This window comes from Struthio camelus, chromosome 21 (genome assembly GCF_040807025.1).
Source record: "Struthio camelus isolate bStrCam1 chromosome 21, bStrCam1.hap1, whole genome shotgun sequence".
Classification (NCBI taxonomy): domain Eukaryota; kingdom Metazoa; phylum Chordata; class Aves; order Struthioniformes; family Struthionidae; genus Struthio; species Struthio camelus.
This window is the reverse complement of record NC_090962.1, coordinates 4,151,320-4,293,896: the sequence shown is the minus strand read 5'-3', so window position 1 is coordinate 4,293,896 and position 142,577 is coordinate 4,151,320. Positions and strand designations below refer to the sequence as shown.

Here is a 142,577-nt window from a genome sequence, read left to right as displayed (position 1 = left end):
TAAACTGCGAGAGAAGGACCATAATTAACATTTTTCAAAAAGCATTTCCTGGGCTGACTACTGATTTGCCAGTCCTGTCACCGCTGTCTCTTGTCTCATACCTGCTTCTTCTGTGCGTTTAATGACACTGATGAGGCTCGCTGTCACGGAGGCACGGTTTGCCTCCTTTTTTCTTCATGGGAAGCTAGCTTCCTCCCTTCCTTCCTCCGTTTTCTTTTTCTCCCTTTTCTTTTGTTTTCCTGCCCCAGTCCCTGACGGTGTTGTCAAATAAAGCACACTGTAAAACGACAGTGCTCCGTGCTGCCGTAGCATTTTTCATCTCAAGCTTTCGAAGTTCTGTGCGAATATTCAGTATGAACTCGCTATGTTTTTACTTTTGTTCACTTTCTAGATGAGCAGACTCTTTTTTTTTTAAGGTTTAAATTAGGCTGCCAATCATTTGCTCAAGGTTTTTGTCTGCAGCTATACCTTTGAAGACATTAAATACATTTCTCCTTCTGAATAACTACTGTTTGGGGGTAGGGGTGTTGGCAGATGAAGTATTGCACACCCTTGGAGTCTCCTGGTGCCGAAGTGTTGCGGTAACAGTGCCTACTTACTCTCCTTCCAGAAGGGATTTTCCACGTAGGGAGACAAATGATCTTTCTGGGTTTGCAGCCGTTTCCACAACAGCACAGTAGGATTCCGGTAGAGTCTAGAACCAAGTCCGCAAACTAAGTCTAAATGCATCCTTTTTCAAATAGCTATGTTCAAGGTCTCTAGAATGAGAAATGTATGTTGTAACAAGAAAAATACGTGAGGCTTCCTTTGAGTGTAACGTTAGGACAAACTGACATTTGGGATTTATAGGATCAATATACCCTTTCCCACGTAATTATGAATTGTTTTAATGGGAAATAAAAATCAGCATTGGTCTCCTGTTGGTGAGCTGAAAATTGTGACTTTTTCTCTTGCTAAGCATATCTCTAATACTGAACATGTGATTTGAGCATGTTCATTTGTGTTGATTAAAGAGAATATCTTTTAAACACACCTTGATACAAGGCTTTTTCTTCACTGCTTATATCGCACAAACCTCCCACTTCATTTTAGGTTATTGATGTCCTGATAAATCTAACAAAAATAATCTGTTCTATGCACTTTTACTTTATTGCACTATGTTGCTTTAGCAGTATACAGACAGTAAAATCAAACAACCACTGCTTCTCTGTGATTGCTTGTACTCAGCGATTGTCTTTTGCAGCCTAGATTTTTTTTCAAGAAAATATTAACCAGAATATTGGAGTTGTCCATTGCTTTCCAGGAAGATCAAAAAGGATTTTGCACTCCATCTGGACAGCTGGTCTAAGCTAACAACAGAAGGGCAGCCTGCAGAGGGGCTGCGAGCTCAGCACGCTCTCTGCCCTGTTTGCCTCCTATCAACAGGGCTGCCTCACGACTCGCCTGTCCCGACATGCCTGGAAGCGTGCTATGCTGCCTGGTAGCATATGAAATTGCCAGGTGTGCTCAGACCTATGGGATCCTAGGTGCTTTTTGGTCCATGTTGGGAGTCATGCTTGCAGAATTACTGTCTCGCCTGGACAGTAAATAAGTCTTCAGGATAGCCCTCTGCATTTCTCAAAGGTCTGCAAAGACAGAGCTGCAACCTCATCTTCGGTGATACTTTCCCTAGGTTAAATTTCTAGATGATTCAAGTGACCAGAGGAATGATGGGATACCAGATCTCAATTGCAATAGAGCCCAGCCTACAACAGGTAGAAATGCATATTGCACATCTTGTAGCAGGAAGGAAAATTATCTCTTCTGAAGTATAGAATTTGATTAAACAAGAAGACGTTTTTTCCTTTTCTTTTCCCAACCACTTTCCCCAACCACCACGAAACACTTAATATGACCCTGCAGAAGGGTTACTGTGCATCAGTGTCCTATTGCTGAGTCACTGGTGTTGATGACCTGTAGATTTTTTTCTTTGCAGTTTCCTCAGATTTGCTCAGTTGGATTAGTCTGTTGTGTTTTTGTTGTTGCATTATTTGGCATTCAAATATGCACAGTCAGTGAAGCAGTAGTCAGTTTCCTCATTTGAATTATCCAAAGTTGATCTCTGTTTTTGAAATGTCATTTTACTCGGTTGCTTGTTGGCTGTTTATGTTCCAGAAGATCTAATGGATCTGCACTGTTGCTACTGAAGTTGTCCCACATGCTCTCTCTTCCTAGACATCATCCACACTTTACTGGGGGGAAGGCAGGAGGAGCAGGTCACCGCCGATAACTGTCCGTAGCACAAGAGCTGTTATTGATGTGCCAGCTGTTGAAATCTTATTTTAATACAGTATGCTTTTGTAAGGACCTTGGGCACTGATCATGCTCTTAACATCTTCCATTTTCCCTGTGTAGCTTGGCTAAACCTGTGATTTTTGGTCGTCTTTCTATTCTTTACTTTTTCTTTATCACCTCTGTGAGCATGAGACTTGATTCTTCTTGCCCTGGTGATGCGCTCATTATCTTACAACAGTGTTTTAGTCATGTTGTGCAGCTGCCTTGCTAATGCTACTTCAAGTCTGCAGGTAGGTCCTGTCTCTTTCAAAGATGAGTTATCACATAACTGCCTGCCCACTGAAAGTTTTCTGGAGCTTTTCCATGTCTTGGAGCAGGCTTTTGATCAGATTTTCTATCACAGTTTGGATTATGTATTTTAGTTTCTCTCATACTACTTTACATGGGTCTGATTCTGACTAGCTTACTGGAAACTAGTGTAAATTTCTTGAGTTGGATGGATTTACTCCAGTTCTGCATGACAGATCAGAATATAAGTGGCATTCACACTGATTTTATAATTTAGGTGGGATAGGTGGCAATAGCAAGTGGTAGCTCCTCTCTCTCTCCCCTTAAAATTTCTCCTTTCTGCCACCTCTCCCTTGTAAGACCTAATGAAATATCATGTACCTGTGAGAAGAGGGGTCTTAAAGATGCCATGAATGTGACTCTGTTTGGTTTCGCTGTGTGCTTGTGAAATAGTCTGAGATTGTCCAAGGAAACCAGCATGTTTGTATCATAAATGTAGATGGATTAACACCGCAAAGGCCTCAAGATCATTGTTTCCAGGACACCTGCATAAAAAAAATGGGATGGCAGGAAGCTCCATCACATCCTGCTTCTTTTTATGCTGGCTCATGTAATATTACGGTGCCTTATTCATGCCCTGGCACCAGCCTTTGAGATGGCTCACATCTGCTGCCGCAAATAAGCGTGTGCAGGTACTGAAACGCTCCTGAGTACCTTATAGCCATCATGTCCCTAGCTGGCTAGGGGAGTGTACCTAGCAAGCAGTGACTCCTAAAATGGTTGAGCTTAACCAAGTCTACTGGAGCCACTTAAACAGATGCAGCTGCCAACAATACTGATAGTGGCAGGCAAACAAGTACAAGTATCACAGACTAAGAAACCATATTTGAGTTTAATACCTGGACAGTTGACTGGAGTTGAAACAATTCCAGTGGAAATAATCTCCTACGTGCAAGCCAAGCCTACAAAGGGAAATGGTATTTACCTAACAGTGGCCCTGGTATGCCACAGCTAGGCCGTGAACTTTTGTTAGAGGGGATGGTTTTCTGGGGAAATGGCGTGACTGTGCTGCAGATATGTGCTGCAGACGTGACTGGGACAGCATTGCTGAGTGATGGTAGTGTCACAGGTAGCCATGGGAGATCTCTGCCTATTCAGGTAGTATAACTGAGACACTGCAACATTTTAATTCTCCAAAGCCAGCGCGCTCTGCGTTTCACAGGATGAAGAGTGTTACTCCCCAGATGCCCACACATACCATTTCTGTTGTCGAGAGTCAACCTCCTGTACTGTGGGCCTGCTCACCTACAGGGATCTGAGAGCATGTTGCTTTGCTGGCAGTGATTGGGGTGCCCTGGTTTGCTGGCGTGAGGCAATGCTGACATCTGCTTGTCATTTGCATGTACTTTGTACTTTATGAGGTGATAATGAGAAGGTTTTCTCTGTATAGGCCTGGTGTCTCCTTTGCAGTTGCATGTTCACCATCACCCACATCCTTGCCACTTTTGATTTGAATGAGTAATTCCTGACATTTGTTTGGAAGCAGGTGGCTCTGACACACCCTGACTCCTACATTCAAATAGAGGAGGAAAATAAAAGAAGGGACATGGACATCACCTCATTTCATGGAGCTGAGCAGGAACATTACTCAGTCAGGTAAACGTACAAATGACAACGCATGAACGTGTCTCACGCTGTAGTGCACTGAAGGTATATGTGCAATTGAAAAGGTGAATTGCTATGGAAAGAGCAGGTATTCACCCGATCTTTGTCGTCTTTACGTTAAAGACAAGTTCAGACCAAACCTCATATCAGACTCTTGATAAACTTTATGGAGCTTTGTCATCTGCCACTATACAGCATCTGGGCTTGGTGTTCCTGAATATTCATAACCTAAACACTCTGTCTGTCACATGAACGATCAGGTAGGAACTGAGGCTGAAGTTATGTGGGATCCTTGGAATAATCCAGACTGAAACACGCCAGTCTTCAAAGGACACGAGTAGATGGCCATGCACTGTGGAGCAAAGCTCAGCTATTCTGTACCACAGAACAGTGTCATGACTGTGAGATGCTCTCAAGTCTAGCAGATGTGTATTTCTCCAAGCACAGTGCTACCCCAGCATAAAATGGCCCATGATTGCCTCTTACAGAAGTGATCTCTTTGCTATATACTCACCAAAAAATATTGTGTAAAGATTGACAAAGATCATTAAGTTATCTAATTTTTACAGATGCTGTTTGGTTCCCATGTGTGTTCCTAGAAAATTGATTTTACGTACCCTTCTGTTACATGCTGTCCTATTTCTGTGCCTCCATTCCAAAGGGCAGGTTCTGTGCACTGCTCAGGATGTTCTCTTGCTGCGTGGAAGAAGGCTGTCCCAGTGGCTTTTTGTCTACCCACCTGACTACTCTTTCAGCTAAGAAAATGGATGTGGGTGTGGCATTTCTATAGCCACTGATTTCTTCCTGGTAGAGCCATGGCACCAGAGCCATAAAGCAGGTTAGTACTGTCTAATATTGCATCTAACTTAGGCAGCTTCTGCCCCAGCCCTAAGACGAGGAGAGAAAGCAATGAGGTCTATACGTTGCACTTGGTGCTAGGACAATTCAAGCTTGGCTGGACCAAAATCAGGAGGCTCAAATTAGGCTACTCATTACTGCTTGCAGACCAAAGGACTTCCTCAAAGCTAGCTAGGAGCAGAGTCTTTCTGACCCCAAAACGCAAACCTCACCTCAGCATGAAAGCCCTTTTCTCCACCCAAGGCTGGTAATCAAACAATCTACATGCATATTCAGCCCAACCCAAAGAAGTAATTTGTGCAAAAGAGAACAGCAACATTGCCTGTCCGAAAAGGCAAAGCAATTTTTTCGCTCAAAAGTATTTCTGAGCAGTCTATGCTAAACTCGGCTGATCCATGCTGTTCAAAGCATGAACTTAATCAGGGCGTTAGATCTGGTTTTGCTACGCAGCAGCCTGTTGCTTTAAACAACAGTCTGTTGTATCAGACTTGTGTAAAAAAAAAAAAAAAAAAAAAACACCAACCAAACGAAAAAAAACCCCACACCAGGAAAGAAGATTTTTAAAGCTGCTCTGGGAGGGGATCTTATGTTTGCTCAGCACAGCATGGATTTCTGTGTCGGAGTTAATGGCTGCATGCATCGAAGAAGCCAGAAATGAGACTGGGCTTTTTGTTTGTTTTGCCTCATTGTTTTGTCATTGGCAGAAGTTGCAGAGTCATAGTTTGAACGTATCAGTGAGATTGCTTAGTTCCTTTATTTTAGCAAGGCCAGGAACGAGGTGTATTTCTGTCGGGTAATGCAGCCGGTTTCTGCCTTCTCTGGAACACGCAACGGTGTCTGGTGCTGCTGGGGTCACGAGCAAATCTGTCTGCTATGTTAGCTGGAACGCAGGAAGACAAGCAAGCTGTGTAGGCATTTCTGAAGTGTGCTTGTAGCCATGTGTTTCTTGTAATGGCATGGCCATCTATGTTAGACTGTGCAATCAAAATCTCCGTCACCCTGGCAACATATACCAAAAAGCTTTGACTTAATTTCCAAGGCTCTGATTTGGAAGAAAAGTGTCAGTTCTACCTCCCAGTTTGCTTCTAAATATTTACAGGTAGGAAACGTACCGTGAACTGCTATCACTAACAATTTCATTCCTCTGTTGTGGGTGTGAGCCAAGTTTTACCCGTATACAGGATATTTGATTATCCACAAGTATTCAAACTTGCGAAAACAGCAGCTTCTCAAAATCAAGCGTGATACATGTTTAAGTATTTGTCTCAGTTGTTTCAGCACCCTGCTCATAGTCAGTAGAGCTTTTGATGGGGTCAATATGGCCCATCTGAACATTTGTCCTACCCCAGCTTCCAAACCAATAGGCTATCGGCATCAGCAAAAAGTAAGTGGAAGCAGTGGAAAAGCTCAAGGTACTCGCACATACAGCAAAATGGGCAAGTGATCTCTTTTGTACACTCTGCCTCCTTTGCCATGGTAGAGCTCGTCCTGCATGTGAAGGATGGATATATGGTGGATGATATCATATAGATAACCTGCAAGTAGAATACCATGCACAAAGAAAATGTGAATAGGTGTAGAAAAAGGTGGGTTATTTAAGTGGACAGATTGGGCAAAGATGGGTTGGACTGTCACTGATATGCAGTGGGTAGTATACGTACTCAGTCCGAGTGAAAGGAAATGAGAAAGACTGAGGTCAATCTCTGCACAGATATGCTGCATCAGCCTTGTTTCTCCAAACGGTGTCTCTTTCTGTAAGAAAGCACAAGCTTTATAGGTGTCATGGTGCAATACATAGGAAAGCAATCCAATACAAGTATCAGAAGTAGTTATCTGCCAGTATATTATGTGTACTTTTAGAGCTGCCTTGCTCCAAACTGAGGAGAGAGATCTTCTGTTTGTGGGCCTAGGAATCCTAGGAAAGTGAACGTTATTTAGCTCAGTAAGGCTTTTAACTTTATGGAAAGGATAAAAAAAAAAAAATCCTGTAAGAAACCGAGCAATGTCATGGCTCCGTACCAAAATTAAATTTACTGGGAAGGAAGTGGCCAGCATAAGTTGCATAAGCTGTACCAAAGTTGGCCAACTCAGTGGGGCTAAACTTGCTTTCTTGAAGTCAATGACAAAATTCTTGCCGTCCTCAGTGTGAACAGGTTTGAGCTAGTAAGGTAACCAACGCTATCTGAACTGAGTAAGGTTTTAGATGGGTGGATTTTTCCACCTTTTCCACCTATGTATGCCTTTTTAGGGTCTTTCATTGTATATTCTATGTTCTGCCCCTGAATCTGCATTACAAGATTCTGGTCTGTCTAGTTGGTGTATGCCTCCTCTTGCTGTAACAGGAGGTTGCATGCTTTTAGGAGTTAAAATTATGCCCATTGTTGTAGGTTTTGTGGGTATTTACGCTGTAATTCACTGACTTGATCTGCAACAAACCTGTTTTTAACTGCAGATCTAATAGGGAAGATTGTTCAGAAGGTAAGGTGTGTCTCACTGATTAGCTGAGTTGCAGTCACCTAACCTTGAACAAATAGTTCCTGACCTGAATTTTATGTTAAGCTTTATTTACTTAATATAGAAACATTAAAATTAGACTGCAGTAAGCAGTGTCTTTTAATCGTTTCCCTTCTTGTATCATTTGTAGTTTCATGCAGGATCTGACTTAAGAATCTGTGCTAAAGGTTGAATCACGTGGTGGAGTTGGTGATTTTGCTGTTAGGTCATTTCTCCTTCATGGATTCATCAGCTTCCCAGGTGCAGGATTTGGAGAAAGCAGGTACATATAAAGTTGTTTCAACATGTAATAGAAGTGTGATGGGAGGGGTAGGGGAAGAGAGAAGCTCGCTCGCTGAGGTGTACTGTGGGCTGGTGACTCAGATGCCTGCATGCCATTAGCTCCGCACAACAAGTTGCAGGTTAGAGGCAGCAAGGCAGCGCACCGGCAGAACTAGTGTGGTGACTCTCTTGTTAGCGCTCACTCCTGGCACGAGATGGTGGTGAAGTTAGGGCTGTATTTGCTCTGTCACGCGATGCAATTAGAGAAGATCTGCTCCACTGGCAACCGATCTCTGAACCGATGAGTGTACGTTAGAATTGAAACCAGCTCTGTGTGGGCAGAGATGTTGTCAATGTCACTTGGTTGCCCAATAGGATCCTGATTACCTATTAAGCAGATCTGGAGGGAAAGGTAACGCTGTTGGTCCTAATAAAAAGGTATGGTTTGTGAGGTAGGAAAAGAAAACTGGGTTTAGGGTTCAGAGTTTCTTTGCTGGCCCGTGACAGCTGGAAAAACACTGCTGCAGCTAATTCTTGAGAGGCGTGTGTACGCCACCGGAATGCAGGCCGCTCTTTCTCTGATGTTGTCTCCTCATGTGATCTTAGCTAACTGGCTTTTCTCTCAGTCTCCCTTTCTTTAGTTATGCTGTGTGCTGGAGCGTTAGGAGAAGTCTGTCAATCATTCCAGCAAAACACTGCGGGATTCCCACCTATTGCCTTTATTTAGATTATAGTACTGTGGGTTATTCCACGTGGCCTTTTGCAGGTTTTCATAAGCCTCGACCCTGCTAACCTAGCAGCCTTGTTGCAGCGCTAGTTCAGAGCAGAGCTCGACTGGGTATATCCCTCAGGTGACCACCGACTGTGGCATGGTACCAGCCTAACCACACTGCTGCTATGCTAAACTCATATTCCAGCAGCTCTGAGCAGAACGTGCTGGTTCATATGAGCCACCAAAACATCTTGGGCTCTTAAAATCTAAAACCAAATATGAATCAGGGCTGCATGCTAAGACAGCCCAACTTTGGCAGAAACAGTGCTTCTGCTCAGCTGCAAGTAGGGGCTTTGTGTTCACAGTTGTGATTAGATTAGATTACTGTGTAGGGAGGGTCTCTCCCTGAAACTTAAAATCTGTGGGCTGTTGGCATTTGCAAATTTTGCTGATAAAATAAGCATAATCAAGTTTTGTGAAGCAGGGCTCTGCCGGACTAACACTGCCGATTGAAACTGTGCCTGTGGCAGCTTCAGATGGTGAAAGGAAAATTGCATAAACAGACTTGATAATTTTTTCTATCAGCTTATAAGCCTACACATCTACAGCGTTTAAACTCACCTGAAGCAAGTGATGCTATGTTTGCAAATTTATATGTAGATATTTCAGCTAGGTTAAGTGAACCTTTGGTCTGATCTGTTTTGCTCTTCTTGAGAAAGAATTGTTTGGAATCTCTGTTGAATTAGGTGAGTGTGGTGCTGTTGGCCTCCGTGGGTTTTTGCCAGTTCACACCTGTAAAAATGTCTTAGTGGCTGGTTAATAATACGAGTGTAGCTACACAAATAGACAGATAGATGGGACTGGTCCTGTTGCAGCCTTTGAAATTTTCATAAAGCCTGGCTGGGGCTTCTTCCTATTTATACTGCTTACATTATCAAAGTCATTCTATTCTTACACTGGTTTCACTGGACGCAGAAAACAGCCATGTGTCATGAATGCTGGTAGCTAGTCCCCTGCTCTTTCTCAATCCACTGTCTGCATTCAGATAAAATAGTCAAGAATTCAACTTCAGGAGGAGTATAAGATTTGAGTATGAATGTGGCTCTCTAAATATTACCAAGCAGTCTCTGCAGTTTGCCCAGGAAGATGTAAATCTGTACAAATGCATACTTTAGATATGGGAGGAGTATTTAGTGTTTACATATTAACCATGTAATACAGATCCAGCATTCAGCTTTGCGTGATGATGCTATGCCATGCTCTCTGCAGTGCTTTGTCTCTTTTCAGCCAAAGGGCTGTAAGCTCCCAAGATGTGAGGGACCTGACAAGCCTATGGGAAAAGTGCCTCCTACCTCTAGGTCACTTTTTGAGAACCACCTTTTTGGGAAAAGACTACTAGTCATCCAGCTCTTACCTAACTTCACAAACTAGCTGTTTGCGTTCCTCTACCACAATTAGTTCTAACAAGCAAGCCTACTTCATTATCAAAGTTAGCAGAAGGTACCAGAGGGCATTTAGAGATCAAAATATTAGCTCCTCTAGAAGCTAGCAATAATTCTGGGCATGCACATTCGAAGCAGAGCAAACTTGCACAAACGTGTTATGGATCATTTCTAGGGCTGTGAAATAATGCCTGCCTTGGTCCATGAATAGGTTAACTGTCAGAACTTTCCAAAGCAGCTCAAAACCTCATTTCACATTAGAAACCCTCATTTTAAGAACACAGGTCTGTGTAAGGCTGAACGGAGAGGACGATGACACGAACTGAAGCTGCATGTAAACAGAAAGGCATTTATCAGGGTTCTGTATGGAGCCATTAACATGGCTGCCTTCCGCAGCAACTAAGTGCCTGGCTGCTTTTACCTGTCTGGGGCGCAGGAGCACTTGCTGGACCTGTCTGAATGTATGAGAGATTAGCAGTGTAGGAAAACACCTGCTTCCACTTAACTGATCTGAGAGGAAACAAAGGGCAAGAAAAGCTATAGCCTGAGCAACACAGGACTGGATGAAAACTAATATGTAGCTTCAGGTTGGCAGTTGGCAGCCTTAACCCTCAATTTAAAGCACCTGAGAGTCCCAGCTCTTTGGATCTGAGATCTTGCTACTATGAAAATGAAAGACTTTGTTTTCCTTCCTTCTTTTTCTTTTTTTTTTCCTTTTCTTTTTTCTTTTCACTCAGCTATGGCCAAATGGGTAGCAGGCAGATGGGAGTCCAGGCAAACCCAGATGCCAAGCTGCTGCACTTTATAATAGGCAGTGGGAAGTGGCAGACAACTCAGCCAGAAGGAAAAGGTAGAAACTTTCAGATCATTGTTTAGGAGTTCAGTGACCCCTCTTTTGTGTTCCCTGAAAAGGCGGCATTTCTTAGAGGAAGATGGTGTTGGTTGGGACTGACTGATGATGACACTGTAGTCTTCAATTTAGATATGGGATTGAAATTCTAGTGGTATGTGGGAAGGGAATACGAGTCTTTCATTGACTTTGAGGTCTGTAGCAGCTCCGCATCCCTGCAAACAAGGCCTTGAGGCAGGTTTCTTAAGTTGGTTTTTCAAAAATAACATATTGAATCCAAGACCATTTGAAAGGGGAACAAAAAGGCTAGATAGTCATCCTTGGAGGTCCACTCTCCTTGCCTGTGAGCTGTATTTCATTCAGAAAATGGTCTTAACATCATTTTAAGTACGCTATCATTAAGCTTTCTTTTCTTCTTCTTCTATTTGCTTTGATTGGCACAGGAAGAGTTCTTCTAGCTGCTAACAAACTGGTTATACCAGAGATACCCACCGCGACACTGCAAACCAGGCCCTTTAAAGGGTGCTGTGCACTGGTCAGCAGAACAGCTGATGTCCTCTCCTGGGTCTCTCTTCAACACCAACGTTAAGGTTTTTATTCTGTGTGTGCGTGCAGAGGAAGAAATCTTGCTCCTTCCTTGTTCACCAGCTTGTGGCCTATGGAAGAAGCCTGACGGATTGGACTGTTCGCCTTAAGTTAGCATGTTTGGAAGGAGGGGGCAAAGGAAAGGTAAGGCTTGTAAGACTATAAAACTTTCCTTCCGTGTTCAAACAAACGTCAATTAGTCTGACTTGCCTTGCTCGCTGCTTGTGCTGTATTCAGAGCAGTAAAGAAACAGTGAAATATACCTATGACCTTACACACCAACACTGGCAAAACACGTTTTAGCTGTGGAGCCTTTGATTACGTGCAAGCTATCGCTCCAGGTTATTGTACCTCTTCGAACGCTGCAAAGAGCAATAGGCTTCTCCCTTCCTCCTTTGCTTGCTTAACTTGTTAAGACATGGAAGCCTACTGCTGCTATGACTCCTATTCCTGACCTGACAGGTGGTGCCTTGAACTGAACTTTGCTCTCACAAACAAAGTTGAGTTTCACATATCAGTCTACCATTTAGTGGACTCGCCCATCTGCACAGAACTTAGTAATATCTGGCAATGTGTGTTGCTGCGATTGTTTCAGTTGCGGGGTTAAGGAGCCCTGTTGAGCGTAGGGCCTTGCTGCATAAACACGTGAGGGCCAGCGATTCTACACGTTTAACCTCGTGCCTTTAACACAATAGGTTGTGCCGTGAGTTGCTGACTACAGGTAAGAAGATGAAACAGGTTGAGGTGATGCAGGAAACGATACTTGCGGCTACAGCCGCAGTTGAAAGAAACAAACACCTTTATGGGTCCACACCAACGCGACCTCTGATTGCGGAGCTGCACGAGGAACAAAGAATTGCAACACTGGATCGGAAGCCTAATGTGTCTGGTAGCCTGTTTTTAAAAACTGCTTAATAGAAGCTTGTTGAAATAAGATGAATGAACTGCTATGAAGAACGGCTGTGAAATAGTTTGTTGAAAGGGAATGTTTATTTTAAACACAAGAAATACTATATTTGAACTATGTGGCAGGACGGTTTGCATCCTTTCTTTATCCAATCTACAACCATGGGCGTTTTCCTTAGCCGTGTTCATCGTTTTCTTTCGTTTGTTTGTTTGTTTTCTACCAAATTTTTGCTTTCAGTGACATCCTGTGGTGTAGAGTTGCAGGTTAAGTGTATCTGGGTGTTTTTCAGAGACGTTTATCATGTCAGTTTTTAATACTTAGCCCTTCCAAGCCAGCCTGTCCCCTGATTTTTATATTGTGAAAGTAGAATGAGCTACCCTGCTGCTTATCAGTCATTAAGTACCCCAGGACATGGTATGTAACAATGCTAGTTCTTCTAACGCCAATCGGATGTATATTTGTATTCCTTGGGTTAAATCCTGCAGTTTTTACTCAGCTGCCATTTGGGCAAGACTCATATTTACTTTAGTTTATCTGCATTTAGCTGAGAAAGGGTTATTATTTGAGGATTTGGCTTGCTGTTGAGTGCTGACGGCCCAGGTATAGCTGACATGTTTCAATAACCACAGAAATGAATGTGTTTAGTAGTGGATGTAATAAGTTGTACATTAATCACAGTTAATCTTTTTAAAGACGAAAAAAATATATAAAGTCTCCTCTGCTTTACTTCATGGAGATTCCTAAAGTGCAGAACCAACATCTTCAGCAGAAACACGTTATTAGTTTGCCATGAATGAAATCTCATTTCATGGAAAGTTATATTTCTTGAGCAAAAAAATAAAGCAAGCAAATTCATGCCCCTTGTCCAATCAAGTATTCAGTTACCTGTTGCATTGCCTTTTGCTGCTGTTACAGGGTCAAGTTTATAAAAGCAGACTGTGTATTTGCATTCCCTGGAACTCAGAACAAGGGTTTTGCATACATGTGATGTGGACTTGGGCAAACTCTTACTGTATGGGCAAACTGCAAACTAGTTAACCTGTTTGTGCCCCATAATTTGCCTTTATTTGCTCAAAAACAGCAATGTGCAGTTTGGGGTATGTAAATTGCAACCTTTGGACATCTATAATTTACTGTTTCAGCTATCATACATTTGTAAAAGGTTCCCTGAACTTTGGGGACAAAGGGAGACAGAGTTTGGGAGCTGCATCCGAACCCCTCAGAGTCCAACACAAGGTACCTGTTTCCTAGCTAGTTTACTGGACAGTAAAATAATAGAATTTCTTCTGTAGCTTGACTTTCAAAGACCATGAAGCTCTCGAGAAGTCCCACCTCAGCAAACACCAGAAAAAGATTTGTTTACTATTGCTGTGAGTGTTAGAAGAGAATGTGAGAGACTCAGCTGACCAGATCATCATAAGGCAGCAGTAGGCATCATATGGCTTAGTGCTCTGCTGCATCATACAGTATCCTATGCAACGTTGCTGCTACTTAGTGCTCTTATTCTGAAAGTCGTTTACTGAGAACTTGGATACATCTGAGTTCAGCTGGTATATTACCATTTCTAATCTAAATGGGAAGCTCATAGTTAAACAATTTTGGAAGACCAGAAATGAAAATTTTGTTTAATTTCACAATCTAATATGGCAGTATAATGCACTGGTGGTCAACAGATGCATTGACTGAAATAGAATGGGGAAGTATGAGAGATCAAAGCATGGTGCTGGAACATAATAGCTTATATTTTCTGCTATAGATTTTTCTATATGATCTTGAGCAAGTCACTTCAGCACTCTTTATCTGTCTAGTGCAATTCTGCAGATATAGGACAACATGCTTATTCTTTATAGAAGTTTTCAAGCTAACACCATGACTTTTATGATGTACTCAGACACCATTGACAGGCTGAAAAATACACAAGAGATTAAGCTGAGACTTGTCAGAAAGACAGATCAGTAGTCAGTTGCTCTGTAGTCATTGTGTTACCATACATGAAGGTTTCAAGTAGAATCTTTAGAAATTTCAAAGAAATTTGTAGTCAAAGGAAAGACACGAAAGACACGATTGCTTTACTTTGTCACAATAATTCACTTCTCTGTGTTGCCCCTCAAGGCCAGCTAGAACATCATTATAAATGAAATGGGGGTGGCTCCATGCAAGTGCCTGTGAAACAGGCAGGATAGAGATGGTGACCCTGTTTATGGAAGGAGGTGGTTGGCTTATGCACTTTGGAAGTGGAGAGATTGGGATTAGCCAGCCTCAAGGAGATGAGAGATCCATCAGACAGGCAGAGAGAGGTCAGGAGAAGAGGTAGGACTCAGAAAATTGAAGGCCTCAGGTTGAATCGGAATAAAATTCATGTAAAAGCCATGTCCTGGAGAACGGTATTGGTATCTGTGTTCTGAGAATTAATGGAAGCTTACTGTAATTTTTCCCCCGTTCTGTTCCCAAGTTTTCAATAAATGGAGCCCAAGGCCATTTACTGATACTAGAAAAAATAGATCTGATTGTGTATCCTCTAAGTGTTGTTAATCAGCTGGATAGTCTGATTATTCATGCACTGAGTCAAAATATTTTTAGAGATGGATATCTCAGAGAGAGGACAGGAGGGAGATTTGTAATAGATCAAAGCCTTTGATGGCCGAACTAGTTTAACATCCTAAATAAATGTCCTGAGTGTCCAGGTGACCTAGCCTGATATGGATGCAGGCTAGATCTATATTGCAATACAGGTTGGTGTTGCAGCATGTGCTGAAAGACCTTGGTTAATTTTATTCATTTGAGTGTCGAATCACTGTCAAGACACAGCTGAGAAGATCAGTGAGGACTAACCCTTTAAGAAATGCAGGACTTCAGCACTACAATTTTACAACCTGTGCTGTGGCCTATGTAAGTCTAGCATCACACCTATTAACAATAGTTTTGACATGTCTCCACAGACTTCTGTCATGCCTCCCAGTTACAGTGCATGTATCCTGTTAGGGGGTATGTTTTTAGGAGGCTGGCTGTCTTCGGTAGTTCATAAATGCTACTTATGCTACCTGTGCCTGCCAGAGAACTGCACACAGAAATCTTGTATTTAGAAAGCCATTTATTGACTCTGACTTTTTAAATAGTTTTGCTGATGCAGATTCAGATATTTCAGGCATAAGCTTCTTCTCCAAAATGCTGTGGACTAGATTTGTTCCAAGCAAAGACGTGTGTTTTTAAGCTACAGCTCTAGCAAGTGGGAGAATAAAAGCAAAAAGTCAGCTTGCTCAGAAGCACAGCTGGCAGCATCATCAAACAGCAAGCTGTATAATACCCTTGCAATAGAAATCAGTCTTCAGCAACTAAAGGTTTCCAAGGTTTCTCCTGAGCTAGTTATGAGGATAAAGTTGTGCCTTAGGAGAATTCTTCTGCCAGTTGGACTAATTAACATGATAATTTGTTGTTTCATTAGCTACATCTTTCATGGGAAGCACAAGTGTGTTTCCTTCATAACAAGGAGAAAACATTTTACTTATTTTTCTTTTTTCATGAATTTCAGAATTTGCTGAAAACTTCCTTGAAAAGGGCTGAAAATGGTATGTAGAAAGCCACAGTTTTTCCTTTTCTTTGTTTGTTTTAAATATATATATAAAAAATTCATGGTTAGAACTGAACATCAATTCAGTCTGGACTCCTTTTCCCCCTTTGATAATTTCAAACCCATGGTATGCTATGGAAGAGAGTCCTTTTGTCAACACGCCAGAAGCATTTTTTTTTTTTTTTTTACAGGAAAAGTGAAGTTTGGCTATGTCAATATAGCCAAAATCGGGCCCTCCTATTGTGTATGTGTAAATACTGCAAAGACCTACAGGGTGAAATGTGCTCTGATCATTGCAGTTTCAGTCATGGTGCCTGTGAATGGACTTATGAACCCATTTGTAGGCCTCTGCTCTTACTAGCTGGTGTGTCAGGACACTCGAGTGCTGGTTGGACTTTTTGTTAGTTTCAGAAACTATTCTGTCCGTCAGGACTGGATCATGATAGGATTCAAGCTTCTGCTAGTGTTCTTGAAAAACTCAGTTCTTGTGAATTTACCAGCAAAATTGAATGCGTGACCTTCAGCAAATCCTTGCACCTTTCTGTTTGTGCCTTGGACTGCCTCTGTATACATTACGTCCTTTGCTTAGGAAAGCAGTCATCAACCCACCTATGTACCTGCCATTGTATTGCAAGTTAGATGAACTCGCACAGTTCCAGTTAAATGGTCTAATTTCTGCTTCAGAATTCAAGGTGTCATAGTCAGGTTGACAGAACACTTAGTTGGGCAGAACTTTTAAAATATTTTCCAGACTTGAGCCATTTCAGCAGCATCATAGTCATGGCAGTGGGAAGATGGAAATTGTTTTGTAGTAGAAGAGTTTGCCTGAAGGTGGTGGTGGTGGTGGTGGTGGTTGTTTTTTTCAAAGGAGGAAAAACGCCACTCCATCCTGAACCCTTGGTTGCCAGTAGACGTCTGTTTCTAAACAAATCTTAAGGGTGTATGGAAGGAACGCAAGATACGGTTTTGGAACAGAAGTAGCAAATCTGAATCTGCACTAGGTAAATAATTCTTTCTTTGCTAAAGCAGCGGTAGCAGGGGAGAGACCTGAATGCCCCTTGAGAGTCCAGTCTCCTGCAAAGCATGTCTGCAGCGCGCCAGTCGGTTTCGCTCTGGCCTCTCCCAAAACCCGAGGACACACCTGTTAATAGCTAGAGGCAATGAGATTGGTTGGATGTAAAGAATGCACCTGCGCAGGGAGGGGTGAAGGACTACATGTAAGACGAGCCCTTAGACACTCTCCGTCTCTTCTCAATTCCAGCTTAAACAAGCAACAGCGCTCTGGACTGTGAAGAAAACCGTGCACGTTTTAATCCTTTGCTTTTTTAAAAATTTATTTTATTTCCATATTTGGTTTTATTTTTATTTCAGTAGTTTAACACAATTTAGAAATGTGGTGTTTATTCAGGTACAGTTCTTTTTTTTTTTTTTTTTTTTTCCCTCCCTTCTACGTTTGTTTCATGCGAATTTCACTGCAAAAGCTTCTCGCTCCAAGTTCGTCTTTTCCAGGACACGGGAAGATCGGAAGAGGAACGCTCTTGCGTGTGCTTTCCTGATGGTCGCTACGTCTTTTTTGTTACTCTCGTGAAGGCTTGATGGTCTTGGTTTGGGAAAAGGTTACTGTGCTTCCAGCACTTGAAGTTACTTGCATGTGTGTGTGTTCATGGTCCTGGTAAGCCGTAGTGTCCAGGTGCTGTGGTAGAAAACGATCTAACTAGCTTGAGGTATGACTGCTTTGATGCCTTTCGTAACTCTCTACCTCAAAATTCTCCTCTCAACCTAACCTCCTCCTCCTCCTTCTTCTTCTTTTTTTTTTTTTTAGGGCTCTGTCCTCTTCCTCTCTTTTCCCCGAGGTGGATTAAAGAGGGTTTTGTTAAACCATCGGGTTTTGTCTGTTAGAGGTGTGGGGGAAGGGAAAACAGCGCATGAATTCAAACGTTCATTTTACAACTAGCCAAACCAGTTAGGGCAGGTAAAAGCAGCATCGGGGAAATTGAATAGGAGGCAGCCAATGGGGAAAAGCTCGTTTCACCGAGATGTCATGGGAGCTTGGAAAAAAGACGTGTTTCGAAAAGCTTTATTGTGGCCGAAACGCAACGATTAGTAAGAGACGGCGCTGTGGAAAGAGAGCCCGCGCGCTGGAAAGAGCACGCAGCTTGGGTACTGCTGGCGGTGACGTTGCTAAATGCAAGTGTGCTCTAGGCTCCTCTGCGACTTCTGGGCAGCGACTGCCGTTCTTCGACTTGGTTTGAAATTAAGGGGTGTTTTGATGCGTCCTCTTACCACTGTGGAAGGCCCAGTCCTCTAGTTTTAGACATACGTGCGTTACCTTTACTACTCAGGAACGGAAATTAATTTCTCAAGCACGGTCCTGGATGAGACGGAAGGAGAGCACCGCGTTCGGGGTGTTTCGGACGATGTTTCTGTTTAAAACAGCGGAAGTTGAGGAAAGGTCTTGTTCTACTGTCGAGTCATTGGTTTCAGCTCACGGCGCTGAGGAGCCATTTTGGGTTCGTTTTGTTTATTCTTTTCTTACCTGAGGCTCTTTCTGTACAAGGCAAAATGAGCATAATTAAGTCCTCCCTTCACTCTCGCACCAGTTGACTCTCGTTAAGGAGGTTACGTGTGCCAACTGTGGCTAGCCTTTACTTGTGCTGCCGAGTTGGACACCAAAGAGACCGAAGCCGAAACAAAAGGGTTCGCTTCGCTTCTGAAGTGTGAAGTCTAGCTGCGGGCTGGAGTATCGAGCGCGTGCTGCTTTCCCAGACGGGAAGAGCAAGGGGCCTAAACAGCCCCTTCTCCGCTTTTATAGCTCGGCTGGCAGTGGTAGGTAGCGCCGCTGAGGCGAGAGGTGTTTTGTAAGCAAGACGACTTCTTGTGTTATTCATCTGCCCGGATTCAGGAAGAGGCATTAGGCTGGGTTTGTAGGCGCTGAGGGAGTCAGCAGAAAATGTTTGCTCACTCGTTCCCTCCACCCCTTTAGTAAAACAGCCTTCTGGAAAATTCTGAGAGGCACAGAGCTGGGCAGAAATAATTTTAGAGTATCTAACTTTTCAGCAACAAGGAGCCAAAACTTATCCGGATTTAAATGCTGTTTGACTTATTTAATTTCAAGAAGGTCTTTAATAACGCGTTTCTGAAAAATTTTGCCAGGATTGCATAAAATACCGCAAGTTTACTTTCCCCCTCATTTTCAATGTAGTTAATTTTCCTTTCTTTTTGCCTTTTTTTTTTTTTTTTTTGGGCCTATATCGTCTTCTTGTATGTATTTACATTCAGCTGACTTAACTTTTTCAGTTGACAAAAATGTGGTTTAAGGACAATTTTGCTTTATTCTAGGCTTCTGTAATGGAAGATGAGTTTACACTTGCTAGAATCTCAGAGAACAGCATGAACGCTGAACAATTGTGTGCTGCTCTACCCGTACGCTAGCGCCACAAGAAACCTCAAGCCAGCTATAAGGTTTTATCTGCAGGACTAAATATTTAATTTTGATTTTGCAAGTTCAGGAATAGTCTCTCTCTCTCTCTCTTTTTTTTTTTTTTTTAATTGGTTCTGTTAACTTCTTAAATTTGAACTGGTCTTGCCGCTTGCAAATGCGGCTGTCTAAAGTTAGGTGCCTACACAGAGCTGTAGCTGTTACGTGGCAAGACCTTCAAAATCACCTCTGCTTGTGGGTGTCTAAATCACTCTCAAAGTTTGGGAATTAAATTATTGAGTTATTACTACAAAATATTATTATTATTAAATGAGAATTCAAGCTGTTCAAATGCAGTGTGTGGTATGTGGACAATTAGCTTCAGAAAACCAAAGTGTTACAGAACTGTAGAAAAACATATGACTGCCCAGGTTTTGGAAACTGTTAGATAAATACCGAATTCTGTCTCCTCTTCCCATCGCATACAGCAAGCAGTCCTGGTGAAGGCATGGGCAGTTCTTACATAAATTAAGTTAGGCGCTATAGTAATCCTGAACAAAACCCTGGCAAGCTAAACAAATTTCAGGAAAACTAATAATCAGAATTTAAATTTAATTAATTACAATAATAAGAAAATTAATTACAATAATAATATTAATAATAATAAGCTGCCAAGAGCTGGGAATGACCAGCATCAGACTCTAAATGCCAGACACAATGATGCTATTCTGTATTTCAAAAGGAAGGGGGGTGAATTCTCCTCTTGGTTAGATCAGGCAGGCTTGGTCTGGACCCTGTCCCTGTTTAACGCTAACTAAATGCGCAGCCCATGAAGTGAGTGAGTTCAAAGAACTGTGAGTCTTGAAACTGGCTTGGTGATAGTTTTACCGATACGTGTTGTTGTATAAGAATTGGGTAGAATTTTCTCATTTCAGAAAAATAAGAAAAATCCCTCCTTAAAACAATGCTGCTAATTTAATAAGACTGTAAATGATACACTAAAATATGCTTCAGTTATCATATACTAGTTAATGAAGTGTTTGAAAATTTCTTCAAAATGATAGTCAAAAAACATTAAAAATTCTCCTAGGCTTCCCTTTTTTTTGTGAAGGTTTACTCCTCTAGAAAACATTGTCTTTAGTTTAAAAAATACAGAAAAGCTGAAGTGAATTTGCTGCATTTCTTATAAGAAAGCATGTCATGAGATTGAAAATTTAAAAAATGCAAATTGGACATAAAATATGGGTGCAATCGGATGTTAATTTGTTAGACATTTTGTTTGCAAAACAAGCTAATTAGAATGTTCTTGCATATTTTGGGCAGGTGGAAGTGGCCTGAGGAAATTACATTTTACAGTTGGGATGCACGTTTCACTTTAATTAGCTTTTTTAAATGGCTCTGTTATTAGAGTCAGATCAGTTGGTTTTAGGGCTGAATTTTTATTTATTTATTTATTTTTTTGGTTAAGCTTAGGTTATGGCAGAAGTAATTCTGCATCAATAAATACTCTGAACTCTAGAAACAGAACTTAGTTTGCATTGATGCTTTTACGCTTACAAACAAGCCGGCCCCTACATTCAGACTGCAGGTATAGCTTATCTGATGGAGCTCCAAGATATAAAGGCTTAAGTTTCGCCTGCTTTGTTCTTTTCATAGTCCTTGACTATTGATTAAAGCTCAGCCCTACAGGTTAACTAACAAGTCATTTCCCCCCCCCCCCCCCCCCCCCATTGGAGCTGCATTCCTTTTCAGACCTGCAGCTACCTGGGTAGTCTCTGCATTCCCACTTGCAGGATAATTGATACCTAATTGTTTTAAAGCTGGTAGAACTTTGTCTGTGTACTTAAGAAATGAGTGGAGCAGGCAGGTAAGGAAGGGGACGAGGGGAGGGGAAAAGAAAGGTAATACAGGTACAAAGCTTTTTTTTTTTTTTTTTTTAAACAGCAATAGTAAGTAGGGGTGGGGTTCGTTTAAGTTCCTTGTTTTCCATTCCTCTTCAGTCATTCTTTCCTTTTTTCTCAAGGCCTGAGCATTGGTAATAATGGTGATGATTAACTAAATGAAGTCGGTAACCTGGGCGACCATTAGGGTGGTTTTATATTTCATGGGTACCGAATAGCCAGAGAAAGCACACTGAGGATTCAGAAAACTGAAAGATTGGGGGGGCTGGAGGTTTAGGGGGGGCAGTTTTTGTTTTATTTTGTTTTTGTATTGGGTTCCTTTACTTTGCCTTTGTGCCTCGAATGCTTCACAATGGTAAGGTTATAACCACCTTCTTCCGGGATTCCTTTCTTCTCCTGTCTTTTTCATTCTTTTTCTACTTGCCGCTTTTGAAAGATCCTGCTTCTGATTGAAGTATAGTCTCCTCCTGTTTGCAGGCCTACATGCAAAAGGTACTATCTTGAAGAGAAGAAAGGGGGATAAAGGAAGGATTTATTTTTCAGTATATTAGCTACGTGCTAGCTTAATTGGAGATTTTTCTTTCTTGATGATGCATCTTTGGCTTTTCCTGCTTCTGCCACAATGGGCTAGTGGCATCTCTCCAGACACAGCATTTAATTTTGTGCTGTGACCACACTTGTACTAAGCATACTAAAAGCAAGTGCCATAATCTATGGGACAAGAAATTCTCCTAACTCCCAGGCCTCTGGTGGGCATGAACTGCGTATTCACTGACGATGGTAACGTGAGCAGCAACTTGGTTGGATAGTTTGCAGGTTTTTCCTTTCTCCTTTTTTTGCTTTTCAGTATTAATGGTTCTTTTTTTTTTTTTTTTTGGTACGTATTAAATAACTCTCACTTAAAATGGACTTAAGACAAACATAAGCTGAAATTAGTTGTTAGTCCGATGGAAAATAAGCGACCTATCAGTTTCTAACAAACTATCTAGCAAACCAGACAGCAATAAATGTGTGTGATTTCATAGTATAAAAGCAGAAGCTCCAGGGTTACTATTGGGTGTGAAATGAGGATTCATAAGAGAAATGTGTGTGCGTGTTAAAAGTGGCTGCGTGGCTGCTTCCATTTAACTTCTCTTCCTGCAGGCTGAGTTGATTAATGGAGTCTGTAAGCTACACCATGCCTTTTGGGAGGCTCTGTGTCTTACAGCTTGTCACTGCAGGTATATTGTTAGCTAGTAGGTGGCTATGGTATGCTGATCATTTGGTATTGCTTGTGTCTCCGAGTAACCTTCTCGGGGAACACTGAGCAAAGCGTTCCTTAGCTGGTGAAATTCTCGGCAGCTCTTGTAGTAAAGAAGAATGGTGAAAGTTCCTCATGTCCCGTGCAGAGAGTTACGTGTGCTAAAGTGAAGATCAAAATGGTGTTTCTCAAATAAAAGAGCACACAAAATTACACTTGACCATTTTAAGGTAATGCTTATAAAATCATTCTCCTAATCACACTAAGTGCTATTGAACTTTTAAAGTAGCAGCTACTCCATGAACAAAGCCTGTGACAAACTTAAAGTTAATTTTCTGGTCTCAGTCTTATAACAGTAAGAGCTTTATAATCCCATTAACGTTATTAGGTATTCTGGATGTGTAACATCTTAGCAGAGATCAGGTGTTGGTCCTTTGACTGCCGATATAAACAACACAATGGCCACTTTTGTATATGAAATATAAGATTCCTTTGAATTCAGTACCTATAGTTCATTTTTGATACTTATTTCATACATGGAATATCTCCTATGGCACTACAGAGGAAAAGAAGTTAAATAGATACCGTACTGTGCAGAAGATCTCACACACAGGCGATTTCTCTTGTTCGTTGTGCTGTTATTGTCAACACCTAGGAAAACCAAGCAAAAATTATTATTTTAATGGGTTAGCTGTAAACTGCTCCAGAGTCTTAGGAAGGATTTAAGTCTTCTTGGAAACTATTTCATACTCTTTGTCTGCTACAGTAGTAGACTTTTTTTCTCCCGTTTTTTTTCTTTTTTGCAACAGAAATCTGTTTCATTTTACAGTGCTGATGGGTAGGCCATAAATGACATGAAGTTTTGAAAAGGAAATTCACCAGCCATTGTTAGGCTGAATAATGATTAACACAACAGCAAGGTATAAGAAATAGTTTATCTGAACTACGCTATGCAGTTAAGAATTATGTGCCTTTGTAATCTTCTTGGCATGTGACCATTGCCCAACTTACGTATGAAACCTATGCACAGAAATTTTTTTTTTTTTTTTTTTTAACTCCAGGTACATTCTACCTGATTGGCAGTTGGTTTAATGTTTAGGTATTTTGTTCTTGTTGAAGCCCATACAGTATGAGGCCTTAAGAAGCAACTGTTGAAGCTCTGAGTGGAAGTCAGCGTAGCACTGAGATACAGTTCTGATACCTCTGTGGAGATGGCATTTCTAACTCCTTTGAACGTGGTGGGTTGACTTATGGCGGGCTAGCAAAATATTCTCTTGATACATTGTAAACCAATAAAGAGCCCATGTTTTCACTGGAAACTGAACAATAGGAAATGACAGTGTAATGCAAGGGCTTTCAGGAGCCCAGTCTAGGACATCCCTAATGCACAGGATTCTCCTGAGAACAGTTCTATCAAATACTAGATGTGAATTAGCTTTGGTGGGAAGGAAGGAGGAAGAACTGGATGACTTAGCAGGCCTACTGTAACTTCTGATATTACAGAATTGTCCTTTCCTAGTAATATATTGTAAAATTCTGCTTTTTGGCAGATATTTATTTCTGATAGTTGGCCCTAACATCTTCATCCAGTCTTGCCAATGAGAAGTATTCCAACTGCCATTATTGCCTGCTATACAAAGGTTGTAAAGGACAATAGAGCATGCTGTCTGCAGAGAGAGTCTGGATAGAGCAGAATGAATTGTAAAAGTTGTCAATGGAGGACCTATTATATCAAGAAAAGCATTTTAATTAAAAATATTTTTCCCCTTTCTAAATGGAGACCTAGGGAATGGCATAACGGACTGGGGCCTTTCATTTTTCTGCCATGGATTTATTCCAGACTGGTACCTTCTTATATCTTTCCATCGGCATGTGTGAAGTGAATTGGTTGATCCCATTTCAGTTCTTCAGGAACTGGTATATTTGTAGCAGCAGAACCCTCATAGATTACGCAGCTTTTTGTTTGCAGTTGCGAAAGGATGGGTAAGAAATGAACAAGCTTTAAATTAAGACAGGCAGCTATGTTTCTCTCCAGGTCCTTGGAGAACTGCCTGAAAACCTGGGCTGAGGGTTCCTGACAGATGACACCTGTAAGACTGCTGTGCAGTGCTGAGAAAAAAATGGCCCGTTGTCCCCTTCACAGACCTAGTTCTCTGCTGGTGTTTTGCAGGGAACTGATCTAATGTCTTCACCTTGCTTTATGGCATAAAACCTGGCTCCGAGCAGCATTAGTGAAGGGGCGTTCCCAGTGAGAGCTGGAGTTAAGATTAGAGTTAATTTGACCTCAAGTTTTTGCTTGAGGAATCCTTAAAGCAAAAGACCCTTATAAAATTCCTCATTTCCCATCCCTTCTGACTTTTCCTTTTCTTTACACCTATTGTAGAAAGAACCAAGGTTTCCTCTCCCATTGAACGTTTTAGACGTTCTCTACCTCTGGCGAGCAGGAGGGATGCGAGAGATGCTGGAATACTGCTTGCCAGGCACTGGTTTATGTATTCTGGCCTCAGAAAGAATTTCCCACCTAACCCCTTGGCACAATCTGGATTTTATACTGTTCAAGCATTAGTTCATGGCATTTCTGTAACTGTTTTTTGACTTGGACATACCTCTCGGTCAGCAAAACAGCTCTGTCTGAGATTGTTGAAAGGTTTCAGTAGTAAGAAATTGCGTTAAGAAAAGATCCACTGGGCGCAGAGTGGGCGAGATTGTTGCTGAATGCCCTATGGAAGTAAATAATTACCTTAGGGTACGTTTCTAGTGTAGTTGTGACCTCATCTCTTAGAAGCAAGAGATGCCGCCTTTTAGCTGGGCCACAGTTTGAGAATAATTCAGGCCAGGTTGAAATATTGCTGTACCACCAGAAAATAGTGAGACCATGCCAACAACTGCACCTGTTGAGTTAATTCCCAGTACATCAGAAATGAAGAGATGATTGACTTGAATGGCCTTATAGCATTTTTGGGATGGCATCAGAAGTGCCAGATTACACACGTTTAGCTTGGAAGGAGCCTCTAAAGATCATGTAGTCTGGCCTAGAGCTAGGTCAGGTGGCTCAGGGCCTTTTCTATCTGATTTCAGAAAAATCTGCAAGAATGCAGATTTCACAACCTTTCATCTCTCACCAGGCCCAAGAGTCTGTGATACACTTAGCATTGTCCATTTCATGTCATGAGAAGGTGAGGCAATGACAGCGCACTTGAATGCTCATTTATAGTGTTTATGCACTTTACCTTTTGCTGCCACTATTTTTAAGTATTAAAGGAATTTTCTGCCAGCTTTCAAAGGTTACTGCTGTGTAAAATATTAAGGAGAAGGCTCTGTTAGCAGCTGAAGAGGACAGCTTAAAAAAAAAAAAATCTCTGTTCTCTATAAGTGCTGATATCTGTTATTTCCTCTTCCAAGTTCAAGGGAGAAATGGTCCCTCGTACACCTCAGGTGTGGGAGGCACTGTCAAACTTGACCCATGCAGCAACTTTCATTTGCAGGAAAGGGAATTCCACATGGCATTTGAGGGTAGGACTGGATTGGTAAATTCAGAAATATGATCCCACACCCCCTCTCACCTGATGGGATATATCACATAATATAGCATATTCAAGGGACTTGAATGACTTTAGACAGAGCTATGAATGCATTTTTGAAGGGCATTCAAAGTGAAGTGCTTTATGTGGAACTGCATCATCTGTTACAAGGCTGTAGGATCACAACTCCTATTTTGTCAGGAGGTCAATTTGCAAGCCAAGGAGCAACCTCTTTGTTACCTGAGAAGGAAAAGGGTAGCATGGGTTCAACTGAAGTACGTGCCCCACAACGGCAGCAACAGTAACACTGAGAGCTGGTTCAGAAGAACACCAATATATCTTCTTCATGGAATCATAAAACTCTCTCAACAGCCTCCAGCAAAGCGAAGACATTTAACAGGAGATCAGAAGCCACAGTTATAACCTGTTAACACAGCACTGAGATTCTGGCCTATGATTCTGCATAAGAAAACTGTTTACCCCCGCCCCCTCCCCCCGGGGGTTTATTATTTAGAAATCCCTCATTCTAATTACATTTATCTGAGATACAACTATCACACCTAACATTGAGACTATTTTAGACAAAGAGCTATTGTCTAATTTTCCTTCTCATTGCCTTTTTTTAATTCCATAAATTATTGATGAGGAAAAGAAACTTCCTTTTGTAATGGTTAAGTGGAACATGACTGTCTGTCAGCTGCTTTAGTGAAGCTTTATCTTTCTTTTGACAGTGACCTAATAGCAAGGAAGTGATGGGGAGGTTCAGTGCTGTCTTGTTTTGGAGCGGGGTGGGGAAGGCCTAAACTTTGGTTTAGCTATTTTTCACTTTATTTTCACCATTTCTACATTGAATGCAGTCCTGCTGTTCAAAAGGATGCTGTGCTACTTAGAGAGTGTGAGGATGGCTTTCACCTGACTACAGTTTTGAAGTTATTATGCAAGGCGGTCCCTTAAAGGTTTTCGTTGTTGCTGTTGTAAATTAAAACCCTAGCTCTCTGTATTCACAAATTCAGCTTTTCTGACCTGGCATTATCTGGAAAGAAATCACACTTTCTCTTCCCCTACTTTTAGCGGCGAATGTTTGCCGAGTTGGAGACCATTTTACTGTTGTACCTAGTCACTAATCAAAATGGTGGGGTTCTGGTAAGAAACGTGGCAACTGGGCAGGTAAAGGGAGGAACGGGTGGCGGGAGGGGATGACAAACGCCCTACTGTAGCCACCACAATACGGAAGGTTTATCTGTCAGCAGTGTCTGGCAAACGGGGATTGCCAACTGGTTCCAGAATGCAACAGAAGGTATGTCTGTCAGGTTGTAAGTCTTCGCTTTTCAAGGTTGTTACGTAGCAATGCTGAGTCTCTTGGTGCTGAACAAATAGTAGTAACGTGTTTAGTTGCTGCCCAGCTTTTCAGAGGACTGTGTTATTTCTTTTTCAAATGTAATGAGATGATATGGTAAGAATCCTCCCTACGAAAACAATCTTGTGAAGTTTAAAAGATGCAGTGGAGAGTAAGAGGGTCCAAACACTCGTAGAATTTAAATATTTCCAGTTTCTTTGTAATAACTGTGCTCTGTGAGGTCGCTGATAAATCTGATTAGAAGATGAGTGAAGGAATCAGCAAATAGTGGTTGCCTAAAAAAAAAATATAGATAAAGCTTAAGCAGTTGGAGGTCCTTGAAAAAAGGTGAGAGTAATTTACTAAAGTCTGCAAACTTAGGTTTCTTCCTAGATTTTGTTTCCCCACAATGTCATTTTTAATTTACGGTAGCAGGTAGGGCATAGGGTTGGCTGTAATTGCCTGTATCGCAAATATTATTTTGCAACACTCTCCAGCTCATAGCTGTGTTCCATTAGGTGTAAATATAAATGAGACCACTTACTGGTAAGTGACAATTTTGAAGGGGGGGAGAGGGAAGAGGCAGAAAGATGCAACCTGTATAAATATTTCTGGGATACATTTTCAGAATGTTGTTGTTTCCTCCTCTTCCAAATGAATAGCATTTGATGACTGCCGAAATCACAAAAGAGGAACAACTACAAAGTGGTCTTTTTTATGTCTCTTTTTTCCCCATTATTATTTTTTTCTTCTCCAAACAATCAGGCTTTCTAGCTTGTGGTATATCTGCTGCTTGTAGACCATGATTCTGAGATACCATTACCATCTTACTGGGCAGCATTGGATGTTTTCTGTTTTTCTAATACTGCCTGGTAATGATGATTATGGTGTTTCGTGTACAACGTGGAAAAGTTCAACAGCGAATTTGGAAGCAGAGGTTAGTGGCCAATAGAGAAATCCATGCTTGACTGTCAAACCTCCCCAAGCATGAATAAACTTAAAATGAAATCATTTGAGTTTTAGAATAAAGGGTAAAAGTAAACATGAGAATATCTTGTCCTTATTCTAGAATTAGCATATAATGTTAGAGTGAGCCTGTAAATAGAAAACTGTGCACAACACTGAGCAGAGCACATATCTGATATTGCGATGACAGAATATATTCAAATGAAAATGTAAAGTTTTGTAGTGATAAGATTAATGCGGTTACTCTTCTCCCGATATATTCTTATTTACTTTCAAACATTGATTGTAGCTTTGCAGAAAATGAAAGTAAACATTTTATTGAAATTTAACTTTTTAGGTTTCTAGTTTGTAACTTTCCTTCAAAAACTAAATACCGTTTTCATCTACTATGAGATGAACTAAGAAATAGTATCTTGAAATGCAAACATAGATTTTACTTTTTCAGCTTTGCTATTGTACCTTACCCTCTTTCATTTTCACAGCAATTCCTTTAGAGTCCTCCTCTCTAGCAGAATGCACAAATAGCAAAGGCATTTCTTTTAAAGCTTTAAACTTTTATGCAATGTATACTTTTTTATTTTATAATATTATTTTTAATTTTTACAGATAGACTTCTATGTCCATTTGTCATTTCTTAAAGACTTGATTCTTATTTTGAGGTTTCTTTCCAAAATCAATGGCACTAGTTGAAATCACTTGGAAAGAACTAGATCAGTCTAAAGGGCTTTAGCATAAGAGAGAATGTTGTCTTAAATGGTGCCTAGATTTTTTTTTTTCTTTACCAAGAATTAAAACAATACAGGAAGTCATGCTTCTCCAGTTATCAGCTATTAAAGGTACTGTAAACAATGATTTCCAAGGTTATCATTGAGAAAGATGTTATTGCTGTTAGATAGTTTTGTCTGACGCATGGCTCTATGGGCAGATGTTCTGATGTACCTGGCAGGCGTTAGCCACTCTAAAACGCAGCAAAGCAGCAAGGACTACTCCCCCACCCCAAAGAACCTCTTCCAGATACACAGCTGGAGTTAAAAAGTATGGCTGTTCCTCTGAACCCTATTCTGAAGTGTAAACTGATTGATTTCACTGAAATGTAGCTTGGATGAAATGTATTCCATTACAGTTTAGCTTTATACAAAGGTTGTAAACTACCGTACTGGATCCACAGAGACTACGAGTACCTTAAGGCTGTGATAAATGCACTACGTGCAGTAGAATAGCCCCTGTGCAGTCCAGCTCAGATCAGAGCTCTTACGCTACTGCATAGTGAGAGGCCATTACAATCCTGAAGAGAGAAGCATGATGATAAGGGGTCAGGAAAGGGAGACGGAGCAAATCATGCTGCCTTCCTCCTGTGCGATAGAGGGCCAAGGACAGAGGCAGAAATGGGATCTTAACAGTAACAGGTCTACTTAGAACGACATGGAGCTCTTATGTAAGGAAATGCTTAAGGCTGAGAAGTGTTTCCTAGATTTTTTACCTTCTCTGTTGCATGACATGCTTAAGCAAATTTCTCCCTCTTCTGGAAAAAAAATGAAAAAGAAAACAAAGTAGGAAGACATCTTGTCATCTTTATCATTAGTATTCATTGTGCTTAATTACGTTACTGACTAACAAAAAGTACACTTAAGTCTCCTGTCATTGTTACTTTTTTTTCAAGCTCCAATTTTGCCTGCTTCCCTTGAACTAAATGCTACGATAAAGTATTTATTGTAAAAGCAATGAACTGTATTAAATGCTAAGCCTTCTTTGTCACTTGTTTGAGCCCTTCTTAGTACTGTTTTCTTTGTAAACCAGTTTTCAGTGTGTCTTTCTAATTGAGTGGGAAGACTTAAAGCCATTGGTATTTTTGTGAATCCAAAAGGAGGAGGGAGGGAGGAAGAGGTGGAGCAAAATATAAGAAACCTTACTGCTTTTACATCATGTGGAACTAGAACTTAATCTTATATTTCATTTCAGACCTTCAGTAAATCAAATCTTTATATCCTCTTTGTCTCCTGAAATCCACCACAATTTTCAGACTATCCTTTAGTATCAAATGTCTTCCTTCTGCCCATCATGTATCCGGTAAATTATTTACGTGTCTAGTGACATAAGGCAAACTTACTCAAGGCACTTCCATTAGTTTTTATGGAACATTGACATCCTGAAGAATGTGGAATCATTAGTAGATGCTCCATTTCTCCAACTGCTGGACAGACTATGGTCCTCTGTGGGCATCTTACTAGACAGTGCTGGATTTTTTGGATCTACTCTAACACTGTCTGGTAACGATGTTTAAAGGGTGAACCAAACAACAACATGCATCAGGAGGAGTTCTCACAGAAAGACTGTGCATCACAATTTAGGCCAAACTGGAACGTTTGGACAAGAGGGTAAGATGTTGACTATAGTATTAACAAGTATTTTTAGATACAATAAATGGCTATTTTTTCTGGAAACCTCTCCATTAGGTGCTACCAAACCTTGATACTGCTTTGAATGAGATGAGAAGGGACACGTCAGCTCTAGCATACAAACTGTGTCTTCTCAGAAGCACAGTAGTGCATTCTTATCTCTAAACAGTGCTTAAAGCTGTAATGTATTTGCCTGGCACAGCTTTTGTCCAGGAGGCTGAAAGATTTCCTTGTAGGTTACCACGCTTGGCTGTAGAAGGTGGTTAGAGGACAGGATGCTTGTTGTAAGAGTCTTTTTTTTTTTTTTTTTTTTTTTTCCCAATTACAGTTCAATAACCTCCATGGTTGAACTGCCTAGGAACTTTCAGCCTTATAACTTGCCCTGTTATAGGCAGTGCTTTCAATGTATGGAACAGGTGGGTTAATCACTCTAATTATTCCATTTAGAAACGAAGCAACTTAACCCAGGAAAGGAAAAACGGCTAAATGCTTATCCTGCTCTGCCTAACCAAGCAGAGAAATATGAAGGGCTATGGCCTCACAAGGATTCATTTTAACTATGTAGCAACTCAAGCAGAAATACATTGCTGCATTGAGTTTGGGAATGGATGAGGTTTTGATTAGAAGCTGGTACTCCCTAAGGAAGGAAGCATTCCTCTAAAATAACTTGGCCAAATTTAAACAAGTTATCTGGAATGACAGAGGAGCAAGTGCATGAGTGAGAATTCTTCTTCTTAGGGTAAGAGTATGTATTTTAGTGACCTCCCCTGTCTTATGTGAGCCAGGTCCTTGTGCAAATCAAAAGGGACGTGGGAGAGACCTTGAGAAACAGAAATAAGTGAATAGTACCAGTAATCCTCTTTGTGAGGCTTCAGACCTCAGGGGCACCACGACTGAAACTGATTGGCTCTTGCCTGACCCCAGGGGCACATCTTTTTCTGGGCTACCTCAGTAGCATATCAAATTGCTGCAGCATACTAAGTGACGGTCGTGGGGTGAGGAGGGGAAGATGCAAGTTGTTTACAGGCTTAATTTGACCTCCCAAAACCCTCTGAAAAACTCATTCTACCAGCCAATGAGTCAAAGAAAAATGGTTCTGCTGGAGCACCCCCTTCTTCCTTTGCTTCCTCTACTAAAGGGCCAAATGGTCCAGCTCCATCAGCCTTCGTGAAAAATGCTCAAGTCTAAGCACTGGAAGTGGTAATATTGCCTCCTGTGTTAAAGATTTGATACTGCAAGCACTTGGTGTTTGGCTCTTTACATATCCTCCAGTGGGACTATTCGTATCTTAAAATAAAAAAAAAAAAAAAAGAGGCATATATTCGCAGGCTGAGGATCAAATTCTGCACAAGTCTTGCCCTCTTAGTGCTAGTAGTGCTTCCTGCCTGAACTGGGAATCCCTGCATTTCTGCTTAGGTGTGAGCTTGAAGCGGATAGTTATACCAGTGTAATGGCATGACTAAGTTGGGCTCTTTAAACATAAAAATCTACCTTGCAGTTCAGTATGTGCACTATTCAGAGAGGCAGCAAAGCAAAACTCTGCAGTTGTCTGAATTGTATGTACATATCCTAGTTCTTTTCCACATTTAAAACACTGAGTGCCTTTATGAGATGATTATCTGGAGCAGTGGAGTTTATGAATCACTAATTTTTGGCTCCATCCATTTCTGGATGAAGACTCGGGCATGGTCTACCTGTACAGAGTAAGAATTTCATATCAGAACTCATTAAAAGGCTTTTGTACAAGGTGAGACTCATCCTTATGCAATGAGTGTTCATATGAGTGTGCCTGGATTTCTCAAAGTCCCTAAAAGCTTTAGGGTTCCTGGGGATTTAACTTGGGCACAAGACTGGCTCTTGCAGCATTGTACCCTTTGATTTTCAGCTCCTTTCTGTGAGAAATAAGGCTGCTTTACATGCACACTCACCACATACTCCTTGCTCCAGAGCTTTAAGTGAATTCCCAGTATTGATTTCTGTTTGAATCACAGCACCGAAACATTTTTCTCATTTCCAACTTACTTAGAGTTAAGTCCCCCCCAGCCCACCAAAATATGACTGCTGTAGTAACTCAGCAGTATGCAAGCAACTTGGCATTCTCTGTCTTTGTCATTGGAAATCAGTAAATACGTTTTCAACTTTTTCCAGTAGGTTGGGCATGTGATTCCTTGCCAAAACTACTACTTTGTATACAGGAACAGTAGGAAAATGAACCACTTGGTATATGGGCTGGGGCAATGACACCTTAAACCTGTTCACATTACAATGATGTGAACTACTTGGAAAGTGCCGGCTATGCCTGCTTTAAGCCTGCTGGTTGATTAAAACTGAAATGGTGCTGGATCAAGCTCAGTTTGGCAATAGTGTTTTTTTTTCCCTTGCAGGTTGTAATTCTCAGGACAATTAGAGGGAGAAGGAAGGAGCAGAGAAGTGTTCTTTGGTGATTAGCCTCTGTGTTACTTATTAACTGGTTCACAAGAGACTGAGGAAATAGTGTGAAATTTGAGCGACTCTGCAAATTGACTTTTAATAAGCATTTAAATAAGATGAATTGCAGCACATTCCCACCTCCCATCCATCTTCTCCTCTTAAAACAAACTACAGGTCCTAAGCTTGGATGGCTTTGAGTAAACCAGAACAAAGGAAGATAACTGTAATTGGGCAGCCATGGCAGGCACAGGGATGTTTCCTTAAAAACAACAATAAAATGGAGACCAGGGAAATCCCTCCTTCCCTCCCCCAGAGTGATGATATATGCTTAGGAAAGGGTCCATTCAATGTTATCTCAGAGAGAGAGAGAGGGTGAGTCACGAGAGCCAAGGGGAACTTAGAAAAAAATCCCCTTTGCTTAATATCTTCCTCTGCCTCCTCTTCTCCGACTGATTCTTTTCTCACTTTTTAATCCCTTTCATGGGAGAGAAATTCCACATGCACCACTGATTGTTACAGTGGTGTAAGAGCTGTCTAAGGCCTGGTTTGCATTAGACTTAATTCTGAAAAAGTGGTCTCACTGAGGGAGACTTTATCATTGATGAGGGCAAATTTGGGTTGTTGGGTTTTTGTTTTGTTTTTCTTTTTCACTGAGTTGTGGGATTGAATAGACAGTGCAGTCTTTAGAGCGCAGCTAGAACATGCACATCCACATTTCTGCTGTGCTAGTATTGATGGAGCTGCACCAGACACAGGTAGGGTAGGCAATTTCACAGTAACATGGATGCAGTGGACAGAGCTGTTGGTAAGTTCTTTATATATATATATGTATGTATATGTATATATTTTTTAGCCTCACATACCAGTGAACTGGAAGCACTTGTCTTTTCCTAAGTAAGTGTACTGCCTCTTTATCAGAAAGTATTTCAAGTTAAATATTTACTGGCTACTACTTTGTCTATAGGAGAGGGTGTCAGCCTCTCCCCGCCCTACCTTTTTAGTCCTGGATTCTGGAAAAAACACTATTAATTAATGTTGGTGGTTTCGTTTAGCCCGAGTGCCTGCTGATTGCTGTCTTACCAGGCAAAGTTAGATCTAGCTATTTTGTCTAATACTGTCTGGTAATGCCGTCAATCGCATTGGCAAAGTCTTCGTCTTGACAGAAATATGGAGAAAAAAGCTTGTCTTTATCAGAAGAGCCAATGGAGTTTGATGTCTGGGCCAACACCCAGGCCTGGGCAATAAAGCCTGCAGAAGCATAAAGAGGGATGAGAAAAGCTGAGAGAGTACGTGCTTACATGTCCACAACGCGCTGGTGGGTCAAGGTGTATTTTTTAACTTACTTTCCTGAAAAACTAGGCTTTCTGCATTTGATAGCTATCTGTATGAGAATCACTTTTGGACCTATTATCAGATTTCCCCCAAATTTGAGGAGGGGAAAGGTAACAACTCAGTAGCTTTGAGAAAGACTTCATAAAAATAAACCAGCTAAGCAGAGACCGTCACTGCCCCCCAAAACGGTAAGGCTGCAGATTGAGCACAGCTCCATTAAACAGCAGAGAACTCACAGCCCCATGGCATAGGAACCTGATGTTTCTGATCTAAAATTTTTCTCATACGGAGTTACTCCTGTACTCAGAAGTCTACTGAAGTATTTATTTAATGTTTTAGACATTTCTCTCAGTGAACTTGGGCCATTTTGTCATCTGAAACTGCTGCCAGTTTCAAGTAGCTGCTTCTGTTTGGAAATTATTTGTTAAATCAGCAAAACACAAAAATAGACCTGTGGATCCTTTTACTACATTGTGACTTCAGATAAGGACTGTTTTATTTTAGATTGCTAGAAAAGTACTTTGTAAAGTATCTTAAAAATAAAAGGGTCTGCAAAGCCTTTAGTTCAGCAGAGCTTCTACTTGAGACATAGTCAAACTACAGTAAGACAGGTAGCCTTAGCAACAAGTGCTCTTACTCCTCACGCATCCTTTAAGTCAATACCATCTACCAGCATTACTTTATCCTCCTGATATTAAGCTGGCATCTCTTAACAAATAAATCATGTGATACTTTCATGTCACATGTGGCATGTCACATGTGTATTTCATGTGATACTTTCTGATGTCACAAGTCATCTGTGGACATAAAATTTTTGATGCCAAAATATTTTTATGCATTCTTCTAATTAAGCAAACCTGCAGTCTATTTGCAAGCTTATTGGGGCAGGAGAGGAAACAACTTGTAGGAATGACATGGAAGTGGCAGAATTTTGTTGCACATGTAATCTCAGATTTGAAGCTAAATCTGTTCTGAATGAAAGGAGAGAACATTTGCCTTCTGTCCCAAAGCCTCTCAGAGCTGACTGCCATTCAAGGGGGCAAAGAGAAATTGCCATACTCAGATGGTCTGTCTTGGTCGGCACTGTCAGCAATATAACACTGGTGGGAGGGAGCAGCATGACAGAACGTATTCCTGACATCAATTGCTGAGCAACCTGGGCCCTGAGGCATGAGAAGTAATATAGACTAGTTATCCATAATATCAGTGCAGTCTCCCTGAATTGTCATAAAGGTTTCCCAGTTAGGAAATCTCCTTGCCCAAAAATGCTAGGATGGTCAAGATGGGATTTAAGTGGCATTCCTTTCCATAGTACAATTCTTTTATGGAAGCTTGCTGCTTCTTTAGGTATCTTCCAGGGTCTCATCAATATATCCATTCACTACACCTCAGGCATTTAACTGTGCTATCCCTGAAGTTGAACTGACTCCTTGTTTTCCTTTCCTCTCTATGCCTCTCTTCATCCAACACTTATCCTTTGGATTTCACAGAAGCGGGGGTCTCTTAATGGAAGCTCTGCTATTTCTATTTCTCTCTGCATGAGATGAGCAACATGACGTTCAAGGGGTTTTTTGGAATTATGGCGTTGCTTGAAATGAAACAAGTTTGACCTTTCAGCAACACTACCCTTTGCTAGTAGTCTTAAAAAAACAAAAACAAAACTACACATCTTTTATTAACACGAGTTCTTGGGTAAATTGGTAATAAAAATACCAGCATGATGTCCTATGTTGCTGTCAATTTGAAGCGTAGGTATGCATAAAAAAAATTCTCAAGGACAGCAATGAAGACTGAAGATATGACTGTAGCCCTTAATGCTCTAGTCACATATTCTTTTACCAGTAACTTACTGTATTTACTGTGATGGTTTTTATCCCAAGAAACCTTGTATGGATAAAAACATCCGCAAACATTTTCTTTGTCAAAAGAGGAAGAACAGTTTCAGTGACTGCTGATGTACAAATACATGTTTATATCCTTATATATTATTTAACTTGCTGTTACACTGCCTTAGAGCTTGTATCATTAATTTAAAGCTTTTTAATTATGTATTTAATAAAAGCATTGAATGTGCACTGAGTTGAATTTATTTTGAAGCAATACAGATTGGGTGGTTAAACTGAATAAAAAATATTCCCCAATACATGAATTCAGTCTAACAGCTCCTGTCCAAGAGCAGTAACTGTTTCTCAGGAAGTCCCTCCACATGACGCGGTGCAGTCTGTATGGACGTATGCCCAGCTCCTCAGGGTATTCTGTCCTCGTTTGGACAAAATGCAGCACGCACTTACTTACAGAGCGGTGTTACTTCCAGCTCCAGAGCTGCTGCAGTCTCGGCTACCTCATGCACTTGCTTCAGCTGGACTGACGCACTTTATGACAAACTCTATTCAGAGAGGTTGTACCTTTGAGCAGCTGGTGGCTCTAGACAATACTGAGGAAACACCGCCTTATCCTTACCCATTCGTAAGTTCGTTAAAGCCAGCCACGCGAGACTGAAACCAACCCGGTAACGTTTCATCAGGCCATACTTTGAAATATCCTAGATTTCTAAACAAAGGAGCTTCCATAGTGTGTGGGAGCTTGGGGCAGGCCTGCAGTTTATGCTATGGATTATGATAAAGTTCCTAGGATTCTGTTGCACTACACTTTTTGGTAAAATAACCAAATACATTTTTACATCATCAGGCAACAGTGAATTATGCCCATTCATGATCAAACACAGCATCCGACTGAGGATAACATTTCACCAAACATAGCCCTCAAAAACCTTCTGTTTGCTTACCTCCTGTGAGTATGTAAGCATTTTTGTTACGTCCTACTCTTGCTCATCAACCCTAGAAAGGGTTTCAAAATCGACTTTGTTTGCCATCATAATGCTATACAGTAATGTCACAGTCCATTATTGCTGCACTCTTCACCTCACAAGAGCAACATGCCCTTCTCCCCCACACGCTTTGCAACTATTATCTGAAGAGAGCGTTACAATTGAATTGCTATATATTGCCCTCATATTACAACTGGGAAAACTCAGGTACACCCAAAATAACTTCTCCAGAATATTGCAGGAGAAAACAAACTGAGACACTGTTGTAGACTCCAAGTATGCAGACTTCTTATTTGCCTTTAACTCGCTAACATTAATATTTAACGCACTGGCATAGTAATATATGGGTTAAAAAAAAAAGTTCAGTGCTTCCTTTCCTCTCCTGCAATTATGAATTATAAAAGCAAGCACAAGTAAAACTGGGATTTCAAACAGCTAGCTGAGCAAAGACAAGGACAAGGTCTTTAAATTTCCTAGTATTTTGTATAATTCAAAACATTTGGCGGGGGCAGGGAACAGCTTGCATCCTTCTAAATACCTGATTAATCATCATGGAGCAATAAAAGGCCCAGTATGTTAACAAAGGCTCATATAAGAGTTCATATTAAATATGACAAAAAGCACAATAAATGCAAAGATTAAGGATTGCTCTCAGCGTGGTATGGATGTTCTTTACTTACACCTTGAGAGCATCAGCCCTAAACTCAGCATTGAAGGCTATATGTACACTCATGTGACAGAGAGGACAAAAATAATACCTATCCCTCTGAAGAAACTTCTTCCTGGGAGAAACTGTTTTCATATTCCTTTGTCAATTCATTTTCATAAAGAGAAGAAGGTGGAGTCAGCTCCCAAGCAGTAAATTTAACAGCCGCATCCTGGCACAGCTGCTACAATCTAAACTGATTCAAGAACAGAGTTCAAGGCATTTAGATTCTACAGAAGCTATGAACATATAATTTGATTGTTTTACTCAACTTACACTTAAGTATAAGAGAGGTTGCTCAGTGAATAACATGTATTTTTATCAAACGATCTGCCTTTTTCAAAGTAACAGCATTTTTTTTTTCTCAGATATTGTAAACTTGCTTAAAAGGTACTGAGGATCAAAACTGCTTGCAAATTCAGGTTAGAGTATTAGCACTTGTGCCAACAGACTAAGGGACTGCATATGGTAAGCAGAACACCCCAGGAAGGAGCAAGCAGAAGCGCCAGTGGATGGCGGAAGGGCTGCTGACCTTCTGCAGCAGTTTTGTGCCTAAATTCAGTGTGTGCTGCTGAGCCTGCCTATTCACGTGTCAGTAACATTATAGCCACAGGCTGTGACGGGCTTCTGGGAGAACTAAAGGATCTGATATTTGATAAAGGTTACATTTTAATATTGGTCACCAAAGTCACTCAATGGACTATATTAAAGCATTACTTCAGTCCCTTCAGTTAGGAGCCAAAGCTAGGGAGAGGCTAAGCAAACACTCGGAGGAGGAACAGCCTCTTTTGGATTGCTGATTTTATTTGCATCTGAAACACCACTTTAAACAAACCTATTTGGGTTTTTGTGTGTGTGAGCCTAACTCATTATTTGCTATCTGGTATTTGATGAGTGTTTGTGAGCCTATCCTTCCAATAAACACATGCAGAGAGAGAGAGAGAGGAAGAGAAAGAGAAAGCCTTGAGTATCACCGAGTTTAAAAACACAAACTTAATACAAACTAGGATGAATTAATAACACGTAACACTCAGCTCTGTTTACTTGTCTTTGGCCTTTATCTCCCTTAGACTAGGTCCTAAAATCAGGGCCATTTTAGAAGTGTTTGGGAACAAAGGAAATGCTTATAATTTTGATACTTTAAAAATAGCAAGTAGAAGACTAGGAAAAGTCTCAGTTAAATATGGTTGTACAGCAGCCAAAGTGAGTAAGATAGATACAGCCCACATTTTTAACTCTTTCTCTTTTAAATTGCATTTCTCCCATAACCGCAACTTAGAAATTTTAGGCATGACTATGCTGGGACTGAGAGGCCTCCCATTATTCATTATTTACCATTTTCCTGCCCTTTGTCGGGGGGTGGGGGTGGTGGGGGTGCGTGTGCACGCACGCGTGTCTCACTATTACACTGACTTTGCAGCTACATAAACAGTAAGAGAGCTCCTCCGTCTGCTCTTCCCAGCCTTGCGTTCCCTCAGCCATGGCCCTTTGCTGCCTCCTCATTCACACCCCCCCCCCCTTTTCACTACGCAGGAGATGGACTCGTTATGCTGCAGCGGAGGAAGAGACTGGGCAGAGAAGGAAAGAAACAGGGTCTGCACAGACCAGCAACATCAGCTGCAGAATCAGGCAGGACAACGACATCTCCGCAGCATACACCAGTGGGACCAGCTCTCTTGCTGCATTAGCAAAACAGCAAAGCAAATACATCAGACACTACAGCAATCGCTAGGAGTGGTTTAAAAACATAAACAGTTCTTACCTTGAGGCTGTGTAGCGGTGGGCTGGAGTAGCTGACGTGCAGGCTTCTGAGCTGGGCCCCTCATTTCTGGCCAGGTGAAACTCACTGCAAATTCCTGGATAAGTAAGTCCCCCCAGCTGTGCTCCATAGGGTCACTAGCACCCAGCAGGCTGGGAGAAGAAGGCGCTGTAGCCAAGGCTCCTCACAAAAGCCTCTCTGCTTATCTTCAGCTTGTACCCACCTCCTTTCACTGGTTCTGAGCCACTATAAATTTGTCCATGCCTTGAGCTCTCAGTGCTTAGTATGTATTATGTCCCAGACCTGGCCCTAAACGTTGGTATTGTCTGTAACTTACTGGGTTTACACTTTGTTGTGAATACATTTGTGTAGACAAGAGTGTGTATACACGTATAAATACATAGTGAGAGCCTATTTCCATGGAAATAAAAATGCCAAGTTAATTACTCTTTCATTACTATAAGAGTTATCTTTGTGAGGCCATTCAAGGTCAGAGTTGCAGCTACCAGCGATGTTTAGTGATTGCCAACCAGCCCTTCAGGATGTTTTTCATGAACTTGATAAATCAAAGACAAGTAACCTGTCAGTGAGCTATGCAACGATTCACATAGCAGCCCATACCCTTCCACTAAGGGATTAGTATTTGCTGCAGGTAGCTGATGGGAGCAAAACAAACAGAAGCTAGCTCTGTCTGTAAAAAGCCACTAGAATTACAGATTTTTTTTTTTTTTTAATTAGAATTTACATACTGCATCTGCACTGCTGGACTAATGGGTGGAGCCTCCTGACTTTACATTTCAGTGACATCACTTCAGAGCCCTGGAGGCATCCAAGAAACAGGTCCAGACTTGAGCAGCTCTGGCGTCTGAAATGAACTAAAGGCATTCTTGAAAGAGGCCTAGGTTAGCCTGACTGGTGCAGCAATCAGAAATTTGTTTAGCATTGGAAGAATCCTTCCAAACAGTGGTTTGCATTTAGAAAGCCTATGAGAGTCTCCTAAAGCGTTATACAAAATGGAAAGCATGAAGAAAATACCACAGCAAATAAAGGAACGCTGAAACTCAGCTAAGGAGGCAAAGACATTTCGTTCAGCATAAACACTGATGGCTTTGGGTCCACAGTAAGTCGTAGGTCTCAGCCCTTACAGGTTGGCACTCCACTGGTAGTGCCAACAGTGTTGATATGGGACTTTTCCTAGGCCCCAGGCTGAGAAGAATATCCACAGGCACTAGATTCTAAGCTCAGGTGACTTTAGCGGAGTTCATTATGGCCATTGTGGTTAGTCTAGCTTCGCAAGGATGCGGCAGAAGGCAGACTAAGGACTCGACAGTTGGCATTTTCAAAGGAGCCAAAGGTAGCTAAGTGCCCAAATCAAACTGGAATTCAATAGGATTTAGGTGTCCAGCACTCCATGAGCTTTGGAAAATGCCAGTGAGAGTGGAAGGCCAAGAACCACGAATGCTTTGAAAACCTGCATCACACTGCTGGTGAATCAGCAGTGAATCAGATGACTATTTTATTATGGCTCCATTCTAATAACCTAGCCCTTCCCCTGGATTTTGACCTTATAAAACAAGTGACCAGATCAAGTAAAGGCAAACGACGGAGAATTTGAATAGTTTGGTGACTGTCTGCTGTAGCAACAGGCAAGAGCAACACTTGGGCAGTAATTAATCTTTTTTTTAAAAAGAAAAACAGACAAACAAAAACTCTTTTTAGTTTTTACGCTGCTCATAGTCCTCCCAAATTTCTCAGCAGCCCTGGAAGTCAGCTATCCTGGTAGGAGACTGAAGTCCACTGGAGCCAATGAAGTCATATGCGATTTGTCCTAGCGTGAGTAAAATCAGGCTCTTGTGCCTCACTCTTCTTTTTTTTTTTTTTTTTTTGATATTAACGTTCTTGTGCAGTGTTGGATCCAGCTTTAAAAGGCATGGCCTTATATGTATGTGGCAGTGCGTTGCTGAAAGTGATTGATTCAGTGTCTTCACTGTGTGAGCCCCACAATCCTGGAACCTTCCAGCTGAGGCAGAAAATGCACGCACTTGGCTAAGGGGGAGAAATTCTTGTCTCCTTGCAGCCAGGAAAGACAGGCTGCTTTGCAGGAGAGCACACCTTTGGCACTGGTCTCTGTGTGTACTTATGATGGCCAACAGTTTTGTTTCTATTACTGAGCTTTTTTAAAGATAGCTGAAGCTCATGAGCATTGGCTCAAATCTCTGTCACTGCCAAACGTGGCAGCAGTTTTGTATTGCTGCCCTACAGGATAGGATAGCTGTAGCAATCGAGAATTTTGTCATCAGTGATCCTGTTGCAGCTTCTTCGCTCTGCTGTAACTGCTTCCTCCAGCTCCTTGATAGTTTCCATGAGTGATTGTCGAGCATTGTTTCCTGTTTTTTTTTCTTCTGGCACAACATAGCATGGGCAAAGCAAACAGCGGCAAGGAAAAGGCTGATCTTTGTTTCTTGGTCTCCCTTATGTTGGGTGAGTTGTGCTTTAAAAAGCTCATACCCCTGTTTCACAGCAACATCAGCAAGGCCCTAGTTTCAATGGCTGATGTTACCTTTCTGGGTGACAGGCAGAAGAAGGTGTAACTGGACATGAAAGATGGACAAGCTGCAAGTTAGGGTAGAGGATGGAGGCTAGCATGGGTCACAGTTGATATGTGCTATAAACGCTGAGATGCTGTGCTGGTTTGCTGGAACAACAGGCTCTGCAATGGCACAAGCAGAGTCCTGTGGGCAGGAAAGGGAAGAACTGCTCCTTCTGCCTGCAGTGTTCCTGCTTTTGTTAGTGTGAAAAACATTAACAGGTATCATACTCAGCTCAGAAGAGTCACTTCTTTCCCAGAGCCACCAAATACAATCATTAATAGCTGGTTCCCCTGAAGTGCAGGGAAACATTCTGCGCTCACCAAAGCACACTCTTTTATTTTAAGTGGCCCTCTGCTTTGTTCTTCACAAAGCCATCTGCTGCACAGACACAGCTCAGACAAGGAAACGATTTCAGTGCTCCTGAGAAAGCTCGGTATTTCATGTGCCACTTGCAGCACTGCAACTGTAACAGTGAAGAGCCATCCAGGGCACTGTCAATTGGGGGTTGTGTTAAATCGCCTGAGAAAGTGCAATGGGTTCCTAACCCACAGACAAAGGGCCTGCTGAGAGTTCTGCCAAGCCTAACGTCCGGGGGTTGATCAAAGATACTACCTTGGATGCTCTGTCAGGAACAGGTCACTTCTTTATCTAAATGGGAAAAACCCAGAGGAGCAGGAGTGGAGGGAAGGATTTCAAACAAGGGGAGAGTATTTTTAGAAACAGCACAGAAAAACAAAGGCAAAGGCAGGCAGGAAATGTGATGCTTCTCGCACATTTTTTTTTCCCACTCAGTCTTAGTCTCTTTTTCTCAAGACTCTTGAGGTCCCAGCTGCAAAGTGGTCCAGCTGCACCAGAAAAAAAGTGGAACGTGGCACAGCATTAAGTTCAGCTCTGCCCCAGCTACACCAGCTCTTGCCGGGGGGGGGGGGGAGGGGGTCACCTCTGCCTCCTCAATGATAACCTTTACACACAAATGCAGTGAAACCATACCTCTTGCAACTTGGTGTCCTTAGGACTCAAGGCAATCCTCTTTCTAACTTACCTGGAGAAGGAAGACGGGTGAGCGGGAGCAAGGCATCCCAGAGCTCTTCCGGCAGCCTTCAGTGCTCGTTCCTCTGAAGCTTGTTTCATTTTCAAGGATAAGGTACAATGTGAGACAGGCCTCAGGTCTGATCTCTCTGGCTATGTCCTAGGTCCTTACTGGTGTGGAAGAGTGGCTAGTGAGGTATCAGGAGGTAAACGGCTGAAACATGCTCAGGTGGGGCCCTTGGTTTATTTCTGGAAGAAGAGAGCAGTTCAGTCACTTAACTGCTGGTAGGGATGAGGGAGAGAGCCACAGAGTCTCTTCTTAGCAGTGAGGAGCAGGGGTGGGAGCACACTGGAAACCATGATTTTGGACAGAGGATTGCCTTGCTTCCTGGGCTCAGCCCTGACGCCCGGGTTGCAAGCGCTCCGTGACGTACAGCAGTTGCTAGGAGGATATACTACACAGCAAGACGAGCCTCCCTGTGGATCAGCCAGGAGACACTCGGGCAGGGCAGGAGACTCCCACGTAAACAGTGCTACTGGGTTTTAAACTGACTGCTTGAAACCTGAGCAGTGGGAAAGGCCATTTACAGCGGCTGTTTGTTTTACTCCTTTCTCACCTTTCTTTTTCCTCGCTGTCACACCTTCGACAGAGGTTTGGATTTTGCTTAAGCTGGGCTGTCTGGTTGCACGTAGTGTCTGCCGCTTCTTAGGTTGCAGCTCCAAAGCAAGAGAACAAAACATCAGAAAGCGTTCAGGACAAAAATAAAGCAAAAGAAACAAAGCAATAGAGGCAGGTAAAGAGGGAGATACAGAAAGAGCGAGAGCGTACTTCCTAGGAAATAGTCCCAGTTTCCTCAAAATACCGACACAAAGCCAGCTGACACAAATGGAAGTTTTCCCACAGACTCTCCTGGACTTCTGTTCAAATTCCTCTCTATGATTGACACAGAGAGGACAGAGTTTCCTCTCACAACTCTTGCTCATAAAGTAGTGAGCTCCCATCTTTCCTGTTAATTTCATGTAGGATTGTAGGTGTTCAGCCACCTTGAAAACCGGCCCTGCCATGAGAAAGCTGGTTTGATGAAACCGTGCACAGACTTCACCTGCTGATGCTTCCATATGGGGCGTTCAAACTGGGATTTAGCTGCTCATCTCAGTTGCTCTGTCTCCCCACTCTGACACAGAAAATGTTTGTGGGAAGTGGATGGATCAGTCTCTTCACATATTTAGCGGCTCTGTGAGAGATTACCTGAAATGATCACTTGTGCTGAACCTTCCCACAATAGTAGCCGGGTTCTGATTTGACTCAGTATAAAACTATTACAGCTGCCAGCCATAAAACTTGGATTTAATGTTTGAATTTGGAGGAATTGTCCTCTCCCAACCCCACAGCTTTGCTTCAGATTTTTGCTTAATCATTAATTTCCATTTGTCTGCAGCCTGCGTGCCTGCTGTGCAGTGAGAGGGAGCAGGTAGGGAAATGGCCTGTTTGACAAGGCACGCAACCCTTTACTTTCTCTGGCGACTGAAAGAGCTGGTTTTCTAGGTTTTTTTCTGGAAAGAGCAAGAGCAACGCTGGCTCTCTCAGGGAGACTTGGACACCTGCTCTTGATTTTCACTGGCTCCAAGCAGCCACTCTAGAACGCGCTGTGACAAACTGTGACTGGTTATATCTGGTATGTCTTTACAAGGATGGAGCCTTTGTATTTTTCTTAGGAGGTGAATGCATTTCCAACTAAGAAAGGTGACGCTTTCCTGTGTGTCTAGCCATCGCTCATGGTTAAAGACTACGTCTAAGTTTGAGTCAAGGCTAGATGATATGCTTTTCTCAGAAAGCTTACACATACAGCTCGGCCTCTCTTCAGTCTTCCTCTGGGACTGAAATACAATGTACACAAGACTGCAATTTGATTCTGGGTGGGAAGCACACAGCTCATTACCGGGAGGCACAGTATACCTTGTTTAATAAATGTATCAAAGCAATTTATAAATATCCATTCATGTGCAAGTGGGCAATAGGTAAATATTGTTATTCCCATCATACAAGTGGGAAACCTAAAGCCTAGAAGAATAAGCAAGTTGCCACGTCTCCCACTGTCTTTCTTGCAGAACCAAGGGGATATCAATGTGTTCTGACCCTTAGTCCCCTGCTGCATATCCAAGAAAATACATATACACTGACATGCATAGTCCTCCCTAGTTGCCTCCACTGGGTTTTTTTTTTTTCCCCCCTCCCTGCTGTAAAAGCATTGTAAAAGCGCTGCCTGTAAAAAACACTGCTACTGTTAGAAAATAGCATTGCAGAACTAGAAAACAATAAAGTATAGGAAGTAATCTCATCTCAGCTCCAGAGGTACTTTGGGAATTATTCTTGGCATGTACTTAGGTGGGAGAAGCAGCTTCCAAACATTATTAAAACATTGTTTTCTGAGAGACATGCTGTTCTGACCCTCCAGTTAGCTATCAAAAAGGGCAGTCAGAGCATACACACCACCAGCACATGACTCACCCCTAAAAAATCTTTGAATGAAAGAGATTGTCTAGATAGTGCTGCTCTCCCACTGCCAGCACACGGCAAAACCTCTGTGCTGGTGCCTCATGGCTGAAGCTGGCATCTAGCCTTGGGTGCACTGAATGCTTGTTTCAGCTCAGCGGCTTTTGAGTGGAGGAGGGCTGCCCACCTGAACACCAGGATGATCAGGATCAAGTGGGAGCTGCTAACCTTCGCTCATAAACCACCCAAACAGTAGCTTTCCACCTTTGAATTGTGTTTATTTTTTAGAGGGAAGCACCAAAAAGCATAATGCTCCTGTGGGAAAGCTAAGAGTGTTTTCTTCCTCAAGAAAAAAACAACCACAGCTTGCTGCCTTTCACAGTGTGCTTTGAGACATCAATCCAGTAGGTGGTTACAAAAAATCGGAGAAAAACGCAGATCCTCCGAGATCTGCTCTGTCTTTTCTACCTGTAGCAAGTGCCAGGGTAGGTGTGCAGTGTGAGTACTCTATTCCTTTGTTTTCCTGGTTGTTGAACAGCAGGGCTCAGTTGCTTGCTTTGAGGTTCTGCATAAACAATGATGTAGAACATTTATTTTTTAAGGAACTTTCTGTGATTTAATATTTTAATTTTTACTCTGTTTTCTAAATTTATTTTGTTACAGTGCTCTTTGCTTTTGTAGCTTGGATTTCATGAGCACCTTGAGAAAGAATTATAACCTTATTATTGTACCTCCTTTGGTGGAAACATTATTCCTTACATAAACCTTGATATATTTATAGTAAAGGGATGAGTTTGTAATACTTGCATTTCATAGAGATCCCATAAGACTTCCCAAAATATGGAACACAAACAGGCCTTTCACATCAAAACAGTCCAATTTTTTAAATGCTTTAAACAACAGATGAAATGCAGCAGCAAGCCATCCCATTGTCTGATTCCTAAAACAGATGCCACAAATATTATTTGTGTAGCTAATCATGCCACAGGAACTCTTTGACAGGAAAAACTACCTTGAATTAAACTTGTGTTTTCTTATCATATCTATACCTGTACCTGTGTTGACGATATATATCCTTTTCTACTGTATGTTTTTTTTTTAGCCTAGTTTTCCAAGGTAATAAGGATTATGCAGTCACTTTGTCTGTCTGTGTTTGTCATTTCTCACTCTACTGACTTTTAAACTTACTGGTCAAGTTTAACAAAACTCAGCAGGTTTTGGAGGCCTCAAAGTTATTCAGGTTTCATGCAGGTTTCATGTAAATAGGCAGCCGGGTAGAAAAGGGAGAGGCAAATGAATGCTCCTTCCCCCTTCCTACCTCCTCCTGTCCAAGGGAAAAGCTGCAGCCCTCTTTCAACTACATGCTTAACACCAGCGAATCAGATGAAAGAAGGGCAGGAAAACTGCTGTCCAAAGTGCTTTTAAAGTAGACTGCAGTAGGCTCTCAAAGAATGGTACAAATGAGTACTTCAGTCATCTCTAGTAATTCTCTAAAGAAGGCCTCATTTCTTTTCATTGCACACAGAAGGAAACTGAAGCACCAAGTATTAAATGAGTTTCAAGTGGATGAAATAACACCTATAATGCTATAACTTCAGCCTCTCCTTTTCTCCACCAATTAGGCAATATTTCCTAGAGGGTGTAACATTTACTGAAAGTATTTGCAATATTGCAAGTTGCAACACTGCAGTCCTCCCACTCCTGCTGTTCTCTGTATGACCAGAGAGATTACGTTTCAGTGGGTTGGCCATGAGAGGTAGTCCAGGAAGGCTGAAGGTAAGGCAAGGACAGCATCCTGGCTTGCTCTGCCTGAGCCAAGCATTGGAGCTAATAAGAGGCATTGTACATGAATAGGAAAATGCAGAGAATGTTCTTGAAGGTCACTGTGACCGCCAAGCAGTGCCAGGGTATTCAGAGTGGCTTGGCATGTCCACACTGGAGCACACCCGACCAACCCAGAGACAGAGATGGAATCCAAGCCAGATTCCACCTTCTATCAACCTTTATCTCCTCCCCTTTTTTTTTTTTGGGGGGGGGGTAGTAGGGGGGCTGGAAAGAAAGGCTATCAGATAAGGAAAAAACAGGTTTGCTGCTGTATTTTAATTCTTTCCCCCTTATAGTTTTAATTGTGAGGAGCTGTAGATATTCCACAGTAGGAGTGTCTCTCCACATGGAGCAGGTTTCAGCATCTCAGCTACTGCTGAGATGACATGGCTGAAGCTTTCAGAGTAGGCCAACAATTGAACTGTTGTGCCCACAATAAGTGTGGAAGTCTAGCAATAAGTGCAGACCTTTTCAGGCTTTACCTTCTGGTATTAAGCCTGGAGATGACCTACTCTCTGTGCATTCTTTGCTGAGGTCACAAATAACAATTAATTTTTGCTCCAACATCTCAAGGACACAAAGATCTATATTTACAGAGAAATTTAAGGGATGCTTAATTTGGCATCTCTATCTTAATATTACCAGCTGAGGCTCCATTCATGTCAAAATCTTTTATTATCGTTAGTTTGGTAGCGCACAGAAGCTGCCTGAAAAATATCAAGGTCCCATTGTGTTAGGCACTTTTCTCAGCAATCAGGCAATTTATGGTCCAATAAAAACAAAACCGTGAGGGAGGAGAGACTACTGCAGAAATAGAGTGATTTGTCAAAGTCATAGGGTGGTTCATTTAGCTGTAAAACTAGCAACAGATGCACTCCATTTGGTTAGAACTTAAGTTTGGAGAAACACCCAAAACCACAGGTTATTTCTTTTCCATACTTATTCCAGCATTCTTAGACTCCTTGAAACACATTGAGGCCCTTATGAGGTTTGAGAAGAGGGGAATGCAGGACTGTCTCTTCCTTCCTTTCCTTTTCATCCATTTAATTCCTGGGTTATTGCAGGCTCAGCCCACCAGTAGCTGCAGCTTAGTGACATAGTAAAACTATTCAAGGGAATCAATAAACATTTATAGGGAGTCTTCTAAAAGAAACCTCCGTATTTGGCAGTTATCTCACAGTGCTAACTTTAGCTTACGTCCTTTTTAATATGTTTGAATCTGTCTTTCAGTGTCCATTTGTATCAGTGTGAGCTGTGTTATGAAAGCCTCGCTAGTGCCTTTTAAAATGGCTTTAGGTGAGTTTACATGAGTGGTTTTGATCATATCTGGCACGTCTTTTTCAAAGAAATATGACAATCGTTCCTCCTCACGCTTTGGCTCATGCCTTCAGTAGTCTGTGAGCTCACAGACTGGACTCCCTTTGGATGGAGCTAAGCCAGGGGAAGACTCAACCTCTCCCACCAGTAATAGATGCCACTGGGGATCTGATGTCTACGTCACACACGTTATGAAAGAGGTTTACTTCAGCCCAGCTCCCTCTCTCTATAGATCCAATTCAATTTCATGGCTCTGTTTGCTAATGTAGACCTCACCTTTGGCACAGAGGGTTTTTGGCTGGTTCTAGAAGGATCTGCCATTAAGCCCTTTGCCTTTGGCCTCTGAGTTACCCTTCAGAGGTCTGCAGAAGGATTTGCCTCTGTTCACTAAAGAAGCAGATGGATTATGAGGATATAGGACACTGATTTTGCTCTGTTACCAGTTTTTATGATTTGATTTAGTCTTGCCAACTTTAACAGTATCACACCATATCAGATCAAGTCCAGTACTCATTATTAATCGAGTCCAACAAAATAAAGGTACTGTCCAATGCAAACTCTGCCATAGGAAGGAAAATTGTGCTAAAGATGAAGTATACATTTACAGGAATTTAGTCTGTCTTACTGGTGGTTGTGCTCTGGAGAGAATGAAATGAGCCTTCCTGGTTTGCTCTTTGGAGAGAGTGCAAGCGGCAGGAGCAGGCTGTCTCAGCAGAGGTGAAGCCTGACCTTTAGAAGACTTGTGGAAAGCTGGAAAGTAAGGACAAACGTGTCAGCCAGTAAACGCTCAGAGAACTGGTTTCCCCATTTCTCTGCTACACATGCACTGGTTTGGTCAGCAGCCTTCCTGTAACACTCTACCATTGGAGAGCTTTATCTGAAAGCACACGTATTTGTAGAAATCCCTCTGCATTTTTAACACTGGAACCCCTTACACAATTACCAATCGTAGCTAGGCAGCTGTTGCTAGGAGATCAGCCCATGTTTATAGCACTGAAAGCTTTTCAAACCTCCCAGATGAGCACAGTTAAACCTTGATATTTATATAAAGCAGAAGCAGGTTTGGTTTCTGAGCCACTGGTATGAATCCACCGTTCTCCAGTCAATGAAAAAAGCAAGGTGAAGGAGCGCAAACCTGCACCATCACAGGATGGTTTGTTTCTTTAGAAGTTGTTTATGGCCTGGCTAGAAGCCAAGTGAAAGTTCTCCAAGCTGAAGAAAGGACACGGAGCAGTTAAAGTTCTGCTAAAGTATTTAGAAACTGCTGAGCAAAGGTTAGAATTTCCATTACTTTCCGTTAGCTTAAGATATGCTTAGTTTGAATGAAGGGCCTAAGAGGCAGGAAGTGGTGGTTGCACAGCAGCCTCTATAATCTCTTTGAAGATTATGGTATAACAGTGATTTATCCATAAGATGCTGGAACCATTTTGTGTCACCTAATGACAGCAGTGCCCATCTATGAACTAAACAACTATTTTCATCTATATTCTAATATTCAGAATGAATGATCCAGGCCCTTATTTCAAACATGACTTGGCAAATCCTCAAAGCTGCTTCTCTGAGATCTTATCAGATCACCATAGCTGGGCAACCTGCTTTCATCAGATACACTTTGGTAAAAACACTGAACTGTTTCATGGAGTTGTTGCGGAAAAAACAGAGAGTACTTCTTCAGAAAAACAAAATGATCTTTAAATGCATAACTTGTAAAACATTGTTCTTTGAGCTAAAAGGCTTTATTCAACTGTTGGATACAGCAGCATCAACTCTTTATTATCACCCACGATCACTACATGTATTAGTACTTGTTACTAAGAGGATGCTATGGAGACATATATCTCCACATAGACAAGCATATTCTTATATCTACCCTATCCCTTAAGGAAGCTTTTCACTTAATGCAGCCTTTTCTTCCTACCATTTTAAGATCCTTTTACTTTGCCAGGAGAGTGTGTAAAATAACCTCCATACAATTTAGTATCTGGATTACAGTCCCTGCTGCAAAGGCACACACAAGCTGTGAGACCACAGGGTGCATTAATTCCTCATGAGCAGTTATTTGCTTGGTTCAAGTCCTTCTGCCTCACAGGAAAATTATGTGCAAGTGCTCAACAACTTGAGAAGAGAAACTTTGGAGAAGCATTTGTCCTAAAATGAAATTACAGGAAGAGGCTGGGACAAGAAACAAACAAATAACAGAATGCCAGCAGAAGGGATAAACTGCTTTCAGCTAGGAGGAAGATTCCTGCTTTATGCGTCTGACACCAGGAACAAGGACAACTAAGAGGGGAACATAAAGCTAAATATCTCCTCAGCATGATGAGGATTTATTCATGCATATTTTCCAGTGACATGCTTGAGCCTTACTTCTTTCCTGACCTGTGCATTTTGAGCTCAAGAGCAAGCACTGCAGGACTCCAGAGCCTTACTGCAGCTGGCCTAGATTATACAAACGTATCCTCGCCTAAAACATCACTTACTCTTCCTGTTCCTCACTCTACGTGATCCCCCCCCTTTTCCTACAACTCCACCTAGAGCAGTCTTTGCTGGAGGCACTGTGCTGGACTCATAACCCTAACCTTCCCCCCCCCCACAAATGCCCACTTTAAAAACTCTGTCGGTTGTTTCCCTGCCAGTATGCCTCTTAGTTTGATGGTGAGACTGTTGTTCAAGGAACAGCTTCCCATTCCCTGTCACTGTTTAGGAGATATTAGAGCCTCACTTTATTGTCTGGCAAAAGCTTCTCTGCCAGACTCCTGGGTGACAGCTGTTGTGTATTATGCCAACCCTCACTCTTTATCATCTTCCACTGGGAGTCTGAAAGAATCCTTTTTCCTCCTCAGTTCCCCCTGTGGCTTTGCCAGACTCTGGTTTAGAGAAAAGCAGGTGCCCTGAGGTTCCACAACACCTGCCTTTCTCTAAAATTCAGATTTTATTGAGCCAGTTTCTTTTTCTTTAAGATAAGTCATGTCACGGGAAACTGTAAAGTTCTTTTGCTTCCAATTGGAAATAAAACTCTAGTTGAACAGTCTAGATGAAGAGTCAATCTTGGATGGTTCTACAAAATGAAAATTCCAGTTCTACCCAGGTGCAATTATGCAATTATTACTCAAACTTACAGAGAGGGAAACTTGCACTCTAATGTTTTGTGACAGCCACAGACACACAATGAATCAGTGACACGGACATGTTTGTCTACCTTTCCTGCCTACTCACTCCAATAAATCACTGGGGTGGAGGGAGGAGATCTTTAAGAGGAGATATACTTTAACTATATCTAATTGTAGACTCAGTATTATCATTTAGCCTATTTATTATATCTTCCTACATAAGAATACTTAAAATAATTTGTACTTCTGCATTTGTCCTGCTTATGGTCTTTCTATAGTATGTATGGGCCATTTATCTGTTTCCTAAAGGAACTGTAAATCACTTGGTATTCTTAGACTATTTGCTACTTTCCCTTGTAAGTAAAAGCAGTAAGGGTATTTTTCCTCTCTAATTCTAATCAATGTTTCAGTTGTCCTGAGCTTTCTAAAGTAAGCATTCTTTCTGCAGAAATAGTTGCAGTCTTGACTCAGAACAAGTCCTTTTCTGCAACTGACTATTCCAAGCATGACTCTTGCTAAAAGTATTCTGCCTACCCGACATCTAACAAGTGTCCTGGACTATAGTTTCTGTCTTCAGATGGAATATCTCATTCTTTTCTTTTCACATTCATTGCAAAGACCTAAATTGGGCCTCTGCTTGCAAGCTTCCTGAACAGAAGCCTATCTTTTATCTCAGGGCTGAACAACTGAAGCCTGGAGATGCCATAGACAAGGAATACCAGTATTTCTGAAAAATGAGGAAGCAACTCTTGGACGTTGCTCCACCATAAACAGCAGACTTAGGGAAAGCACCCAGTTAGTTACAACAGATTTACAAGGCAACCCAAGACATGCATTGAGTGCTATCCAAGGGAAGGAAGTAGAAAGAGCACAAAGATTAGATACAAAAGCATACCGATCCCCTGCACAGTTACCAGCAAGCTTATCACTAGAGACCACCCTTAAGAAGCTGGAGATAGAAAGTAGAGGCTATGTATTCCCAGCTAAACACCTATGTCAAAATAAAGGTTCTGAAGAAGGGAAAGAACTACAGATAGTGGGAAAAATGGCATCTATAATCAACAGAACAAATGATGACAAAGAGAAAAATACACCTTACAGACTTTCCCAGATCATTCATGACTAGCAAAGTGGCCAACAATGATCTTTCCTTTTGCAGACTAGGCTTGGAGATGGCCTTTGCGCCAATCAAGAGGAAAAAGAACATCAAATCCATAATGCAAGGAGGCAACCAACAGCAGGCCAGATCCTTATCATGTGACAGAGGTGAATCTTGTATCCTTGTTGTTAACTATTAATTGTCCCAAGTCCTATGACCAGTTTCTCAGTTGATACCAGTATCGATGGAGTTGCATCTTATACTAGCCAAAGTGCTGGCCACTAACCTACTGCATAACTGCAGACATAATTTCTACTCTTTTCAGTTAATCTCTGTCAAAGTATGAGCCCATACCTTTGCTTCTAAAATATTCAAGGCAGAAATTATTGGTATTAGATGGCAAATATCTAGTGAAATTAAAATGTTGTATATTAATCTTTTAAGTGTTTTGTGGAAAATATGAAGAGAAATACAAACTATCCATTAGCAGGCAGCTCCTCTGAAAGAAACCATAATTTCCAAACTCAACTATTCTTTGATAATGGTTTTTATTAATGGGCAACTTGGCTGAAATGCTATGAATCTTTCAATGATAAAAACAACAACCAGCATTATTTTTCTTACTTATTCATTGTTGAGCTCACCTCAATGCATTGACAGTGAAAATGTGTTAGTGTTTTTCAAATGAAAATCTTTTAATACAGAGATTCTTTACATGGAAAAGGGAATAAAGGTAGTTCTGTGTTCTAAGTTCACAGTGCTTTTTGTTTCTTTTGATAATAAATGACACAAAGCCGTCTACCTCTCCCCACCATTGTGTTTATCCCTGTGTGCACTGAGAGCAGAGCTGAGATTAGATAGGAGCTGCTTATAGAGACATTGCCAACCTGCAATTCGCAATGAAATTAACGAGCTGAATTCAAGATTGTCTCAAGCAATGTAATTTACTGGCTGCCTTCAGTGTGAAGACAATCTCAGTGGGGGCTCCATGAAAGGGAATGACACTGTTGAGTTTCAGGCAGTTAGTTTATGTGACAAGTTAGAAGACTGTTCCTCACCTCTCAGCAATTAAATTACCCTTGGGACAGAGACAGGCTCCTTCAAAGGACCATGTGGAAGAACTTAGTTCAGATGATCTAATTCACCCTCTGAAATACCCACTTCTGTTTGCTAATTAGGTGGGGAACCCAAGCCACTCTGCCTATCTTTTTCTAAGCGTTCAAGTCCTAACAAGCAGCTAATCCCATCTGATAAAGAAGTCAAAGGCCCTTGCCTGAAACTTACTCCGTTAGGCAATGGGAACAACCGCCTTTGTTCCTGTGTCTCCTTAGCTCTTTAATAATTAGGCATCTAAAGATGCAAAACACACAAACAAATGAGGAGTAAAGGGACTCATGCTCAATAATACATGTCAAAAGATTCAATGAACATGAAAGCTCCTCTTTAGTATTGTGTTTAGTATTCTGTTCCATAACTGGACAGAAAAAGAAGAGAAAAGGCTCCCATTCTCTGAGTCTTTGTATAAAGATTAGAGAAGGAGAAACAGGTACATGTTCAGACTAAAGGAAGAGTACCTTACTAGCACTTCAATCACTGCAGGATATTTCATGTGTCGATGTCTCAGGATAAATGGTACTGTTTAAAAATAGTTAATTTCTGAGCAATCCACGTTACGAGGAAATGATAAAGAGAGCGAAACACTCTAGCAGAAGGCATGAGCGAGCAATTAAATGTTAAAAATAGATAAATAAATATTTACATTCCCATTCCAAAGAACAGCAGAAACAGCACTTTAACATGCTATGCTAAGGCAGAGAAGAGAGATCAGCTTCTACCATAGGAGACACCGGTAGCCGAAGGGGTGGAACACCTTTGCTTCCATTTGTCACCTTTTCACACACAGGCTTTGGGGCTAGGGAACAGTTGAGCTGTACTACTTGTTTCCATTCTTCTTTAAATTTGCTAATGTGTGTGCACAGTAAGGTAATAACTTTGTCTTTGAGCTACTTTCAAACAGTTTGCATAAAAAAAACGGAGTCACTAATGAAATAGTCTTTTCTAGAAGGAGACAGAACATGTTATGCTTTTCCCTGATCTGGTGCTGTGATGCCAAAATGAAACAGACAGTGACCAAAGAGCCAGGCACAGCTCTCTGCCAGACAGTACTTACCATTGCAGCTGTTCCACCGTCATTTAACTAGCAAACATACTTAGCTCCACAGAATCAGTAACTGCCTGCATTAATTTCACAGCAGAAGAAAGCTTACTTCAGTTAGTTACAAGACAGATTGCCAAGGCAATGTTCTCCATCACTGGTGTTGTGCCCTGGCTTGTTTGAAATGGTTGTGTAGTATCTTTATACATTTTTTATTTTTATATGTATAGTTTAAGCAGGAAATTCAAGGCAGGAGTCCAGGGATTAGCACTGATAATGATATACTTGGTAAGAACACTAAGGGCTTTTACTGTTAGACCCCTTTTGTGCCACGTACTACATGAACAAGCAGAAATTTAAGGTAGTTCCTGCCTCAAAGAGTTCGCAATCTACTTCCTTTATTCCAAAATAAACTGAACCAAGTGTGTGAGCCTGCTGGGAAGCTCAATATCTGTAGGCACACAGTTCACTGAGGACTGCACCTGTGTTCACAGGTGGAGTGCAAAGAAGACATAAAACAAGTGCTTGTAAAATACAAGAGATAACAATGTCCAATACCTTCCCTCCACTTAAGTCAACAGGAGTTTTGTCACTGAGTTAGTATTTTTCCTCATGTGATCACATGATGTAGCGCAACAAATAACCATAAAAGAACAGTCCAAAGAGTAGATAAATTCCAGTCTTGTCACCAGCTTACTTCCTGCTCCCTCCTTCCCTGCCACCACCCCATTCCAATGGGAACAGAACTACGGCAGAGTAGATTTTTCTTCTACTCAGGGTTCATTGCTCCCAAAAACTTTATGCACAGCCAAGTTCAAGAGAGACCTGAGGCAAAATTTCTCAGCCCCTGGTAGAATTAGGCCTTCGTATGTCTTCTTTGATTTGTAGTTGCTCATTTCCACTCTAACCAATACTAGATCCTAGCTTGGTAAAGAGAAATTAATCAAATGCTAATTTAGCCTCTAAAGGAAATGGGAGCTAACGGAGGCATTTGCCATCCTCATAGGACCTTACTACCTTTTTCCTTATGCTCTAAGAGCATATGCATTCTGGTCATTTCAAAGTCTGTAGCCAGTGGTTTGGTTCTCACTATCCCAAATGCTAGTTATACAAGTAGTCCTGACCTGTTCTGTAAACAAGTTCCAGCCTCACAGTTCATACGAGTCACCAGCCAAGAAGTCAAATCAGGAACTGAACTTTCATGATAAGACCAAGAAAACGGATGATAAATCCAACAATAGTTTTGCAGCTGATGATATCACTACATCAGATACCTTTTGTGAAACAGTACAGTTTCTCTTTTGAAGTCCCTTAGCAATCATATTCAAAATAAAATTTCCTGTTACTGACCACTGTTTCAAGTAAATATCTCCAAAAATGATTCAATTTTCAAACTGATGTCTTTCATTTACTTTTTCTTGTTAATGCACTATAATGTCATTTATCTGTTTTGAGAACATTTTTGTACAGTGTGAGAGTTAATCAGTTAGAAGTGGTTCACTTTCTGTTCTTTTTTTCTAACGGTACCACAGTGTATGACAGTCTGCCAGTATCAGGCAAGCCCCTGCGTAAGCTTTGCTACTTTAAAGTTAGTTAAAACACATTGGCAGCATGAGATGGTACTTGTGTCACTTCAGCTGCTTTGGAGCATCTTTATGTTTTAGAGTGCATTTGGGGATTTCACCAGAGACTTGCCCATGCTGTATGAAGAACATCAGAGACCTGAAACATGGACAAAGCACGGCGGTGGTGGGGAAAGGTCACCGAGTCTTATTTTGCCTTGGGAAAGGGAGGTCCAGGGAGTTTGGCTATGTATTATACAGCGAAATCTCTTGACAGACAAAACTTTATAACCAGCGTTTTCAGACTAGTTCGTTATTCTTAGAAGACCAACAAGTTAGAGTTACTCACAATTGCTAAAGCTAGATACAATTGTCATTCTCTTCCAGGAGTAACTCAGCAGCCCTTACAGGTTAGGCAGAGTTCATTAACTCTGTACTGCAAAAAATCATTATCCACTGCATATTCATCAGCTTCTGAGCTCTGGGATAAGTAACAGAACCATTTCAAGTCCTGACATGATTAGTTATCAAACTGAAGTAGGGTGTTTCTCATCCTCACCCCTACAGTCACTGTCACCACAGTTAATGTGTGCCATTCCACTTTCTGACTGCCTGTCAGTGGGACCTCAGAGCTGTCACATCCTGCACTTGTTAGAAATCCTATAGGCTTTATTAGATGAAAGAACACCTGTTTCAATGTATAGTGTATGCTTAACACTTTTTGGGAGGGTCTTCTTGCCCCTTCCTGTCCTTACACATCTCGCTAGACCTTGCAGTCTGTCAGTCTCCCATAGCCCTCCCAAGCTGTCCATGTAGATAGCTGGAATGATTTGTGCTCAGTTCATGGCAGAGCTGAGATCAGTCTGGGTGACAGATCTGAGACAGCCCTCTGAAGCAGAGGTCTACCAAGTAAGTAAACAACATTTAGCATTTACTGACAGGGCGGATTGGAGAGTTCCCTTCTACCACATATTTTATTACATTTCCTCTGTTTTCCCATTTAATATACCATGGCATCTGCCATTAGGTAAAGTAAGCAATAATTTCTGAATTGCTTTAATATAGTGCCCCATACCAGTTTAAGTGTTCTCTTACCTTACTGTATTTTCTTCTCTAGCAGCTGTATCACTCGATGTGCATTTTATGGAGAAGATACCTGATCATCTGAAGTTTCTCAATTTCCAATTTTGCAGCTAGTTCTAGCACCTTTGAAGTGGAGCCTGATGAAGCCAGGTCTAAAGAGAATACAACATGTCGTGAGGCATGCCCTGAAGAAAAACAGCCAGAAGAAGAGACACCAGAAGTACCACAGGGGCCAAGACCATATTTTTATATTGGTGGATCTAATGGAGCTGGGCTGTAAGTAGATCCTCTCAGGAGACTCCTATGGACAGTAGTATGGCTTCATATAAAGTTATGCTATGTTATCCACCAGTGCTCAGCATCAAATCATTTTCTTTTGACTTGGTGTCTTTTTGGAGGGATACACCTGAGTGCTACAAATGATTTAAAGATAATTCACCTAGGAAGTGCCCCCTGGAAGGCCACGTGGTGAAGTAGCTAACTGTTACATCTATGTAGAGAAACTAAATACTTCCATTTGTTTAATGAAAGTTTATTTGTTGGGGCTGTTCAGAAGTTACCTAGCTACACCATGTAATAAATTTGCAAGCATCACTGCTAGAGCTAGGAACCACTGTTGTTGATCAGCACTCTGCTGTGCTAAATGCAAAAGTAGTAAAGAAGAGATTTCTGCCTGAGAAAAATGCCAGATACTAAGATCCATCATCCATTCCTTTCTGAGTGGATATTCCTTCCAGAATATCAACATCCTTCTCTAGGTGCGATCACCAGCAAGCACCTCACAATCTCTTCTGTAAACAGCACTTTCCTTGCTATGTTTTCAAAACTACAACATAACAACTACAAACAGCTTTTTCTATTGCTGCCTGTCATCTCTCCCTGAGCTCCTCAGCAGAGAAGCTCCCTACTAAGACTGGACCATAATGCACAACATTTCTATTCCATGGATACCACTTGCATCCTAATTGAAATAACCCTGCTGAAGTGGTACCAGCCCTCATTAAAGAAGCTGAATCACAATATCCTTAGATCCTCAGTTACTCCCACCTCCCTCTGAAGTTCAGAACAGCAAGCCCACTAGCAGCCATTCTAATTAACTTGTTTCCTACCCTGTCTCCCTAGCTGAGGGCTCATGGGTGTGTTAGGTCAGCTTCCCAGGTTAAATTGTTAGGAGTTCAAGGGATCTGAGCTAACCAAGTCTTCATTAATAGAAAGGAGGCTATTTTGCTATTTTGTTTTCCATATGCAGCGTGAGCATCTACTGCCAGAGAAGAGGCTGGCAGCGTATCTATGACAACAGAAGAGAGGATTACACACTGAAATGGTGTGAGACCAAGTGCCCAGAGACCTATTACCACTTCAAAGAAGGTAGAGGTGTCAGTGGGCCTTGAGTGGGAGAGGGTAATGAGGAAAAACTTGGGAATGCTGGACTTGTGACTCCAGACTAGTTCACCTGCAGGGTAGGTGAAACAGGTTACATCAACTTCTTGGCAGATCTCAGAGGGGAGGTCAGAGCTGGATTGTTATGGTGATTAAAGAAAGGGTTTTAGAGTAGAGAACAGCTTTAGGAGAAAAGACACCCCAGTAATTAACTAACCATAGTGAAATGAGCTATAGAGAGATTTAAACACAAAGCATCATAATCATTTTTGGAACACAGTCCTATCTCTTTGGATTTGAGCACACAGGCTCCAATAGGACTGAAACAGCACTGTAGCTGGAACAACATACAGCCCACTTGACACCTCTCAGGTACTGGTCTAGTCCTCATACACAGAGAATGCCAAAGGGCAGACACGCTGACACCCTCTTTCAGGCAATTAGAGAGCAGGAACCTTTCCTATGCAGTGCACTTGTGGAGAGAAGCAAAGTAAGCTCAAGATGGGCAACCCCTTACATCCTGAGCTCAGCTACCTCTAGCCAGGGTGAACAGAGTCCCTAAAAGCCAAACTACTCCAGTATATTGGCAGCCATCTTCTGGAATTGCACTCTACCCATCATCTCTTCAGTGCATCCTCACTTCACAGGTCCCAGCCAGTTCTCCCACCAGACGTGAGCCAGGCCTTGGGCCGGTTCTTTTACTCTCAGGACACGGCCAAGGCCTGTGCCCCTGGCAAGCCTCAGCATCATCGCATACAGCTTTGGGCTGTGACAGAGGGAGCAGGTTAACACTTCCCTGCCAGTCCACACACAACAGTTCCCCATCCTCTCCTGCCAGATCTGATGGCAATGTGCTGTCAAGGCTGTACCATTGCAGTAGTGCCCCTACTATATGGTGGTGTACATGGGCTGTGCTTCAATGAAGTTCTGTAGCTGGGATGGTCTGAGGGTAGCATACAGGCAGCACCTTTGGAGAGGACAAGGAGTCTGCTGCTTCAGGATGCCCCATCATGTGGGACTTTTCCCCTACAAGGCTGAACATAAACACATTTACAAGTACTTTCATTGCTCTGTGAGTCATCACTACTGCCTTAAGGCAAACTGGGGAAAGTCAACAGTGACAAGGTTAGCTTCATCCCTCAGATTCTGTTACATGGAACAAGAAGGACAAGAGTTTTTTTGTTCGTTTTGTTTTGTTTTGTTTTCCTCATACAGGTGAACAGCTTCTCTACCAGATTCCCAACAACAGAATCCTCACCACTAAAATAGGTCTTTTAAGCTGCCTAAGAGAACAAGAGCGGGTGATGAACAAGGTCAGCCGGAGCTCTAATTACAAGTAAGAACTCTAATTACTTTGAACCTTGAGCAGAAACATACGTCAACAGGAAGAAAGCGTGCATAAATACAGGACCAGTTTCTTTTGGATGCATAACAGTGCAGCATACAAGCCATAAGGGGTTTTATTTCTTTCTTATCTACTAGAAAAAATACTTTTTTTCTAGAAGGTCATACATCAGAGAAAGAAATTCTTCTTTAATATGCCTGAAGTTGTAGGACTGCCTGGTCCTCAAAGATAGCAATCTTAGTAATTCTCCTCTTTTGGAGTATATCCCCCTACTGCAAAGGCTAGTACCTCCTGTGGCATAGATAACGTAAATGTAAGAGAAGCTTATTGTCATTTCTGCTCCAATATTTTTGACTTGCCAAAAAAACAAACCACAATCCTACACCATGGCTACCTGAAGCCATCCAATTACTTTTCAGAAAACTGAGCATATGAAGAACATCTCAAGGCTAACATAAATTCTTCAAAGCTTAAGGAATCAGGTGGTTCTTCAAGTGCACAAGGAAAACACCAACAAACACACAACTGTACAGAGGAAGGAAACAAGCCATTTCTCAAATCCCTACTTGCAGCCATCCTTCCTGAAAGTACCAGGAGAATGAATGTGTTGGACAGGGGTTTCAGCTTGTGTTTTGTTCGCCCCACAGGTTACTGAAGATGGAAGAATTCTTCCCAGAATCTTTTCGTTTGGACTTAAAAGATGAAAGAGATGCCTTTTTTGAGCTTTGCAAAGGTGAATGGTCTTGATCATGCTAGCAATCAATTTAAACAGCTATGTGATCCTCTGAAAAATTCATAAAAATATATACAGTAACAATCATTGATGTCTTTGCTGCCCAGATATGTCTCAATGTGTGCATGTATACATACACACATGCACATATATATATATATACACACATTCAGAATCACAGAATGGTGGAGGTTGGAAGGGACCTCTGGAGATCATCTAGTCCAACCTACTGAAGCAGGGTCATCTAGAGCACATTGCCCAGGATCGCGTCCAGGCGCGTTTTGAATATCTCCAACAAAGGAGACTCTACAACTGCTCAGATGAGCAGTTTTCAGAGCCCACTAATTGGCACACCAGTGTTTCATGCCATACAATAGGCTTTCTTTCTACAGAAGAACAGATTTGGATCTGCAAACCAACTTGCTCTAACCAAGGACGAGGAATTTTCCTGCTTAAAAATCAGGCTGCTGTCAACACCCTTCAAGCCAAGCTCCATAGCACTGAGGAAGACCTCAACAAGAAGGTGCCATGCAAGGCTCCACAGGCAAGAATAGTACAGAGGTAGGGACCAAAGCCTAAGAATTCATGTGCAAGCAGTGTCCTTGGTTAAGCCACACTGGCCTCAAGGAGTTGAATCGTTCCATAAGTATTTAATGTGGTTATACCATACCTTCTGAACGGCCTATGAGAAGTTTTCATTTTGTGGGAGAGAGGCTATTTCTCTAGATAGTCTATCTTGCATCCACGCTTCTGTCATTTCAAGGTAGATCTTTACTATCAGAAAGATCTGAGATCATTGCCTGGAAATTTTAGAATGAAATCAGAAGACCAAATGTTATAGTTCTGTGCACGACAAAAGCCTTGTGCAAAGCCATTTAAATTAGGTAATATCTCAACCTCTCATACAATGCTAGCATTTTACAAATGTACAGCTGCAGCATCTGCTCCATGCAATCTAGTAATGACTCCCAAATATCTGCTTTAGTCTGCCTCATTGCCATGAAAGTCAAGACCTCAAACAACAAACCACTATTGAAGGAGCTCCTGGCTAACTGTCACTAGACTATTTTGCTTGTTTTGGTTTTTATTCCTTGAGGATGTTGCAGCTAGAAGCTTTCAGGGCAAATATTCTCTGGTTCTCTGGTGACCAGACATTACCTTCCTCCTTACGCATCTGCCAGGACATTTGGGTCAAAACCATGCAGGTTCTCTTCATATAACATATTTCCTCTCAACCATGCTAGAATGTTTTGTGCAGTATCAGTAAAACAGCAAAGGGGAGGGAAAATGAAGCAGTAGAAGTCATGAGACCAGTTTCAGCTCCTGAAAGTTACTGTCTCATTGCTACACAACTGACTTAACTTCTCTTTGCCTCAGTGCCCCCTCCTACTTGAGGGAGATGTTATAAATAAATCACTTCAGTGCTTTGAGATGAATGGATAAAACTTTCAAACAGAAATGCAAAAAAATATTTTTCATTATTTATTGTAGGAGCTGCTGTTCCCAGATGCTTTTGATTCTGTCTTTGTTACGCACAGCAATCTTTTGCCTAGGCCTATAAGGGCACTCTGAACTTCATGGTGCTCATGCAACAGAGCATGACATCACCTGGCATTTTCATGACATGTCAACAATCACAATGCAATATGCTAGTGACATGCTGTAATACTGTTGTGGCAAAAGCACCTCTTGCCACATGGTGATCATATCATGTCCCAGCATAACAGTAATACTTATTTTCCCCACCCTCCAACATTTTTCTACTATGACTTGGCATATTTATCCTGCATGAGAACACACTACACAGTAGCCTTTCCAAGAGTCTCCCAAGACAAAGCAAGCAACATTTGCTGCTTACCTTCATCCAAATATTTCCTTTCATAACAAAGGAATGGCAGGCCTGACTGAAATATGTAAAAGAGCTTTATAAAATAGCAAATTAGAATGATGACCTGCAAGGGTATCTGCAATAAGCTGCATTGTGTTTATGCAGCAGTCAGAATATGGAGCAAAACAACTGCCTGACAAAATCAGATGAGGGGCCAAGTTAGACCAGTATATGGTCTTTGACGCCGACCACCAGTAGTACCAGGGGAAGAAGATGCTGGAGCTTATCTTAGATCTCATCTTGATTTGTAATAGCGAGGAACCAGCTGAAAAACGAGGTTCCATGTTCCTTTGAAAACTGTTGTTACCACTGATTGTTTTAACAGCATATCCTTGTTATTTATATAAGCATCCAGCAACCTTTGAAGATAAAGGAAAATAATTCCCAGGCAACATCACTGTGGCAATAAAAGTAATGTTGCTCTGCGAAGTGCTCTTTGTGTTCAAACATAAACTTTGTATATTCTCCAGTAAATATTAGTAAATCTTTAATTACCTCCCACTCCAGAGACTAGGAACAGCTTCTATTCCACTTCATAGAATCGGTTCTTGGCATTTATATTACTCTCCTACAAGCGCCCTCTGCTGCCACTCACCGAAAAAAAAAAAAAGAGAGAGAAAAATAAGGAGAAATCGATTTGTTCCATGGTGTAAAATGAACAGGCTATGTGGTTTTGTGCAAACTTTGAACTGCCATGCATTATGGCTGCTTGTTGATGCCACGTCTTGCACTTCTGCTCTGACAGGTATATTCACCAGCCTCTGCTCCTAGAAGGCAAGAAGTTTGATGTCCGGTCCTACCTCCTCATTGCCTGCACAGCACCATACGTATTATTTTTTGCCCAAGGTTATGTCCGGTTGACCTGTACCAATTATGATGCCACTTCAGATGATCTGACTGTTCATCTGACAAATCAGGTAAGCTAGAAACAAAGCTGTTCAGCTAATCTGTGAGATCTGCGGCTAACCATCCTGGACACTGACCAGATTTAAGTCTATAGAGACCTGTTTCTGCTCATAGGCTAGTAAATGGTTGATCTAGAGAAGTGTTGCTCAGGAGTCACTCTAAGTGCACTTAGTTCAGAAGAAGGTAGGGGGCTGACAGAGATGGGAAGCAAAAAAGACTTTTGAAAGCCTGAAGATGTGCTTCGTGCATGCAAAGTCCACACACCCATGAAATAGATATGGACTTATAGTCAGTCATGGCAGCAAGGCTGAATAGAAAGAATACTGGATCAGGTTCGGTCCTCTGCCATAGACCAATTCTGTGCTTATGCTGACACAATTCTTTCCCTAGACCTCTTTCTTGCCATTATGCTCTCATGTATCTGTAGACCATAAGCTGCTTCAGACAAGAAACCTTTGCTTGTGGCTACCCAGCACATCATCCTTAAATCTCCATCCTTGCTTGCCTTGCTTATCAAATGAGAGCTAGGCACCTATGTTCTGGCTTATACCCCCTTCCTTCTTTTGTCAAATTTGTCTCCACAAAATAGAAGCTCTCCTCATTTAAACCTGCCTGAGTTTTTTGATTCATATGAGGCTCTTCAGTTATTAGAACTGGCCCTGCTGAAACAGAACAAAAAAGATCAGAAGGAAGAAAATGGTTTTGTTTGAAAGCCATTTTCTCCTCCCAGTATGCTGCTCTGTTCTGAGAACTAGCAAAATACCTATCAGAGAGACATATCAGGCAAACCCACTTTAGTTCTTGTTGGAGTTTTATGACTCCTGTAGAAGCGCAGTTCAGGACAGAAGATTATTGCTGCTTCCTGCAATATATGCTATTATCAGTATGCCACTTGTTTTCCTGGAATAGTTTGTTTGCTCAACTAGAGGGCCATCCACAGGGGAACTCAGGTGCTCAGGTGCTCAGCTCCCACGGCACAACTGATATTAAACAAGGGACAGATGTTTATTAGAACTTAAATTATCTAGGATCCTGCTGGGAGGAGGGAAACAAAATTTACCTTTACTTGAGCAGCTGGTAATAGAATAGACTTTTTCAAATTACAGTTGATTCTGCCCTCGTTCCCTTCCTACCCTTCCCTCCTGCTGGGAGCCAGCCACTTTCCTCCTTTATTTCCAAAAGACAAGACAAGAGGCCCTGGAGACAGCATCGCTAATCAGAGGCTTTCTATCTCAAAGTGACTGTGCCACAGATGTAGTTGCAGTCTACCCGAGCCGTTTTACAGGGAAAGGGGACTTGCCTTGATTGAACAGGGTAAACATCCCACTACCAGTAAGTTCCAGCTGACTCAGGGCTTAATGAGACAGTGGAAGAGAGAAGCCCTCCCCCTGGTTTCCTCGGGGAATACATGCATGTATTTCTCCCAGACATACATTTCTTAACTCCTCCCCACTAGTCAGGTAGACACTGCCTCTAGTGGGATTTACTTTAGAGAACATCATTAGGCTATGACTTGAAAGCACCTCTCCCTGTCTGCCAGGCTCTGATTCAGAGATGCCGTACATAGATACACACAGAGGGAGATAGAGAGAAATGGCTGTTTTAACAGAGACCCTGGGTAACTGTCTCCACAATGTGGGTTAGGTTCACTTCTGCCTGTGGCAGATACAGTGCTTACAGTGACTCCCAGGGCACTGGCAGTCAGCATATTAGCTCAGGTTTAGCTCTGCTGACTAGGGGCTCTATTCTTTCCACATTTATAACTTGGTCCTGAGGTTCTTCCCAACTCCAGATGCGTGGAACAACTCAAGGTAGCTGGATGTCTGCTGTGCAAGCTGGTTCCTAGTTACTCTTCGCTGCTGGCAATCTAATCCTCCCTTTGCTCTGTTTCCCTATTTATCAGTACATGCAGAAGAAGAACCCCCTGTACAGCCAACTGAAAGAGGAGACAGTTTGGCGGATGGAGCACTTCAACAGCTACGTTAATGAGAAGTTCAGAAAAGCCAACGGCCTCCCCAAGGACTGGGTTCTCACTGTGTTTACTGTGAGTGCATGCAAGCATATGGTGTGCCAGTCTGCCTAATTAGAGGGGCTGGAATGTGGAGCAACCCTTCAATTCACTGGAGCCCCCCAGGAAACACATGTGCTGAGTGAGAAGGTAGTGATGGTCCCATGGTAACTATTTACCTGCAGATGATCAACACAGAAGTCAAGACACAAAGAGTATAATTTTAGTGGTTTAAAAAAAAAAAAAAAAAACTCAAATTTTCAACAAAGCTTAGGTGAGCTGCTTTGATGGTGTTTTTTTTTTGTTTTGTTTTTCCATTGTGCTCATTTCAGTTAGCACTTTATGGGGAGACCTGCTGAGAAAGAGAGAGTATGAGTATAAATACTAGCTATAAAAATACTAGTATGCTATTCACATTCCTGGCCCAATGCTATGGTCCTTTAGGGAAAAATAAGGTACACATTAGAGAGCTCTCAAGCCTGATGGGTCTCAGCCTGAAAAAGAGACTACACTTTGAGCGGTCCGTTCTTGTCTGGCTTGGTCTCTCTCTTCACTTTCCCTCTCATTTTGCCTGGTGAAAGTCTTGTCAGGGCCTGAGATTCTCTCTTGTTATGGAGGAGAGATGAGGATACTCTACAGGCTTGATTTCCTACCATCTTTCTGTCTCACAGAGGAAACACAGTGAAGAAATTATCTGAGTCCCTGAGACTCTGCCACTCATTACTCTGAGTATAACGATGCAGCAGTTTTGTATGTGACTTGCTGTGATGAAATGAAAGGGGCAGAGGACAGTTTTCTGAGGTTTTTGGTAATGTTGTAATTTAAAGCCAAATTCAAAGAAAATTAAGAAGCTAAAAACTTTGTTAAAATTATTTGCAGTTTAGAAAAAGAGCTCAAAAGCAAACGTAGTTGAGTTTGCTAAAAGTTTCTCAGATCAGAAACTTTTTGGCCAAGCTTATGTTATGACTTTAGGCAGAAATTCTCAAGCATGCATTTCAGCTCCAAATTCAGCGAAACGTGGTATCACCCACTACAAGTTGCTGTAACTCACCAAGCTTCTTTAAATCACTATGTCTAGTGCAGCTGTGAGGGATTGTGAGTCATCACCATCAGAAATGGCTGTGTTCAAATTATGTCTAGTTGCTACCTGTAGGAGTAAATGAAAGAGCACTGCTAAGGATTCTGCAAAGGACTAATTCTGAGAAAGGAACATAGACTGAGATTTCTCCATGCACCACCACTGTGGTCTGGAGATCTGGAGGTCAAGAAGGGGCTCCAATCAACCCAAAACGAGCAGACATGCGGTCTGCAAAAAGCAACATCCTCCCAAATCTAGAGAGGGCTCTGCTGGAGGCAGAGGAGGAAGAAACGTCCCTAAATCAAGAGGAGATCTATGACTTACAGCAACTCCCATGCCCTTGACGTTTGAACTGATCAGCTGCCACTGTTCTCTGTCTCTCAGAAAAGGATGCAGCAGATCATGATGCAGTGCTTCCTGGCAGCCAAACTGAAACTGGAGCGCAAACTGGGCTACTTCGATCTCATCGGCTGTGACTTTTTAATTGATGAAAACTTTAAGGTAATGAGTACAATACTGTCAGATACTGGGTATAATATTAGCCAGATATCTAATAAAAGCAGTGTAGCATGCTTGACAGGCTCTGGTGCAAAGAATTAAATAGAGCCTTCATTGAGTCAACTGTGAAGTACAGGCTGCTTTTTTTCTCCAGCTCTAAGACGTGGCATCTGTACAGCCTATCCATTCACTGCACAGAGCAATCCTGGCATTAACAGTTCCGAATGGGAAGAAAAGCCCTTACTGCAGCTGAAACTGTTCTGTGCAGAAATTTCACAGGAAAGTAGAGTTCATAGCAATAAGGATGGGAATTTTAATGCCTGCTCAGTTTTCTCGCTCCCCAAAAACCAAACAGGCTTGATAATCAGCCAGCGTAAGTCAGTGTGTAATGCCTCTAACGTCACATGAAGTATACTGATTTACACAAGATGAGTATCTATCAGTGCAGCAACAAAGAACTCGCCCTATCACCATAACGAAGCATCAGTCATTATCGATTCAGATGTCGGCATCAGAATCTCTGTGTTTGCTATATATACTTTTACCATTTAGCACTATGCCAGCCTCACTGAGTTCATAACGTGCTGGAATCACAGCTCAAACTCATAAAGAGTGAATGAAAAACAGACAAGAAAAGCCAGAAGAAAGGGAAATGATCAATACTGTGATTGTGCTTCTTTCAGTGCAACACAGTTCTTCAAAACCACCTGGCCTAAACACAACAGAAAGCCATCTGGCTGATTCTGCTGTTGCTAAAGCAGAAAGAAACTCAAACATATTCCAGGAAAGGGCAGTGGGAACAGCAAACCCTATGAAAGAATGGAAATAATGTATGCAGCCCAGGGTAAGGCACCCAAACAATAGCCTCCTTTGTACAGGAAGTCAATGGCAAGGGAGAGTAAATGGCAAAGACATAGAAACTGGCGCTTCTCAAATTTCAGCAGCATTTGTCTTTTGCAATGTTGGCATGCAAAGCTCTGGCTGTGTAAACCTTAAGTAGAATAGGAGATCCAATGTCACTCTATTGTGGCAGTCCCTACCTGACTAGCTAAAAACTTTAGCTCAGCTTCAGTGAAAACATAGCATTTAGAGACTTACACCCCCATGTGTGTTATGTATGGAGAAATAACCAAAACATGTTTCTTTATGAGTATGATCTATAAGAACGATGCAGATTTCTACACTGAGAAACTAGAAGCTTAAAAAATAAAAAACATAGCTGTGATGGAGTCAGCTGGAACCTGGCAAGTTGGAACCTGGAACCTCTGAGAGAGAGTAAAGCGTGAATTTAGGCATTTATTTAGTATAGGTTTGTGTTTGTTTTCTTGCCCTTATTGGGAAGCAATAAACCTGAGGTTTTTTGTTTGTTTGTTTGTTTGTTTTGATGCATTAGTGCATCAAGAGACACTTTTCTGAGGATACACAAGTTAGAGGTAGCGTACCACAGCAGGACGCAGGACTGAACGCTTCAACCCACAGTTAACACTGCTCTGTGTAGCAGACTCCCAGTCCTCTGCGGGCTGATATTACAACTCCTGATCTGGCATGCTGTCCTCTCCATCTCTAACACACAATGGCCTTATTCTCCCTTTCATTCTGTTTGACAACATACTCAGAATCTACTTTACACTGATTTAACATGGTCTTGTGTTCAGTCCTATAGCTCATCATTACCTCCGTCTTCCCTCTTTTTCTGAGATAAAATGCCCCCACGATCACTTCCCAATAATTCTTAAAAGCTCTACAGCATCCTGATTTAGTCTTTGGAAGGCATTTTTCTGCCTCGGAGTTCTCAGGCACGCAGACTGGGAAAGCAGGGCCTGTTGAGAAACCACAGCTTATGTAGGTTAAGAAAAGAAGAAAGTACTTTTAAGAGAGAAATAGACAAAAGTGAGAGATATGGTTTTATTATTGTTGTTGGAGTAGAAGGTTTTTTTTTTTTTTTTGGTATTCTGGAGCTTCCTTGTGGTGCATTGTAAATGTCAGTACACAGCTTTAGATAGTGTTATTTAAATGCTCAGGGAAGCTCTTTTCAGAAAGCATTGCATCAGCCATGCAAGAGAGTTTCTTTCCAAAAGGATCCTGGTAAAATTGATGTGTACATTTTTAAACAGCCTAAAGGGATTCGGCTATCCAGCCATTAGAGAGCAGATTGCAACGCAGTTAAGCCATTGGTCAATTTATGGTAAACGTACATAAATGAAGGTGACGCTCAAATCCCTAGTTAAGGCAGGTCACGTTCCCTTGGTTTGAATGACATGGCTGCTCATTCACCCCAAGAGTATGAGGTCCCAAGGGGATACTGCAGAACTGATGTGCCCACTCCTGATTACAAAATGCCTGATACAGATGCCTGATTACAAAAATCTGATAAAAGCCTGTTAAGACTGAGGGGGAAAAAAGGGCCCCACTGGCTTAGCCTGGGGTCTCCATTATTGCTAAGTGGGTCCCTTGTAGGGAGGCCTGCTAAAGGGGTTTCAACATCTGAAGACCCCCACCATTTGGTTTGTGACTGTGCATGCAGTCCAGGACACGTCCAGGACACAGAACAAGCTATTTCTCTTACTACTTCAGACCGGTATTCCAGTGCTGCTTAAAGCTCCAGTCACAAGTCAGACTGCCAGGACACCTGCTGCTACACAAACACAGAACAAGACAGCCCTGCTGCGGAGAGCTTTGGGCTTTGAAGATGATTTAGAGCCAACCTTTTTAAGTACTGGTTCTGATGTAGATAGCTATATACAAAATAAGGCTCCACCAATCTCTCTTCAAAACGGCAAAGCATGACAATTATTTGTGGTTACTGCAAAGGCCAGTATTTCTTCATTAATTATACTAACTGTTATAAACATTTTACTCTAAATGTTATCACAGCAGGTTGTTTTGTGTATGCTCATGTGTGGGTGCAGCTTATAAACAGATGCATTCACACTCTGTCAGGTTTTGTGCACTGAGTATGAAGTTCACTTATCTAGGACTGCATCCCACAGGTCCTTGAACTTAAGGGATATAGTTCTATAGTCTTGGCCAGGCCTGCCAGTTGGCTGCTTGCAGAACAAGGGCTACCAAGGGAAGAAAAAGGTTATGGGCTGGGTGACCTATGTGGTGTTTTACAACAAATACAAGATTTACAAAGGCAAAACAAAAGAAAGACTCCAGAACAAGCACAGAGTAATGCCTTAAGCTTAGGGATGACTACCGCCACTTACAGGTTTGGTGTGGGAGGTAGTAAGTAGTAAAGCCCCTGGAAACCATGTAACATGGTGGGGTAGAGTGAGTTGCATATACCACAGGAAAGCTAGACTACCTATAGACTGTTTGGTCCATCATGAGACAGGTAGACCCATTAGAATCAAGCAGAAAGGATGATAGAAGAGAACGCTTCTAATTCTGAAAGGTTCAGTTGAAAAAACACTAACAACAAACCCCGAACACTTAGGGTGGGTATTTTCCTTCTTTTCTGCAGTTTGCTTATTAAATAATTAGCACCTAAATAACTGCTTATATCTTCAAGACACTTAACCAACATCAGCTAATTAATTGTCAAACACCCCTCCTGCCTAGTTAAACGGGATTAATTCTCATTGAGGCATAATGCATCTAAGAGGCAGAAGTCAAACAAGTAAAGAAGCAAATTGGCACCCTTTTCAGCACCAAAATACTACCTAGATTTTCAAGAGTGAAGCATACAGATCCGATTGATAATTTGCTCTTTATTTAATTGGGCATTCAGCAAGGATAAGAAACAGCTTTTCAAAAGTGTTTTAGGTGCCAAAAGAAACAGTAAAATGCCTGTGAGGATTTTCAGAAGTACTCTTTAATTCTCACTGAGTTCACTGGAAGTCAAGCACTTAACCTGCTTACAAAAATCCTTCTATATACCTAACACCATCCTTTGTTAATTAATACCTATGAAAATTGTTCTACATGTGAATTATCTAGAGCCACAAAGAAAATCGCTGTCAGGAATGAAAATTAAAATTAAGCTCATAAATTCCAGTCTCACACTACTTATAGCATATTTTCTCCATGAACAAACTAAAATGAGACAACTGGCGGATAATGAGATAGCACATTGCAGCTTTCAGAGTACAAAGCATCACAAAAAACTTCAACTATAAAGTAACTGGATAAATGGATAAAGGACCATCAGGTCTCATGGGTATGGTTAGACGTAGGCTGTTCTACTGATGTCAAAGGGAGAACACCTATCAAAATGTGGTGTGAAAAAGTGCATATTGCTAATATGTATGTTGAACACATCTCTGATTACAGCCTCAGCAGGGGGTTCTCATTCTGTCTTCGCTTTCGAGACACTTGGAGTCTCTAGAAGATTGAACTGATGTCCTCGCCCTCCCTGAGGCCCCCAGCAGGATGTTTAGCTTCCACCTGGCCAGCTCCAGCACACAAAGGCCCATACATTTAAATGAACTTGATAACAGAGAGCAACAGAACCAAACTCTGACCCAGTCATGCATTTCCGGTACACTGAAAAGTCTTACCTCTGTCCATATCGGCAGTGCAAGGACCTCTAAGACAGGTCCTATGGTGTCTGTTAGCTGCCATATCAACATGTGACAGAGCCAAGTCACATTATTTAATACTCCTTTCAAAGACCCTGAGCTGCTGCAGTGCAGATGACTCTGTTGCAAGGGGACTAGAATAGCAACTAAAATGGCTGAAAATAAAAAGCATTCAGCAGATGCTAATTCTGCAGCCAGCTTTACACAAAGAAGAAATGAGACCTCTGATCCTGGTGTGAGGTAGTTAGAGGCTGCAGTCTGGCATGCTGTCCAAGAACCTATAGAAAAATCTTACTATTCAAAGTTGTTAAGCCTACCTATGATGTCTTGACAGAGCTAGTTTAGGATGTGACAGAACATGCAGTTGTACCAGCAGGCTGCAGGGAGCGGTAACCTCTTCACCCAGCTGAAAAGCATCCAGAGCAGCACTTCTGACCATAGCCAAAGAGCGCTCAATATTGTTCTCATCACTTGAAAAGCCTAAAGAGAAAGGAGAGTCCATGGTTAGGAAGTCAGAGAGACTTGTTCTAGGGTTTTTTTGTTTTTGGTTTTTTTTTCATTTTGTCATATATTTGCCAGGAAATTTTGAGCAAGGCACCTGCAAGCCAGGTGCAGGGAGAAGGTCAGGTGTTCACAACTTCTATATAAGTCTCCCATGAAAGTTAGGGATATTCATACCTTAATGGATCTGGGCCTTATTTTCTCTGCTCTTCCCAAAATAGAACAAATGGTATTTCTTTACCTCCCCTGGCTGCTGTCAGGTTAAGAACATTTAAAGACTATGAAATGCTCAGATACAACAATAATGGAGAATGTAGAAGATGGACAACATAATAGATGTGAACACAGAGAGCTTTCCTCCTCCTGTTTGTCAGTTCTATTTGTTTAGAAGCAGAAGAAACCAAAAACTAATCACGCCGGTTATGAGGGTTCATTGATTTTGTCTGTCAGCACAAAATCTTACGAACTTATGATAGGAAAAAGGACGTTTATGGAGCAAAAGAATAAACGTTTGCCAAGAAATAGGAACGTACCTTCACTGCCCTCTATTGGCATCTGCAAAGCAGTTCTTTCGAGCAGCTGTCCCCATTCTCCTCTGAAAACCAAAAACAGACAACATTTCATCGTCCTGGCTTATCAGTCTTTTCATTTGCTTCAATAAAATAAGTATTTCAAGAAAGCGGAAATTATTGGTGTATTTTATTCTTAGAAAAATAAAGTGCCAAAGTGAAGGCTATCGTACCGCCAAAGTCTTCCTAACGCCTAGCTTTCTTTTCACAGGGATTTACAGGTAAACACATTGCTGTTTCAGAAAAAAATAATCATTTTTCTTACATGGCAAGTGACCAGGAGTAAAATTCTCTTGGGCCTGTTATATGATTAAGTAACCTTCCTCACAAAATGCTGAATGATGCCTACATGTTTTATATACAAGTTGCAGCACCATATGGTTGGAGGCAGAAAGTGAATAGATGAATTTCTCTCACTGCAAGGAGCAAAAATAATAAACAGAATCGTATGCAAGTCAGTTGTATGGCTGGACACAGATTTGTAGCTGCACTATCACATTATGTAGCTCGTAGCCTCAGACTGTGGCATTTCAAAAGGAAACAGAGATGAAATTAGTCTAAATATGCAAAATTAGCATCTTATATGGCTTTCTAGCTGACACTAAAACTTATCCAGGAAATCAAGGCCAAGGGTTCACTGAAAACTCAATGATATGTTTGCTTAGTTCTGATCCCAAGTCCACTTCAAATCAAAATATGATTCCTAGCTTCCTTATATGTTTATTTCATGTTATTCAAAAAATGCAACTAGAGACTGCTGTGGAAATTGGTATATTAAGGGAGACAGTGCCTTTACACATCTATATAGCAGAAGAGTTAATCTGAAGGGTATCAGCTAGAGACACAAAATGATATGTAGCGTTGTTCTCAAGTTAGTTCAATAAAGGTGGTGTTAACCACTGCAAATAGCTCTCTTGGTTTAACAAATATTTATGAACTTCAGGAAACCTCAGAAGAACTTTTTGTTGTTGCTGGGTTTTGGGGTAGGGGTTTGTTTTAATTATTATTATTATTGTAATGAAACGTCAGGTTTTGCATAGTTCATCCAGTCCTTACGAAAAGTCCGTCCTGCCTGCACACTAGATTATGAGATTTTGTTGGGCTTTTTTAGTACTCCTACCTCCCAAGGTATTCAGTAAGTCTGTAAAAAGGCATTGCTATGACTCGGCGGAGATCAAATCTGATTTACAAGTTTCTGACTGGCACTTGTCTTTCCTAGGTATGGCTTCTGGAGATGAATGCAAATCCAGCGTTGCATACCAACTGCAAAGTCTTGAGAGACATCATTCCTACTGTAGTCTATGAGAGTCTTGGTAAGTGAACAAGTCATAGGGTGACTAGTAGTAGATAACCATGTCCATCGCTTGCCAAAGGAAAGACTCTTGTTGATACCATGTTGTTGCTCCAAAATAGTCTTGGAACAAAGATAAACTCAGCAGTGAGATGCAAGTGATTTAGAAGGTACTGAAAATCCTATCGTCATACAGACCTGGAAAAGTTATGGTCTTTCTAGCTATGTTCACATTAGAGAGAAAGAAGTGGTAACATCCTTTTTATAATAATTAAGATTTTTTTCCTCATATATTTAGGTGAAAAGGACTAAATCTTCATATATGACCCTAGAAAATGCACCTGCACATTTTTCTCATTCCTACTGTTTTGAATTCGCAGAAATTTAAGTAGGTTTGTACAATGTATCTTCATACAGCTATGGCAGTGCCTAGATGCCAGTGTACCAGGGAATTCTCACAAACAGAGCTAGCAGCTAGTACCTGAACTGCATGCAGACTGAAAAAATTCTTATGTAGTCTGATGTATGTTAACTAGACCTGGTCCTGCCTGGAAGTATGCATTAGATGGCCTGTCAAAGTCCCTTCCATCCCTGATTTTCTATGATTTCGCTGTATGTGTAAAAAGGAGAAATAAAGGGAGTGCCTCTATCTGCATGAAAGGTATTAGCAATAGTCTACCCATGCTTACATAGATACAGTTACCTTGGTGCGCATCCATATGTGTATTTTGGGGGTGTTACTCATATCCCGTATTGCTTTGCCAACGGTTTTACAATATTTTTCTTACTTGAAATTCCTTAAAACGTTCCCAGTGGAGTTGAAGCTGGGTGAAGTGAAGGCAGGCAAAGTGGTAATAAAGTTGCTCTTAAAAAAAAAAAAAGTCTTAATAGTAGTAGGTCACAGATGTCACAGATCACAGGTTGGAAACCACTTTCCCTCACCCCTCCCTATCCTTACGCACACCACTGCCTTGTGCATACACGTGAGAGCTTGGGTATATTTTAGTGTGAGTGAGTTTAGACTGTCTCATAACTGCATCTTCTTTTCCAGATTTGGTTCTTGAGATTTTCAACAAGCGCCTCAGGGGCCAGAGTGTTTTACCTTTAGAGACACTCTGCCATTTTGTGCTTCTCTATAAGGAAGATGCTGCAGGCCCTGGCCAGAAACCCTTAAAGCTCAGAACTTGCCCATGCACGGGTAGATACCTGAGGCCATACACAGCCAGCCCCAGCCACTTTGGTCAGAACCCTGCCAAAGCACTGGAGAACTCTTCCAAGAAGCTCAGTTGCTCTGGAGAAAAGGTTGGTTTCTTGCCTAACAAGCTCTGTCAGCGAACTGTCCTAACTATCCCACATGTACAGCTCTTCAATCATCAGGGAAAACCCTGTGAACCATTACAGAGGAGGAGGGCTTTCACAAGCCCAGAAGACACAAAACGAAAATAAAAGTGAAGGCTGTATGCGCTGTGTGTGTCCTGCTGATTTTCACCTGATAGAAACAAACAAGCATCAATCTCAACTGGAAAGTTAGTAATTATCTCTGTTAGTACTTTTCTTCTGAGGAAAGCAATATTTTAACAAGCCAGCCAGAAATCATAGGAAAGTTACAGAGCATTAGATACCTGTTACTATGTTAAAACCCATCCCTTTTAAGAATAATCTTCATCTGAAAGGTGCAACCCAGAAATTGGCCAAACTTTTTACTGGGAAAGTCCTTACACACAAAGACAGGAAGAAAAGCTGCAAAGACTAAACCCAAGGCTCAACAGGGGAAATCACCTAGTTCATCCCACTTTTCCTAGCTGTACATCCAAGTCCCTCACTCATTAGATGCTCTATGCCTTGCACATTTCACCTTGCTATACGAAGGCTCTCTTTCAGTTTTCATTTGGTTGAGGTGACAGCCAAGCAGTAGCACATACTTACTGCATTAGGGCATCATCTTAGCAGAAAACAATGACGTTTGTGGACCTGGGAGAGGGGGAGGGAGGAAGGTTTAAAACCAACAGGAAATGCTTTCACATCTCAAATGCTACGAATTTAAATGAACAGAAAGTGGAGGGGTACATGCGTGTTTCCTTCCCCTCCTGCACTTTCTCTGACTGTTGTTCAAGCACATTCATGTGATCCTGTGACTGCAGCACCAGTTCTGTGGATTGAAGCAAGCACCTGCAGACAGGGGAGCCAGTGATCAAGCATGGGGTGCTGCAGTCTGAGTGCCAGGCAGGCTGGGTCTGCAGAAACAGGCCAGGATGAGATGGAGCTACTGAAGACAGGCAGGAGCAGGTAGGCAGCAGTTTTTCGGGCATACAGAAATGGCCGACCACCTCTACTCAAACAGAACAGTGCTTTTGGTGCTTGTGACTGAAATTCAATGGCTATATTTGTTTTCCAGACATGAAATGTTTTCCCTTAAAGCAAAAGCTGCATCTTCTACCCTTTTTCTAGCCAAAATGTACAATAATGCTGAGCGTCAGATACTTCTAATCCATCTGCAGCCTCCATTCATTCACAATGATCAGGGTCTGCATGCCTCATATTTTCACTTGGTGTTGTAGTTGTTAACTAAGACAGCAACACTGCTGTTGGCAGGTAGCAGTAAATCTACCTATTTCCTGCTCAGAAGTATGAACCTTGTTAACTTCAAATGATATGGCTGCTGGCTACCTGAAATCTCTCAGGCAAGACAGTAGAACAAGTCATTCCTATTTCCCTTGCTTACATAGCCTGCACTAAAGCCTGCTTTCTCCTCCTCAGTGTGTCCCTCTAGGTGGCACAGTCTTAAGACAGAGGACCAGCTTTTAAGAAACTGAGGGTAGAAACATTCCTTCCTTCCTTCCACAGATATTACCATCTCTTTCTTTTGGATGGGCAATCACAACAAACTCCTGGGGCTCTGGCAAGCGCTGCTCAGGTTTTATCAGAAACAGATGTTTTGCACCAAATTGTCACATGCCAGGGGCAGATCAGAGGCCTAAAAGGAAGCTCAAGAGGTCTTTTGTCCTGCTTTCACATCTAGAGCAGCCTCAGCTCTTCCTAAATCTTGCTTAACAGATGCTTGTCTAACCTGTCCTTGAAAGCCTCCAATGGTAAAGGTTCTGCAGCGTCCCCAGACAAACCACTGTCCCTTTCTAATAGCTAACCTATAATGTAAGACCGTTCTCTTTATCTTATCCACCGCAGACACAAACTGTTCCTCTCCTCTTACATACATGAAGATCATTATCATACCACTTCAGTAGTCTTTCCTTCAGGCCATATGTTGAGCAACATTATATACTTCCTTCCATAATTTCACTCTGTTCTAAGAAATTATTTTATTCTCTCCTTGTGTATTAAGGCAGGCACAGTGAGAATGGCCTTCATCACCCCTACATACTTTCCTGTATGACACCAGTAGAAAATTAGGAGTCTAAATGCTCTGTTGAATTTAGGCCTTAGTCTCTGCTCAATACGAAGGGAACTTTGGTGGTATGTCCCCCATTAGTTCAGGTGTTGTTATTCCTTGACACATCTGCTTTCCGGTTCTGCATCTGCTGCATTTTTTTTTTTTCTCTATAGTCTACTCAGCTGTTCCAATATTCCAGTCTTGGAATAGAATGTTCTAAAATACCCAAACTTTACGCCAGAATGCCAGAAATTAGTCTCCTGCCTGAGCATGAATTTCTTGTTTTTGTAACAACATGTGTAAGTGCTTTTCTCTGCCTTCCCATGTTTTCTTCTGTTTCAGAAAGTGGTCCATCTCAGAAGGCCAGAGTGAGGGATCCTTCCATCCTAATAATCCTGTGGCCCTAACAGAGACAGAAGACGTGAGTACGAGCAAGGTCATGCAAGCTAAGTAGAGTAGAGCGAAGAGAGATTTGTAAGTAGAGTTAGGATGAAAATCACAGGCCTATTTATCTCACCCACCATGGCACCATTCTCATGCAGTATCCCATTGCAGTAAAGTGCCAGATGCTATAACGTGCACTTTCTTTTAAAAGCAAATGACAAACAGTTCTATCCTCTTTAAGGCCTAGATATGTTTTTTCAGCTTTTTTTCCTACGAGTATACATGCTGCTTTTCTCACAGAACCTGTCATTAAGGGTCCAGGAAAGTCTTCATGGAAGGGTCAGAAGGTTCAACCCACAAGCAAATTTGTCATCGCAAGTCAGTTTTGGAATTTATCCTGGGACCACATTTTGTCCCCATTGTCAAGAGAAGATGCTCACAGAAAGGGGATGTGATTTATGCAAATTCACACAGATCGTTAAAGGCTAAAATCTCTCATTGTCTAGACTATAATAAGGCCACCCCCTCTCTCTTTTACCCAAAGTGTTATAAACTATCATCATTTGGTGCTAGTTTCCATTTTCTCACCTCTAACTCTGCTATTTCACAGGATATTCCTGGTAAGTATATAAGAAGAAATACATGCTATGGTTTGGGTTTTGTTTTTCTTTCCAGACAGAAACACTGTGGGGAAGAACACGGGAGGAACTAGTGAACTTGTTGATCATGCAGCCTATCAGTGGCTGGGAAGGAATGAATATCCACTGTCTTGGGGAAATTGTTTGGTCTTCCCTCGTTTTTCTGAGAAGTTATCACATGGAGGTAATCATTCTCATATTACAACCACCGGGTCATATGCAAGAGATTTTTCTACCTCTGGAAAAAAGTTTTAACTTTTATGACCAGTGAGATAAAAAAAAAAAAAAAAAAAAAGCTGGGGGAAATTTGGACTTCACATACTACCAGAACCACAGTCAGCTCCCAGCGCTTGACTAAGGCCATAATTTGTCCTGACCTTTGTTTTCAAGAATTACTGCAAAGACATTCAGCTTTTTTCACCACTGTCAGCACACAAGCTGAATGGATTTCATAAGCACTTCTCTGAGCTACAGGCACCTTTTCATGCATTCCCTGAGGGGGAAAAAAAATCCTCCTTTTGTCAGAAGTGTCTCTTATCCTTTTCCTGAATCATTATGGTTGTTAATTTTTTTTTTTTGTTTTGGTAACATTCAAGCCCTCTCCACGAGCATGGGAGGTGACTGATAAAATTGATGCATAGGAATTACCATTATCACTGATCTTGAAAGAATATCTAGAACTCAGAAGAGGGCACTGAGATCTATTCCAACTTTGCCATGGATTCATATCTGTTTACCTGCACATCTCAGTGTATATCTACTATATCTACCTACATATAGTCTATATATAGTCTATACCTAGTCTATATATGCACAGGAGTAAAATCTCCTTATCCCACAGGAATGCTGTGATTTGGTTCATTAGTGTTCAAAAAGCACTTTGAAAGCATTGTAGGAAAGATGGTATAGAATTCCAAGGTACTGACACAAAGCTTCAGTCACACTGTGACCTACTGCAAGACAGTCCAGCAGTTAAATATTGTATAGTTCCTATTTACCAACCGCCCATTAAAACCAGCAGCCTATCAGCATTGTGTGTACATAGAGATGTACTAAATACTGCATTAAAAAAAGAGGAGTGGAAGGTGAGGAGCTCTAGAGAAATGTTATTTCCTTCTATTTTTAAAATTTGAAATGTTTTGGAAGAAAGGTATAATTGACCTTATTTCAACAGGATATGTGTCAATGCTACATTGTGCTGTTCTCCTTCCACTTGCTGATTCTCTCAGTGGATCAGACAAAGAAGGCATTTGTTTATGAGGTAAAGCACAAGACTCTTTTTGTATCTATTGTATTCACCCTCATAACCATGACTTCCTAAATATCTCTTTGCTCATAGCTCTAGCGTGTAGAGGGCAAAAAGAGTAGTTACCTCAGCACCCTAGCAAGAGGGGGGTTCAAGAGGGAACAAACGTGCAGACCTCATCAGCCAAGGCAGGAAGACTTCACTTATTTCAGTGGGGGCTTTGGCACAATTCTCCATTTTTCAGCCTGTTTCAAAAAGGGAAGAAGCTCTGCCCCAGGGATTTGCAGCAAAAGTGCCAGATTCCATTTATATGCCTGCTTCTACGATCTAAAGTTTTACCTGGCGTCTTATAATTGAATTGATTCACCCAGGGAGAGGGACTGCAACTCTGTCCCAGTGAGCTAAGTGAACACAGCATCAACTGGGAGGTGTCAAAAGGGGTCATGAGAACAGGTGACTGCAGAGGGTTAGGAAAGGTGTGTCGGGGAGCAGACATGGTGTATCAATGAGAGAGATATCCAGAAGAGCTGCCTTCAGCACAGTAATGTCAGAAAGAGCGTCCTTGAGCTGTACAACATTGGACCAGATAAAATCTAAGTTCCTGCATTAGCTAAGAGTGGTAGAGTGGGAGGAGGACACAGAAGAGAAAAGATATCATCAATTTATATGAGAAATATGATCCAAAATACAGACTAGGGCCTCATTGTCCTGAGCATGACTGCGCTCCTCTGGCCTGTTTTGGGACATGAGGCAGGAGAGAGGCTCAAGAGGGAGAAGCTGCAAAGCAGATGAAACTCCATCTAGTTCATACAAAGCACTTTCCAACATCAGTCTCAGTCTATTGGTGGAGCTCACCCCTATACCTCAGAGCACTTTATGAAGGAGGATAGTCATTTTACAGGTGGAGAAACAGGAATAAAAGCCAGATTTCCAAAGTCTCCAGCCAGCAAGCTGAATGCCAGCCTACTAGCCTTTCTTAAAGCTAAAGGCTGGAAGGATGAGAAACTCTTAAGCCTGGCTTGAAGGAAAGCATTCTACTGTGTGTCCGAGGGTCTGCAGTGGGGCACAGAGAAGTTATTCATACCAACTGCTTTCTAACACAATTCCCCTCCATACTAGGGTCTCCTTCCTCTCACTGGGATGCATATGAGAGAGACTGCGAGTGCAATCAGCAACACATTTGAAATTGCTGGTAAGCCTGCTCTGCAGTATCTGGAGGGGACTTTGATAGTCATACAGCCGTGATTCCCATACTCCAGTCCTCAAGGGCCAGTCTGTGTGGAAGGAGGATGAGGAGGGTTATGCAGCCATGTGGATGCCTGGGGAAGAAGGGACCTGCCTTCTCTCCCACATTCAACTATTCAGCTATGCTGGAGAACATGTAATGCCTTTCTGGACTGGAGTCTCTAGCCTGGGCTTTAGTGTGCAGCATCTGCTATAGCTGTATAGAGGGATGAGACACAGCAAGGCAGAAGGAATTTGGAATCCCAGTTTTTACAGGTGGATGCAACTGCTGCACAGCCTTAAACCAAGAATGCTTTAGGGTTAACTGGAATTCCTCATACACAAGGTAATATAAGTTATAGGGTCCCCTTTACTCTAATTTTCTACTTAAACTAAACAGGAGGCAAATGCTGGTGTCTTTGCATTTAGAACAAGGGAGAGACCTAATTGTCCCAGTGCCAGCCCAGAATCTCTTATTAACAACAAAAAAATGACAGGGATGAGCTTGTCCAATCATGAAATACCAAAGTGCAGGTGGAATCTAGCTATAGAGATACTGAGTGTCTGGGGGGAATTCACCTGCTCGGCTCAAAGGCATTTCACATCACTGATGCCCTTCCTCAGACCCAGGGGTTGTATGTTTCCTTGCACAGGGTCCATGATAGAATCCAGGCTTGTCTGCTGCCAGAATTCAGCTGACTTTGACATGTGGGTTCAACACCTCCAGCACCAAATTGAGAAGGCAAATTCTAACTGCCTTGTCAGTCACAACAACGCCATCTCTCTTCTGGTGAGTCAGTGTAGAACAGACGTAATGAAAATGGGATGAGAGCAAGAAACACTAGCGGCTTTGAAACCGGGTAGGGTTTTTCAAGGATTGTAACAATCAGGCTAGAACTGAACACTAGTGTTACTTGAGGATGCTGTAGATTCATTCTAGGTTATGGCAAGTAAGCCTGCTACACACAATGTTTTATCATTGAAAATTTGCAACTGCTGCTCTATGCACAAGAGATTTTTAGAAAAATTACTTATCATTTTTGCTCATGGGCAGTAACTTAAGGAGCCTAGGGAAATTACACTGTCAAAAAATTTAGGTTTTCTCCTAGTTATAAAAAAAAGACTTACTCCTCATTATATGCTGGACTGTCACACAAGTTCTTATAAAATATACTGCAGCATCCCTAAGTGTCACAAGATGGCAGGATACGCTGACATTGAAAACACCCATTTAGTGCTTCAGGGAATTCAGGAATACAGCCATGCAACACATGATCCCAAAGGTTTTACCCATATTCTGCCCATGTTGTTGTATGCATGCATTCCTAAAAGGTAAGAGTCAGCTGGAAAGCCAGCTTGTCTTTTTTTCCTCTCCCTAATCCTATTCACTAAGAGTTCTGTTAAGGTTCCCCCTCGTTCAAACACCTACACAGCTGTCCTTGATGTCTTGCATGGCCTGGACTCTAGGGCAGCACTGCACCTTAGTTTTGTCTAACAGCATGCTTGACTTGAATAGCGGGAAAAACCCGCAACCCAGATCACTCATCCTAAAGATCTGCTGATTTCTGTCTTCCCCTGCAGTTCACATTTATGATTGGAGCTAGTGGATACAAGCTAATTTTAAAGTTGCTAGCTCAGGTGATCCTGCTCTAAGGGTTCAATATAGGGTGCAGAAATCCTTTAAGGATTCAGCATAGCCATGCATACCATTAGCCTACATTGAATCCCAATCTCCTGTTAGCTGTACAGGGCTACTCCGGAGGGAAAAGAAATCACATCTTCATACTGTACAACAAATATCCTCATTCAAGTCCAAGAAATAGACTTGAATGCCCAGCCTAAATGGTTTGGGATTAAGATGAAATTCTAATTCAAATCAAAGCCATGTCCCAAGCAACTTCATGAGAGAGGGAAAATGAGACCTTTCTCTTTCAAATAGCTAAAGCCGTACAATTTTCTCAGCTGCTGATCATGAAACCACAGCATATATGACTTGGCCTAGGTAGGCAGGAAACCTGTAGCGAACTAGGAACTTCATTAGGGGTTTCCAAATTTCCAGGCTTATAGCATAAGCATCTTTCTTTTACCACCCTATAACCCCTCAAAAACATTACACCTCTAGTTTTATCTCCTTTTGGTCTGTCTCCAAAAAAAAGGTGCCATGTGATGAGCAGTGGAAGAAAAGAGAGCTTGTGAGACATCTGTTGTGTAACACCATTCTGAAGTGGGAAGGAAAACCTATTCAGCATCTGGGAAGCATACAGTACTTGACTATGGTGCAAGTGGCCAGTGGCTGTGTGGGGGTAACGTACAATATATACCACTCTCAGACACATGGATGGCTTTGAGAAGAATGCAATCAATGAGCTGTAGTGTGTAGCTCCAAAAAATTTTGCAGCTGCAATGACTGTTGCTTATATGTATCATTATGCCTTTGGTAGGCTACTGAAAAGGTAGCATCAGGCTAATTCTGTCAAAGTCCCAAAGTATTAAAGAGACAAAAGGAATCACTTCTGACAATCTGTTCAAACAACTGCACTCAAAGTCAGAGAACTTACGGTTGGAAGGGACCTCATGTGGTCATCTAGCCCATCCATTTCTTAACCCACAGCAAGATCAATATCTCCTAAACATTTCCTTGCAGATGTGTGTCTGACTTATTCTAAAAAAGACCTGGTGATAAATATCCCATCAGCTTTCTAAACAATAAATATCCAGCCTAAATAAGAAATTAAAAGGACAGTATCTGTGACATAGGAGCAACCGAGTGCTGCAGACCGTTCTGAGATTTGGTGTACTGCCAGTCATTTGACTTCATATTCTGCCTTTGGCTGAGACATATCCACTGAGTGGAAGTTATTGAACATGTTTGGTGTCCCTAAGATGTAGGGATGTAAGATGTCCCTAATCGGTCTCTGTTCCACAGGCTTCTGAGGAAAGACTGCTGATCCTGTTTCCAGAAGATCTGCTTTTCCTCTCTGTAGATAAGGAGAGAACTGCAATCACATATGAGGTAAGTAACAGAGGGGATAGAGGAAATGGTCAAGGAAGCAAAGAGCTGAGAGGAGCTGCATCTAGTGAGCAACTTCGGGGGATGAAAAAGTCTGACTATCAAGGACAGAAAAGAGAAGCCTGAGGCAAAATATAAAAGTATAGTTTTTCTTTCCTTTTTTGAAGGGAAAACTCCCCCTAACTGGAATCCAGGCAAAGGAGAAATCAGCTACGCTGGGGAAGTTGCAGTTTGAAATTACAGGTAAGAAAAATAGATGAGAGCAGCGAGGAACTGAGCATCGCTTGGTGCTCAGGCTTACATTAGAATGGGTTATCTTACAAAGTTGTCTTCCTGTGAATGGAGTCAGGTGCACAGAGTAGCTCAGGTTTACAGGAGCTCTTTGCAGCAGTAGTTTCTAACAGAACTGACTGTGCTTTCATAAGAAACAGAGTCTTCCAAAGCCCAGCAGCTTCAGTACAAAATCCTTTTCACATACGTAACATTCGAATCTGGCTCTTTGCTATCACAAGAGAAAGTGTCTAGTTAAAAATCAGATATCATTTCTAGCTGCATCTGGAGCAACCTAGGGAGACACTCTTTAGGGTTGTCTTCTGTTGCTGGCTGATAGGTTTTAATACTCTTCTGTGTTTCCCTACTTGGTTCAACAGCCAGTCCAGTCCCTGTTACCTGTCTTTTGTACCATGGGAAATCTGAGCATCCTTCAGGTTAGAAGTGAAGGCAAGCTGAAAGCTAGAGGCTGGCTCTGGGGAGAGGGTATTAACCTTGCAGAGACGTAGACCCCATGTCTTCCCTTGCTATAGGCTGATAACCTGTGTGTCATGGCAAACTTAGCATACTTTCCGAAGACCAAGCTGTTCCCTGTTGATGTCTTGCAGGAAGCCTGACAGAACCTATCCTTATCACTTGTTCAGCAGCAGAGGATTATGAAAAATGCCTCTTCCACCTACAGAAGGTATTTGTCAGAGAACTTTACTGCAGCAATATCTCTTCTCAAGCCTAGTACTTTCCCAGCCTTACATAGATTCATCTAAAATGTAGCTTCCTCCCAACTTTTCTTCTCCTTTTCCGCAAAAGACTTATCTGGGTAGGGAGCTCTCATCAAGCCCATCTTTCTCCTGGCAGGACTCAGCACCGAGTCCCACAAAACATTTGGTCAGTAAAACATCAGCAGGTATTAATCTCTAGGAGTGAAAGACAGAGATACCTAAGCAACTGGTTTTCATCAATTTCAATTTAAATTACATACTGAACTAAGCCGGACTACTGAGGGAAGGAGGCAAGCTGTTAGGGCAGTTTGTCCTATTTCCTGAAGCTGGAGAGACACATTATCAAACTACACTTTAAAATACAAGTGATCATACTACCAGTTTATGATCTGATTCCCTGGATCTTCTCATATCCCTGCAAAGTGGAGTTAGCCTCCTTCAAAGTAGAACCTTATCCAGGTCCTAGCTTGCAGAGCCAATCATCTTCCCTTGGCCAAGATATGCAGCACACTCAGCACAGAGGCTTATGTATAACACTATCGGGACTCAGAGAAGAGGGAAGGGGAATCGGGATTGGATGTTTTAAAAGCAGAAGAGATGCTGGGCTCTGACTATTTATTAATCAACATTGCTGTTCTTTAGTTGAGCATGGCTATGTTTATCTGGCATGTAAAATTCTTGGCAGAGTTACTATGCTCATGTGCTGAAAATGTGTTTCAGCCAGAGCAAAACCTTCATCCTCTGACTCTCCAGCCACCACCTATCATCCCTAAGAAATCCTGGCGACATCAGAAGTAGGACAATAGCACAGAGCGACAACACGAAGGGTATGTCAAACAGAACACCAACACAAAGCGAAGAAGCTACAAGAATGAGTCCCTTATTGGCAAATTGGAACCATTCTCCACTGACAGCTGTGCTGAATGGGCCTTCGCAATTGATGTAGAATTTTGTGGTTTTGACCTCAGCTGTACAAATGCCTTAAGGAGAAATTTTTCCCAATCTGCCTACTATATTTACTGCCTGATTCTTCTCACAAAGAGAAATATTGTAAAATATTGTATAAATATTACAAATAAAACCCTTTAGCCTGACCCTAAGTTATGTGCAGAAAGCAGCATTCATGTTTAACAACTTTCTAGCCTGAATCAGGTAACTGTGTTTGTTTGCACATAGAGCTTGGGAAGCCTTTCTCTTTCTTTGAAGTTGCAGGGACAGTGCAGTTCCTGACTGTGAATAGCCCCTTTTCTATAGCTTTTCTTCCTAGCCCAAATCAAGGGGAAAAGTTAACCCTGGAAGTTTTCACAGATCAAAAACTTTTCCCCTGTATTCTCTTTGCTGTCCTCCATCTGCTAAGAAAAAACAACCTGAACACCTCCAGTTTGAATCAAATCTACTCATTTTCACAATCACAAAATATTTCATTTGGATTTTGAATAACTTAAGAATCTTTCCCCATTCTACATAAACACAGCACATAAAATGAAGCATTGCTACACCAATGCAATCAAGCCTTTCATTTGGTATATACAGTTCTCAGTTACCTGCAGGCTAATAATCGAGGCTGCGTCCATAGTACGTCTGCAAAGTCACCCGAACAGGCTTTGTGTGACCTCCTGATTCCTGTTTTAGTCAAATTTTTCCTCTATGCACTGTACACGGGCCACCTGTAATCCAGAAAATGGGGAGATGGGTATATTGAAAAACAAGATGTTTTAACAACTTCAGAAGGAAATCAAAAAAAAGTATGTCCATGAGCAATAGAATTCATGACTCTCGTTTCCTGGTGCTTGTAAGAACTGAACACCTTCGCACCTCTGCCGAGCTGGGCCAAAACTGGGCGATGAGTTCAAAAGTTGAAAGACAGATATATAATCACACAATTGCACAATCTTCCTTTCCTTGGGAAAGGAGACAAAAAAAATTTAAGGGGAGGTCTTGTGGAAATATTTTTTTACATTCTCCAGTTTTAAAACTTTATCAATTTGCAGGAAATCGCTTTCCTTTAATCGGTCCTTGGTAGGTGAACAGATGTGTTAGCATAACAAAACACTGCGTGCACAGTTCCCTAGTTACTCTCTGTTCAAGCAAAACCACTAGTATGAGAAAGGCTGTTTCTGTACCTCACGCATCTCTTCCACCCTGTTACTCTTTTACTATTTTTTGCAGCCAAAGTATTAAGAAGTTACCAGCGTTCAACTGGGCCCCAAACACCCAATAATTATTTATTGTCAAATATTGTGGAGAGCGTGATATATATACAGCAGCTCGTGATTAACTGAATGACTATATAAAAGGGTATTTTTACCTTGTTCTCCTGTTACCCTGCATTTCCTAAAACTGTGTAGGAAGGACTTTATCTGATTATCAGCAGCAAGCCATTTCTAAGTATCAGACTTTGTTTTTAACAAAGTTTAGAACTTCTTTATTTTAACAGGTCAGAATCTTAAAAATTTACAGAGAAAACTCTGAAGAATTGTACCCAGAACAACATTTTCCGTTAAGCTCTTGAATAAGGTACGAGAAAAGAGAGATGGGAAGATCACTCTTCTCCGCTCGGTGCTCAAAGCCATTTCCCCACCCTGAAATTTTTCAGACATACTTTTCCAGTTTGGAAGTCAAACTTCAGGAACATGAATCTGGATTAGGCAACAAGTGGCAACACTTTCCCTAGCATCATGAAATTAATACACATTATTCAGAGGAAAATTGCTGAATTTGGTCCTAACTTTTCCACCAGAACACTACAAGTTCCCAGAACTCAGAGAAACCCAGCTTCTCTGTCCCGAAGGTCATGGTTTCAATTCTCAACATGGCAGTCATTTCTCTTTTTACAGGAAAAGGGAAGGGAGACGCAGGCGCTGCTGTATGATGTCAGGTTCTAAGAAATCACCAACTATGTTATGTTAGTAGTCTTTTAAAATCTTCTAACGGTGTCACACATACTGACACTTCTGTTCCAAGCCGTATTAAAGCTCAGATGCTAAAATGGTTGGCTCTTTAGAAGCCAACTGACCAGGTTTGGAACTCCCTCCTACTCCCTGAGCAGCTTGTGATGCTGTCTCAGATAGAAGGGAGAGGAGGGCGAAAAAAACCCACATTTTCCAACATAAAGGAGACCTTTTCCACATATATTTTATGAACAGGATTGCTCCAGAAAGTTCTCAGTTAAGTGCTGTCTGCTTTTTCAGAGTCCTCGCTCGTGCCTAGTCTGGACTGTGGCAGCACACAGCATTTGTGTGAAACACTGATTTTATCTACCACTTCCTCAACAAGCAAAGGCCCAGGCAGCAGCACTGGCTGTACAACACAGGTTAACAGCCAAGCAAAACCTGTGAAATGCATATTGCATTTGTAAGCAGCACCCTCTGAGTCCAAGAGCAGAAGGGCTGAGAAGATTTCACCCATTCTTACAGACAGACTCTTGCAGAGATACCACCACCAGATATAACCCCAAAACATTACCTGAGAGTTGCTTCTCTTACAGCCAGAAGCACGTACTGCCAGTGGGGCTTCACAACACCAGCTACCCCCAACTGCTGCACAGCTGAGACTCATCATCACTCACCTGATAAGCAGGCAGCTTTAAACGGGCTGCAGCACCCAGGCTGGCCAGCCCACATCTGCTGTGGGGAACAGCCACAGCCCTTAGAGTAGCAGTTACCTCTGTCCTTGGCTGCCTAGCATTTGTGGCTGGTGCTGCAGCAGCAAGTCTAGCTCTCGTTTCCTGCTCTGATGTCCACATCCTCACCCCTTGGGTGGATTCAAGTGTGTCAAGTCAGGGACAGCAATAAGATTGCTGATGAGGGCAAATGCTCTCCAGATAGGCATGATAAAATGCATATCTAGGAAAGACTCCCACTAAATGGCAACAAGCCTTTAATCATCACTGGCTGCTCAAGAACTCTTTTTTGTCAGATTTCTGTAATAGAACACATTTCTTCGGCATCAGCGTGTTGCACTTTTTGTCTGTAAACACAAAAAATACCATTCAACCTACACAGGGCAAAAGACTTAGGTATCTTGTTAAGCCATAATTTGATGCTGTGGCTTTGGAGCCTGCATATTCACCTTTTTTGTTACCACTATCAAGGAACTTATTTTTTAGATTTCACTGTATGTCATATTTTAACTATTTATTCATGACAATATTTTAGCAAAATCATATGTATCTAAATTCACTTGATCACATAGCCTCTAAAAACTTCAGGATATTATTCAAGGATACTGTATTTTCACTTTTGAAAAGGGATTCAAGCAAAAAAGAAAAATATTGCTATAGACATTTCACTGGATGTTAATGATTTAAGGAAAAAAATCTTTTTAATCTAGAGTCCATATACAGAGATCAAGCTGAAGTTAAATCAGAACTTGAAAATCCCCAAAACTCTGGGATTTGAGCTGAAAATTGAGCCACGATCTGATTCAGATATTGCAAAAACGAAGGGACTCCACACTATAGTTGTTTCTAAATGGAAACCAAAGCATAAAGTTTGTTTGCTTAGAAGCTCACTGTTCTGAGCTGACAGCTTTCATTTTCTTTGATGTAAAGTACAGCTCTTTTGTTGAAATTCTCCATGGCTTAAATGATTCACACTTTGGGTTTTCCCTCTGAATCTGAGCTTCAAGACAGGAAATTGGTTGCTTTTCCCATCAATAAGCAGCCTTAAGTCAGGTGGTTAGGTAAGTAGGAAGCAGAACTGTTCTTCAAGGTAGGCAGACAGAAACCCAAGAGGCCACTGTGCAAATTTCCCATGAATAATACGGCTCTCTTCAACATGTTTCGATATTAACTGTCAGCATTGTTGGCTGTGCAATACCTGCAGCCTACAAGGTCTTGTATACCTCACCCTGGTCAGTTGCATCCTCTGATACATAAGACTTCTATTAGACACTCGAATCCTTCATCCCTCAAATAGTAACTTCTGTTAGAATTTTCTGCCCAAAACGTTGCTGCTTCTCGGCCATTGTCAGGAATGGAAAACATTGTCAGCCACAGTTTCCTGCTATTTTGGTAGTGGGTAGCTGAAAAGACAGTTGAGCAGCAGCAAGGAAATTTTAAGCCACTTGCTTAAAAAGGAGAAAAGGTGCAAATGGACCATTTAAAATGCAATGGTAGAAGAGTTTGAGGGTACACTGCTGAAATAGCCAGAGTTCTGTAAGAGAAGGGAAGTGAATTGGGAAAGTAAAACTGAACTGTAGTCAAGACACTGGGACAACCCAAAGGATAAAATTCTTCCAGAACAAGACCTCCAAACCTGTGCTTAACTGCATCACAAAGGCACATAATTCAAATCTCAAGTTTATTTTGCCTTTACAAAAGGCCACAGTAATAAATCTTGCTGAAAAACACAGTTCGTAAAAAGACAAAAGGTCCATAAAGTGCAGAGAATAAACATGGCCAACATAGAATAAACAGTAAGAACAGCCTTGACAGGCAGGCATGTAGACTACTGAGCATATTAAAACCCACAGTGTAACTGCTTACAAGGCAGAGCCAGCCTTTTACTTCAAACCCAGTTATCCTATTTAATCCGATCCAAACCACTTCACTTTCTTTGGCTGAATCTCCAGTTCACCTCAGGTAAGAATCCATATATTTCTCAAAGCAGCGGGAAAAAAACCTCTCTCTCTCTTTTCAGATGAATTTCACACAGGGATACCTGTGGGAAAAATTATCAGCAACACAAGAATTAACAGTAATAGGATCAAAGAAGGCAAAAATACATCACAAGTACTAACTATGTCTCACAACATACTTTTGGGGTTGGGAAGTATCGCTATTCTAATTTTACATGGAGGGGAAGCTAAGGTATAAGGATTTTGATTGCACTAAATCCAATACCAGGGCAGCTGGAAGATTAAAACTAGGACTACGGAGGAATGCAGTATAGTGGACAAGGCTAATTTTTTGCACTTCATTTTCTTTTACAATTATTTCACCTAGCTATAAGATTAAATAATGCATAAAAAAGCAAAAAACAGAAAAGACAGGATAACTCCTGTTGACAAGATAATTAGGACCCCAGTGGATTACTCATTCCCAAAATCATTGATGAAACGTTCAGCAATAAAAGCATGTCCATGAATTATAAAATTAATCCTTCAGCTTTTTTCAGCTTGCCAAGACTCCTCTGGAGAAGGTTTCAAGAAAGACCAACTGGAGAGAGTCTAGAGAGAGATAGTAAGAAGTCTAGAAAACATAATCTATGAGGAAGGATAAGAGCCTGCAGAGACCAAGGAGAGATGATAGTTTTAAAATACTTATAAAGATGCTATAGAGCATAATGAACTCAATTCTTCCTCATGATCAAGACAGACAACATAAGCATTAAGTAACATAATCTCTCTCCTTCTCTGATGTCTACCTTGAAATCAGTCACTGGATTGGATTGCCTAGAGGTCATGGAGTCATCCCAATGAAAGTCTAATAGGCAGATGGATATCAGAGCCTGTTCAGAGCACTGGAACAGGTTGCCCAGAGACGTTGCGCAGTCTCCTTCGCTGGAGATATTCAAAACCCGTCCGGACACGATCCTGGGAAATATGCTCTAGAGGACCCTGCTTGAGCAGGGAGGTTGGACTAGATGATCTCCAGAGGTCCCTTCCAACCTCAACCATTCTGTGATTCTGGGATCTGGCCTAGCTGAGCCTTCCTTGGAGCAGAGGGGTTGTGTGACTGGCTTTCCAAGGTTAATAGCTTGTCCCACTTTTTAGGATTCTCTATTCAAGTGCTTTTACAACACACATTTGTGCATGCAACACCTTCTGCTTCACATCCATTCTAATTTAACACAGTCCTAATTATAATAGCGTGTCATTCAGACTTGGAATAATCCCCTTTGAGTATTTACTCAAGGTGATTAACAGAACTTTCATTAATCTGTTAGGATTCAATTTAGAAGCCCTGTCCTCTTCATGTTCTCTGCAAGGAATCATAAGGAAGCTGACATACTGGCTACAGTGTGTGGTATTCCTAACTTTTCACATGAAGGTTGACCCAAAACTCATTTTTCCTCAGAGTTGATTTAGTCATAAGAGAATCTACTCCAAGCAGCTTTCACCAGAAGGCACAACCAGAGGGCAGCCAGGGCTTTGAATCTGTTATTGCAATCACATAACACAGACATAAAAAAAAGACTTGAGTTTTAACTAGTTGAAGCCACAAACTGGGTTCTTATCTGAAATCAGTGTCAACCCACAGAAAGCAACTAAGTCCATCAGAAAATCTAGCCCTTTCAAGTCAGGCAAAAGGATTAACTCTGGCCATATTAGAGCTCTATGAACTTGGGGAAGGAAGCATCAATCTAACACTAAAAAAATCCTACATGATTGGATTTTCAGAAAGAGGAACTTCTTTCAGCTGATGATCAAATTGTTGAAGTTTTGCTGGTATACACCAACAGAAGCCCTGGTTCTTTTTCTTCTAGGACAGGGAGAAAAAAAACATCAAAAACAAATCTTGGGCTTCTAGTCTGTACAGCAGGAAAAGACAGTGGAAAACAGAAGGAAGGGCTCATTAAACCAAATATATTTCTCTAGACAGCATGGTCCTCAGTTGAGTCTTTCGGAAGTCCTTTTAATTCAGTATTCTAGGCTCCAAAGATTGCCGAGTTATGGAAGAAAGGGAAGATAAATGTTATTCCCTTCTCTCCCCAGTTTCCCTGGAGGGAATCATGGAACCTGCATCATCAGCAAGTCTCTGCAAGCACAAATGATGTGCCATAGCAATCTCACACTGGCACCTCTGTGCACTGAGACTGGCTCATCCAACACCTTCTATCACCTGAAAATATTTCACGGATTAAGTGTAATGGCCCTTTGCTGTATAACAAAGGGGGCAATTTCTTATTAGGGAAATGCACTGTCTGCTTACAGCAGAGTAGTAGAAATGCTTGCTAGGCACAATATCTCATTCCCCTAATATATGACTGTTAGGTACACATTTTGGCACTATGGACAGCTTATGAAAACTGTGCGTGTCCTATCAGTATTATCATATTTTCTGTAACACTGAAGGGATTGATGGTGGCACCCTGGGCTTCTACCCACATGTCAGTCTGTAGGAGCACCACAGAGATGTGTGCAGAAGATGCAAAGGGGAATAATTAGAACAAAAGTCCCAAGCTGAAAAGAGCATCAACAGAAAAAAACAGGAAACTTGCAATAAAGCAATGTCGCTGAACTGAATGTCAGCCTGAGTTAGTAGTTCCTCTGTTTCGAAATGCTAGGGTTTTTTTGAGAAGAAACAAAGCAAAACTCCCCAAAGACCCATTCCTTACTGCTCTGTATATAATGATGCTTTATGCACCCAGTCCCTCCCTTTTTTTTTTTTTTTTTTTTTTTTTGAAAAGCAGAGCTCAGCTCCTCCTCCCTCACAGTACTTTGCAATTCATCTGTTTTCAGTGTAGACTCTGAGGGTGAAGGTAGCAAGGCTTTTCTTCAGGTGTTTTGTCTCCATGTTCTTCCTCTGGGAACTGGCAGCTGTAAGTCTCTTCTCTGTGGTGTGGTGGTTGTGGAGCCAGTGACAGCCAAGGGAAGTTATGTTCTAGATCTGTAGTGAGAACAAGCAAAAGCACTGCACGCACAAGGTCTTCACAGATGTCAATTAGCTGCCCATTATCTTTAGCAATACAGCCTCTGTCTGAGGAAGAGGCAAAAATACAGGTGGGGCACTGCATTTTAGTGAAACTAAGCAACCAGCTCAAAATCATATACTAAATTTATTCCATTCTGAGTCTGGAGAAAGGGAGACAGTCTCTCTCCACTGTACAACCACAGAGAAGTCCACAAAGATACACTTACTGTCAGCTATGTGGTATTTTTCTTTCTTCAGTGACCATATACAGAAGTGCAAGAAGAAGGTCAGCAGGATGAGAACAAATACAGCCACTGCAGTAAGAATGGCCAGGATGGTGGTATACATAGATTCATTTGTATTTGGAACTGCAATTAAAAATATTTAATAAAGGTTAAGAAATTATTTGCCTAAATTTTTGTTAAAGGAAAGGCAGTGCTTCCCAGGAAGTTTGGAGACTAATTTTCTCTCTCTAAGGAAAATTATTAGCCAGGGGAAAAACCCTGCAGGTATTAACAGCAAAACTGAAATGCTCCAAGTCAAGGGTGTAATAGACCACTCCCTCCGGTAAGAAGCATCCGTGGAAAAAATATATGCCTGATCTCTTCATGGCTCAAGGATTAGGCTCTGGCTCTATCTTCTCTGTTTTGTTTTTTGGTTTTTCAGAGTATTTGACTTCAATGTTTTCCTGAAAAGCAGTACAGCAAACCAAACTTTCACATTTGTGTTAGCCTCATGGAAGTTAAGAATAGCACACTTGTGTGATTTGCCTCAGCAGAACTAATGATCTCTCTGAATAAAGGACGTAGAACTGAAAGGTGCCAGTTCATTGTACGGACAAGGGGGAAGAAAAGGCAGAGCAGTGCAGCTTGCCAACTTCAAGATACTCGGCAGCTGCAAAGCCTGCACCCAGCCATTCCTATATAATTTGATCTGTGATGAGACATTAGTTTTCAGTTCTGGGTGTTGTGCATTCAACCAGCACTTGTAAAGGAACTGGATGACTAAGCAAGCTACTTTTTCCTGAGAAAACTTAGCAAGACTGCAACAGAAGTTCAATGGAAAACTCTGATAGTTTGCCAACAAAGTGTGCTCTTTTCAAGGACAATTGCTGGGCATTTCTCCTCCTTTACTACTGGCAATGTTTTAATGGCGTAATCTTGCCTTGGTCAACGATTCTACCTCTATTAATAGTGCAAGAAACACAACAGTCATTTTCAAAGCAATAATTCATGATAGCAAACTCCAGATGATAACTAGGCAGCAAGTTACCAGCTGAAGAAGTGTACAGAAAAAGGAGAGATTTAGACAAACAAATCATTGCGAGGAGGTACCTTGCACCAAATCTTTAACAGGGAAACCACATACAACATTATGTGTACTGTTGCCTTGCTTGATTGTTAGAAATCCAGAACTTTCACAGCTAAAAGAAGAATAAAAGTCAAATTTAGAATATCCCTGTTTGCCCCTTCCTTCCTCTCCAACCTTCCCCTTGGCTCCCTTTCTTCCTTTCCTCCTTTATTTCCACAATTTGTTTCCTTTTTTTCTTTTTATAGCAGCGTAGGCCAAATTATGGCTGCTTCCCATCAAGATAACACTAGATCACGATGGTTTAGGCACACTTTTTTTCAGCTTCTCTCTTTCAAGTGATGTCCATGTTTGGAATAATTTTTACATCAGTTTGTGATGGGCCTGTAAGCAGGCTGAACACAAAGCAGTTTTTCTTGAGATTTTTTTTCTGAGATCCATTATGCATAAAGCCAAAGTTGAAATAAATATTGTATACTGCTGAATTAGAAAAAGTAATTAATTTCATCAATTGGTGATCACTTCCTTGATTCAATTTTATTTTCCAATTTAAATATTAATAATTGAGAATTGTAGCATGCATGTTTCAAAAAAAAAATTGATGAATACATACTCAGTCCAGTTACGGCACCAGCCATTCTTAACATTAGAATAGGTTCCTATCTCACAAGGTTTACACGTGAATGTGAAGTCTACAATGCCTATAAGAAAAGAGAACATGAATTATTAGAGGTCAGTGCCTTTACTGAATGGAAAAATAGCAATACCACAGATAGGAGTACGATGAGTTCCCTTTATAGTCTCTCTGAATTATTAATCAGCCCTCTGAATAAACATATAAGCAGTTCTTGCCACCTCTGTATTTTGGGAGATGTATGAGTTGACCCCTTATGGCAGAAGGGCAGAATACTCTAATCTGACAGCATAGGGTGTAAACTTAAGAGCCACCACAGGCAGCAAGATAGACTTCTACTGACAGTTCTAACAGCGTGGAAGAAAAGCAGTTCCAAAAGCCTGAGCACAAAACTGAACAATCCCAAATTTATGAAGGGAAACGCTGTAAAAATTGGGAAGCAAGGGCTTCAGGTGCTCAAGCCAGGGTATAAATGTCATTTCTATCCTTTGCATCCGAAGCGCTCCCAAAAGCAGTGAATGAAACTGTCTGCTGCTCAACAAACCACCTATATGAACTCCAGCTTTAAGAGCCATTTTTGTTTCTTTAGTTACCAAACTTAACCAGCTCCTCTCCCTCTGCACATTCAGGCAGTTTTACACAGTAGAGACATGCACTATCAGTACAGCTGTATCCCAGACGACATTTGCAGTCATGATCCTCTGTGTCTGCACACCGGTCGTCTCCTGTCAAGAAGAAAGGGAGAAGTTAGAATTGCCTTTATAACTGAGGCCAGAAACTAGCTCTCATTTAACCATTAGTCTTACTGGCTGACACTGGTGAAATAGTTTTTTATTGTGCTGTGGTGAAAAATAGAATACCAGAACAGACATACTCCCAGGCATACTGAGTAAAGCCTAGAGGACTCAAAGTCAGCACCACTCAAATTTTTACGCTACGATGACCTGAGCACTGTCTGACTAACCACGGTGACTTCTTTGTCTTATCTGGAATACCTGTAGGCAGCCCACCAGCGTAGGCAGTGGGAGACAGAGCTAAGGCTGCAGGTTTGCCTTACTGAAGTTCAGATTCAGATGCTGTAAGGTAAGGGTGTCACTGCCAATGACCCAAGGAGGCATTGCACATCAACTAGCCATCAAGTCAACTCTCTGGACACTGACAGAGCCCTTCTCAGTTAGGGTCAGCCCTGATAGAAGAGGGATGCGCAAAGGATCCCTGGCCACTGAAGCCAGAGCATCTTTTCCATGCCTTTCCTGACAACAGCAGTTGCTTCCTAAGCTCTGTTGCCAAAAGCGTGTCAAAATCCAAGTAATAAACCAACATATTTCTACCCTCTGTTTCTAGAGGAGTTCAATTATGAACCTTGCTTGAATTCCAAAAACATTAACACTAACTCTGAGAGGCTCATGAGTTCATGAAAGCAAAGGATCAATCAAATCTACTGACGCCATGAGCAAACAATATCAAGTAGTTCATCTGTTACTTGGAGAGCAGTTAGAGGAAAAGTGCTGTTCAATCAAAAAGTTTTGTGACCTTAAAGAAAAGAAATTTAGAGGGAAGTACTGGCTAGCTCAATAGTGCACTCAGAAAACCAACAGCAAGCAGCAAAGATCAAGCAAAGTTTATTTGGTGAAGGAATGTGCAGGGCTGCGAGGGAACTGCCCACATCTTCCTCTGATCATCACTCGCCTCTTATTGGCCTTCAAAATTTAATGAAGCCTGGCAACAAAAAAGGAAATGTTTGAAGATCTTTCTCTCCTTGTGTTAATAGTGGGTGATTCTGGAGCTGATCCCACGCTGAATGACTTTATCTCAGTGGGAAGGGAAATACCCTGGGGTTTCCACACTATCACTGGCAGGTGAATGGAAAGGAGGGACCTTTCAGTCTATTTTAGCATTGGTGATGGAGACTGGATTGCAAGATACAGATCAAACAATTCCCTAGCCACTGAACAGAGACAGCCTGGAGAGCAGCAGGGATCCCTCCCCTCACTCTATATACACTGCTTTCTAATTCACGCATCCCTGTCTTGATCTGAAGAGGCCCCAGTCAGGGACTGGAGAGACATTCATCCTACAAAGCTGATTCAAACCTCTAGCTTTCTCCATGGTCACCACCAGCTCGAATGTCCTATTTATCAACGTGAACACGAAAACACTGGCTTCTGAACTTAAACCCTCCAATGCACCTCACGGAGGCCCCTGATTAAGGATGACCCACCCAACCAGGATTTAATGGGTGGATTATGAGAGACGAGCTCTATAACTCTTCACCTATCCTTTGTTCATTCCCATAAATCCCATGCATCTACCTACTCCCTTCCACGAGGGGCTCAATTTCCTTGCTAAAGGTTGGGGCAGATGTATTCCAGCGACTAAGAGCGGTAGGCTGACTCTTACCTAGGCACCAACAAAAGATGAAACCTCTTGGCTAATCCTGTTGCTAACCCTGCAGGACAACAGCACCATCATATCAGATAGATGAGGATTCCGGTAATCCTGTTTCAGGACAAACTGATAAGGAAGGTGTATTCCTTGCTGTAGGTCACGCAAACAGCTGCATGTTCTGTATTGTTCAGCTCTGGCTACTGCTATAGACAGCACTAAATTAGAAGGATTAGTATGACTGTTCCTGGGACCATGAAAGGGACCATTAGGATCACCTGTTCTGTCCTTCAGCCTAACTGGCACAGAAATGTCACCTAGTAACTCCTGCAACTAGCCTGTTCCACCTCTAGTGTCTGACTTAAAAATCACAACCAAGGGAGAATCCATTAACAATTCATCACAATCCTAAGCCCAGGCAAGGACACAGGTTAGAACAGGCTGTTGAAACTAATACTCACCTGAGACCCTGTCTCTCCATTTATATCTGAGATAAGCATAGGTCAGCTGCTCTGTAAGTTGAGCAGAGGGGTTGAAGTGGGAAGTCTCCCACTCTTTAGGACCACACACTTCAAAGGACAGCTTTGCAGAGAGCATCACTCCCTGCATCCCCACTGAAGTCTGAATGGCACAGACAATATTCAGAAACCATCTTGGAATTGAGCAAGGGGTCAGAACCACCGTTGAGTGAACACTTTTTTTCCACATGAGCCATGCCAGCCCTCAGAAATCTTGCTTCCCCCTCCTCATAACAGAGTAACAAGTACAGTCACATAACAACGCCAAAACATGAGTTCAACCTGAAGCTTATAGCTAAGGCACATTCTGAACTAAGGGGGCAGCAGACAAGCCCCTGCAGTTTTGTTCTGCATTTGTAGTTCCTCAAGATACATCGACGTTTACACACACATATACACCATTCTCCTATTTGTTTATGGTGGCTGACATAAATTAGTACTGACAAACGAGAAAAAAAGACAGACATCTCATTCCCTTACCAGTGCCTGGGCTGCATTTGGGGCAGCATTTCTTTTCCTCCTTACTAATCAGCCTCAGTTCACCATCCGGACATGGTGTTGCCAGAGCTTGCTGTGTCAACGGCCACAGACACACCACAAACAGCAAGTACGCTTGAGTCTTGAGGAGACCAACTTCACTTGTTTCTTTAGTCATGTCTCAAGCTATACAGCCGAAAAGCACGCTAAGGTGGGCTGGTACTTGGACTTCCCCTTCAAAAGTGCCCTTTCCTCTGACTCTGTGGGAAGGCACTGTGCTTTTTGTAGTGGTGACTGCACTCTTCCTGTTACTGTTTCTTTAGGGGCAGGGAAACGATTTTATTCTACCCCATCAAATTCTTACAAAAAGTAGGGCTGAGAAGCCATGCACAAGTGACTCCATTAAGAGAGCAACAGGTAAGGAGCAAAATGTAGCATCACAAAATTTCATTTTCAAAGGGTCCTGCAAACTTACACACGCCTGAAAATGAATGCAAATTAAATTGGGGTGTGAACTTCAGCTCTCTCAGACTAGTTCATTCTGACTTATAGTTCCTAATGAATTTAGAAATTCTCAAGGATTTAATTATCAGATGTACAGCGTAAAGTAAGCCCATCCACACACCTTTTCTGATTCTGGTCATCATTTTCAACTTCCTCGCACTCTGGACTGTGCGACTCTTGAATTATTTTCCAGAGCTAATGTAACTCAATATAGATCAAGAAAAATAATATTGTCTTCCTCCAAGCTGCAAGACCAGCCCTGGTACCAAAACTGAAAATGGCAGTAGGCTGCAGTGAACTCTATCTAAAGACACATACTGCTCCTCCACCCTCTGCCCCACAAGGATATAGGTAATTGTCACACAGACAACACATCAGACAGCTGCTTAGCAAAATTTCATATAGGCACAGACATGTTGTCTGTAATCATCTCCTGCTGCCGGGTCTCAACTCCAAAACATCTTGTCTTATACAAACACACATGCACGTTCCCATCTCCACTTTAAAGTATAAGTGGTTTGCTTTTTCTCTTGTCCTTTCTCTTTCCACTGCACTCTAGGGTTTGCTTCCATCCCTGTAGTTTGTGGTTGCTTTTATGTACGCACAGTGAAGATGGCATTTAAAATCCAATCTCATTCTCAACTGAAGAGATGAATTTTGGTGCAGAGGCAGTTTTTAACAGATTCTTTTCCACATTGCGTGCGATGACACATAGGTCAGGGCAAGGGAGAGTCAGACCCGTGAAGAGAGATGAGTGCTTGTGGAAAATGCCATGTCTACAGCACTTGGCACTTGCAGTGTTAGTTCTTTAGTTAAATACACAGCCAAGGTAGCCTGGATAAACTTCGCACCCACACACTGTCCCTCCCCTTCAGCGTGTTCTACACTTCTCCCTGAAGTCTCATTTACAGATGTCAAAGAGCAGGTCAGTCAACACACTATTCACTTAGTCCTTGGTCTATTCAGGTATTTACCTATGTTTTTGTCCTAGGCAGAAGACAATCATGTATGTTTGGTATGCAACAGTCCCTTCTAGTTTTCCAAATGTATGCTGCAAAGCTTCTTGTACTCATAAATGTGCTAGATAAAACCTCTCTATCAAAAGCTGGTATCCAAACTAGCTGCAAGCAGGCCTCTGCAGTCACTGCCATATAACGCCCTCAGCAGGCCAATATTTGTGTTTTTGAAGTTAAAAAAAAAAAAAAAAACTCCTCCTTTGTACTTCTGCCACACAGGAGATCCCTTCTTCTTACTCCACAGCACCAGTCCTCATAATTGCCACAGCCTGTCCCCTGTACCACTCACACTACACTGCAAACCCAGAGACACACTTCCCTCTGCAGCTGCTGCCCAACCAGCCACAAAGACTGCTGGACATCACAGCTCTTGGGTCCACTCCCCCATGTTAGAATTCCTTTCCCCACCTCATCCAAGGGGCATAACTGCAACGCTTGTGCAACACAGGGACAGGGAGAGCTATACACCCTGGCCAGGGTGCTTCCCTCATACAGAAAGCAGAACATACTCAGCAACCTGCAAAATTTTGCCTCACACTCTCACAGACTCTGCAGTGTCTTATGATGAAGATAAGTTCTTTGACAAAAGCATTGGACACTCCAGCAATATACTCTGCAGACAAATCAGTGCTACAACTGCTTCTGAATTGCACACATACCCTGACCAACTCTGAGGATATTTTTATTTATCATCCCTGGCTCTTAAAACAACTAAATAGATTGTTTCAATATGGAAAACTTGTTCCAAAATCCTTGCCATAATCACATTAAGATTCACCCTGTAGCATTATGGCCCATTTAAAAATGTTCCTCCTTATACAATAGGGCAAGGAAAACTTGGAGCACACTGAAGGCCCTCCACTCTATTGTGGCAGTGGATATAATGCCTGGGGGCAGAGCAACCCACATCTACATTGATGGCAAGTGCTGCTACTGCTCTTGTAGGCAAGATGCTTGCCAAATCCCCAACTAAGATTTATTCTTCTTCCCAGCAGTACCCACCTTTGAGGTCAGGTGCTCCCAGTTTCATTAAGAGGTAGCGTGCAGGCTTCCTGCAGACATAAAAGGGCTGCAAACCCAAACGCAGTAAGCAACACAGAACCCGTAGGACGCACATCACAAATGGTGTGAGAAGTAACCTTGACAAATCATTTGTTAGGGAGATGTACAGAGAGAAACATAACTCAGGAATAGGAAGAGATGGGATCAGCTCTGTGTTGCTGAGGGGCTTGGCCCACTCCCAGAAACCTTCTCAAGCTTTGTTACCTGTACTTGAACCCTGTGTGGAGTCCCGTTGCCAATACCCATGCCAAGACAACAAACCCTGTTAGAATGCTGACAGTTGTCCCGATGCCAAAGCTGGAGTCCTGAGGAGCTGAGAGTCATTCAGCATTACTTTCTGATAATTAATGCTGCTGAAAAACCAACAGGAAGAACTACTACTGCCAGCAACAGCTAGGACAGGTAATTTTATAACTAACAAAGATTTGAGTAGTAACAGACCTGATCTCGAAGTTCGGCATCACACTTAGACTCCTGATGCCTTATTTTTTTCATCTTTAGAAGGAGAAGCATAGCAGTATCAATAGACTGGGCCATATATACTAGAAGGGACAATGGTTACAGATGAAGGAAATGGCCATTCCCCCAAAGTTCAAAGATGAACATTAATAATTAGCACTACTTAAATCTCAAACAGAAACTTTAACTAGACATTTTGCTCAGCATCATAAACCCAAAAATAGGGAAGAGACCTCCAGAGGTGCTACAGAGACAGCTGGCAGATGGTTCAAGGGAACCCCAGTCCTGGCAAATCCTGCAGGCAGGCAGTTAGCATATCTGACAGCATAACCAGGATGCTGGTGAGCACCTGCTTATCAGACCTAGAAATTAACCATTTCTTTCCCTCTGCCTTTTTTAAATGTAGATGCTTTCTAAACCAGTCTGTACATATTATCATTCTTGTTCAAGCATTACAGTCATGCTCAGATGATGGAACATTTACAGTCAGATCACAAACAATAGTTGTACATGCCAAGTCTAAAACACTGAAGTCAGCAGTGACCTTTCAAAGATAACCTGACTATCTGACTGCAAAAATCTTTAGGGGTTTTCTAAAGCTCATCTCACCTGTCTCTGAGGTAGTGACATTTCATCTGCTGACCCTTTCTTGCTCAGTCCTATAGGTGATGCATGTCAACGCTGCTAGGTTCCATGCTACTGCCCGGTACAGATCCGGTAGAGTTTCCAGAATGCTCTGCACCTACGGCTAGAACAAAGACCCATTATACTCATCGATAAGCGGTAGTTTCCACTTCCTCATCACCTCTTTGGTAGGATTAATTATCAACAGCTGGGGAATTAGCCTGAGTATTTTTGAATTAAACTAAATTTTTTAACAAGTAATTTTTTAACAAGTAATCTTCACAGGCTTTATCTTCCTCCAGAGACAGAAGCTTTGTGGCCTGGAGAGTTGCTTTCAACCTATGTGACCTGTGTTCAAAATTATAACCCCAAGGGTTGGAAAGGCCATAGGAACCAAGTTTGCCTGAGCACATACAACATGCAGTGGTTTCTCCTTTGCCTGAAATAGGAAGACATAGCACAGTTTAGACCAGGCAAAGAAATTAATCTAGGGGCTGAGGCAGAAATGCCTCAGGGTCCAGAGTTCCTAGCTTCCATTAAAAAGGAGAAGCCTAATGCTGCTGCCACTGTCCCTTTGAAGAGAGGCTCTCCAAGGGCTTGTACAGGAGTTTGAACTGAAGGGTGACTAGTATGCGAGGCTCTAGTTCCTCAGACTTGGATGAAGAGACCTTAATCTTTCATGACTATCTTGAGGAAATGAAACTGAGTTCTGAGTGTGGGGCCTCATTGCTGTGCATCAGGCGACACGGGAAAGATGGGCTTATTCTCTTTCCAGCAAAGGAAGGAGACACAGAAGCATGTATGGCAAAAGACCCCAAATGCAGCAACTCACCTCCTGCCTCAGCCTCCAGAGGAGGAAGGAGCCTCTTCCAGCCACACCTGCCCATGTCCACATGTAGCTGTAAGTCCAGGGCAGACTAAGGCTGAAACAGCGCACGCAGCGGTGGAACAGAAGAGCTGTTACAGATCCCCAATCCCTTTCCCCTGCTCTGTGCTACCACAGTCTGTACACATGACACCAGATAGAGTGCTCAAGGATGAGATTTAAAGAAAGAACAAATGAGTTCTTCCACCCACTGCAGTGCACAGATAAGACAACTTGCATCTCTGTCCTCAAGGCACACATTCCTAAGAGTATTTACAAAGCTGGCTGCGAGTTCCACTTTTGCCCACCATAATGGTATTCAGCCATGTGCTGAGCATTACACACATTGCCAGGCACCTAATTTTAAAGTTTCCTTTTTGCCTTGGGCCAGTGGAGCCATGATTTTGCTGAACTGTTCTTATTAACCTTTTGGGAATAACAACAACAACAACAAGCGAAGAGTACAATCATTTCTCAAACGTGTAATTAGTTCTTGCAAGTTTAGTGGCTTTACTGACACTGGTTGGACTTAATGTCGTCAATCACAGGCCAAGGAGAGTACTTGGTTTCCTGACATTGAGATTGTGCTGATTACCCATAACGGGCGATCAAAGCAGTAAGCCATGCAGTTCTCCTACAAGTTTGTTCACATGAAGTCTATGCAATTTCTGAATGACTAAGAAATATGTTAGACTGAGGTATAAACTGCCTTGTAAGCGCCATCTCAAGCTGTTTTTGTCTCACCATAGGAAACTCCATTGCTGTCTAAAGGATTCACATGCAGTTGTCAAAACTTGCCTATGTTCTTAGAATCCAACTTCTGGTCAGTCTAGCTATAGAGACCTTCACTATGCCATCACAGCTGCAAAATGCGTTAGTCCCATCCTGGACCTTTCCTAGAGAGAGGATTCTACAGCTGCAAAGGAGCTCTGCAGCAATGGTAGGACTCTCCCAAGTAGCAGTGGGAGAATCTTGCCTCTGTGACCAGCCTTCCAGGTCCCATTAAGGTCATAAATCAGTAGATGCTACGGGCTAAAATCATTACCTGATACAGAGGAAGCATATCATACCTCTAAGAGATAGCGGTTGCTGCAATGGAGGCCTCTTTGTGGCTAATCTCTTAGTTCTCAGTTTAGAGAATAAAGAATGATTTTCCCCTGTGCCTGGCATAGCCCAAATAGCACGTTACTTCTTATTTACAGCAATAAATTTAAAAAACCTCATCTACCTGTACTTTTTTGCTCACATTCAAGGCATTTTCCACACTGACCCTTGCCAGAATGCTAGCCCAGCTTTATGGCTGGAGGCTGGTCTTAGTGCAAAACCTCTGTCAGGCGTTGTTTGCACAGAAGAGCAAGAAGATTAGGGGAAGTCATATTGTTAGCGACATTTGCTCTCACCAGACTTTTAGTTAGACTGACTGCAGAAGATTCCCTGTGATTCATAACAAAACAACTAAAGGACAGCTGCCGACTCTCTTTGCTCATGACAAATCCCATCCTATCTAGGCTGACAGGCAAAATCTCAGTGCCCAGAAAGAAAATGAAACACACTACCTGTGTCCTTGCTCATAGCCATGAAAACCATGAACTCCTCTAGAGAAACACCCACCAGTCACTCAGCAGAGCAGGCCTCAGAGTTCTCAGCACATGAGCACTCTGTGCTCAGAAAGCTGGACATATTTCAGGCAAATTCATTTTATAGCCAGCTCTTTAGGTAAGGCCTACACCACCATGATGTTTGGGCACCTTAAAATATTTAAGGTTTTAAAGTTGAGTTTTTCAGCATCCCTGAGGAAAGCAGGCTGTTCTCCTGCTCTCCCACGGGGGTCCTGGAGCACACAAGGTGAAGTGACTTGCCGTATAGGGAACCTGTGGCAGAACTGCTGTTCTGACGGGCTGCAGAAAGCACAGAGGAACACCCAGTGCATGGGGTGCAGGCCCACACTGCAGCAAGCACACACTGAATATGACCCTGTATGGGACACAAGGACATCAACCTCCTTAGAAGGACATCACATCCATAGCGATAGCTCTCATAGTCCTGTCCAAGAAGTGGGGTAAAAAAGTTTAAGGATCACTGACTTATCTGTAGCCTGAAACTAGAGGACAACATTGTTAAACGTTGCTTTCCAATGCTAACTTCTAGACCAGCCTCGAGATTTTGGAGTGACTAGGGCTAGCTAGTCTGGGAGTTCCCAGAGTCTGCAGTTTTTGCGGAGCACGGCTAACGCCTGCCCTCTTTTGGCACACGTGGAGAATTACTGCCCTGCAAGCACTAGGTAAGCCTGGGGTCGCAGGAGTCAAAGAGCGTGGCAGGAGCAGGGGTGGTTCATGCGAGGCCATGTGTTGGTCCCATGGGCAAGTTAAATCCTTCTCACCCTGAAATAATTAGGGCTTTGCAAAGACCTCTAAATCTTTCCTTTGAGTAGTGTTAAGGGCCTCCATCATACACTCATCAGCGCTCCACCTTAGCCAATGAAATTAGGCTTGTGGTTACAGCTCTGGGTTGTTTGCACAACTTGGCCACCACACACTGTGACTCCCTGCAAATGCAATCCCCATGGAGGGAAGAGAGAGGCTGGGTAGTAATGTAACAGTGACATTTCACAGAAGGAAACCAAACCAGACAAGGTAAAAACCCCAACTCCTTGACGTTACCAAGCTGTGTATTTCCTCTCCAGTTTGCCAGCTGACAGTATATATCAGATGTGACCTTTTTAAAGTCTCTCATGGCAAACCTGAGTCACTTTGATGCACTTCTAAGTCACAGGAGGATGTGATGAGGAAGAGAAAAATGCATGAGATAAAGGATCTAGAGTAGCTACAGCAGCAGAAACTTGTCATACATTTGTAGAAGACAGACAAAGAAAGAAGTGAAGATGAAGAGAATAAACTTATGGCCCATATCTTTTTTTTAAAAAAATGAGAATAACCACCAAAGCATATGTGTATGTTACTGTCATATCTGCAGTCTGAAAGGAGCTTCCAAGGGCTGGAAGACCCAGCTCATTTAAAACTTTTTTTTTTTTTTTTCCAACTAAATACTGTCTGGGCCTGTCCTAATTCTTCTCCAGAGCTGAATGCAACAAAGCAATAGGCAGAACCATCTTAAAGAAAGGGGTCTGTTAAAACTACAGGCAGCCATATGCAATAGCCTTATATGTATGAGACACCAAAAAAAAATATTCAGATAGAAATTACAAGGAGAAGAGGGGCTGGTAAAGAAGGGAATCCTCCCTGTTTGTTGTAGCAATCTCACGCCCTAATCTCTGTCCTTGCAGGGAAGTAATTACAACCAAGGACAAGGGCTGCACACAAGGCCTGAAATGAAAGTAACTCAGGGCAAGCAGTTGAAAAGAAGTTAAACAATTCATGAAAAAAAAAAACCTTTATTCTTAGATTCTTAGTTACCTAGAAAAAACAAAATTATAGACATATTTGTTAGTTTTAGAGCTCGTTCTCAAAACAATCAAGCAGCTAGTTTTGCCTGTGCATATGTGACTTACTGAATCAGGGCCCTGTGGTGATTGAGATGCATTTAACTTACTAATCAGAGATCTATGAACCACCCTGAGTGCCAATACTGTTCATTCTAAAAGCAGAGAGTTTGACTAGTTTGCAGAATGAAAGAAGCTAAGGAGTGTTCTTTCAATTAGAAAAAGATGCTTGTGGCTTTCCTAAAAACTCTTATACCCTAGCTTACTGCACTACACTTAAAAAATTCTAGTACAGCCCTGTATCAGCTTAGATGAAGCAGCAGCACAAGTTATAAACCCTGCGTCTCTCTTAGCAAGTGCTCAAAAAGGGGAGGTCTCAAAGACTGAAAAACACAAACTTACTTTGAGACACAGGCCCCTATCTTTGAGAAGGGAAAGTTTCATTTCTGGCATGCAGGATGAAAGAAGTGTGAGTAGCACCAGTTTGTTGAAGACTCTCTGCCTCCTGTTAACACAACTACCTTTTGCCATTTTAGTGAGGACGGTGGGGTTTACAGCATGTTGGTTCTACAGTTTTTATTGTGGAATGAGAAACTAGGACAGGCCTTTTGGCAGGAAAGCGACATGGTTGAAAATAACCAATTCTTAAAGTTATTATTCCTTTATTTACAGTGAAATAGCTACATTAATTTGTTTAAACCTACCAACACCCAAATCCTCAAAAGATAAAAATCAATTTGTAAATGCCTCCTATCCTATCAAGCATTCTCATGGTTTAATTCTTTTGATAAGATTATAGCTCTGCACAGTCATTCAATAGAGCAGTTCTATAGCAGCAGAGCCCAGCACAGATTGGCTCACTGGCATGCATTAACACAACAGTCAGCAATCACAGTGCGCAAAAGCTTGCTGTTACAGGCCTCCAGCAACACAACATACTGCACTGTCTATCTTCAGTTTCCCAAATGGGGACAAGCAAATATAACTTGTCCTCAGCTATGCTAGCTCTGCTGTGCGCTTCTGGGGCAGTTCTTTCTTCAGCCAGAGGGAAATCAAGCCCTAGTTTCCAGGAAAGTTCCTAGTCAGGAGGCTGTAGGAAGGCACAGAAACACAATGCACCCAGTCATCTTCCTGCACAGCCAAGTCAGCAGAAATCAAGTGCAAGGTTCACAGAACCAGCCAATGAGTCCTCACCACAGAGGAGCTCTGCTGTCATAGCAGCACCTCTGTCAAGTCAACAGCTCATTTGCTCCAGCAAGCTTTGTTTTCTTCATATAACCCACAGCCTCAGATAGCTTATGGGTTATCGGCACCTTGCTCAGAGCGCTCTGTGGAAACATAGTGCTAGTTTTACTGCCTCCAAAGTGCAACCTGCAAGCTTGATAAGCATTGTTTCCAGGTACTTTCTGGGTGTTCCTTAGATTCCATTTCTCAGATTCATCCATTGTATTCTGCCATCTCATTCACTGCAAGAGGACAGCATGTATGCCATCACACACTTCCAGAGACCTCTACATTCAACACTGATCTCTGCATTTTTGAAGGGGCTGAGCCTTACCATCTCAACTCTCCCAGCAGCTCTCAGGTCAGAACTGCTACCAGGCCTGATTTACAGAGCAAAGCACCACACAACTTGCTCAAGTTACCCAGAAAGGCAGAGGCTAGGCAGTGCATTAAATTTAAGCCTGCTAAGCCACAGGTCTGACCATTCGGCCATTCTGGTTTTCATAAGAACGGCACTTTCATGCAACAAGAGCAGGGATCTCTCAGAGCCATTCTCACAGCTAGTCACTGGGGCCAGATCTAAACTCTGCAATGGTTTGGCAGACTTCAGCCAAGACTACATAGAACAAAAGCACACACACTTATACACTGTCACAATTAGCACTAGACTCAGAGGAACAGTCAAGGTCCAGGGTCTCAGGCTACACCCATAGCAGTCAGCAGCTGTGATGGTGCAGCATCACAGTATAAATGAGCTTAATTAGCGAGCAGTAGGGTACCCTTCACAGGGCTGGCAAGATAGCATGACAAGATGCCACTCCAAGCCAAGATAAAGGGTAGTCCAAAAGGCCTCTAAGTGACAAAAAAAAAAAAAAAATATATATATATATATATATATACATACACACACACATACACATACACACACACACACAAAAAAACACCCCACCACACACAAAAAACAATACATAAAGCTAAGGTCTTAGGATCTTCAGTGTGAGGATCCCTTACTATGGGAATCATTTCTTAGGAGGTTCAAAGGCCTTCATACAGGAAGCTACGAAAAAAAGTCAATGGTCACTTTATGTTCCAACCCAACCAGTGCATCACACTGGAATACCTCTTCTTGCTTGTTTCCACTCTCCAGTCATACACATCATACATGGGCATCCCGATCACTGTCATAATTTATTTGACAAAAAAAAATCACTATTATACCTTGTATATAATACAAATGTTTATATACATTGTATATACACTTCAGTATAGAAAAACACTGTTAAATACATCATATGTATAACATATAACAAAACATATGTTTAAAAACATGTTTCTAGACACCAGTTGTATTCTTGAATACATCTCCTGATGCATATCTTCACATATGCTTTGGTATTATGCATACAAAATACATACATCTCTGCTAAGTTATCTACCACAGAGTTATATTTAAAGTGAAAAACATTTCTGAATTCCATAATAATTTTCATGTCTGCTTCTTGAACTTTCTACACTGAGCTATTTTAAATTCCATCCAAAACTATTTGCAATAACGTTTCAGGTCTCTCTCATGCACTTCAGATTTTTGAAATTGCTATCTAAAATTTGCATGCTCTCTAAAACTACAAACTGATTGACCTGTGAAAAAGTTACTGAAGGAAAACTTAGCTTTCAAACATATGTAGGCTCACATCCAGGTGTATTTTAAATGCACACAGACCAGACCAAGAATACTTCTCTAGTTCTAAGTGCAGGTTTCCCTGACAGCATGCAGAAGGTGAGCATCCATATGAATCGTGACAGCATAGTTTGGGTGTCTACCTCCTGTGAGATAATCTCTGCATGTCTTTGCTAAAATGCAGCCCTCAAAGTTCTAGAGGCTCAGCCCTGTGTTATTTTAAGTCCAGCTATGGTCTCTTATCAAAAGAGACCACCTAGGGAGTTACTCTTTTCTGAATCACTTCCAAAGGACCTTTTCATACCATCACAAAGTTATCATTCATCAGCAGAAAAAACTCTAAATGACCAAGTATATGCTCCTAAACCTAAACAAAAGGTATAAAAGTTTTGTCCAAATCCAGAGTACTGTTTAGATCCAAACTCATTTGTGAGTTCCCCTACATTCATAGTATTACTTCCAAGCAAGCAATAAAGTCCCACAGAAGTGGTTTAAGCTAAACTATTTTACTCTGGAGAAGTCCAAGTTTGACTGATGCAGGCTCACCCTTGCTGAGGATGGGCACACCAGGGCATTCACCACAACAGGATGTTCACCAAGAGGAAACACAAGAGCATGTTGCTTGTGCAGAGCTTGTGGAAAAAACATTAGTTACACATGACAAGCAATAAGGTTTGCAAGACAGACAAATTATACTTTACCTTTCCTCTTTTTTAAACTACAGTGTCCCTAAAGGTTCTAATCAGAAATTATCATTCCCTTGGCTTTTTAGTAGTGAGTACACAGGTTCTACCTTCCGCACGCTTCACATACAAACACTTGGGAGATCTGGAGCTGCCCTGCGATCATGAGTAATTCCATTTGTTGGCCAAACTATAGGGACACTGCTCAGTATGTTAACATGATATTTTCTGAAGGCCTCAGTTTAGAGAAAGGCAGAAAAGAGAAGTAGCACCCAATAGCCACCTCTCAAATTGGTAGCTAAGAGCTAGCAGCGTCAGCACCAAAACTGCTAGCTATAGCAATTCTGTCTCTGCAGGCACAGCCAACATATGCAACTCGTCTTGACTGAGAAGAGAAGAAGATGAAAATATAAAAGTGCAAAGGAAGCTAGCTAGGTTCATGAGGAGAATTCTCTACCTAAAGGGAAGAAAGTTCATTTGAAAAACTAGACTGAAATACTGGAGAAGGCTGCACCGAGAGAAGAGAGACATACCCTCCCTGGCAGCCTAGAATTGTAGGACAAGTAGTAAACTGAGTTATAAAGCAGCTCTTCCCTCTTCCCCACCCCATTCTTCACCTCCTGAGTGATTAGCTCTTACAGCTTTGTAAACAATTTCTTCAGTCCAAAGATAATTGCCTATCACTATACACAGAATTGGTTAGAGATGCCCAGAGGGCTGTTACCTACTTGGGGCCTGGCAACAGGGATGTTGCGCACAGGACCCACCTAAGAGAGAAAGAATCACGTGATTACATCAGAACAGCTACTCCCAAGGGTCTTGATGCCTAAGGGTTGATCAAGGAGACCCAAAGCAACAGAAGTGCAATTAAACAGTTGCACACACCCACATATATAGCCACAGAATACTCTGTCATGTTACTTGTTACAATTGATGGGCTCAGAAATGCAGGAAACACTAATGTAATGTGGAGTCAGTTTTTGATGAGACTGGAATTGGAGTCGATTTGTTCTTCCTGGATAGGAATTCGAAAGCTCCTTCCTTCTGAAAGACAGGAAAAAAAGAAAAATAATAGTACAGAATAGGAGAGGAAGGGCAAAGGGAAGCCAGGGACTTTCTAGTTGCATGGATCCCTAGGCACATACGAGTGACTTCCAAGTCACTGCTTGTCCTTCCAGTCAATGCTAGGAAACATCAAGCATAAGGAACAATGGAAAAAAATATTTTAACCACTGCTCTCCGAACGGAACGTGAGCCAGCTGTGGGCTGACTCAAAAGCCAGGCTGCTACCTGGTTCTGAATAGAGCGCTCAGCTCTTCTCAGTCAAACCTCGCCTGTGTTTGCAGGAGACGTTTCAAGACAGTTCACTTCTACATGAGCTAAAGACTATATCGTGAACTTCTTTTGAAGACTGGTAGTTTTGGATCCTCTCTGTACTAAAGTTCCTGCTCAAATTTATTATATTATTTTTGGAGGGGAGCAGGGAGAAAGAAGATAGGAGACAAAAATCAGAGAGAGAACACCGAATATACAATCAAGTCAATGTACCAGAATTAATGGCCTCTAACGATTCACTCAAAAGCAGTACAGACAACTTCACATTTGTTTCCATCAGCACACCCAATAAATTAATCTTCCTGCATGGTAACATGCAGGGGAGCCTGTCCCCTACAATACAAACCCAAGACGCTGACAGCTCCAGTGCATCAGGACCAGAGAGGACCAGAGACTTGAATACTGGCATTAACTGCAGGTGAGACCATGCTACCCAGTCAAGTAATTTCATTATGATGGCAACAATTACCCAAGTTCAGCTAGGGGGTCCTGATTATTCTCTTCTCTATATGGTTTCTCCTTAAAAAGCAACTCACCCTGATGGTTGTTCCTACAAGGCCTCCTCTTAGTCTCCTTTTTGGCTGCTTGGATAATCAACAGGAGGATGGAAATTCCAGACACCATGAGCAATATCAGACAAATAAGGATAAGCAATAAAGGACCTGAAGAAAAACCAGAGAATGGTTACACCAACAGAGATTCATGGTTTTAGCTGGAGTTTCCAAGACTTTCTTGCTTCAAAAGAGGGTGCCTAGAACTCCAGATCTCATGCAGGCAGTCAGCTTGACAGGGAGCACCCCTGAACCATGGAGCCTAGAAGTCCCAGCTCTCAAACGAGCTAGCAGGAAGTCTGGAACCCCGTGCATGGTTCACTGAAAGACTGTAAAAATCAGATATTGCTTCTGAGAAAGAGTGCAATTCATTTCTGATGAAATCTGTTTCAAGCGAAAATTTCTGACCAGCTCTAGTAACTACCAGCAGACTAGACTTGGCCATTTCTCTCCTTACCCCAATTAGTTTCTGTGGGGCTGTTCTTATCCGAGCAAATAATAAGAGGAACGACACTGGGCTTGGATGGGGAGAGCATTGCAGTTGACATGTTATTCCTGCGGTGGGTGGTGGAAAGTTGCAAAGCAGATGTTACACTCCAAGAGGTTGCTGGCCGAGTCACCTGGCTGCTGCAAACAGCATCCTCTGTTTTCGTCCCTGTTCGAAGAGTCTTTTCTCCAAGAACACTACAGCTAGAGATGTAAAATAAATTAGAGCAGTTTTTCAAATAGTTCCAATATGGACTTTATAAATGACCTGCATGGAACAAGTAAGTGAATATTGTGACTCTGGCTTCATCAGTACAAATTCAAGCTTCACCTTTTTTTCATTCTACAAGTCTGTGAAGAAGAAGTAATTTTCTGATATCAAAGTTACCCGTGGAAAAAAGCTGAAGCGATCCAGTTTTGTTAAGAAAAAAAGTATCTATGCACCCAGCAGCCTCGGAGCACAGCTGCATTTGGCAAGGGAGCATTCTGCTACAAACAGCACATCCAGACCTTCAGGAAAGGCTGAAAATACTGTTATCATGTAAAGAGAGAAAGGGCAGAAGGCAGACAGATGCCTCAAATCAGGGCACAGGCTGCTCAGGACTCCTAAGAGTCATCAGGAACATGGTTTCCTTGCATCTACTGCCAGTTTATTCTATATACCAGCATTCAGCGTGGCTTGGGGCATTCATTGCTGCAGAAGTAAACCCAAAACATTGCACTGAGTGTGTTTGGATCAGCGATACATACTTGGTCCAAGGTCGACAGCTTTCATTCCCCCCTAAAGAATAAAACCCTTCACGACATGGTAAGCACACTGAAAAAAAAAGACAGGATTGGACCTGGGTTAGCAACATAACTACATGACAGTTGCACAATAATTGCACTAATAGCTTATACTAATAGACTAACTTCTAGAACAGACCCAACAAAACCCACGTAGCCTCTAGAAATCATGCTCTACAACGGGTCAGGAGTAAGACAACATGCTTAACAGTTCTTTTTAGTATGCAACTGACTAGGTTTCCTGCTTTCTCTACAGGCTAATTATGGATATTAACAATGAGAACATTAACATCTCTGAAAGCTCAGAAATCACACAGCAGCAGTTGTACAACTGCCCTGCTGCTAACACTTGCTTGGAGACATAAATGAAAGAAGAAAACGGCTTCTGCACTAGGAAAAAATAATCATCTCACTTGAAGCGCAGGTGAGAGGCTGGAGAGTCAGCCATCACTAACTTACCACTTCCCAGTGTATGTTTGGAATCTGGCATGTAACCTGCAATACACACACAAGTTCTGTCAGAGGTCTTCTCGCACTTCTTCACCTCCATGCTCCCTTTCTCTAGGGACAACAGAACACAGCACACCTCAGATTACTCAGTGCCTACCCACTGTGTGCGGAAACACTCCACAGAGGACAAAGTTTAGCAATAATTCTTAGGATACCAGTTTTCAAGCAGTTATAAAGTCCCTTTGAAGGCTCTATCATTATTACCAACCAGGAGATATGAGCTACTGAAACGATAACCCAGAAAGTCTTTGGATTTGATCCTTCTAGGTGATAGGCAGGCGCTTTATGATACCAGCCTTTGAAGAGAAAGCACAGACGAGGAAGCATATGAAGAGCGATTCCCTCTGAAATTCACATAAGGAAATAAACACTATACAGCTGACTTACTAATGTCACAGACTGTACAACTCTTGCAGAAGCTGTGGTTGTGCTCAGTACTAAAGTATTCATCTTGACAGGGGGCACAGACCGTTTCTGTTGTTGCGGTGCAGCGGTATCTCATTCTTTCACCTAAAACAAATGCCAAATAGAAGGAGAAACTTTAAAAAAAAAAAAAAAAAAAAGCCTCCTCATTCCCATACATCAGAATGAGTGTCTTATGTCACACTTCCATTCCACACTTCACTGGCTAAGAATCTTCAGCAGATTCAGTGCTAGAAGCCTTGAAAACTTTGCCCCATAAAAATCACTGTAAATTAAGCAGTTAACAGGCTAGCAGGGGCCTGAAAACTTGCTGAGAATTAAGGCAATGCCCCAAATGACTGTCCCAGTGCATTCCAAGTATTACTCCTCTAGATCACCTTTTTAAATGGCTCAGATATCAGGGTTTGCAGCAAGAGTGAGGGGCAAAAAAAGGCAGGTTTTACTGTGGTAATAAGTCTGATATCTGTAATACAGTAGCTTCATGACAGACCCTGCCTTCCTCCATGAGAACAATCATGCAATTCAACTCAAAGTAATCCCCCCAAAACAGGTACATAACACGGTGAGGGACCACACAGATTTACAGGCAATTCATCAGTGAAGCAATCAGGAACAAATGTTTGTAGTATCTTTCTGCTGGAGATCCCAAAGCCCATTAAGCCCATGAATAAATGGGGTTGTATTTTGATATGCAACTGTGTTGGCACCTATGAGTATCCACGATGATATTATCTTCACTTCATAAAAGGTGAGGCTGAGACCAAGATGCAAGGCAGGCATCTGTTACTACTCCAGACATTGAATGGATATCACATGTTGCATTTAGAATCAAGCTCTGAACACCTGCACCCACAAATTCTATTTTCCCAGCCTATTTGGTATATAGCACTGTTTCACAGAGCATCTTTCTCGCAATCTGGGATGACAAGATTTGTGAGTGACGTGATTTGTCCAAATTGAAAGAGCAAGTCCATGGAGGGCCTAGGAAAAGGAGTCAGACACGTTCCTTCTGTCTCACTAGCTTCTGTCCATGCGATACCGGCAGCAGGAATTATAAACAGCTTTAATGACCAGACTTTACAGTTGAGCTCAAATATCCCCTTATTCTCAGAGTTTCTTTCATTTTCTTGTGCTGTAGGCAAACCGTGAGCACCAAATTTCTTCCTCATTTTCTCTGTATTTTGAGTGTCATTGGTGCCAAGAGATTTTTAGCAACTACAACACAAGTTAATTCACTTCTCCATTCTCAGAATCCACATGATCGGGAAGAGAGTACAAAGGAACACAGAAATCTCCTGGCAGCAGATGCCAATTTGATACCAATGCGAAAAATTGGTTATAGTTCTTTCAGAGTAGAGTAAAGAGGAACAAAACACCTCGAGATAAAGGATTATCTGTATCCACATATAGTGATGAACTCCTCAAGAGTTCAGAAGCACACCGATTTCGATAGTTTTGGGAACATACAATAAACTACCTCAAGACTTAGATCTCTGATTAAATAAGGATCTGTTCCAATCAGCACCTTCGAAGATACTACTAGTATCTAGATTGATGTTTTGCATTGACCCCTCTCGGAGGTACTCACTGATTGTTATAGCAGCTGTGAGAACCCACCCCCCCCCCCCCACACACACACACACCATTACATGACCTAAAATATTCAGACATTCAGACTCATTCAGTTTCTAAAAAGTGGCACTTGCTCATAGATGATTGGAAAAAATAATGTACGTTTAACATTTAAAATCCTTCAATTTAATATATGGTGTTACGTTCTCGCTATAAAAAAAAGATCCAAGTCTTAGCTAGCACAAACCTTGCTATTTTAAAAAAAGCTTTCAAATGGTCTTCAGCAACAGACTTAACTACCTCAAGTTTTCTATTATTATGCAAGACTGAGTTGTGTTTTCTTAAACAAGCAAAAGGATAGTAACATAAATTATTTTTCTCAACTAATACTCCCACAGTGAAAACACACCAGCCTAACGCATTAGGGACACTAAGCCACACAAGCCACACAAGTGAAATTAAAGAACGTTAACTCTCTCAGCAAAGAGAGTTCCTACATTCCATACATTATAGAAGTAGTCTCTGGCAAACTAGAAGGATGTGAAACGCTCAAACGCTTTTTTCTGTTATGCCTCATACATCCGAATGGTACTTTCGACTAACAAGCTATTTTCTACCACCTGTGGATCATTAACTGATAGATATTACATCTAACAAGTACAACTGATATTCAGTGAAGATCACTTACCAGGAGCACAGTCTTTGCAGCATCTTCCACCAAAGGGATATTCATTTTCTTTACATTTCAATACCGAGCAATGGGTAATAGTGACCACCAGCAGCAAGAACAAAGCAGTAGAAAAACGTGAGTAAAATCTTACAGCTACCATCTGTCCAACCATAACGGAGCCCTGCTGTCTCCGCAAAAAATCTGATAGTGGCAAAATCTTGGAGGAACTGACTCTAGACTGCTGGTAACCAGAAAGAGTTCATATGTCAGTTGCTGGGAAATTCCCAGTATGTGCTCCACCCCCACTTTTTCCCCTCTCCTCAGAAAGCGTATTTTTTGCTGTTCACAATTGAAATATTCAGAGGCAGAAAGATAACATACTGAATTGTGTTATCAAAAGATTTCCATTCTTAGTCTTAAAACAGAGCGCATGTCAGCCTCCGGCTAGGTACATACCCCTCTCCTTAAAGCACAGGGCTCAAACAGCAGGAGAACCAGAAGAGATGGTCCTCACTATTCTAATACATGAAAAACTTGACAAGTTGGAGCCTTAGGTAAAATGAAATATAGCCCACACAGAGACTTACTCCTTAAAGGCAGAGTACAGATTTTTTTTCCCCTTGGTTTCATGGTAACAGTAGATCCATGACTTTCATTGCTGCATGAAAATATCATTGTTAATACTGCATTTCTCATCTCAGCAAGAGCATGGAATAGCAGCTCATGAGTCATCTTGACCTTTCCCTCATAGCTAGCAAAAGTTACAGATGGGAAGCATTTGCAGTGTCCATTTTGACATTTAATATCAGATTCCCTGCACTGCTAGTGAAGAAAGGAAAGCTCCCGACTCCTCAGAGACTGCGCGTTACCCTGTCCCATTTGTCCCCATGTAAAGAGCAGCTTCCAGCAGAGGTGTGCTCTATGAAAGCAAAGGATGTAATACTCACATACTAGCTACTTTTGAGGTCTACTTTATTCTACAGAAGCATGTTAGCTTTGCAATCCAAACTCCCAAATGGCTTCTCCATCCAGCTGTGCAAGCCAGCAATAGTGAGACTGGTGGGGGAGGCTGAATCGTGCACTGGCATTGCAGTTCAGCCCTCACCCAAAGCAAACATGTAGAGTAGAGAAGAAAGTGATCACAGTAGGAATTAATGGGTTTCACTTTCCAAGTTCACTCTCAGAGTTTTATTATCTTGATGTTATTGAGCTGGGACCTGGGTTTTAACCTGTCCCAGATTCCGCCTGGCATTGCTATGGGGATGTTATGTGCCACAGACTGCTCCTGAAAGCCAGCCTGGATGCAGCTACTCTGGTTGGAGCAGGAGAAGAGAGAAATTTCAGTATGCCGAGATGAGCCATGTTATGGGGCAGAAGTCAGACTCTCACCTGCTTTTATTCAGCAACATACACGCAAGCTTTTTGACTACAGACACTTATCCTATATGTTTTATATAAGCTTTTGAATTTTGGGAAGACTAAATATGTCCATGTGACAGTAGCACTATCAACAGCAGGCAGATTAAAAACACACACACCCCCCAAACAAACAAAAAAAAAAACAAACCTCAAAAACCCACTAGATTCCTTATAGATTACAGACAAGGAAGGGTTCCCCTGCAAGAATCTGAGAAAGACTGAACAGCTATAAAATGGTGAAATAATTAAAAAAAAAAAATCAAACACACACACAAAACAACAAGAAAAACCTTTTGACAAAATAGAATAGTCTGAACTTCCCTGAAATTCAGAGATTGGAACAATCCCAAGTACCTCCAAATCCCAGCATGCCGTCCACTTTGTCTTACAGCTATTCACATGTGATCCTGATTCCTGGTAGTGAAAAAACAAAACACATAAGGTGCAGGACTGCATACAGGCATTAAAGATAAACTTTTCTCAACTGTTTCAAGATTCAGATTTGTCAAGCACATGGCAAATACTGCAATAGTACATACTTAACTGTTTTTGCAGTTGCTAGCTATCAGCTGTATTACCTTGCATTTTTCAAGTGATTCCATGCGCACATTACTAGGTTTAGAAGATTAAACCCAGGAAGATTGAATGTGCATAACTTTCGCCTCTACTGACAGTTTCAAATTTCATCATCTTTCAGCTGCTCAAAATCCTTCTGCAAACTCTAGCATTTGCTTTCTGAGTATCAGATGGGACCAGATTCTATTTGTCCACTCAAGTTACCAAAAATCTAAATAACTGAGCTCTGCAAGTATATAATGCAAGAATGCAGTCCAAGGGCATTTATACAGTTATCAACTGAGGTTGCTAAAACTTTTGTCTTGAACTAGATTGGGGGCCACTCCACTGCAGAACTGTATGTTTACATGTATACTTTTTATTAGTTGAAGGTGGAGGTCATTATTAATTTATGAAGCCTCAGCTAAAATAGCAGAGAAAACTGCAGACCTTTCGACAATTAATCTAAAGCAGCCATACCTACGATTTCTGCTAAGCAGCATATTTTTAGCTGTGGGATTTTTGTGTAGAATGTCTCTTGACACTGGCTATACCTAAAACTCACCACCTTGCAATCAAGTACATGCAGAGGGAGTTTAACTAACGTGGAAGACTTTCTAGACCAGCCTTCATAAGCTCTTTTTGAACAGAAACATGCAGATATTCTTGTTTCTAAGTGAAATACGAGATTATCAACTGAATTTACCCCTCTCTAACAGGTCTTTCAAGTCATATTTTGTCTGTCCTCTAGAGAGTTTGGATTTTTCCCGCTCACTGAAAAGCCTAAAAGGAACAACATTTCCAAAGCACAGACCAAGATATTTAATGCAAAAAGATGGATGTATATAAGACGACTTTGATACAAGCCATTTAACAACAACAAAAAAAAGGGGGGAGCACACATCTGAAACAGAAACATCAATGTTTATATTTACATTAAGAGAATAAATTTAATCAAATATAGTATCTTGGATTTTCACGCAACCTTTTTTTTTTTTTTTAAACAGTAAAGATGGAACTAGAATTTTAAAAAGTTTTCTTATTTTAGACAACAGTGGATACGACCCCTGTGTTGCGAGATGCTTTTCAGAGAGCACCCAAAAACTGAGCGATCAGAAAGCTTACGAAGTGCTGACTGTACATTGCTCTGACCGAGACAGTGCAAAAGCAAAGCCAGTATTTTCCCCCAGTCTTAGCATTCATGAGTTCATCAGCATCGTTAACTTGCAGAGAAACGAGCAACTCTACTTAACTGAAATTCATTGTTAAAACTAGTAGAAATCATAATCCTAGAAGATGAATCCCATTTGCTTAATGCAGCATCTAAGTCCACAAAGAAACCTTCCCCTTAGTGTTTCATTTCTGGGTTGTTTTTTTTTTAAAAAAAAAAAAAAAAAAAAAGACCTAAGCAATCTTAGTCTCCCACAATCACAGTGCAGATGCAAACAAAAAACCAGTCACACCATAAACAAATTTTCTTTTTAACTCAGACGCAGAAGAGGTTCTCTGTAACATTTAAAGCAAGTTCCTTCCCCCAGCTCCCAAAGGTAGTCCAGTGATAGAGGGAGACTTGTATTAAGTCTCCAACAATATAGAGCTAGATTGAGATATCTTGAGAAGAACACTGGAAGATGAGCCAAATTATTGTAAACGAACGAACCGTCTCAGGAATATGGCTATCATCTCCTCTTCCTAAGTAGTTCTAATAACAGTTACTGGAAACAACTATGAGAGAGTAACACTAGAGCTAATGCCTTTAACAAGCTAACACAGGTTTCACATTCCTAAAGTCAAGTCCATGAAGAACTGAAGTCTAGAGACACAAGTAATGACATCAGCCGAGAAGTTCATTGATACTCAGTACATATAACATTAAGAATGTGTGCTGACTACACAGACTGTTAGAATAGTGAGAAAAGAGCTGACTATGACTGTAAAAACCACACAGAGCAAGAACAGCCCAGAGAGCAGCATCCTGATACAATTTACTGATTTTTTTTTTTTAAACTAAGAAATATTGAAGTGGATATAAACTGCACCCAAAATACAAAGGGATATTTTGCTGAGCAAAAGAGAAGTTTTTCAATCAGTCTATCAATGGATTTTTTACATGAGGTCAGAACATATGGATTTGAACCACAAGCCCTTTAAAAAAGCCAACATCTTTTAATGTTATTTGTGATTTCCATGGATCAGCAGCTATGAAGGTAACAAAAAAAAAATTAAATATTTAAAGATGCCTCCGCTAAACATGAGTAGCCAGAAGCAGCTGAAAATTCAGCTGGATCAATGGTACAAAATGGGGTGAGCTGATATAGTCCAGAATCTGCATTATTATTTTTGAACTTCCCCCCCCACCTCTGCTTCTCTTCATACTGAAGGCAATAGAGCTGTAGTTCTTCTACGTGGACGGAGCTTTTTTAGTCTAGAATAATACACTGTATGCATACAACACAGATAGCAGCAAGGTAACTTTTTTGTTTTGTTTTTGTTTTTTGGTGGGTTCTTTTGGGAAAGCAAGAAGGTGCTTCAGAGCTCTGAAAAAGTGAGCATGGTCAGAACTCCTCATGGACATTACGTGCATAGTCCATAAGTTTGCTGCCAGTGAAGTATTCACTATATTTCAGGATCTCCTCCAGCTCTAAGTGATGGTTTTGATTTTCATCTGCTACTGCTATCATTTGCTTCGCTTCATTTAGGGCATTGTATTCATTCATAGGATCCATATATTCCTAAAACAAATAAGACAATCAATCATTTTTACTCACTAAATACTTATTTCCCCAAACCAGAATAACGAACCCCAGCTCTATGTAAGCTTTAGGCATTAAGACATAAGCAACCCCAAAATAAACATAAGTCATAGAAGAGGGCAATAGCACATCTTTAACAGGCTTACATCTTTCTCCTAGCTATTTTTCCATTCACAGCTTCCTCATCTGTTCTAACACAAACCCCGATTTTCTCAGCTCACGTCAGTACCTAACACAACTGTATTTTTAACATTTTGGTTGCAGACTAAACCCGCTAGCAAATCCAGTGGTTCTTGTCAAGAAATATCGGCTCTAAATATTTAAAGTTGCATGCTATTCCTCTGTACGAGTTGATTTTTCTTGTTTAAGGAGGTAATCTTTTTAGAGTATGTTCAATATGGAACATTCTGGTTCCATTTTAAACCACCTGGCAAACAGATTTAGGGAGGTAAGAAGTCTCTGAAATGAAACATTTCTTTCATCTACCTTGAAATAACTCTAAAAGCTTTCAAAAAGTGCATTTTAGTTCATGATATGGAAGATTCCTTAGAGATTATTTTTACTTTCACTTTCTTCACATGAAATATGAAAAAAGCTATTCTGTAATAGATTACAATTAGAATAACACACACACACACACACATATATGCATAAATATAACTTACTGAAAGACTTGAGATAAAATTATCCTAAAAATAGCTGTTTTATCAGTCAAAATCCTATTAACATTCTCTATGTCTGAGCATAACTGCTTATAAATCCATGCTAATTACCACCTCTCATACTCACATAGATGCATACTAATAAGGTTAGGAACTTTAAGACGACATTCATCTTGTCTCAGGTAGAGGGCTTTCTTAAAAACAGCTTATCCTTTCACACTGCCTATGCTGCAGTCTGAATGCTGGTAGTCAAAGCATATTCTTACATTCCAAAAAGAGCACTAGAAATGAGCCAAAAACCTCTTCCACTTGCCACAGAACTGCCACAACTACAGGGCTACAAACAATTGCTTGGTTGGTAGACTCTTCTGTAGATAAGTTTATTAGAAAAAGTCTTACTTCTGCACACAGAAGTCCGAAAGGGCCATAAACTAGTACTCACACTTGAAAATATAATTTGTCTTTTAAAAAAAAAAAGAAAAACACTCTGAAAGACAAGACATCTGTTATTTTCTAGGCTAGTAGGGTGCCAGGGTTTGTTGGTTTTATTTTTATGTTTTTAAATGAATATATAAAATGCTAGTTACTTCTTTTGTAACGGAAAGTAGGACTCATTGCCCAATTAATTGTAACACTCGGTGAAGTCTGTGTCTTTCTTTTATGCCTTATGTATCCATAACAGCGTCTATATGACCAAAAAAACCCTAAAAGCATAACTATGAATAATAGTTATACTAGGAAAACTCCCCCTCCTCTTTTAAGAAAAAAAGATTACATCATCCTACCTACCTACAACCACTACAGAAGAATACTATAACCCAAGGGTCCTTAAAGTAAACAAGTTGTACTGTTAATTCAAATATTTCTGCACTTGAAATTTTCTAAAGCAGTCTCAATCCTGTATTTGTAAACCATCTTTACAAACACTAGAAATAATTAGTTAAAGGAAACTTACCTCCAGCTCTTCCATTGTGACAATACCATCATGGTTAGCATCAATGACCTCTTCAAATTCCTTCTTTCTGTCTTTTACCCAATCATCATCAATATCTTGAGCTTGCTGATTCTCTACAGTACCGACAGGTAATGAAATGAACTCTGAAAGAGTTAGTTTCTTATCTCCATCTTGATCTACAACAGAAGTACATTGTAACTGAACTGAAAAGCATTTACTTAAAGTTCATTAAAAATGAAAAACTCCTTCACGTCAAAGATGCTATTAGTACAGCCTGCCTGGCTTCAGCAGTTCACAATCCTGACTCTAGCATAGAATAACAACTACCATTTATATCTATGTGGGTAGCAGAAAACTCTCTGCATTATGTCCACATAGTGTTTTAGAAGGCTAAAAAACATGCACTCATCAATACACTAAATACAAAGAATTCTCTTCTAATGGGCCTGAAAGATACACCAGTTGGCAGGCTGGTAGTGTGTTTTTGTTTTGAACAATCCAGTGCGCTAGAAAGTCTGTTACAGCTGTATCCAGTCTCCCCTTAAATTACCATTCTAATAATATTAACCCTCATAAAAGCCTGTGTACTGGAGGTGTTTTGTTTGCACATCATGTGCTTAAGGCATCACTGGACACTTTTCATATTTATTTACTCAACTATTAGCAAAGTAGAAATTCATTTTTTTTAATCTAAGTGTTCTAGCAATTTCAAATATGCTTAACTATTGAGTCAACAGAAAAACTCACTTGTACCAATACTTATGAATTAAATAAAAACAAAAAAAAATCTTAGAAGTCTCAACCATTTATTTCCACTTTCATGCCTGCACGTCACAACCCTTACATGATTGCTGTACTGGAAAAGTACAAAGCAATTAATCACCTCCTCACAAAACATTCGTATCAATATATTCTAGAATATTTTAATATCCATCAAACTCTTTCTGCTATTGCTACAGTGACCATGCAGTGCAGCAGCACCTGACTGTGATGCAGTGTCAGCTGATCTTCCTTGAATAAAGTACTCAGAATATCTTTGTAACATATAAGGTTGTGTTGTTCTTTAACAAAGAGAGGTTAAACTTAGCCTTGAGAAACGCACAGAAAATCCCATGTAACGTCAGCGTCTGTGCTAACACTGTATTTTCCTTACACATTTTTTTGAAGTCTTGTTGTTACCCAACAAAACCGTTTAAGTAACTCCCAAAAAAAACTTGTTTTAAAATGGCATACCCAGATCTCGGATGATCTCTTTCACCATAAATTTCAGCATTCCCCTACTATGCTCTGGATGAAGAAAGGACAAGAATTCTTCCTCATTCAACAACAGATCAGGAGGTGGGTTGTCAGCTTGGTACCACCGATCCTTCAGGTTATCTAAGACTTCCTGTGCTAAAAGAGTAAGAAAGATTAAAACCATTATTTGTAATCTATTTGTAGTTCTTAAGATATACCTTGCCTGTTATTCAACTGTCTGGTTCACAGATTATCCTTCATTAAAGCTATTTTACAGTTCAACAGGGGATGGAGGGGGGGGTGATGAAGGGAAACAAAGCGCAATTAGGAAAAGACCCTTTAATTCCAGTTCAGAGGTTTGGTTAAGAGATGAAAATAAAGATTTAGCTGTACCTGCATCAAAACTTCAATGCAAGAAATGCAAAGTATTGGGGGGGGAGGGGGAACTTAGCTGCTTGAGGTAGTAGATATAGATAATTTAACTTTGTGCAGTACTTGCACAAAAGTGCAAGTCCTCCTTTCTTATTTTGATATTTTAGAGGCAACTACCAACAGAAATTATTCACCTTCCTGATTTCCAGTAGTACCTTTCTTCTGAAAAAATATCAGTTTTCTACTTAAAACCATTTCTGTGCCTCTAAGTCATCAAAACATTCTTCAAATCCAACATCTCCGTCTCTCTCACAATTTCAAGATCAACAACCTAGTTAATATTTTCAAGAAAGGAAGATGATGTCAAACAATTCCTTTCCCACCCAAATAATAACAAAGATAGAATAACAAGCCTATAACATTTGGCATGCTTTCTTCTAAAACCAAACCATATAACTACTGATAGATCTAGGAAGATACTTCTGACCTGTGAAGCAGTATTGTTTTACTGCTTTGTGCCTTACAAAGTGCTTTAGAGCAGGATAAACCTTTAAGTCTACCACAAATCAGAAAATATGCTTAACATTGCAGTTCCAAGCATGATCAAAGGGGCATGTTTTACTACTCCAGCATTACACAGCCCAACTTTGTTACTTCAGTCTGGCGTTTCTTAATACACTATCTAAACTAAAACCAGTTGTATCGTTTCTCTGAAGTGCTTTAAGGTGTGTTCAAGCTCAAAGGATTTGAAAATAGTTGACAAAATGATAGTGATCTACCACAAAGCGATGATAGAACTATGTGTGCAAAACACTTGTAAAGTAGAAAGGTTTTTTTTCCCCCCACCATACTGCAATTCCAGTTAGCACCTTTACCCTCCACAAAACTACATACATGAATTAAGCGTAAGAATATTAAACTTAACTAAAAATTAAATCTAATTTTTACAGTAATCACGAATACATCTCATAGATATCTGTTCCTTACAAAGCTTCTCACTGAAGAGGTAAAACTGCTAGAGCCATAAAGTTTGGCATTAGGAAAGCTGTGAAAATACTTTTATCCTGCCCCTGCTCCTCCTGCTTTCCTTTACCGTGTCAAAGGATTCAAAGAATCTCCTACCCAGAGACTACTTATGTTCTTAGACTCAGAAAGAGTAGCCAGCATTTCTGGCAGAAAATGTCATTTTTTAGAACTATGAGAGATTTAAGAGTGGCTCTGGAAAAAAAAAAGTTTGAAAACATTAAGTGGGGATGCTAAGCACCAAGAAATGCATTTAGTTTTCCATTTACTTAATGATACAAGTACTTATTCCTCTTTAACCATTCTGTATCAGAAAGTAATTTAACTTAGACTTAAATCCTGCAAATGTTTTAGTTATCACTATAATTTAATGAAGGGAAATATTTTTGCTGCAAGGAACAAATGCAAGTTGAACCACACATGTACAAATAGCCATAACAGAACCAGAACGCACTTTAATCTGCTTCATTGATTTCACCTAACATCATGTTGACAAGCACTTTTAAGTGAATTTTTCCTAAACTCAATTGAAAAAAAATCATTATTTGAACAAGAGTTTCCGCCGAGTGTATGCCACTGACCAGGGGGGCGGAACCTGCAACACACAGCATGAATATTACATGCACCTAGTAGTCCTGAGCATAACCAAACAGGAAAGAGATACCTGTATAAAGTATTATTTTTCTAGTGTGGGCATTTTCTAAATGACACACTGGAAAAAATACAGTCTGTGGCACACCCTGCTATCCCCAAAACACACTGACAAATACAAGTCTGAAGCATTTCACAAGTGCTAAAAATGCTCTTGAAGAGCCAGTCAGGTGTTAAGATTAAGGATTAAGATCAAAAACTTTTGAATTAAAAGAAAAAAATTGTTTTTCCAAGTAATTTGTCTTGAGTAGCTATGGCATGAGTTGATGAGCTACCAGAGGGGGGGGAAGAAAAAAAAAGAAAAAAGAAAGAAAAGTAACAAGTGGTAGCATTTACATTTTTGAATTTACAATTAAAAGTTAAGTCTTCAGTGAATGCTTTTTTGTGAAGAGTAAGGAAATTCTTCAGTCTTAATAAGCATCCTAACACAAATTTGTAAATGGAAAGTACTCATTATTTCAAAGGCACTAGTAAATACAGGACAATCAAGTGACTTGCTCAAGCTTTTCCCGTGTTGCCAACCCCAGATGTTCAGAAGTCACAAATAAACCTTCGTCCTCCTACCTTTCTTCTTCAGTCTAAAATGGAACTCAACTGTCAGTCATCAGCTGAAACTGTAGCTATCTGAGAACTTATTTATAACTACAGCTGCGTCCCCAGTTTTGACACGGCATCCAAACTGTTCTGTGCTAGAGGTCAGCAGCAACTTTTGCCTAAGACCCAGAACATACGTCTAAAGATCCACACGTTGAGTTATTTTATACAAACTTAAAAAAAGCTTTTACACTGCAGTGAAGTTTGAAAATAATTTTGCCTATCCTCCTCAGGAAGTGGTAGATAACCAATTTGATTTTCCCAAACAATGCTTGTTACCTAGGTAGAAAAATGATTGTGTACGCTTCCCTTATTCAGCAAATCTTTTATCTGATGAGCATTCCTGTAAACGGTAGCTAACCACAATGCCATAGAACATGCTGCACAGGTATTTTCCCTGCCATGAAATTCAAAGGCCCATTTGCATTTTAGTTGCTTTTTTATAAATGGAAAATATAACATAACTCACTTTTAAATGACTAATTCCTGCAAGGAAAAGTAAAACATCAAGCCATAGCCTAACAGTAAATTTAAATACTTTCAGACAGGGGGAAAAAACTACTCCTTGAAGAGTTGCCACATTTAGAACAAGTCAAATTCAAATGAGAGTTTCAGAAGTGATAAGAAAGAAATGATCAGTCTTGCTAACCTAAATCTCTCTCTCTCTCTCAACAGAGAACTTTTGTGAAACATGAAACAATCGTTCGGCAAACTTCTGCTATTAATTTCTAGCATGCTTTGCAATACTTAAGCACACGCCTACTTACACAATACAGTTTGGTAGCTTATATGTACACCTCCTTAGTTTTAGGAGGGGAATAGCGTATAGCCATCTCCCTTTCATTTGGGGTAAGGTGGGGACCTGGTACCCCAGTTGACAATGGGCCACAGATAACACAGGTCTGATACGTTCAGCAGACTGCTAAACATAACTAACTGGAAACTATTGAAACAGGCAGTAAGAAATAAGCAGCTACCATTTTTAGTGGTAAACATTTGTATCAAGAGCGTTTGGGAACACAGATCCGAGTTCCAGAGAAATCTAGTGTTTTACTCCTCGGACTCGTTAGAGGCTGAAGAGCAGCTAAGACATTCATCTCACAATACAAACAGTTTTGACATTTACATTTTAAGAAAGCAAAACACACACCCACCAACAGTTTGTACTTACTTTCTTCATCTATTTTTAGCTCTTCATTGTTTCTGATCTTCTCTACTATTTCTTTTTCATTAAAGCCCTTACTTGCCAAAAACTTAACTTTATATTCATCCCAGGACACATGGCCTGTAAGAGAGAGCCATATCTCAGACATTACACAGTATTTTAAAATGCTTCACTTTTGGTCTCATTTCTTAATGAGTTCAGCACTGTAGCCGTCACACTAAACTTTTCTCAACAGCAAGATGACAACTATCACTGGATTCACTTCATGTTTCCTTAGAGTAGACAGGACTTGTGAAAATAATCTACTGAGTCATGGTCCTCACCATCCCATCCCTGGAGATCTTAAGATTTCCTGTGTCTGAGTGAAATAATGCAGCAATCAGAACTATAATGCTGTCTAGAGCACATTATTTCTTTGCTCTGTTGTCTTCTGTATGGATCAGAACTGTTGAAACGCAAAGGATTACAAGCAGTCCAAAGGAACTAGGATTCATCACAGCACATCTGAAGAGTAGCCAGTCACTTCGGCCGCTAGCAACTGACCTGAGATGTCATCGGGAGACTGAGAAATTCTTAATCTTACCATCACCATCAGGGTCCACAGCTCGGAAGTGCATTTTATTCTCTTCCACAGCTTCCTGGAAGTGTTCATCAGTTTTTTCCATGATCCAGCGCTGCATCTCTTTAGCACTTATCTTTTTATCATTATTTATATCCACTCTGTGGAAGAACAGCAGAAAAGATTTTGATTTGGGGAATACCTGTAGAACCTAAATGAATTACTTTACCCAACAATAACAAACATAGGTTGTCACAGGAAAAAAAGGACATTATAACTGTCTCTGAGAAGTCCTACATTCTCTCACCTAAAGAGTAAGCAAGCAGCAAGCTAGTAAATTATTCAGTCTTCTATATTTACTTTAACTATGAAATAGCCTCTGGGCTTACAACAGGAAAGCGTGCATGAACTGCCAGATGGGAAGTTCCCTTCCGTTTCAAGTCCACCTTTCTCAAGTCAGAAACAACACCCAGGTAACTGTTCCTTGAAAAAACATTTAACCATACTTCACTTTATTGTGAAGTAACTCATTTCAATATTACTTTTTTGAGTATGTCTTTAAAGTAGAAGAAACTACAAATACATAGCTCATGGCATATTAGTCTCATGCTCATTTCTTAATGGTTCAAAATTGTCAACTGTCAACAGCTACAGACTTTTACTACTTTGAAAAACTTCTTTTCAAATACTCTCCCAAATCATTAACTTCTCAATATACCTTGCTAGGTCCTTTTTACCTTTATTTTTCAAGACTTCCAAAGTGTACTGATGAGTTGCTTCCCTGGGTCTGCCAAGATCAAATCACAGCTGTTGTGACCATTAAAAACAATGACATGAATATTCTTGGCTTTCAAAACTATTTAATACTTTGACTGCAGGATATGTAAGTGGGGGGACGTGGGGGAAATCGTTTTTTCTATTATCCTTTGATCTCTGCTAAACACACCTTACAGCTGATTGAAATGTGCAGTTTTAAGAATTAGAAACACTTCTGCACATACATTTGTTCTCCATTAGTTCCCAGAGATATCAGGCTCACTTCGGTTTGACAAAATATGTTATTGTACTCATTGCTACTGAGCAACAGAAACACTTTTTTTTGCCTCATTGGCAAAATTGTCAGTAAACGTCTGGTCTGACGATCCGCTTTTTGCCTTAACATACTACCAGGATTTCTTTATCAAGAAAATGAACTGCTGGGACAGCAGGCTGTCTTAAAGCTTATTTCATTAAAGAGAAGTTAATATAAAAGTTACGGTTGAACAAATACAGAAGCCACCATGGATTTTAAAGTTTTTCTGAATATATCATTAGGTATGTAAGATAGAACAATACTTAAAACTTAGAAGACATCACTGAAATTTAAAAAGCGAGATTCTATGTAAACTATAACAAAACCGCTCATGTTCAGTTTTTAAGAAAAAAACACATCAGCTTGACTGCGTACATCACTATCTTAACACTACTGAAATGTTATCACTGAAACTCAAGTATGTGATTTACCTTTAAATGTCAACTAAATGTTAAAAGCCTAAGTCAAAAAATGACCCAAGCATCTAATCTTCTAAAACGCTTAGCTGCATTAGGAAGAGCAGTATTAGGATTTTTAAATACTGTATCACATATTTGCACATATAAAAGCACTGCCTCAGTATCAGCAGCTTTTCTGTAATCTACAGCACAACAGTACAATGGTAGCATTCTACTTGTATACGTTGAATTTAGCCTGTGAACAAACATGAGGTTTGATATGGAATAGATACTACTGAAAATGAGAAGGGATAGCAAAGCATTCTCCCCTCAACATTTAAGTTTCTTTAGATCAAGGCCATCCAACTTATTACTTCCAAGCTGTATTTTACATTTAAATCACATGTTCACTAGAATGAGATAAATGTGATGCTTGTTATCTTTCTAATTTGAATCAGGCCATTGCTACTCAAGGTCATGACAGTAGACCCTTTGTTTTGATATCACACTTCATAAAAAAAGTCTCTGATGACCCAGACTTTCATGAATTAGCAGGCACCCACTGTATGATATGAGCTGAAATTATTCCAATGCCCATCAACAGCACTTCTGCTTTTGAGAAGAAAATATTTACAAATTTATGAAAAAAAACATATATCCCTGCATCAAGGCTATTTGGGGTGGGGGGAGGAGAAGAGGAAGAAGCAAACAATTGTCCATATTTCCTTACATAATTATCTTATTCACGATGGACTACTGAACATATTTCCACTAACTCTTCATTATTACTGAATCACAGAATGGTTGAGGTTGGAAGGGACCTCTGGAAGTCATCTAGTCCAACCCCCCTGCTCAAGCAGGGTCCTCTAGAGCCCGTTGCTCAGGATCACGTCCAAGCGGGTTCTGAACATCTCCAGCGAAGGAGACTCCACTACCCCTCTGGGCAACCTGTGCCAGTGCTCAGTCACCCTCACAGCAAAGCAACTTTTCCTCCTATTCAGATGGAACTCCCTGTGTTTCAGTTTCTGCCCGTTGCCTCTCGTCCTGTCACTGGGCACCACGGAGAAGAGTCTGGCCCCATCCTCTTGATACCCTCCCTTCAGATATTTGTATACATTGATGAGATCCCCCCTCAGTCTTCTCTTCTCCAGGCTCAACAGGCCCAGCTCCCTCAGCCTTTCTTCATAGGAGAGATGCTCCAGGCCCTTCATCATCTTGGTAGCCCTCCGCTGGACTCTCTCCAGGAGTGCCATGTCTCTCTTGTCCTGGGGAGCCCAGAACGGGACACAGTACTCCAGGTGAGGCCTCACCAGGGCTGAGGAGAGGGGGAGGATCATCTCCCTCCACCTGCTGGCAACACTCTGCCTCGTGCACCCCAGGATCCTGCTGGCCTTCTTGGCCACAAGAGCACCTTGCTGGCTCATGGTTAACTTGCTGTCCACCAAGACTCCCAGGTCCTTCTCTGCAGAGCTACTTTCCAGTAGATCAACCCCCAACCTGTACTGGTGCAGGGGATTACTCCTCCCCAGGTGCAGGACCCTGCACTTGCCTTTGTCAACTTCATGAGATTCCTCTCCATCCAACTCTCCAGCCTGTCAAGTCTCTCTGAATAGCAGCACAGCCCTCTGGTGCAGCCACTCCTCCCAGTTTTGTATCATCAGCAAACCTGCTGAGGGTGCACTCTGTCCCTTCCTCCAGGTCATTGATGAACACGCTGAACAAGACCGGATCCAGTACTGACCCCTGGGGGACACTGCTACAGGCCTTCAACTAGACTGTGCCACTGACCACAGCCCTCTGAGCTCTGCCATCCAGCCACTTCTCAATCCACCTCACTGTCCACTCATCTAACTCACACTTCCTGGGCTTACCTATGAGGATGTTATGGGAGACAGTGATATCATATACATTTATATCATATAGGCATGCTCTAGAATATCAGTTTTCACTAATTAAAAACATAGCATAGGATTTTCTTTACATATTCAAAGAAAATATTTCCACAGGATTTGGGAGCCTACAACGTACTACCTTTTCATAGAAGTCCACCATATTTCTCTCTTATTCAACCTTTAAAGGTAAGTCTGGAATGCAACTAGATTCCCCAGAATGTACTTCTACATGTCTAATCTGATCATCTGAGGGAATGAAGTTTGAAGGAAGTATCTGAGTGAAGCTGGTCTTGAATGTTTAAGCTTCCTAAAGAAACCTCTTTCATAACAAACAGGTAGAAGTGAATGGAGCCTGCAATTTATGAATGATAAATTATTAAACATGAGCTGCATGTTTCCAATAAACATATGGCAATAAAGAAATTGAAAGTTTACTTAAAATTTGTATTTGCATACACACTCAAACTACCACTAAAGAGACTGATCTGAATAGCCACAAAGGATTTACTCTGAATGGAAAAGGCACTCTGGTTTGCCTATTTGCTTTACTCAGGAGCACATGAGGAAAAAAAGTCTGTGTTATTATTGATATTTTTACTCTGTTAATGAAAAGTTTGCAAAAAAAAAAAAAAAACAAGAAAAAACTTTTGTTAAGCCTTCTCATTTCATCTCAGGTAAATGAACACCCTCACATCACAGTCAGCATTAACAGCACCTATATAATCCAGGTTGTTCTAACAAAATTAATCCTCAATTGCAAAAACAGAAATAAAGTCAACTCTGCCCTCTAGTGTCTGGAAGAACATACCGATAGGGATTTCCATTTCATTCTATTAACTGAACTCCAAACATGTGCTTATAGAGAGATTATTAGCTGATACAAACCCTTTCTAGGACAAAAAGGGTAAATGGAAAAAGTATTTTAATATCTAAAAGTAAAGATTGTATTTTTATATCAAGTAAACAGCTCTATGGAGTTTTCAAAAAAGGCTATCAAATCAAAAATGAACCCTTCTATTCTCACGATGCTTCTTTTTCTAAATTCGGGGGAGGTAAACACCTGGTTAACAACAGGTCTTAACTCATGAAGAAAGTAAGTTGCCATTTCAATTCCTGAATTCTTGGTATACGCTGTTAGGCCTAATTGTTTTTAATGTTATGTATTTCTAGACACTTGGTTTTAGACACTTGATATCTACTAGGAAGTTTCATGAACAGAAAAATGCAACTATGAATTTGTTCACCACACTTATCTACTGTGCGTCTTCCCCTTTTTCCCCCTTCTGGCTTCACTAGTGTCTTCCCTCTGCTGTTAGTTGCAGAAGTCACAATAGCGACAAAACCTAAAATACCAAAATCCAAACAGTGTATAAGCCCAAACAACAAATAAGAAGCTTGGATCATCAGTTGAAACCAAACTCGCAGCAAAGCGACAGGACATACTGGAACTGGAAGAAAATCCCACTTTCCCAGTTTATTGCATAGGCATCCTACCACTAAGGAAGTCCTTTCTTACTAATTCATGGATCTAAGATGCAAATGTGGGTATTCTTTTAGCTAGAAAAAAGAAATATATCTTTTAATTTTCATACTTTAAGAAGCTAATGAAGTATTTTCTTATAGAAAATAATCTGCTGTTATAAACTTTACCAGAAGATCACAGCACCAATCCTGAAAACTGATTGTGACCCTCAAACAAACACACATATTTTCACTCCTGAGAATAGTTTATATCTATAGGCATGTTTGTACCTTAATAATGTGAATGCAGTGCTTACAGTATGATGCTTCCTCCCCATCATTACAATTTTCAGATATTACAAAGCATTTCACAAATTTTGCTCTGAAGCTTAGAGAAAAAGGCTGCATTTTCCTTGACAACGTACATAACTTACTTTGAAAAGATGACCATGAGCTTCTTCCTATTTTTTCTGGGTTCAGAATCTTCCTCAAACTCTTCCATCTCTTTTCCTAGAAAAACTTCTTGATGAAATTCTTTGTTAAGATGGCCATCCATCTCCATTTTGACCCCATTCAAGTGATCTGGGGGCAAGATCTCATTCTCATCTTTACTGTCAACTACCTTTTCTTTAAGGATAGAGTTGTTTGCAGGCCTTGCATAAACATCCATTAGAAGAAACACAAACAGAAGGGACAAATACAGAGATCCCAAACTGCAGAGAAAGGCCTGTCTTGACATCATTTTCTTTCCTCTTATTCAAAATACTGGTCAATTAAATTGTGAATGGATTAAATGATCTAGGAAGAAAAACAAAAAAAATACAAATAAAAAACTCCAGAACATTATGCCACTACTAAAACATCTACTAAAATTGAGAAGAACCACCACAAACACACAAGAGATTAACTTGTGCCAGTTACCAGTCTACACAATTGTAACCTCCACTATGACTTTGGAAGAGAAGGGCCTGGTTCTGCTCCAAAAACCATCTTCAGTTGTTATGACACAAGCTGACCTAGCAGCTTATAAAACTCAAAAGATTCACAGAGAAGCAAGCACAGAGCACGGGGCGCTCAACTGTCTGCGTGTGCGGCCGGCCAGAGCTCAGGTGGGGCAACGCTCTGAAGGGCCACGCTGCGTTTCACGACACGCCAGAAAAACAGTCACAGCAGCGCAAGAGAGTTTGCCAGAAGGCTCGCAAAAGATCACTTCTGAGGAAAAGCTGATAGAAACAGATGACTAAAGGAAATATGATTACAAATGCGGTCACATACAGCTGGAAACACATAGGAAACAGCCCTCCGGAAAAAACAACCCTGGGAGCAGCCCTCGCGTGAACCGCTTGCTAAGGGCGGAAAGGCACAGCCACGTGCAAGTCCGCAGACCTCTGAAGAGGGGACAGAGCCGCAGCAGGAAAAACATCGCGTTTAGGAGCGCAAACCTCAGCGAGCCGGGGAGGACTCGCCCCGGCCCGGGACAAGAGCCACAGACAGAGCGGCGGCAGCGAAAACTCAGCAAGGGACGGCCGAGGGGGGACCGGGCCGGGGCTACCCGCCCGGCGGGGAGGGCGGGAGCTGCCCTCGCCCCGCACCAGGAAGGGCTGCGCCCTACTCGCGGACTGCTCCGGCCGCTCCTGGTGCCGCCTCCGGACCGGGGTGGGGAGGGAGGGGGGGCACGGCCGCCCAGAGCCCTGACAGGCGCCGGGGGGCCAGGCCCGGCCCGGCTGCGCCCCGTCCTGCCCCGCCGCGCCGGTACCTGCGCGGGCCGCGGCGGCTCCTCATGCCCGGCCCCCTGCGGCCTGGCCTCGCTGCCTGCGGCCACAGCACGGCGGAAGGACGTCAGCCGGGCGCCGAGGACCGCAGGCCAGCGCCCGCCCCGGAGGTGCAGGCCCAGGGAGGAGGCCGGGCCAGGCGAGCACTGCGTAGGAACCGCTTCACGCGGCAGGGCGGGCGTGAGGGGCGGGCAGCGGCCATCTTAGAGCAGGGCAGAGAGGCACTTCACTTCGCCTTCAGCGGCCGCTTCCGCCATTTTCCCAGCGAAGATTCCGTCTCCTGCCCCGGCCCCCCGCGCCAGGGCGGTGGGGTTGCCGGGGTCCGATGAAGGGGACGGGGGGGCAAAAGCCCAGATGCTAACAAACGCAGTGTACTCGCTCACGTACTCTTTCTTATCCCCTGCCCATCCCAACACGAACAATTCGGTCCCCTCTAGCTCCCCGCCATGCCCCTTTCCCTGACTATACATACTCCCCTAGTTTTGTGTCTGTCGCTCGTCCGTTTTGCTTGGGAACCGTGTAAACGTTACCTTTGTATATACTTCTTGAGAAACTGCCATAATACACTACTAACAATCCCTGTGGAATCAGGGCACCACCGGTCTAGGTAACACACGAATAGAGACTATCGCAAGACGACACACTTCACCATGACAATCGAGCAACGCTCCCACGCCCCAAACCGCCCTCACGCCTAAAAACACCACCAGCTACGCGCGCGCGCACCTACGCTACCCTAGGCTGAAACGGGACTTCCTCCGGCTTCGCTTGCCCTGACGTGAAAGGAGGGGGGAAAAAAAAAAAAAAAAAAGCAACCTGCACCAAAAAGCGCGCCCGGAACCAAAATGGCAACCGCCTCAGCCTCGCGTGCCCTGCTGCAAGATGGCGGCTGCAGGGCGCCGTCGTATGCGGACAGGCGGTGCCGGGCGCAGCCGCTCCTCCCCGGCCCCTCCCGCACAGAAGCAGGCGGAGGGCGAGGCGGTGGCGGGCGTTGCGCAGGCTGAGTCTGCGCCGGAGGCCCAGCGGGTAGGCAGGGACAGAGCCGCTCGTCCTCCTCCTCCTCCTCCTCCTCCCGGCCTGAGCCGGCGCTTCCCCAAGGAGGAGGCGAAAAAAAAGCAGGAAGGAGACATGAAACCACCGCTGAGGGAACGCGAAGCGCGGTGAGGGTTCCCAGAGGAACGCTGTCCCTTCTCGCTAGCCGTACCCTGTTTCAGTGCTGGGGACGGGGCTCCCCTTCTTCCCGCCTAAAGTGCGGGGGGGGGCGGGGCCTGGAGGCCCGGCCGGGACCGGGCACCGTGCTGGGCGCCGGCCTCGGCCTAGTCGCCCTGTCGAGGCCCCGCTGCCATGAAGCTGCTGCGCCTGCTGTGCCGCCACAAAACGGCCCTGGGCCTGGGTGGCTTGTCGCTCTTTGCAGTGGTCCTGCTTTACCTGGCCAAATGCACCTCTGAGGGCCTCCGGCCTCTGCCAGCCCCGCGGGGGCTCCCTCACAACCAGCCTCCACCCCCACCGCTGCGGGGTGCCAGGGGGCTGCAGCCTCCCGCAGCCCCACCGCCGCCCCCCGAGGAGACGGCCTTCCTGGCCGTGCTCATCACGAGCGGCCCCAAATACACTGAGCGCCGCAGCATCATCCGCAGCACGTGGCTATCGGCCGCCGGGCGCCCTCCTCACGAAGACATCTGGAGTCGCTTTGTGATTGGCACAGGTGGGCTTGGGGCAGAGGAGCTTCGTAGCCTGGAGCTAGAGCAGAGCCGTCACCGAGACCTCCTCCTTCTGCCAGAACTGCGGGACTCCTATGAGAACCTGACTGCCAAAGTCCTGGCCACATATGTGTGGCTGGATCTGCACGTGGATTTCCAGTTTGCCCTGAAGGCTGACGATGATACCTTTGTACGCTTGGATGTGCTTGTGGAAGAGCTGAGGGCCAAGGAGTCGCATCGCCTCTATTGGGGCTTTTTTTCTGGCCGTGGTCGAGTGAAAGCTGGTGGCAAATGGAAAGAGAGTGCTTGGGTCCTCTGTGACTACTATCTACCATATGCCCTGGGCGGTGGTTACGTGCTTTCTGCAGATCTGGTGCACTACTTGCGTCTCAGCCGAGACTACTTGAACATGTGGCAGAGTGAAGATGTCTCCCTGGGGGTCTGGCTAGCTCCCATTGATGTGAAGAGAGTGCACGACCCTCGTTTTGATACTGAATATAAGTCACGAGGTTGCAACAATAAGTACATAGTAACTCATAAGCAAAGCATCGAAGACATGCTGGAAAAGCATCAGACCCTTGCTAAAGAAGGGAAGCTCTGTAAGGAGGAGGTTAAGCTCAGGCTTTCTTACCTGTATGACTGGGGAGTGCCTCCTTCGCAGTGTTGCCAAAGGAAGGATGGCATCCCGTGAAAGGCTGAGAAAGGAAAAGGCAAATTGTTAAAGGACTCTCAGAGCTTGGTTACTGTCATGAGGACGACCCCAGCAATTTGGGCTTAAAAATTACTCAAAAGATTTGCACGATTCATGATGTCACGATCAATGTAACCCTGCAGCTCCTGATGTGGCACGATGTACAGATGTAAAAAACAAAAATAGAAGGCAAAAAACATGGAGAGGCTCACACTACAGGACTGAAGGCAAAGAATAGGTTGCAAAATACAGATAGAATAAAAAATTGGGGGGAGATAACTTGGATGCAAAGCTGCTGGAAGATCTTTAACAGATTCCAAGATTTATTTGCTAAAGATCATAGCAGGCCTTTGCACCATCTACAAGATTAGGAAGCTAACATCTTCCATTTCTTTCTTTGCAAGGAACAAATGTCGGTGTGGCAAGGTTTGAAGACTGTAACGGGACAGCAAATCAGTTGCTATTGCCAGTGGGAACAGGTGGCTGGTTATACACATAAGCATCCAAGTAAAGGGAACAGCTTTGCATGGGGCATTCAAGTTAGGGGAGGGAGAAAGCCTGTTCTTTGGAGAGTTGTCTGACCTACAAGAACAGCGTTATTAGACTGTTTGGGTAACTTGTCTCTATTTTTTGTTGTTGTTTTAAGGACATCATGTGTATAAATTATCTGGCAGCTACAGAGTAAGTCTGTATTTAGACAGGTGGGTGGGTTATGGTATTTTGCAGAAACAGAGTATATTATCTTCATTTGGGAGCAAGTATTTACAGTACAAAGCTGGCCTTCAGTTATTAAGCATAAGTTTTTGCTCTGAGCCTATCCTCCAAACATATTGCCTATGAAGAAACATTTTTCTTTTTTAAACAGTAAATAATCCTACTGACTACTATATGGTCAGATGTTGTAGACTTATAGATTTATTTTGTTTTGGATTACTTCCGTAAATACAAGTTAGCAAGGTTAGACCAGTGGTTTAGACCAGAGGGTATTCAATTTCAAATGTGACCATCCCAACTTGTGGACCTCAGCTAAGAAAACGAACTCCTTGTCTAGTCAAGAGCGAGAAATAGATTGCCCTGATTGTCGTATGGAGGGAGATAGCTACTCCCCCCCCCCCCCCCCCCAAATCACTGTTTGAAGATGATGTTGTCTCTCTTTTCCGTAGCTACACGGGGATCTAAGGACACTAATCTCCCTGTTGTCACCTTCAGATGTCCAAAGTTAGGTTCTGTGGATGCCCTCCTTCTCCCCAATAGCATCCGATAGTGGAACTAGAGATAATTTTATTAATAACTTGATACTTAGTTTTAGAAAAAATGTCTAAATTAATTGCTGAAGTGATACCTCAGTGAAATGGGATTATTTCCCCTAGTCCTGTCTATACTGCAAATAATTCTAGTGCTGACAGAGCGTGTCAGTATCAGTTGCAGTACTGACCAGTAAATGCAGACAGGAGATTCTTGGCTGTAGAACAACTTACACAATTTCAACATGTTATTTCTCTGCAAACTCTTAGGTAAGCCTGTAGCGCAAACACTTCTGAACAGCACTGCTGATGTTGTCATACACAGAAGTACTTTTTTCCAGCACTAGTACAGAGCTACTTACCTCTGATAATGTTTATTAGCTACAGATCTTTCAGTATAAGCAGTGTTTTTACTTTTATGCCTGAAGGGAACGTTTTTAGTGATCAATTTTACCGTTTGTTGCACAGCGCACTTTCATACGACTTCTTGAATTTCCTTCTCTCCCTGGGCCAGTGTCTCTTTCTCACTTGCAGAAGAGACAAAAAAGAAAAAAAGGTGCTGATATATTTATATTTTTGCTTCTAAGATCTGCAAGTTAGCAATTTATGCCAAAGGAATCAAGTATAGTTTTTTGTTTGGTAATCTCCTCTGGTTTTGATTAACTTAGTGAGGATTAAGAATGTCTTCTGGAGCAGATGATAGTTCTCTACTTTGAAAATTTGAATAAAATCTTCAACTTCCTTCTAAAAAAGAAAGTTAGCAAATTAAGATACTGAAAAACAAGTTTTATTTTAGCATGTGTATAATGTGTATAATAATGCGTGTTCATGTATTGACAGATAGGCAGATGTGCTGTTCAGCAAGGTGTATTATTCTAAAACATGAAGTTAATATTTAACAAGATTACAATAAATTTAAATTGGTTTTAGCATTGTAAAAATATCTACTTGCTATATTGGGTAAACTAGTATTTTGTATATATGTGATTAAGTGCTTGTAATTGTGAGTATTTATTTGTAAGTATTGAAAATGTATTATGTATAGTAAAAATAAGATTGCTAAATGTCATATTTTAAATTTAAGGAAGTGCTTTAAAGTCCATGAGAACTATGTATCAAGCAATGCTTGAATTCAGTGGTGTATAGTCCAATATTTAAAGTATTGGGATCTGAGTTGCAGATCGAAAGTCTGCCTGCGTGTCTCAAGCTAGTAATACTGATCATCCATTTATATCAATAACTGTGCCTATGGAAGTAGTTTACATTATTGACTTTAGTTAATTCTTCCCTCCCCACAAATGTTTCTTAATTAGTAACATTAGCAGAGGAGAAAAGTTGAATCTCTGTCTGAGATGTGGCCCACGGGAAACATGATGCACACAAATAGCTAATAGTTAAGAAATTCCCTTAAACAATTTTTTTTACTCAAGTGTCAGGAATACAGCGCTCGCCCTGAGAAGCACTTCACACAGTAGATCTCTTGACAGTAACACAGCCTTTTGTCTGCCTAGACGCACTGACTGCACACTTGCAAGACAATGCCCAGAAATGAAGGCAGCCAATGGCATCCTGGGCTACATTGGGAAGAGTGTTGCCAGCAGGTTGAGGGAGAAGATCCTTCCCCTCTACTTTGCGCTGGTGAGGCCACATCTGGAGTACTGTGCCCAGCTCTGGGCTCCCTACTACAAGAAAGACATCGGCATACCGGAGCAAGTCTGGCAAAGGGCCACAAAGAAGATTAAGAGACTGGAGCAGCTATCACATGAGGAAAGGCTGAGAGAGCTGGAATTGCTTAGCCTGGAGAAGAAAAGGCTCAGGAGGGATTTTATCAATGTGTGTAAATATCTGAATAGGGGGTGTAAAGAAGACAGAGCCAGACACTTTGCACAGATGCCTAGTGACAGGACAGGAGGTAAGGGGCAGGAAGTTCTGTCTCGGGCAGGAAATAGCAAATTCCATCTGAATCTAAGAGAAAACTTCTTCACTGTGAGGGTGATTGAGCACTGGAACAGGTTGCGCAGAGATACTGCGGAGTCTCCAACCCTGGAGATATTCAAAAGCTGTCCAGACACAGGCCTGGGCAACCTGCTCTAGGTGACCCTGCTTGAGTAGCGAGGCTGGACTATATGATCTCCAGAGGTGTCTTCCAACCTCAACCATTCTGTGAGGTGATGGTGACTGCTCATGTCTAACTAACAACTGGATCTCAGTCTGATATAGCATAGTTATACCCTTTTCTGTCTAAGGTTACTCACGTTTTGCCTTGGTTGCTAAACAACTTAACATGGAAGGTTTGAGAGATTCTTGTCCTTTTGGTGTGTAGTTTTAGTTTTCTAATTAGAGATCCACCAGTTGCAAATATCTCACTTTGATTTCAGTCCCCATTGGCCTGTTAAATTCCCCAAAATAAAAAGATGACAATTTTGGACTTTATTTTACAAGCAAATTGAATGATTCAGGAAAGAGCAGCTATCCCAAGAGTCATCTGGAAAAACCCAGAACCACTATAAACTTCACATACTAACTAGTACAGATTGGGGTTTTTTTTGTTTGTTTGCTTTCTTTTACCTGGGAAAGAGTTGCATGCAAAAGAGCCATTCATGTTATGCTGAAGAAAGCAAGCAACGTGTATTGCTTAAGATGAATCACTAGGACTTTAAAACTTAAGCTATTAATGTAAGGTTATTTTTCATACCTTCTCAGGACCAGGTTCCATGTTTCCTTTGGAGATGACATCATTTCAGAAGTCTAGTCTATAATGATTTTATCATTTATGTATTTGGAGTTTATCTGATGCTTGAAAGATCTTGATACAGTCTTTGTCTCTCTGAAGTCAATGGCAGGAGTTTGGCTTCAGTGGGTCCATCCAGCATTTGGGAGAATGTTTAAGTGCTTCTGAGAAATAAGGTGGTTTTTTTTTTTTTTTTTTGGGGGGGGGGGAAAGGGTGCCTTCATGGCAGGATTATTAGAGCAGAAAGCTTTGCTGTGGGCCTTAGCAAA

The 142,577-nt window shown here is 41.7% G+C and overlaps 6 protein-coding genes across 34 annotated transcripts; 3 read left to right on the top strand and 3 right to left on the bottom strand.

The window, feature by feature from the left end:
• Window positions 1-39,760: 39,760 nt before the first annotated feature.
• TTLL10 (tubulin tyrosine ligase like 10) lies at window positions 39,761-79,323 on the top strand. Of its 10 annotated transcripts, none has more exons than XR_011135836.1 (14): window positions 39,761-41,589; window positions 53,281-53,387; window positions 58,131-58,296; window positions 59,270-59,388; window positions 60,616-60,736; window positions 61,393-61,478; window positions 61,871-62,039; window positions 64,112-64,283; window positions 66,176-66,316; window positions 67,743-67,859; window positions 74,669-74,762; window positions 75,792-76,042; window positions 76,882-77,026; window positions 78,471-78,549. XR_011135836.1 is itself a non-coding variant. In XM_068916196.1 (14 exons), exons 1-13 carry the CDS (start codon window positions 41,573-41,575, stop codon window positions 78,498-78,500), a joined length of 1,590 nt encoding a protein of 529 aa, XP_068772297.1. In that variant the 5' UTR covers window positions 39,761-41,572; the 3' UTR covers window positions 78,501-78,549; window positions 79,188-79,323. The 10 variants fall into 10 exon arrangements, 9 of the variants coding, with proteins under 9 accessions (XP_068772297.1, XP_068772295.1, XP_068772294.1 ...); XM_068916196.1 differs by lacking the exon at window positions 76,882-77,026 and adding an exon at window positions 79,188-79,323; XM_068916194.1 differs by lacking the exon at window positions 78,471-78,549 and having other exon boundaries at window positions 76,882-78,416.
• A 2,192-nt stretch (window positions 79,324-81,515) lies between these two features.
• On the top strand, window positions 81,516-87,153 carry LOC138061846 (rho guanine nucleotide exchange factor 7-like). 2 transcript variants are annotated; one of them, XM_068916217.1, is made up of 6 exons: window positions 81,516-81,588; window positions 83,777-83,923; window positions 84,547-84,633; window positions 84,798-84,873; window positions 85,509-85,585; window positions 86,340-87,153. In XM_068916217.1, exons 2-6 carry the CDS (start codon window positions 83,894-83,896, stop codon window positions 86,415-86,417), a joined length of 348 nt encoding a protein of 115 aa, XP_068772318.1. In that variant the 5' UTR covers window positions 81,516-81,588; window positions 83,777-83,893; the 3' UTR covers window positions 86,418-87,153. The 2 variants fall into 2 exon arrangements, with proteins under 2 accessions (XP_068772318.1, XP_068772317.1); XM_068916216.1 differs by lacking the exon at window positions 81,516-81,588 and adding an exon at window positions 81,620-82,410.
• Window positions 87,154-90,905: 3,752 nt separating this feature from the next.
• On the bottom strand, window positions 90,906-99,799 carry TNFRSF18 (TNF receptor superfamily member 18). 2 transcript variants are annotated; one of them, XM_068916215.1, is made up of 7 exons: window positions 99,523-99,799; window positions 96,733-96,864; window positions 96,119-96,206; window positions 95,532-95,620; window positions 94,425-94,565; window positions 93,999-94,173; window positions 90,906-91,282 (listed from the first exon to the last, which is right to left on the bottom strand). In XM_068916215.1, the coding sequence occupies exons 1-6, from the start codon at window positions 99,695-99,697 to the stop codon at window positions 94,022-94,024; spliced, it is 777 nt and encodes a 258-aa protein (XP_068772316.1). In that variant the 5' UTR covers window positions 99,698-99,799; the 3' UTR covers window positions 90,906-91,282; window positions 93,999-94,021. The 2 variants fall into 2 exon arrangements, with proteins under 2 accessions (XP_068772316.1, XP_009669796.1); XM_009671501.2 differs by having other exon boundaries at window positions 94,004-94,173; window positions 99,523-99,797.
• Window positions 99,800-109,881: 10,082 nt separating this feature from the next.
• On the bottom strand, window positions 109,882-117,583 carry TNFRSF4 (TNF receptor superfamily member 4). Of its 3 annotated transcripts, none has more exons than XM_009671508.2 (7): window positions 117,425-117,583; window positions 115,129-115,251; window positions 114,691-114,792; window positions 114,196-114,262; window positions 113,417-113,649; window positions 112,945-113,070; window positions 109,882-112,117 (listed from the first exon to the last, which is right to left on the bottom strand). In XM_009671508.2, the coding sequence occupies exons 1-7, from the start codon at window positions 117,576-117,578 to the stop codon at window positions 112,047-112,049; spliced, it is 876 nt and encodes a 291-aa protein (XP_009669803.1). In that variant the 5' UTR covers window positions 117,579-117,583; the 3' UTR covers window positions 109,882-112,046. The 3 variants fall into 3 exon arrangements, with proteins under 3 accessions (XP_009669803.1, XP_009669802.2, XP_068772315.1); XM_009671507.2 differs by having other exon boundaries at window positions 109,882-112,114; XM_068916214.1 differs by having other exon boundaries at window positions 114,691-114,726.
• Window positions 117,584-117,991: 408 nt separating this feature from the next.
• SDF4 (stromal cell derived factor 4) lies at window positions 117,992-137,024 on the bottom strand. Of its 16 annotated transcripts, XM_068916210.1 has the most exons (8): window positions 135,930-136,096; window positions 134,608-134,971; window positions 129,375-129,511; window positions 128,798-128,911; window positions 124,984-125,142; window positions 123,751-123,926; window positions 119,180-119,239; window positions 117,992-118,064 (listed from the first exon to the last, which is right to left on the bottom strand). In XM_068916210.1, exons 2-8 carry the CDS (start codon window positions 134,913-134,915, stop codon window positions 118,059-118,061), a joined length of 960 nt encoding a protein of 319 aa, XP_068772311.1. In that variant the 5' UTR covers window positions 134,916-134,971; window positions 135,930-136,096; the 3' UTR covers window positions 117,992-118,058. The 16 variants fall into 16 exon arrangements, with proteins under 16 accessions (XP_068772311.1, XP_068772303.1, XP_009669798.2 ...); XM_068916202.1 differs by lacking the exons at window positions 117,992-118,064; window positions 135,930-136,096 and adding an exon at window positions 136,762-136,875 and having other exon boundaries at window positions 118,802-119,239; XM_009671503.2 differs by lacking the exons at window positions 117,992-118,064; window positions 135,930-136,096 and adding an exon at window positions 136,672-136,730 and having other exon boundaries at window positions 118,802-119,239.
• Window positions 137,025-137,278: 254 nt separating this feature from the next.
• Window positions 137,279-140,646, top strand: B3GALT6 (beta-1,3-galactosyltransferase 6). The gene has a single exon (XM_009671669.2). It carries the CDS (start codon window positions 137,290-137,292, stop codon window positions 138,331-138,333), a length of 1,044 nt encoding a protein of 347 aa, XP_009669964.2. The 5' UTR covers window positions 137,279-137,289; the 3' UTR covers window positions 138,334-140,646.
• The last annotated feature ends 1,931 nt before the right edge of the window (window positions 140,647-142,577 follow it).

Bases quoted from the DNA above. Each gene is read 5' to 3' on its own strand.
- TNFRSF18 (XM_068916215.1), bottom strand. From the start codon at position 99,697: ATGACTAAAGAAACAAGTGAAGTTGGTCTCCTCAAGACTCAAGCGTAC. The intron at 96,207-96,732 runs GTAACTAAAGAA...CTTTTCTTATAG, and splicing joins AGAGGAGCTGGTTAAGTTTG to GCATTGTAGACTTCACATTC. The intron at 95,621-96,118 runs GTATGTATTCAT...TTCTTCTTTTAG, and splicing joins TGGTGCCGTAACTGGACTGA to CTGTGAAAGTTCTGGATTTC.
- TTLL10 (XM_068916192.1), top strand. The intron at 62,040-64,111 runs GTAGGGACCAAA...CTGCTCTGACAG, and splicing joins CAGGCAAGAATAGTACAGAG to GTATATTCACCAGCCTCTGC. The intron at 74,763-75,791 runs GTAAGTGAACAA...CTTCTTTTCCAG, and splicing joins TGTAGTCTATGAGAGTCTTG to ATTTGGTTCTTGAGATTTTC.
- B3GALT6 (XM_009671669.2), top strand. From the start codon at position 137,290: ATGAAGCTGCTGCGCCTGCTGTGCCGCCACAAAACGGCCCTGGGCCTG.
- LOC138061846 (XM_068916216.1), top strand. From the start codon at position 82,111: ATGACAGGGATGAGCTTGTCCAATCATGAAATACCAAAGTGCAGGTGG. The intron at 84,634-84,797 runs GTAAGTAACAGA...CCTTTTTTGAAG, and splicing joins GAACTGCAATCACATATGAG to GGAAAACTCCCCCTAACTGG. The intron at 84,874-85,508 runs GTAAGAAAAATA...GATGTCTTGCAG, and splicing joins GTTGCAGTTTGAAATTACAG to GAAGCCTGACAGAACCTATC.
- SDF4 (XM_068916202.1), bottom strand. From the start codon at position 134,915: ATGATGTCAAGACAGGCCTTTCTCTGCAGTTTGGGATCTCTGTATTTG. The intron at 129,512-134,607 runs GTAAGTTATGTA...GTTCTTCCACAG, and splicing joins CTCATGGTCATCTTTTCAAA to AGTGGATATAAATAATGATA. The intron at 123,927-124,983 runs GTATGCCATTTT...CTTCTGTTGTAG, and splicing joins AGAGATCATCCGAGATCTGG to ATCAAGATGGAGATAAGAAA.
- TNFRSF4 (XM_009671508.2), bottom strand. From the start codon at position 117,578: ATGGTTGGACAGATGGTAGCTGTAAGATTTTACTCACGTTTTTCTACT. The intron at 115,252-117,424 runs GTAAGTGATCTT...CATTTGTTTTAG, and splicing joins CTGCAAAGACTGTGCTCCTG to GTGAAAGAATGAGATACCGC. The intron at 114,793-115,128 runs GTAAGTCAGCTG...TGTTGTCCCTAG, and splicing joins TTGTACAGTCTGTGACATTA to AGAAAGGGAGCATGGAGGTG.